Source organism: Sorex fumeus, unplaced genomic scaffold, assembly GCF_029834395.1.
Source record: "Sorex fumeus unplaced genomic scaffold, SorFum_2.1 ptg000017l, whole genome shotgun sequence".
Lineage (NCBI taxonomy): Eukaryota > Metazoa > Chordata > Mammalia > Eulipotyphla > Soricidae > Sorex > Sorex fumeus.
Window position 1 is genome coordinate 2,857,983 of NW_026606074.1, and position 138,699 is coordinate 2,996,681.

The window sequence follows — 138,699 nt, forward strand, 5'->3', positions numbered from 1 at the left end:
CCTGCTTGGAGGAGTCACCCCGCACCCGTTTCCCCGGATGCCAATGCAGAGCTGGGAGCTCGCGTGTCTGTGCCAGCGGCCGCCCCACGGGGAGTGGAGGAGCAGAGAGGTGAGGCACAGCGGAGAAGGTGCTCGCCTGCTCGCAGAAGGCCTGGGTTCGATCTCCGGCACCACAAAGAGTCCCCTGAGCCCCGCCAGGAGTGGTCCCTGAGCACAGCCAGGAGCAGCCCCGAGCATGACTGTGTGTGCCCCCCACCCCCCCCAAAAAAAGCGTTTTGGTTACTGTTCCCCCTTTCCACCCTTAGAGAGCACTTGGAGATCAAGAACCAGGCCTGAGGCCTCTCAGCCGGCACGGGGCACATCTTGAACCTTCCAAGAAGTCTCCCCGACCTTTTTCTGTGTTCCCCGATTTCTCTCCTCCAGGCTGTAGTCCCAGCCATAGCATCGGGAGAAAGAAAAGAGGACCACGGCATTTCTGAAAATCAGCCTTTTAATCTATTTGAACCCAAACGAGTACGGAAAGAACAAAGACCATTTTCCCCACCCTTGAGAGCTTGTGTGTTGGGATGGTGGGGGGGGGGGGGGCGGAGGGGGGAAACTCTCTGACACAGGAAACTGATCCCCTATGGCCTCAGAGGTTTGTTTTTTTTTTTTAAAAAAAAAGCATCCAAGTGGAATTTGAAGTCCTGGACACGTGCCACACACACCCCGTCCCACCCTGCCCACCCACTCCAGGCGCACAGACTCACACCCCCAGGGACGGGGTGACAGAACCAATCTGTCCAAACGGCCGCACCCCCCCGAAAATAACCAGACGCAGTTGACAGTCACGTCATCAGCCCACTCAGGTGCAGGGGGAGCGTCCCGCACTGGAATGCAGAGCCAGACCTCGCTGCCCGGGCAAAAACCCTCCCAGGAGAAGCAGCCCCGCATTACAAAAGTATGCCAGCAATTCAGCCTGCCAGGCGCTCCCGGGCGGGCAGGCGGGGGGCATTGCTCACATTCCCTGGGTGGGGCTCACACTGGGCCCTCTGCAGGGGCGCAGGGGGCACGGAGAGGGACGGCCCCACCTGGGGCACTCACAGGCGCTCAGGGAGAGAAGTGGGCACCACTGGGTCGGCAGGGCAGGACGGGTCAGCTCTGCCTCCCCAGGGCCCTGGCGGTGGCGCTCTGGTCATGCCGGAGGAGGGCAGAGAAGGGGCTTCCGGCCCAGGACGGATGGGCCCGAATCACATCCGGCTCTCCATGGAGGGCCCCACCAGCCCCTCCACCAAAGCTGCTGGGGGCTGAGGCACATTGGTGGGAGGGGGCTGGGGACCCAGAGAAAAAAGGTCAAGTGAGAGAGGGATGCCCCCTCAACCTGCCCGGTGACCGGCGGGCAGACTTACGTCTCCCCCACTGCGGCCCAACAATTGGGCACCTGCTCCCGGGGAGGGCCGGAGACGGGAGGGTGGGCAGGGGGCCGGGGCGGGGCCGGGGGCCGGGGCGGCTCGGGCAGCCTGGCAAGTACCATCGTGGTCGAAGGTGCCGGCGAAGTACCTTAGGGAGCCTGGTCCAGAGCGGAAAAGCCTGGTCAATGGGGTGGCCAGGGCTGGAGAGACCAGGGGGTTCATGTGTCCAAACTTGGGGGGGAGGGGGGTTGCACGATTGTCAAAGCTGGGCCGAGAGCTGGTCCACGTGGATTCAGGGCTGGTCCTCCGCGAGGGAAGGGGCGAGGACAACCGTGCTCCGGGAGTGGTCCCCGGCGTCCCCGAGCCCCCGCTGCCTGTGCTAGCGGGCAACAGGACGGTGGGCCCCGTGATCGGCTGCATGGAACACGGGGATGGCAGCCCAGGGACCCTGAGCCGCGCTCCCCACGCCCGCGGGAGGCCGGCCCCGGCTCAGTGCATCTTGCCCAGCTGGATCTTCTTCCAGGCCTCGGAGGCGGTGAAGATGCAGGAGTCCAGGATGCCGGCCACCGTGAAGGTCCCGCCGATGATAGCACAGATCTGGGGGCGACAGGGGAGAGGTTAGCCGGCACCCGGTCACCTCGGGCAGGAGCCGCTGCCCTCTCCATGGGCGCTGCGGCCGGGCAGGGGACAGGAGACTCATCCCATGGGCGTGGGGCTCAGGCCCGGGCTGGAACCTGGTGCATGTGGCTGGAATCTCGAGGGGGGGTACTCTGACGCGGGGTCTGAAAAGGCCGCAGAGGACAAGGAAACAGCCCGGGGCAGGGGTGTGGTCTGGATGGACGAGAGCAGCACAGGAGCCCCTTGAGCACACAGGGGGACACCAGGGTCCAGCGTGGGGCCACCCCCTATGCCCAGGGTTCCACTGAGCAGCCTCTTTCTGGCAAGAGACCCCCAGGACCACCTCGGCCCACGCAGACACCCGCGACCGGCACTTGCTGGACAGATGGGTGGGGTCATCACCTGCACAAACCTCGAAGGGAGGGCCCGGTGTGACTCTCAGAGGGGCAGAACAGGCCGGGTGGAAGCACCCCCATGGCGCACACAGGCTGCCCCCAATCTCGCCTCCTTGCCAACAGCCGCCACGGGTCAGCACCCAGCCAGCAGCGTCCCCCAGGGACCCCACCCGGCAGGCGGCCCCTGTTCTACCTACTCGGGAGCCAGGAAAACAGGGCACAAAGAGGCAGGGGCATCTGCTCCCAGCACAGGCAGCCGAGAACTGGGGGGGGGGGGGGGAAGGTATCCCCCAACTCTGCCCGCCCCACCTGACTGTGCACAGTGGCCCTGCTCTTAGCAGGCGATGGGACTCCATGTCACGTGTTCGCAAATTTCTCTGGCCAAAGTCTGAGGGGTGGAGGGTGGGAGAGAAGGTTCTAGAAGATTCTAGAAGGTTCTAGAGGGAACCTGTTTATGGGACTGCCCCAGGAGGACCCTCAAGAGACAGGGATGAAGCTTGAGGCTCCTGCATCCAATGGGTGGGCGCTCTCTCTCTCTCTCTCTCTCTCTCTCTTTCTCTCTCTCTCTCTGCCTCCCTCCCTCCTTCCCTCCCGTCCCCCCAGCCCCTATGAGGGTCTTTTTCCTGTGAGGGGTTTTTAAAGGGATTTTCCCCCTGGAGCACCTACTGAGGTGCTTGGGTGCTGTTCATGAGAGCACTGGGATGACCCCAGGGGACCCCTGGCCATTCTGAAGTCCCCCATGGCCCCCAGGCCTGGGAGGGAGCCAGGAGCCAGAGGGCTGGCAAGGGACAGGGTGAGGGGACCAGTGTGCACTTCAAGATGAGATTTCCATGCCGTGAGCTCAGCGGGGCCGGCCAGGCAGAGACAGAGCAGGTCTGTCTGCAAGGTGAGAGGGGGCAGCTGCCTTCCAGCAATAACAGCCCGAAATCTGAGCCCCCCAAGGGAGGGGCTGGGGGCGCGGTGGGCGCAGTCAGGAAGTGTTTGCAGCCCGCCAGGCCCCCTGCCAGCCTGGAGCATGATGCAGGAGGCACTTTTCAAGGAAGATGACGGTGGGGAGCTGGTTTATTTCGGTCGAGTGGATCAGCTGATGGGAGAGACTTTATACCGCAAAGTGCTTTCAGGGCCTGGATCAGAGGACGGGAAAATGTGACTTAAGTGCAAATTCAGAGAAACACACTCTCTCTCTCTCTCTCTCTCTCTCTCTCTCTCTCTCTCCCCCGCCATATTCACCAAGGCTGCATCCGGAGTCCGCCTGCATGAGTCACACACACCTGGCGCCCACTCTGAAGCCCCTTCCACGGGCGCAGCACTGATGGACATGTGAGGAGGGGGATGACCAACGTCCTGGGAGCTGATGCTGAGCTGGTCCCCTGGGTGGGGGGCTCCTGTAGCCCCCAGCTGAAACCCCTCTGCCTCCTCAATGGCCCTGCCACATATGTGGGGTGAGAATTCTCAAAAGCAGCCAATTCCAGCGGCCTGCCCCTGGGGGAGAGGCAAATCTGAGGGCCGGGGGGTCCCTGGGGAGGTCACTGAGGACCCACCCACCACTCCAGCTCCCAGCCCTGGGCGCCCCCACCCCAGGCCACAGTGCGGGACACCGAGGACACGGAGGCAGGCGGGCAGACGGATGGACAAGTGGTCTGCGAGCTCAGGAGAGTGTGGCCGCGTCCCGGGCCCCTGGGCCGTGTGGAATCTGGAGATTTGCCTGCACCACGTGAGGAGGGGCCAGGCGAGGTCAGGGGTCAGCAGCTCCCCAGCCACGGGGCCGGGCCCAGGAGCCTGAGGGAGGAACACATGTGAGGAAAATGGAAGATGAAGCCGGGGCCAGCCAAGACTAGCCGGCACGGCCCCCTGGGCTCGATCCGGACACCCACAGGATGCCCCGAGTCTGCCAGGGTCCGAGAGATTGCTCAATGGTCCCTGAGCACCGCTGGGGGCGGACACCTCCTCAAAAGGATAAAGACAATGCTTGGCGTCATGGCTGGTCCATGGCGGGTGCCGAGCCGGGCTTTCCCGTGCAGAGACGCGGTGTCGCTGGGGAGGGGTTGGGGTGCTTGGGGTCTGCTCCTGGCTCTGTGCTCAGACACCTACCAGGCAATCGCCTTCACCCCTCTCAGAAGGGGGAAAGGATGACCAACCCCCACAGCCCTGGGTGGGACGGCTGAACCCCTCCTCGGCAGATCCACCACCCGCCCGCACCCTCCCTGCCCTGCAGGGAAGGGGTCACACACAAGCCCCCCCATCCTTGGGTCGGGGCTGGGTAGGGGGGCCATGGGCCTGGAGGAATCCTTCCGGGGATGAAGGCTCCGAGCCTCAGGTTCTCTGCTTGGAGGGTGGCCGCCCCCTCCACGGCCCAGAGGCCCCAGATGACCCTCCAGGCCGCCTGCCCGTACCCTAAGCGTCCCCGGCCTGCCTCTCCTTGTGCAGTCAGCGCGGCCTGGAAAGCTCCTGGGATGGGCCCCATTTGCGGAAAGAAGTAACGACCCGATGGCAGCGGAGGCCGGCGGCGGCAGACAGGCTGGAGCCAAGGATGAGAACACCCGCGCCGGCCGCCAGCCCCGCCTGCTGCACCCACAAAGGCCCCCTTCTCCGATGCGGGAGGCGTGGGGGGACGCCCTAGAAAGGCTGGGGCGTGGGGGACGCCACCAGGTGGGGCCAGTTCCATCCGCACCCCCTGCCTCTCTTCCTCCCGCAGGGGGCCTGGAGTCCCCCCTCCCCTCTGCCTGCTCTTTTGACAACTGCAGCCCCCTGACACCCACCTGAGCTGAGCCCTGCTGAGTACCGGCTTGTCCCGAACCCTGCCGAGCGCACAGGTGGGGACATGGAGGCTCAGGGAGGAAATGAGCTGCTGGGTCCCCCAGCCCCGAGCGGGAGAGGGTGACAGACGGCGCCGAGACCTGGGCAAGCGTGCGTGTGTGTATGCGGAGCTGGAGCAGCGAGGGTCCTCGTGCCCCCAGCCCAGTCCTGTGCACATGGACTTCACATCTGGCGTCCTGGGCGCCGGGCAGTTCCCCAGCCCCCATGGGACTGCGTGGTTTGGGGCTGGCAGGCGCCTGCCAGCTCCCACCCGGAGTGATTCCTGGGCATGGCACCCGAGTACGCCCTGAGCACTGCGAGTGGCCTGCAAACCAGCCAAGTCACCAAAGTGATGATCCGAAACGGATGCTTGGGCCCAGCCTTGGTCTCCCCGGGAGCTCCGCAGTCCTGGCCGGCTGTGGGGGACAGGCAGGTAACTCTGTCATCAGCGCCAGGCCCCTGACCCTCTACCCTCTGGGGCCAACAGCCACAACCAGGGGCCCATGGCGGGGGCAGTTGGGGGGTTGACCTGGCTCCCGCTGTCCAGCGGGTACAGGTCACTCCTCCCCAGCTGCTGCCCTGGGGGTGGGCAGGAAGGTCACGGCCATCCCAAGGGAGGCAGGGGTGCCTGTGGGGCCGTCCGATCTGTCACTGGCACCCGTCGGCAGAGGGGGCCCAGGGGCAGGTGGCGGGGGGGTCCTTTGCGTGGTGTCCATACCACCTGTCTAAGGAGGGCCTGGGGTGTTTCTGTGAGAGCCTGAGAGGCCCCCTGCCTCTGCCCCCCTCCTCACCCCTGCCCACAGCTGCCCCAGGCCCGTGCCCAGCCCGCGCCCCCGAGGAATATTTGCAGGCGGGACGCCGGGGCTGGCACACAAGTGCTGCCGGCTGCAGAGTGAGAAAGAGGGGCCGTGGCAGGTGTGCCCTGCCGGGACGTGTGCGTGCAGGAGTGTCCGGACCACCCACCTCTGCCTCCTCGCTCCCCAGGGGCCCCCTGACGCTCACCATGACGCCATCTGCCAGGGACAGCTGGTAGGCTCGGGGAGGGGGGGCGGCCCCCAGTTGCTGTGGTGCTGGGGTCTCCAGAAAACATACAATGACGTGTCCCCACCATGAGGCCTGGCCAGGGTAGGGGGACGCAGAGGGGACGAGAGGCTGGGGCCACCCTGGACACGTGGGGTGGGAGAAAGGCCGGGACAGGGTACGGGGCCGCGTCCATACCCTTCGCCTGGAGCCTCCTCTTCCTCACATTCTAGAGAATGACCCTGGGGACCCTCAGGAAGGGAGATGAGGTGCCTGGGCACCCACTGGCTCAGAGACTGTCTCCCACGTATGTAGTGACTGGCTACGGACTGAGCCCGCACCTGGGGCCCGAGAGCCCCCTGCAGAGCCCCCAGCAGCACCCAGTATCCCCTGGGAAAGGACAGCGCCCATTCCCCGCCCTCACTGCTCTGGGGGCTGCTCGCCCTCACTGTGCCGAGGAGGGAAGCCGGGACCCACAGCCCTGAGCCGGCCCGGGCCCAGCCCCCCTCTCCGGTCACCAAGTCCCCTCGCACGGCGCTTCTCGTGACCACACCCTTGCACGCGCCTGTCCTGGAGACGCTGTCCGCGCCCATGTGCTGGGCACTGGCCTTGGTGACAGATAAAGATGATAGAACCTTCTACCTATCGTTCGTAGAAGGCAAGGGGGAGGCAGTTTGGGCCCCTCCGGGCTTCGTTCGGGGCACTGTGCAGCGGCCAGGGCGGGAACGCAGGTCCCGGGGAAGCACAGCTGCGCGGTGCCAGGGCTGGAACCGGGCTCCCGGGGAAACAGCTGTGCTCCAGCAGCCATCAATCAATCAACCTGGCCCCAGGCTTTTGCTTTTTTGGTTTTGTTTTGGGGGCCATATCAGGCGATGCTCGGGGCTGACTCCTGGCACTGCCCGCCTGCTACAGTATCTCTCTGGACTGACTCTCCCTCCCCCCGAGACCTTCCCAGACTCCGAGCAGGAGAAAACACTCGTGAGATGCTGGGCGTGGGAGAAAACTGCCCTCACGGGAATACTGCCCCCACATGGCCATAGACAGTGGCCAGAGAGGAGAGAGGACAGGAAGGGCAGAAAGGAGATACCCAGTGGGGTGGCCAGGGTGGGAAGACAAATGAGATCTTCAGTTCCCAGAGCAAAGGAGGGTCCTGGGGGCCGGAAAGGGGGCCCAGGGGTCAGGCGGCTCGCCCGGCACTTAGGACACCTGGTGCCATCCCCAGGAGCACGCAGGGTCCCCCCGAGACACCAGGCTCACTCCACCAGAGCCAGGAAAAGCCAGAGGACGGCAGGGTGCGGCCCAGCCCCTGCCCCCCAAACCAACACCCTACAAGCAACCAAACCTGGGCCCAAGCCACAGCACAACGGGGAGGGCATTGGCCCTGCACGGGATCGAGCTGGGATTGATCCCTGGCACCCCATAATAGGTCCCCCGAGCACTGCCAGGAGGAATTCCTGAGTGCACTGCGGGAGTGGCCCCCACACAAAAAATGACCAAAACCCCAACGGAATCAGAAGAGAAACTGCCGCAGACGAAGCCCCCGAGAGGCCCTTAGGGGGAGCTTCCGGCCACTGCCCCGCCCGCCACTCACCGTGGTGATGAACCGGTACAGCGGCTGCCGTCTCTCCGTGTACTTGACCGTGATGGGGCTGAGGTCGTAGCGGAACCAGATGGCCGGGATGATGCGGCCCGTGTGGCTGTAGGCGACGTACTCCTGGGGCAGAGGGGAGGGCTGAGCGGGCGGAGGACCACAGCCAGGCCCTTCAGCCCGACCCGGCCTCCCGACAGTGCATGGACAGTGCACGGGGCTTGGAGAGTGGATGGGGGACGGGGCAAGGGCACATGGGGGGGTTGCACGCCCAGCAGTGCTCGGGGCTTACTCCTGGCTCTGTACTCAGGGATCACGCCCAGTGGGCTTGGGACAAACCCTAGTCAGCCGCGTGCGGGGGAGTGCTCCCTGCTGGATGCTAGCACTGGCAACTCTTCTCTGTTTGCTCCTCTCATCCGCTTGTGTCTGGGGGCCGTAGGAGCTCAGGGATCACTCCTGCCGGTGCTTAGGGATTAAACCCAGGCAAACCAGGTACAGTGTCTTATCTGCTGCATTAGCTCCCTGGTGCTCATTCTTCTCTTACTTATTTTTGGGGTTTGGGGCTTCCTCCTGGCTCTGTGCTCAGGAACCGCTGCTGGCAGTGCTCCGTGAACCATATGGGATGCCCGGGATCTAGTCCAGGTCAGCCATGAGCAGGCAAGTGCCCTTCCCACTGGACTATGGCTCCGGCCTCTCTTCTATCTCGTTCACAGCGGGCGGGGACTGGGAACACACCCTTGGTGCCTGCGGATCAAGCCTGGGCTGCCTCGGGCAAGGCAAGCGCCCCACCCGCTGTCCTGTCTCTCTCAGGCCCACATACTTGACTCTTCTGGCTGCCGGGAAACTGACCACCAGAATCAGGAGTTTAGGAGCAGAGCTGTGAGGGTGTGTGTGTGCGTGTGTGGGTGTGTGGGTGTGTGGGTGTGTGCATGTGTGTGCATGTGTGCGCACGTGTGTGTGAATGTGTTTGCGTGTGTGCGTGTGTGTGTATGCGTATGTGTGTGTGTGCGCGCGCGTGCATGTGTGCGGCCACGCCAGTGACTGGGGCAAGATGCTCATGTCCAGAGGTCAGAGGCAGAGACACCAGTGAGCCCCAAGGCGTGCTGTGTGGGGCGGCAGCTCTGCTCTTTCTCCCACACCTCACAGCCCATTCCCCTACTCCTGACCCTGACAACCACCTGGACTGGGCTGAGGGCAGGGCTGGCTAGAACCGCCCCAACTCCCACCCGCAAGGTGCCCCAGTGCTGCAGGCCTGCCTGCAGTGCCCGGGCTCTGCCAGCAGAGGGCACCTGCGCCCGCGGCGGGCGGTACCTTATTGGCCACAGTGTACTGGTAGGAGAAGCGCTGGCGGCCGCTCATGTCCTCGTACACGGTGGGCACGATCTTCAGGATGTAGTCGTGGGAGGCGAGGGCTGTGGGGAGGACACGGCACGCTGAGGCAGGGCCCCCAGCAGCTCTCACCTCCACCCGGCCGCGGCTCCTTCCCCACACCCTTGGCACAGGAGTAAAGACCAACACACACACACACACACACACTCCTCTCTCACACACGCACACACAAGTCAGAACACACACACACACACACACGATAAGTCAGAATTTTCTGGAAAGACACCCAAGGACCCATGAGCAGCCTTCACTTCTAGGGAGGGAGGCAGGGCTGGCCAGCGCACACCAGCCGTGGGAGCAAAGTGGGATTCAGCTTGAATCCCTGGGGGCCAGGGACAGAGGGAAGGTGCCGCCTTGCACAGTAGACCTGGGTTGGATCCCCGGCACCCCACGGGGTACCCCAAGTCCTGCCAGGAGTGATCCCAGAGCACCGCCAGGTGCGACCCAAAGGCTGGAGACAGCTGTCCATCTGCGTGGTCCCTGAGGGGGCCCACGGCTGCTCCTGCCACCCCCCCCCCCCCCATGGGCAGGCGTTACTCATCCCCATGTCCCAGAAACCTTCACAGAGCGGACGGGGCGAAGGCTGATGCACGAAGGAGTGGGCCAGGGAGTGATGGGTCCGAGGCAGGAATGACAGGACTGATGAATCAGCTTCCAGTAAGCATGAGACCGGAAGCCCCCCAGAAGCGGGTGGGCCCCCACCCCCGAGAGCTGGGCGAACCTCCCCAGGGCCTCGGGGAGCAGAGAGTAGCCGGACAGCCAGCACCGGGGGTCAGAATCCTGGTGCCCCCTGGCCAAGCCGGTTCCGCATCCTGGAAGGGGTTTCTAAGAGGGCAGGCAGGGGTCAGGGGTCGGGGGGGCACGCAGCCCCCGCCTGCTGTCCCTTCCTGAGCGGCGAGCCCAGCTCTGCTGAAAACCTGGGCAAGCCTGCGGCCACAGGGCCAAACGAGGTCCCTCCCAACAAGCCACTGACCCCACCCCACATGGGAAGTGCTGGGGTCGCAGGGTTGGTCTAGACCGGGGAGCCCCAAGGCGCCGTGAGCACCACTGACATCTGCTCCCCCAGGCCCTTTGCTCATGACGCCTCAAGTCTGGCAGCCTCAGAGAGCTAAACGTGGATGAGGAGCGGCTTTTTATTTTTATTTGGGAAGGGGGTAAATCTGGGTTGGGGGGGGCGGGGTGTGGGGAGGCAGAGGTTGAAGCAGGCAGCCCAGTGGTCACACCTGACTGCGGCACCAATGCCCACCCTGTTCACTCCCAAGAACTCATGCGTGACCTGTCAAATCGGCAACAGAAGACAAGGACAGCAGGGTACACCGAGCAAAGACTGTGCAGAGCAACCCCGGCCAGGGGACTCTGGGGCTCAGTGTCCACCTGCCCCACCATCCAGGAGGGCGGGGGCGGGGCAGGAAAGCCCAGGGACTGGACTTCAATCAGGAGCAAGGCAGACACCAGACACCAGCCGGGCTCCCTGGGGACAGGGCAGAGGGGCGTTCGGGCTGCGGGCAGGCTACATACGGTTGGAGGCGAGGCGGTCCGCTCCCCCAAGGGCATTGAAGGCCCCGTGGACATTCTGGACCTGCAAGACGCAAGGCGGGGACAGGCTGCAGGGCGGGGAGCCGGCCTCAGGAGTGTCCGGCTGCCACCAGGCCGGGAAGCAGGAGGCAGAGGCAGACAAGACTCAGGCAGGCGAGGGCATCTCCCTTCGAGGTCTCGAGGTCGTCCCACCCAGAGCCCAAAGGGCCACAGACAGCGGGTGAGCCAGACTGGCCCCAGGTGGGGCCGAGCCTGGCCCATCCCACACAGGTTCAAGTATGGTCCTGGGGCTCTGCTCATCCTGAGAAACCCCCAAACCAGTGGGGGGCTGGGGACACTAGCCCCAGCTTCGGGGGACTGGGGGAGACAGGCATCAGGGTCCAGGGGTAGAATGTCCAGAAGAGAGCCCCGGACAGCACATTCGTGACAAGGACCGGAGCACTCACCACAATGGCCGGTGAGTGGGGTGCGGAGCTGAGGGGTCACACATGTCTTCCCTGAACGAGCCCACACCTGTGACCCTAGGCCCCCATCCTCCCCAGTCACCCGTGGCCCTCAGCCCTGCGGGAGGGAAGGGGAGCTGCCCCCCCGACCAATACCCCCAGGGCTGTGTGGGAGGTGGCAGGAGACACCCACCTGCAGCGTGTCCCCAAAGGAGAGCTTGTGGATGACGTGGGTCATGTCCGGGTTCTGGGGCTGGGCCGTGGCACTGTGCGTGGACACGTGGAAGTTGCCGGGGACCTGAGGGTAGTGGAGGGGACAGAGTCGGCTCGGCTGCCCTGGGCCACGCGGTGCCCATCCTCGCCCTGGGGGGCAGACAGCGTCGGACGGGGGCGCTAGCACATGACTCAGGGCAGAGGCTGACAGGAGGCGCCTGGCCTGCGGCTGGGGCGGCTGACAACCCCCGGGACCCCTGCGCCGCCCGGTCCCAGTCCCGCAGAGGGTTGGGCACAGCCCCTGAGAACTCTGAGTCGACACCCACGCCCTCGCCATGTTAAAACACGTTCGGGAGGGGAGCTGGGGTCGCCCCCGGTGGGGCTCAGGGCTCGGTGCGGTGCTGGAAGCAGCACCAGCAGTGCTCGGGAGGAGCGTAAGCTACTGGGGACCGACAGTGCTCGGAAGGTGTATGAGGTGCTGGGGACTGAGCCCAGGCCTCCCTCATGCAGCCTGTGCTCCGCCCATTAAGCTACCCTGCCGTCCGGCCATCAAGTATCTGTGTTTTGTGAGGTGCGGGGGGTGAACACCAAACGGGGCTCCAGAGACATGGGTCCTGCTGACAAATCCTGGCCAACGTGCAGTTCAATGCCAAGGCCCAAAGAGCAGAGCTGCTGAGACCACCCAGGGCACCCCAGAGGGTGTGGGGACCTTCCTGGTCACAGCCAGCAGCAATGCTAATGCTTGGGGGCCAGTGTAGGTGCCAGGGAGCAGAGCAGGGCCAGCTTCCGGCAAGGCACTGGCCTCGGCCCCTCACTTCTATCTCTCTGCCCCCAACAGAATTTTTGGTGTGTGGGGGAAGGAGGGCACACACAGCTCTGCTCCGGGCTTACTCCTGGGGGGCTGGGGGGACCACAGGGAGTCCAGAGACGGAAGCGGGGTCCGCCACGTACAAGGCGAGCGCCACACCTGTCTCCCCGGGCTCTGAAAATTTCACAGTTCCTCCCGGAAACAGCACTGGGCATCCAGAGGCCGCCGTGGAGGGGCAGAACTCGGTCCCCCGCAGCTGGCCGTGCCCCGAAGTCCGGCCCCCTGGCTGTGCGGTGACCCGCGGTGAGCCAAGGAGGTCCGTGGAGGCTGAGTCAGGCCCCGCTCCCGCTCCACGCAGCCCGGCAGGTGCTGACTCACACCCACGCAGGAGCTGAGCTACGGGGCCTGCGTCAGTGTCTCCACGGCGGCCGGCAGACGCAGAGCCAGAGCCGGCCTGGGCGGGGGGTGCTGGGGGGGGTGCCGGGGGGGAGGAGCAGCGGGGTAGGTGCGCGTCCTTCCCGCCCCCGCTGAGTGTGCAAGATGGGGAAGATAGAGGATGAGCCGGCTCCAAACCCCGCCAAGTACGTCAGCAGGACGAGCCGTGGCCCCAGGCTCTGTGAGCACCCTCGGGAGGTGCCTCCACCCCTGCAGAGAGCCGGCACCACGGGCCACAGCAGGCCACAGGCCAGGGGAGGGGCCAGCACAGGCTTAGCCCCTGCACTAGGACGGAGCCTCTTTGCACGCATCTCAGTGTCCTGGGGCTGAAGCCCCTCCCCGCAGGAAGGGCGGAAGAGGGGGCAGGAGGAGGCCCCAGGGACCCCCGCACCACAGAGCACTGCCAGGCCCGACACAGAAACAGAAATGGGGGCGGCTGGAGGGAGGACAGTGGGGAGGGTGCCTGCCTTGTTTGGAGGCTCACGGGGACCCCTGAGCACAGAGCCAGGAGTAAGCCCTGAGCACAGCCAGGCAAAATCAGAAGAAAATAACAAACATACAGACAAAAAAAACCTGGCTGCAGTGTGAACGTGTGAGAGAAAGTGCTCGTGGTGGCGCTGAACGGGGCCCACGCGGAGCTGGGGAGCTCATCCATCAGGATTACTCTGGCTGTCTCTCTGTCCTGCGCCAGCGGGTTCACAGGGGGCGGCGGGGGGAGGAGTCTGCGGACCCCGAGACAAGAGCATCCCTGACTCTGTCCGAGAAAATCCCGCTGAGGCCGGGGGGCTCCAGACACTCAGGGCGGCAGCACCCCTACTGCAGAGTGGGGGTAATTCCCATTTCGGGCAGCGCCATCCTGGCATTGCTACTGTCGGCCCTGGTGCTGCTGGCGCCCAGAACACTCTCCAGAACTCTGGACGTGCACCTCGGCCTCCAGGATGACACTGCCCCCTCCCCAATACCCCAGTCCCCAGCCCCATGGGGGCTGCCTGTGGGAAGGGCAAAGGCTTCACTTAGGGCTCCCCCGATCCCAGCACCCCCGCCCCCCCAATCCAGCGGATCCCAAAGTCTCATGGACCGTCCACCCCGGATCTGACCACCGCCTCCGCCAGTGCCCGGGACCCCTGCTCCTGAGCTGTTCTGGAGGGTTCTGCTGCCTGAGCGACATTCTCTGAGTGTGTCAATGCGGCGGCCACCAGCTGCAGGTGGCACCTGGGATGAAGGGGTGGGGCTGACCTGGCCTCCCTTCTGTCCCCCCAGGCCCAGGGATACTGGACAGGCCCTAGGGATAGTGGACTGGCCCAGCGACGCCCACTGCCATGCTGGGGTGCAGGTTAGGAGACAACTGACGGCTTCCCTGCTTGGGCCCCTCATGGGGGCAGGGAGAGAGTGCGAGGGTCACGGGGCGGGCCTTGTTGCTGGTCCTCAGCCCTGCACTGAATTGGCTGCCGGCTTGGCCAAGAATCACCCGTCGGGGGCCCCTGAGCCCCCACAATGGCTCTCCAGCACAATCTCCATGCAACTGATCCCAGCCACCCGTCTACAGGCCAAAATCTCTGGGCATTCTCAGAATGGGGTGAGCCGAATCCCCCCCAAAGACTCCCGCACAGGAAAAGCCACAGTGTCCACCACACACGCCACCTTGCTGGCAGAGAACGGTCCAGTGCCACATCTGCAAAAGAACGCGAGGCCGCAGAACTCTCCCGGGCAGATGGGTCCGGCTGAGGCCACGGGGCCTTCTCGGGATGGGAGGCAGAGTCCCCTTCCTGCCTGGAGGCCACGCCCGGCCCCCTCCCACACCCGCACCGCAAACCGTTGGGCCGCCAAGTGGCCCCAGACCTGAGCTCCCGAACACCTCGGCTTTCCCGGGACTGCAGCGAGTCCCACGGGAGCGGCTGAGACGCCTGGCGGCCCAGAGCCCGGAGAGGACACCCAGGGCCCAGTCAGCACGGCGAGAGACAACAACGGTCTCTGTGATGGCGGCCCCACAGCCCCTTTTCCCTGGGCGGCAGCGAACGGTGCAAAGGAAACCTGTGCCCGCAGGGACAGGCTGGGCTGGGCGGGAGGGGGGGCACGGAGCTGGCGGCACGGTCCCTGCCGGAAACAGCTCTCTTAGGAACGAGGCAGTCAATCACGGCGTGGTAATAATAAAATAAGAAAAAGAAAATAAGAGAAACTAAACTACAGGCACAAAACTGCCGGTCAGGGTGGCGGGTGGGGGCCGGGGGTGGGAGGGGCGTGGGGACGTGGTGGAGGGGTGGGGTGCCTGAACCCCAGCCGTCGACACGGCCTTGGGAAACACGGCTCTCCCGCTGACCCGGCGCCGGCCGTACCTTGTTGATGCTGAACTGGCCCTCGAAGCGGCAACCGGCCCCACTGTTGAGCGGGATCTTCATGGAGTTGTCAATGTGGCCCACCTCGTGCCGGCCCATCTCATCCTGGATGTCCAGCCCCACCACTGCGGAGGCCAGGAGTCATCACGCACGCCCCGCGACACCACCCCCGCCAGCCCATGGACAGACGACAGGGGGGTGGGCCTCGGGGGCAGGGGGCGGGGGTCACAGGTCACAGAAGGGGAGGCGGAGAGGAGGGAAACAGAGGGCACACTGTCCATTTACAGAGGCCCACGCGTGCAGGGGAGACCCTGGAGCGGGGGGCTGAGGGCCGTCTGGATCCTGGCAGTGCCGGGGGGACCTGGGGCTCCTGCAGGCCAGGCCTGCGCCCGACCTCGCCTTTCACCGGCTGCGTAACCCTGACCAGGGGCCATTAAGCCTCCTGATGCCTCAGTTTCCTTCTTCTGTCCAGGGAGGGCGACCATGAATCCTAGAGAGATGCTTCTCAGAAGACCACGAGAGCCAGAGGGGGCTTCTCTAGTCCAGGGTCTGGCGGGCACAGAGGCTCGCACCAGGCCTGGGCACTGGACAGCCAGTGTGCCCTGATGCTGGCACAGATAGGAACTGCTGAGCTGGGGACCGTGGCTCGCCCTGGGGTCTGTGTCTGTCTGCATCTATCTGTCTGTCTGTCTGTCTCTCCCCTCCACCCCCCCCCCCCCCACACACAACCTCGCCTGAGCTGAGGACAGCAGTGATACTAGAGTGGGAGGATGGAGCTGCAGTGGGGTGCCACGGGACAAGGAGAGCCACGGGAGGTGGAGGACCTCGGGAGGTGGAGGGCCACGGGAGCGGGAGGTGGTTCCCCCGAGCACTCACATTCACAGTGCAGGTTGGGCAGGCTGACATTGAGGGTGACGTCGATCTTGCCCCCGCTGTCCTTGTCTGGGTCATCGACGTACAGCTCGTTGACACTGGGGGAGGGAACAGAGAATCGGGGTTGGGGGACCCCATGCACGGAAGGGGGCCCACCGGGAGCGAGCCGGCCCGGACAGGGAGGGGCAGGATGGAGAAGGTGAGCGTGCGGGCCCGGCAGGACATGAATCTCCTGGGGGCTTTGTTCAGGGGAGGGCAGTGGGGCGGGGGGGGGGGGGGGGTATTTTTTTCTGTTTCCTGAGACCCACCAAGCAGTGCTCAGGGCTCACCACTCCTGGCAGGGATCGGGGTGCGGGGAGCAGGGGTGCACTGGCAGACCTGAGGGGTAGGGCCACTGGGAGGGCGCAGCCGGCACGGGCTCCCTGAGGAGGTGATGGGGTGAGGGTGGGGACTCCATCCCCCTGGGGAGGTGGGGCCTCGGATGATGTCACCACCCCTAATCCTGTGGAGGTGACCTCAGCCAGGTGAGTCCAGGTGTGGGGCCCAGGTGAGCTCATGCTTGGGGGCAGGGCCAGTCTGTGCATGGAGGGGCAGAGGCGGTCCCAGCTACGTCAGCTAAGCCACAAGCCAGCTAAGCCAGCTAAGGCCACTAAGGGCCCTCCCACCTCCTCTCTCATTCCTCCCTACCTCTCCCTCCTCCTCCCCTCCCTCCCTCCCTCCCTCCATCTGGCCCTTCCCTTCTCAGGCCCAGCCTGGCCAGGCCCACTGAGCCGGCTCCCAGCTTCTGAGGAGATGCGTATGCCAATGGGGGCGGGGGAATGCACTGGGCGCTGGCGGGGTGGTGTGAGGGGTCCCTGAGCAGTGGCCAGGTAGGGAAGAGGTGGATGAGGCCAGGAGTGGGGTGGGGAGAAGCTGGAACACCACGGAGGCCCCGAAACTCTAGCTGAGCCCGGGGAGGAAAGGCACCTTATTTGCTTTGAGAAGAGCCTGGAATAGTTCAGATTCTTGCCCAGCTGCTGCGTCACGGAATGGAAACTCGCGCAGTGGGCCCGGGGAGCGGGCGGGAGGTCAGGGTGGCACAGACGACCCTCGGGGACCCAGGAAGCCCGAGCCCCCAGGGAGCGGGTCTCACCCACCGTGGCCATCTGCCAGGCCCCACACTCCCGGGGGCTTTCACCAAATTCCCTCACCCGGCCCCAGCCCCTCCCCCCAGGGGACTCTTCCCAAGGTATAAGCCCACCCAGCCCCTCCTGGGCCAGCCATAGACCCTAGCCCACCTCCATTCAGCCTGTGCCCAGGACCGTCCCGGGTGCCCAGAATGGGGAGGGGGTTTCAGGGGGCATGATTCTGGGCCGTCTCTGACACGGGCATCCTCGAGGGGTCCAGGCTGTGGGCAGGGCCCATCCGGAGCGCCTCAGCATGCAGGGACACCGAGGGGCACACGCACAGGGGAGGGGGGTGCCAACCTGCCCCTCGCCACCTTCTGGTGGTCTCTGCCTCAGTCTGGTACAGCCAAACGCGCCCCCGCCAGCTGGGAGCACCGCTTGAGGAGTCAAACCCAGTCCCACGTGGCGCCGCCCCACATTCTAACCCTAAATCCCCAGGGCCAAGTGGTCCAAGCAGAGAGCCCAACAGGGGACCAGGCTCCCCGCTCATGGAGGGGGCTGATACCATGTTCCAGGGGAAACAAAAGACCTCAACTCGGAGCCCCCTAAACAAACAGGCCCCCTCCCCGCCAGCGGGCAGGGCCCGGCTAGTGTGAGGTCATGGCACCGTGGGCCAGTACTCAGGGAGCCAAGCGGCTCCAGCCCACAGTGACCTCATTTCCTTGGGAGGGACAGGAGGGGTGGGGGCACAGGCCCGCTGCGGTCACTACACCAGGCAGGCCCAACCACCCCCAAGAGGGGCGCCACACCCGGCCCCTCACCGCGCACACAGGAGCCCAGGCACAAGTCACCCGGCTGTGTGTGTGCGGTGTGCGTGCCTGGCTGCCTGAACCATCCTGGATCATGGTTGCGTGTGTCTGGGCCCTGCAGGACCACGCACATTACACGGAGGGGCGGAGGCAGCCCTGGGTCAACAGAACAAGGGGAGGGTGTGGCCCACTCAAGTCACAAGCTCCCATGATGCCAGGACCTGCTGTGGGGGCCTGGCCCCAGCACCCCGCCTCACCTGGGGCTCAGCTGACTGAGGAAGGCTTTACCCCATGACGGGGGACCTGGGGGGCACGGGTGGAGCTGGGGCAATGGTCACCTTCCCTCCCTTCTCAGGGCTCTCTCTCTCACACACACACACACACACACACACACACACACACACACACACACACACACAGAGCTCTCTGCTATATACACATCCCCGCTCCTGTCCTGGGGCCGTGGCTCCTGCCAGGCCTCCCAACTGAGGGGACAGGTTGTCCCCCATCTCAGCTGCACCCCCTCTGGATGAACATTCCTGGGGGCCAGCGTGGAGGGGGCAGGCCCCTTGCTCTGTCAGGACCGGCATGCAGGGGGTGTGCAGGGGACAGGGCCCCTCACTCAGTCGCAGGCTCCAGGACAGGGTGACCCCAACGGCAACAAGCCACTCCGCTCCCCCACCCTGAGCTTCTCCGACCAGTGCAAGGCGAGGCCGGGTTGGTGGGGGACAGCCGGGCCCCCCCGCCCCTCCCCCACCACGAGTGTTGCTTCTCCCAGACCCACAGATCCAGCCACAGGCGGAGCAGACAGAGGGGGGCCGCATGGGGGTACCTCGCCCAGTATTCTTCCCGCTGGTCCCAGAGGACACTGGGGCTAAAAATGAGGTCCAGGGCCACCACAAGCAGCACGGGACCAGGATCCCCTCCCTTTCGGGACCCCTCGCTGTCCCTCCAAGCCCGCCTGGAGCAGGGGCGGCCAGCGAGAGCCGTGCTCTCTGCTTTGGTGGCTGAGGCTCCTGGCCCGGCTCCGGGGCGTGATGAGGCCCAGCAGAGCTCTCTCCCAGCCCCTCCCTATCGAGGGTCCCAGGAAGCCAGAGAACACCCCCAGACGGGGGGTGGGGGGTCACTTACACTTCTGTCGTTATGAAGCCGGTGAGCTCCGAGAGGAAGAGGAAGAGGATGAAGAGGCAGCAGCAGACGGAAACTGGAGAGAGAGGGGCGGTCAGGGGGGCGGACACAGCTGGGCTGGTGGACGCATCATTGGCCCCCACTTGGCTGCACAGAGTGTAGTCAAATGGGGCCACACACACACCAATGGCCCCGCTGTGTGTCTGCACACACGCGCGCGCACACACACGGACACGGAAACACAGAAACACACACACACACACGACATGGTAACTCACTGCTGACCCCACTGTCCCACTGTACATCGGCATGCGCACACACACACACACACACACACACACACACACACGGGATGTGGTCACTCACTGATGGCCCCGCTGTACGTTGGCTGGGTGAGGTCCTTGGGCACTTTCCTATAGATGTCAAACCTGCAGAGAGCCAAGGGGACAGGGGTGAGTGCATGCAGAGGGGTCAGGAGGCGGCCACGCACTCTTCTCCCAGGAACCCGCTTCTGCAAAGCTCTGCGTGAGCCCCCCAACTTTCTCCCAGCAGCTCCCACCCGGAGACCCTGTGTGGTCTCCGCCCTCCCGCCAGCCGCAGGGCCAGCAGGGCCAGGACCCCTGGTGAAGGCTCGTCACTGCACTTCACTCACGCAGCACCTTCTGGACTTCAGACAAAACCTCTTTCCCCTTGGCCTGGGGCCCAGCAGTTGACGAAGCTTTCTCTGCTTAAACACAAAGTGCGACAATGGCTGCGGGGGCTCTGGGGCAAACACAAGAGCTCTGTCCACTTCTACATCCCGGCCCCCACGGGTGCGCTGGGCCTGCCCGTCTGGAGCGAGCCTGGGCTGATCAGAGGGGCCAGCCAGGGTCTCGGGTTTGCTGACATCAGGGGCGTCCAAGAAGAGCAAACCTCCCCTCCTCCTCTTGGGCCCTCTTTCCACCTCCTCCCTCGCCCTGCCACCAGCTTCCTTCCCAAGCGGGACCTGGGCTGAGCCCTGAGAGGTCCCCTCGGTGGACACACACGGCCCCTGCCGCCTCGAGCAGGAGCAAGAGAAATGCAGAGTGAGGGGCTTCTCCAAGAGGCCAGTCCCCGCCCCCAGCAGAACTGGCTGGAGGAGGTGGCCCGCGGTTGCCCTCGGGGGACTGAGAAACAGGCCTTGACTCAGGATTCTTGCATCAGACCTGCCACCCCACCCCACTCTCTCTCCCGAGCCCCCAGGGTGCTGGCTGACACCGCCTGCAGGCAGTCCGCCAGGTCCAAGGTGCCACTGTCAGGCCTGCTCAGCTCCCTTGGGACGCGGTACCCAAGCCACGCAGTCAGTCTTCCCTGTTCAGTCCTGCCCTTTCTACCTCTGCCCTGTGTTGGCCTGCCTCAGTTTCCCTGTCTGTTAAATAAGGGCGGCCAGGAGCCCGACCAAACGCTCCCGCAGGGGCAAAGAGCCAGAGTCCGGCATGCTGCTGAACGGCCGCTGGAAATGAGCCTTTGCTAGCACCGCTTATTTCTGGTATAGACAGTCAGACGCAGTGGGGACCAGGTGCTCAGAAACCTGGGACACTGGGGTCTGGGAGAGGCTGTGGAGACCGGCCCCAGGCACCGGTCACTTGGCAGCAGAGCCCCAGAATGGAACCGAAAGAGGTACTCCGTCTACCAGAGGCCCTGACGTGCCTTAGGGAAGCCTGGGGGGCTTTCTGGAGGAGGCAGTATGGGAACAGGGCCAGAGAGGAGGAGAGATGGGGGAGTCCCGTGGGTGGGCCGCTCTAATATAAGATGACAGCAAAAGGGCCTGGGAGGTGCTCGTGTGAGGCCTTAAGGTGGGGCCCAGCACCCACCCTGCCATGGAACAGCACTGGACTGGACGTGACCCTGGATGACCCCAGGAATATGACCCCGGCACTGACCAGCACTGGGAACATCATGAGGTGGGCTGAGCGCTGGACCTTCTGGCCCACCAGCCACTTGGGGGACCAAGAAGAGAAACATCAGACCCAGTTAGCTGGATATGGCTGGCAGCGGCCCCTCACCCCAATTAAAAAAAAATCCTGAAGGGGGGAAGTTCACTTACAATCCTTACATGGGGGGGGGGGGGGGGGCACAAGCAGTTCAGTCTGAAGAGCACACTTCAAAAACTTCATAAACACCGGCCGACGTTACGTGTGCCAGGGGGGTCCACGCAGCTGGAGGGGGCAGGGGGTCTGGGGGATGGGGGTGGGGGGTTGATGGGTGAAACGGGCTAAGCAGGGAGGTAGGACCTGGACGAGGAGGCTCTGGGCTATGACATGGGGCCATGCCACGAGGGTGCGCCAAGCCTGGCACGGGTTTCTGCTGGCCTGGGGGCAGGGACACCACCCTCCTGGGGACGGGAAGAAGACGAAGTCATGTGGGACTTCATCCAAGTCACCGAGGCTACGACTCGCAGCGCTGCAGGACACCAGGGGCCCGTCCAAGTCCCCAGAACTCAGCAGTGATTGGCTTTTCCCAAGGGACCGGGGCCGCCCCCAGAGTGAGGGGTCAGGTGGACACCCCATCGCCCCCGCCCCAGGCAGCAGCGAAAACCCAGCCCCTCAGGAATGCCTGGGGGGTCCCCAAGAGGGTAGCACAAAGCACAGCTTCTCCAAGAGCAACCACGACTCCCAGCTGGGAGGGCAGGCGGGACAGGTCAGGCTGACCACAGCCATGTGTGGCAGGGGCCCCAGGAGGCCGGGATGGGCCAGGAAGTGACCATCCCCTCTGGCCCACATGAGTCAGCTTTGAACAAACAGGGCCGATAGGTGACACGGAGATATGGTACATGGGGTGGCCATGGGCCCTCGGCCTCCGCCAACCTGTGTCTCAGGACTGGACCCGTTTCAGGGCCAAGCCAGGAAAGTTCCCACACTCATGAACCCAAGGGCCCGAGCAGGGGCCTAGAGGACACTGGAATGGACGTGCCGGGCCCTGGCGGGTGGACCAGTTAAAGAGCGGCTGGGCCGTCAGAGAGAGCGCAGCACATCTGGCAGGGACGACAGAGGGGGAACCTTGGGTGCAGAGTCAGACCCGAGCACTGGCGGGGGGGGCAGAAACCAAGTGGGGTTCGACCTCCAGGGCTACGGCGCAGCTTCAGGGGCCGCAGGGGCAAGACCTGGGGAACGGATGGGAGAGGAAGTGGGGATGCCGAGACCCCTCTTCTGGGCTGTTTAAGGTCACTCCCTTTTCAAAGAGCTTAAGGCAGGGGGCACCAAGGGGACTGAAGGCAGCCTGAGCTCAGCGGGCACTGGTCCAGGGGCATGGCTGGCACAGCTATGCACCCCCGTCCGGCCTTGAAGCTTCTCAGACATCCCCGGGTCCGGCGTGCCACTCCACAGACAGAAAGCAGAAGCCCTGGGCAGAGGTGCAGGCCGGAAGAGGAAGCACTCACGGCCGGACAGGTCCATGAGGATCTGCGAGGCCTCCCGACACCCACCAGTGCCCGGAAGAGCCAGGGCAGGGGTCGAAGGGGTGGCTAAAAGAACAAAAACCCCTTGTGCCCACTGGTGACCGAGATGCACCGTCTGCAGGCAGCTGACCGCACTCCCGCAGGAAGCTCGCTGGACCTCTCTCCCCAGCCCTTCGGCTGCAACGCCAGGGCCAAGAGTGGCCGTGACCATGACAGCTGCCCGCAGGCATCGGGAACCTTGAGGGAGCGGCCCTGCCCTGCCCTACCCTTTGGGCCCCGTGCCTGAGGGCAGGAGGGGGCTGAACACGTCGGGGTGAGAGGGCCCGGGGCTCCCAAGGGAAACCCAAGTTGCCCTGTCCACACGTCACACTACACACACCCCCAGTGAGAAAACCCCTGAGGAGGCCCACAGGGCTGGGGTGCAAGCGCTCGCCCCATCCCAGAATAAAAGAAAAAGGTCTGGCCAAACGAGAACAGAGGACCTCCGTGACCGAAATTCACTCTGCGCCCACCCAATCAGGGATGGCGGCAAGAACCTCCTCCAAATGAACGCCCGGAGGCCGGGCCGCGTGCCCAGTCCTGGCGAATGGACTCCTCAGCTCGTCGCTTTTCGTAGCAGAAGGCCTCTGTGGGCGGGCAGGGGCCCTGCCACGCCACTGTTTCCAGGGCGAATGGAACCAGAGCCCACCAAGGGACAGGTCACTGGAAGACGTAGGTCACTGCTCCCTAAAATAGCCAGCAGGGCTGTCGACTGGCACTTCGGCCTGGGCACACTGCCCGCTGGGTCCCAGTGCCAGAGAAGTCAGGTTCACTGGGACATAATCTTCAGCCCAAAGAACCAAAGATGGTGTGTGTGTGTGTGTGTGTGTGTGTGTGTGTGTGTGTGTGTGTGTGTGGTGGGGGGTTCCCAGTGGTGGCCCTTCAACTTCCAGTCTTATCTGGCCCGCCGGAGAGGGCTAAGGGGGTTCTTCATACCCTCTGTGGCTCTCCCCACATCTCAGTGCCCGTGTCAGGGGCTTGAGCTACAGGGCCCTGAAGTCCCGCCTTCCCTGCCCACCTGGGTAGCCACCATGGAGTGGGAGCAAAGTCGCCAGCTGAGCCCTGGAAGCCCCTTCTTGGGCAGCTGCCCCCACCCACCCAGCGCTCTGCGGACGAGGCAGCCAGCACAGGCAAGAGACCCCCTCGTGCCGCAAGAAGGTGCCACACCCCGCAGGCTGCTGGGACACAGCCTGGGCCCTGTCCCCAAATCTCCCACCCGATAGTGGGCAGTTAAGTGGGGGTGAAATGGCCACAACAATGGATGGCCAGAGCTACAGTCTGGAGGTGGCGGGGGGTTAGGGGGAAATGAAGAGCCACAGCAACAAAGGAGCCAAGGCAGCCAGTCTCGCGGTCTCATGCTGTTCGGCCGGGCGCGTGTGCTGACCGGGGAGGGGGGAGAGTGGGTTTGGGGGTGGTTATAAAAATACATTTATAGTCCAAACATAGTAACAGTCAAAGTCATCGGAACGGGAGGTTTTGTTTATAGAACTGAGCTGACGTAGGGGGCGTGGAGGGTGGCAACCACGTGAGCGTTCGTGCCCCCTGGGAAAATGCGGTAAGAGGGGCCACGACTCCAGACCAAGAAAACGGAGAATGTTCTGGAGACGGACCACACCGAGTGCGGGTGAGGATGGAAAGCAATTGGATATGACACGGCGTGGCCTCGACAGAGAGCCTGGGCTGCCTTCTAAGGTCTGACAGACGGGCCGAGAAAGAGCACAGCGGGGAGGGGCTGCCACGCACACGGTGGGCAGCAGGTTAGGCCCCCAGCACCGCACAGGGTCCCCCAAGCCCCTCCAGGAGGAACCCCAGAGCAGAGCCATGAACAGAACCTGATCACCACCAGGCGTGGCCCCCAACGCCAAAGCAAAAGGGTCAAGCAGGCCCCAGGCCAAGGAGACAGCGCAACAGGCTAGAGCGGGTGACTAGGTTTGAGCCCCGGACTCCCAGGGACCCAAGGGTTCTTGGGCGCCAGCAGGTACAGCCCCCCCCCCCCACACACACACACGGAACAAAACGCTTACACCCACCATGGGCATGTGCCCAAGAGAAACGAAAAGCAGATTCCCTTACAGAGACGTGGGGGTCAGCCGTGAGCTCAGACGTAACCACAGCCACTCAAGAGCCCGCAGAGTCCCCAACAGGCCAACAGGACGCACCACGGCAGAGTCACATAGTGGCCTGTGACTCGGCAACAGACACCCACCAGTCACCAACCACAGTGGCACGAGGAGCTCGAAAAGGTGGCAGAGGGGAGGAAAGGGAAGCCAGGGCAGGGACAGGCGCCCGCCAGCTCGGGCAGGCGACAGGAAAAGACTGTGACAGGTTCCGGGCCGTCTACAGAAGTGAGTGGCACATGTCACCAACAGTGTCCACATGCCTGCCTGTCTGCTCTGTCCATTGTACTTCAACAAAGCTGCTGGGAGAAGTTAACAACAGCCCTGACGGAAACTCCTCCGAGACATCAAGAGCCCCGGCAGAGTGCAAAGGTGCTTTAAAAGTCACAGAGGGGGCCGGAGCGATAGCGTTTGTCCTGCACATGGCCAACCTGGGTTCGATCTCCGGCATCCCATAGGGTCCCCCAAGCACCGCCAGGAGTGATTCCTGAGTGCAGAGCCAGGAGGAACCCCTGAGCATCACCGGGTATGACCCAAAAATAAACAAATAATAAATAAACAAAAAGCCAAAGAGGAAGGCGGAGCCACAGCGCATAGGGGAGGGCGCCTGCCTTGCACGCTCCAGGCTCCAGGCTCCATCCCCAGCATCTCAGAAGGTCCCCAGCACGGAGCTGGAACATTCTTGCCACCATCTACCTGGCCCCCTACCTCCCTCCCGTTCTTGGAGGCCTGTTCACTCAGCCGCTGCCCTTCCTCTGCTCTGTGCATGGCACTGGCAGTCACCCCCATGATAGGAGGGGCCCGAACAGCTCACCCATCCACAGTGAGGACCAAGGTGGCAGTGTGATCAAGATGTGGGCCACACGACCCCCAGGGATGCTGGTCAAGCGGGCAGATGCTGAGGTCCGCTGAGGCCCAGGGCCCAGCACTGAGGGCAGGGCAGGGCACGGCACCAGCAAACGGTGTGGGAAGCCGGAACAAGCAGGAATTCTGAGCCAGAAGCCAGGTGTGGGAGCTGGGGAGACGGCTCTCCCCAAGCACTGCCGGAGTCGAACCCTAGCACCACCGGGGGTCACCAAAAAAAAAAAAAAGAAGAAGAACAGAAAACCAGCAGCCACACATGTTTTCATTTGAGTTTTGTTTTTGGAGTCTCGGGGTCTGGATGCAGCTGAGTCATCCTAGTTATCCTGGTCAGTGGGACCACAGCACCCTCACCCCATCCTGGGCCCCACGGGGCCCACGGTCTCACATGAAAGAGAAAGATGCTGAACTGCCCAGCTGGGCCTCGCTGGCTGTCCCCATCATGGGGCGCGGAGGCGGGACCTGACAAGCCCCAGGGCACGGGCTGTAAACAGCGCCCCCAGATTCTTAGACAGCCAGACGGCAGCAGGCCTTTAAAAGCCACCGTCACAGGATAAAAATACAGGCGGCATTTGGACACCCAGAGCAGGAGCTATTCTGGGGTTTGGATTTTCAAACTCCCTGGCCTCCCGCCAGGACTCGCCTGCCACGGAGATTTTATTTTTTATTTATATATTTATTCATTTATTTGCTTTTTGGGTGACACCCGGTGATGTTCAGGGGTTACTCCTGGCTCTGCACTCAGGAATTACTCCTGGCGGTGCTCAGGAGACCAAATGGGATGCTGGGAATCGAACCTGGGTCGGCCGCGTGCAAGGCAAACGCCCTACCCGCTGTGCTATCACTCCAGCCCCCTGCCACCGAGATTTTAAAGGAAGGGCCAGAGCAATGCTACAGTGGGCACCCACCTGGCACACGGCCCACCTGGGGCCAAACCCCGGCACCCCACAGGGTCCACAAGCACCAGCAGAGGTGATCCCTGAGCAAAGAGCCAGGAGTCAGCCTTGAGCATCGCCGGGTGTGGCCAAAAAACTTTAAAAAAAAATTTTTTTTCGAAAGATTAAAGCAGAAGTTGTGGGTGACCGTGGGTGTCCGTCATTTAGGAAGAGATGGGGACAAAGGCTGGGGGAGGAGCAGCCACGCTGGGAAAGCCCGAGTGATCCCCGACCATCTAACAGATTCCATCTGAGGGCGCCTGACACCAGCTCCTGCAAGACGACACACAGGCACCCTCAGGGGTGAAGGCCGAGCTCAAGGCTGCTCAAGTCCCCGGGTCGAAGCTGAGGGCAGAGGCGAGGATGGAGAGAGGGACTGGGAGAGCTGGAGGAGCAGAGCACGCGCCGGGCATAGGCAAGGCCCGAGTTTGAGCCCAGGACCGCACGCCCTCCCCCCAGCGGCCCCGGGCTCACCTCGCCGCCAGGCTCAGAACCACTGGATGTGGCCCCTGGGCTGGGATTCAAGACTGAGGGGCAGCCGGGGACGGGCCTGGTGTCCAGGAGAGGGCCCAAGACTCGCCCTCTCCTCGGACACTCAAAACCAGCCAAGTGACAAAAACTAGGTTCCTTTCCTCCCCACCAACACTTCACAAAAAAAAAAAAAGAAATGAAAACAAAGGAACCCAGGGAGGAGAAAGAAAAGAGAAGAGCAGGTGGAGGTGAGAACTCTGCACTGAGCCTCTGGGGGCCGAGAGATGGCCCGGGGGGAAGTTCGCGCCAGAGCCCAGTCCCCACACCCCATATGGTCCCTGAGCCCCATCAGAAGTGATACCTGAACAGAGCCAGGAGTCAGTCCTGAGCACCGCCGGGTGTGGTCAGGCACATGGACTGACACAGGGACACACACAGACACACACAGACACACACACAGACAGACACACACACACACACACACAGACACACACATACACACACACTATATTTCTGGTATCAGAACAGACACCAGAACTGCAAAGATGGGTAACGGGCACAGAGCCCTGAAGTTCCCCCAGCCGGAAGGTTTGTCTCAGGGGCTGATCCCAGGTGCCACCTGACTGCCAGGGTGGGGGGTGGAAGCCGAGGTGCCCAACTGGGGAGGGATGCCGGGAAGGGGGCGGGGAGGGGGCATGCGATGGCAAAACTTGGCAGACCCACGTCACTGGCAGAAAACGGAGTCCCAGGAAGCTGAGGACGCCTGACTGCAATGCCCAGGAACTCACTGCATCTCCCCCGCAGGGCACTTTCCGTGCCCCCTCCTCCCCGGGCCCCACAGGTGAAGCGTCCGGAGCCGAGCGGAGCTGGCCCCAAGCCAGCCGTGAGCCTGGGCGTCTCACAGTGATTCACGGTACCCGGTGTGCCAGCACAGCGCCGTTTCCCCACAGCGAGGGCAGCCCGGCCCCACCAGGCCCTCTGCGGACGCCGCCCGGGTCCACACGCTGTCCCCGCGAGGGGCCTGGCCCGGAGCTGGCCCCTCGCCCCCTCCTCCGTGCCCTCCCACTAGGCATGAGTCATGGCGGGGGCCGGCAGCAGGGCCGGCGACACAGGCCCCAGTCTGACTTGGCAGCTGAGCAAAATGGAGTTTTCCAGAGGACGTGGATTCAGCCCAGGCCGGGATGTCGCAATGCCCTGGCAGGCGGCGGGGCCAGGCGCCCCGGAGTAGGAATCACCAGCCCCTCACCTCCACTCTCTCGGCCCCACACGGAGGGGTCTTCAGTCTGCCTGCTCCCCACTCCAGGAGCTGGAGCTGGCCCCTCCAGTCCCCGATGTGCAGCCAGCTCCCAGGCACACACTCCGGGCTGGATTCCTGCCCATACCTGACAGACTCCTGGAAGAACCGCTGGAAAAGATGAGCCCCCAGGAAGCCCAGCCGAGAGCCAACCCCGCAGAGCCACACCTGACCACATGACTGCAGGGCGGGGGTCTCCAGCCACTGAGCAAAGGCACCTGGCCTGCTTGTCTTACTGTGTTCTGGGCTTGGGTTTTTTTTTTTCCCCTTAGGTTTCTTGGGGGCAGATCCAGCAATGCTCAGGGGTTACTCCTGGTTCCGTGCTCAGGAATCATTCCTGGTGGGGCTCAGAGGGCCATACAGGGTGCTGGGGATCAAATGCAGGTAAGTCCGCGTGCAAGCCAAAGCCCTAACTGCTGGACTATTGCTCTGGCCCATGTTCCCCGCCTTTTTTTTTTTTAATTCAACTACTAGGGGCAGAAAGATAGTCCCGTAGTTAAATTTGCCAAGCACATCGCCAACCCAGGTTTAATCTCCAGCACCCCGTATGGTCCCCCGAGCCCCCCCAGGACTGACCCCTGAACAGAGTCAGGCATAAGCCCTGAGCAATGCCAGGCGTTGAGGCCTAAAAACTAATTAAAAAACAAGGGCCTGGAGCTACAGAACAGCGGGAAGGCAGGGGAGGGCAGGGGAGGGCAGTCGCCTTGCACACAGCTGACCTGGGCTCCACCCCCAGCACCGTACCCCTCCAGGTGTGATGCCCGAGTGCAGAGACAGGAGTAAGCCCTGAGCACCACTCGTGTGGCCCAAAACAAAAGAAGAAGCAAAGGGAAAGGAGTGGGCAGCATCTACGGAGGCGCTGAGCCATGCACTCACTGTGGTCTTCAGCTGCCTCCCTGGCACGGCTCAGTCCCCCAGAACCCAGAACTGGCCCGAGCACACCAGACTAAAGTCCCCAACAACCCGTCAGCCCCACAGCCGGGACGAGAGATTCCTGGTGTTGGGAGCAGAAGGACAGCTCGGTGGGTAAGACATCTGCTGTGCAGGCTGCCAGTCCATGTTTGCATCCCGGCATCCCACAGGTGCCCGGAGCAGAGCCAGGAATGATCCAGGAGGAACCCCCAGTACAGTTGGGTGGCCCCCCCCAAAACAACCAAAAGGCTTTTTCTGGGAGTGGCCCTGGGGGGGGTCCACCCCCCCCAAGCCAGCTCTTGCTCAGAGCTGTTTCAGATAGCTGCCAACTAGAGCACACGGGAGAGATTTTCTCTCTTCCGGCTGCCCTCCTACCAGCCCACACTTCCTACGGATCACAGTCACCTCCACTTTTGGTTTGGGGCCACTCCCCCTGATGCTCAGGGGCTCCTACCCCACATACTATCTCTGGGGCCTAGGGCGTCCACCTTTAAGATTGTAACAGCTAAGTCCCTCAGATGCCACCTGCGGGGAGCGCCCTGCCCCCTTAAGGACCCCACCGAACCTAGCCTAACCCAGTGGCTACACTGAAGTTTGTTACAACCAGGCCTGCAGCAATACACACTGCTCCCAAGCCTGCCACAATGAATCAACTGAAGTAACACTTTGCTCCTCTGTTCCCCAGTCCCACAGGGGGTTAGGAGGAATGGATACAGGCGCGTCCTCATTCCAAACCTGCAACCTGGGAGAGCTACTCGGTTGCCCTGAAAAGTTCGCAATCTGGGGCGGAAGCGGCAGTTGGGAGGCTGGGGTGGGCTCTGCCTCTGTGTGGAGGGGCCCAGGTCCACCCAAGCACCACCAGGATCCATCCCTGAGGACAGAGGGGGAAAGACAGCCCCGAGCACCAGCAGGTGTGCACCCCAAAGAGACCTCTGCGCCCCGCTCACTAACTGGGGGACGGGGGACCCCGGGCTGGCGACCTGCCAGGTGTCCTCTTGCGGCCCAGAATCTCACTCTTAACCAAAGGGCCAGGGTCGGGCCCAACCTCCTCCTTGGCTAGGGAGTGGAGCGTCCACCCTGCCACCCTGGGTCCCCATCCCCGGGCCCATGTGATGACCTGGGAGCCTCTGCATGTGGCCCCAAGACCAGCGGAGAAAATGACCCCAGAAAAACCGCCTTCTCCCAGCACTGACCGAACGGGCCAGGGCCCGGGGACCCAGCGCTGGCTTTCCATGTCACACGGACAATACTTCTGATTTTTTAAAGTTCACCTGTTCAAGGTTATTGTTTTATGTGACTTGTTTTGGATAATACCCAGCAGTACTCAGGGGTTACAGTCCGGCTCCGTGCCCAGGGACCACTCACTCAGCAGTGCAGTGCTGGGCTGGGCTACCCCCTACGCGGTGTCAGAATTCGCACCAAGCTTTCTAGGCTGAAGCTGCACACTGAGGAGGCGCCTTACCTTTCGACCCTCTCCCTCAAACTGTTCTTTTCTTCGGGTTTTTGGTTTTGGCCCACAGCCAGCAGGGCTCAGGGCTCACTCCTAGCTCTGCGCTCGGGACTTGGTGGACCCGGGTTCCATCCCGCACACCTCACAGGGCCTCCCAGCACTGCCAGGAATGACTCTTGAGAGCAGAGGCAGGAGGAAGCCCTGAGCCCTGCTGGGCACGGCCCCAAAACAAACAAAACCCCTCCAGAGCTGGTGGGCAAAGCTGGCCTCTCCGTGCCCATCTCTAGCCCAGGACGTCCCCGGTACCGTGACACACACATTTCCCCCAGGAACCAAACTCCATCTCAAGGAGGGGAAAACTGACATTCAGTGTCCACCCCTGTGGGCACCATGGAGAGTGTGGGGAGATAGGAGAGGACGGCCAGTCAATGCCCACAGACTGAGGAACTGATGTCATCGGCATGGGGGGATGGAGGAGCCCCCTGAGTGTCCAGGAAGGTGAGGGGGTGTGCGCTGGACAATCTGAATGGTGAGGGCACGGCGGCAGCCAGGAGGCTGTAAGGGGCGACCTGGCCAGCGAGGAGGGGAGGACAGACCACCAGGCAGGGGACAGCGGCTCTGCTGGCAGGGCTTACAGTGACGGGTGGGCCGAGGTTCACCCTGAGTGACCCCTGCAGTGGGGGGAGTCCGGCCAAGGCTGGCCTGGCCTCCGACTGCCCTCGCCAGCCTTTGTCCCCACGGGCTGCCTGGGCCCGGGCTGGGAGCACAGCTCCAAGCGCTGTGGGGCGCAGGGGCCGTTTTGCAAGCACAAAGGCGGGCGCGGCTTCCAGCCTGCACTTCCTCCTCCTGAGAACATTCCTGCTCCGGACGGTCAGACGGATGTGCAGCGTCCCCGGCCCCCCTCCCAGCCGCTTCCTCACGGGTGCCCATGAACACCAGGCTGCCCCCAAGCCCCCAAGCCCGGGGCTGCATTGCCCTTCCTCTCTCCTGGGAGTCCGCAGGCTGCGCACAGCAGGGGCAGCCGGGGGGACCCTGGAGCTGGGTTGCCTCTCTGGGCCTCAGTTTCCCGTACACGGGAAGCTCTAACATCACATGACCAGACCCACCATCAGAGGACCCGGGAAGACGCTCAAAGGGCGACACACACGCTCCCCATCCCAAGCCGGTGGGGTGTGGGCCCACGCCCAGACAACAGCAGGCACCCCGGGCAGCCGCGTGGCTCTGGGCCACCCCTGGGTGCAGATTCTGGCCCCGGCCTCCAGCCCCACATGCCCCGGGCGTCTCGCAGGTGGGCGGCAGCCTGACCCCGCAGAACGGCTGCCCGCCGGCCAAAATGAAGCAGGAATGAACGCACCCAGGCGTGTGGGAGGGTGAGAGCAAAGCTTCTAAGGATGCGGGACACCCCCGGGGCAGGGGAGGAACGAGATGCTGAAGACGAGAGGTCAGAGGCAAGAGACAGCAGAACAGAAGACCAGGGACAAACTCCCCAGCCCTGACTCGATCCCAGGGGCCCCGAAGAGCCTGTGCTGTGACCCTGGGGTCCTGGGGGCGATCACAGACAGTGGGACCGGCTGGGCCCCGCAAGGAGGCGGAGAGGGAAGGGATGGCACTCCCACAGAAGCAAGGCGCGAGCTCGACCCTGAACCAGAAACACATCTGGGCGGGGAGGGCTGCAGCCACCTAGAATGGGCCCCTGCAGACAGCAGTCTGGGGCCATGCGAGGAGCAGACCCGGGGTCAGCCTCGGCCCTGGGGCTCATGCTGGAGCGAGCAGGCACGCCTCGCGGGCAGCAAACACTGCTTCCGGCCAGGCCTGCCGACTTCCTCCCCTCTGGCCCTCAAGAGCCCCCCCAGTAGGTATCCGCAGTGAGCAGCCTGGAGGGGCCAGGCAGTGGGGGGCCCAGACGGGCAGGCCGGACTCCAACCAACCCACACGCGTACCCCCAGTCTGGAAGCAAGCAGGGGAGCCGGGGAAGCAGGCTGATGGGAGGCGGGAACGAGACCTTCTCAGCGATAAGGAGGCCGGAGAAGGGGGTGGGGGGAGGCAGGCCAGGCCCATTCCCACCAGGCGGAAGGCTAAGCCCTGCTGGAATGCAGCCGGGGACACGGTTCCTGAATGACCAGCCAGTCTGGCCCGGCTGGGCCCGAGAGTCCCCTCTTGGGAACCTGCGCAGCCAAAGGGCCGAGTTTCATCAAAACAGGAAAAATCAGTGGAGAAAAATGCAGCCGTAAGGCGACTGGCACTTACAGGGAACGGCCCCACCTCGACCCCAAGGCCCCAAAGAGAGACTGGGGGTGTGGGGGCCCACGGGGAAGCACGGCCCCCCCCACAGTGAGCACCCACCAGGCCTGGGCTGCTCCCTGTCTGGGCGGGGGAGGGGGAGAGCGGAGCTGGGACAGCAGGGGCACCGCATGTGGGGGGCCCAGATTTGAACCCTCACATGCACCCAGAATCCCCTACTAGGATTGCGCCCCCCCCTACCTAACACCAAACCAGGGGCAGGTTCTGAGCACCCCTGGGTGTAGCCTCCAGAATGAAAACAAACAAAAGGGCTGAGTGCTATAGGGTTTGGCCCCTGGCACCCAGGGCCCCTGCAGCACCAGCGGGGGTCACGGGGGAGGGACGGGGTGGGGCAGGGGGCAATATGAGGAGAGGGTAAAGGGGGTGGGGGCAGAAGACTCCCCTCTCGCGCTTTGTGTGGGACCCCTGCTTGGGAGTGGGGACACCGTGGGCGGTCCAGAGTCCGGAAGGTGGAAGAAGGTAGAAGAAGGTGGAACAGGGGTGGGGGGAGGGGTGGACAGCGGCTCACGGCTTCTAGGTGAACAGTGTTTGCCCAAGACGGACATAGAGACAGACAGACTGAAGCCAATGGGGCTCCCTGAATCGGGGCTCAGAGGCCGGGTCGGGATGGAGCAGGGTGGGCCGGAAGGGTCCCGGCTGGGGCAGGCAGGTGCGCCCCCAGTCTGGGGACAGTTCTCCTGCCCGCCTGATACCCCTGCTGGGCCAGGCGGACGCGGCCCTCCCCGCTGGCCCACTTCTCAGACACCCAGAGCTTTGCGGGGCCCAAAAGAGTCCAGCAGGCAGAGCGCATGCCGTGGGCAAGACTGACCGGGGTTTGACCCTTGGCATCCCACAGGGGACCCAGAGTCACCAAGCACAGAGCCAGGAGTAAGCCCTGAGCACTGCCGGGCAGGTCTCACCTCCCCAAAAAAGTAAATAAAACAAGAGCCTTGCAATTGCCCACCTGTGCCGGTGCTGCGAGGGGCCTTCAGGGGCAATCCCCCAGTGGGAAACACTATGGGGTCCACACTGCCCCCCGCAGCAGACACATTCCCGCCCCCCCCCCCCCACAGGGCCGTCCTGGTTCCCACTGTCTCCCTATGCCCTGCCCCTGCCCCCCAGCATGGCCTTCCTCCTCCAAGAAGCCCCCCTCCACGCACTCATGCGCTGCCCTGCTGTGGAGGGAGGCCAGTCTGAGACCACCCACCCACCCACCCACCCTAGCTGGCTGGCTCAGCCTTTCTCAGACAGGACCCCCAGTGGCACTGGACAGGCAGGCCTGTGTGCTGTCCTTCCCTCCCGAGAGGATGTGACTTACAGTTTAACGAGGGACATGGGATTAACGGGAGGTCAGCATTTTCAAAACACCAAGTCCATATGGAAAATGTGAATCAAAGGGGCCTTGGCAGAGAGTCCAGACGGCCAGCTCCCCCCACGGCCCCAAGGCACGTGCCCTGCTGGCCCGCAAGAAAGGGGACGCACTCACACAGGCCCTGAGCGGGGGGCCTAGACCCCTGGCCTCCAGCCAGCCCCACACACCCTAAGGCCACCGGGCGGCCGGCAGCTCCAGTCCCTGGCCCAGCCTCCACAGCGCCTCCTGCCAGAGCCCTAAGAGTGGACACATGCGGGGGGCGGAGGGGGGGGGGGCATGTCCATGGCATGCAGCTCCACACTGCAGATCTGGACGTACCAGGCAGGCTCAGCCCCAGGGCTGTGGGCGCAGGGGGCGGTGGGCAGGCTGGCCCCACAGCCCCCACCACCCCAGGAGAGCAAGTCCCCAGGGGTCTGCAGACACAAGGCACTGCCCAGCATCCTGGGGCACTTCAGAGATGACGAGACAGGCCCTGGAGTCAGCTGGGTGGTGGGGGTGGGGGCAGCTGAAGACGCTTGCCTGGCATGTGGTGCCACATATGGTCCCTCCAGCACCACTGGGAGTGGCCCCCGAGCACCGAGTCGGGGGCAAATCCCCCCAAAAGCCACTGGTGGATAGTACAGCAGGGAGCGCACTTGCCTTGCACGCAGCCAACCTGGGTTCGATCCCCAGCATCCCACCTGGTCCCCCAAGTCTACCGGGAGTGATTCCTGAGCCCGAGCCAGAAGCAAGCCCTGAGCACAGCTGGGTGGGGCTCCAACAGCAAAACAGAACAGAGAAATGACCAGATGCTCGGGATTTGCATCTGGACTCCTGGGGGACCCCCGGCTCTGCCCAGCGCCCCTCCCCCGCAGGGCCACAGCCCAGGTGGCTGCAGTCGGAGGGGGGTGAGGGGCAGGCGCAGCCCCCAGTGGGGGTGACGCCAACAGTGAGGCAGGGGTGCGGGTGGGGCAGGTGTGAGGCAGCTGGGGAGCCCTTCCCGGCCTTTGTTCAGCTCTGACAAAGCACCTGGCAGAGAAAGTGACCCAGTTTCCCCTGCGGGGCCGGGGAAGGGGTGGCAGGAGGAAGTCACCGCTGCTGGGCCCCGGGCAGGATCCCCCAGCTTCCGCAGGAGTGAGGGGTCCCATCCAGCAGGGCTGAAACAAAAATCAAAGTGGAGATGTGGGGTGCGGGGGTTGGAAAGTTCTGGGCTCCAGGGGTCTCGGGCAGCCGCTGAACTGGCTGACTGCCCCAGTGCCAGACGCTCGACCTCTCAGGACTCAAGTCCTCGACAGTGGGAAGGACCCTTCCCAAGTCAGGCAGGGGTGTCAGCGGCCCCTCCTTCCCAGCCCCCTCCCCCCAAGATGTGGGCACTGAGCACTGCCCACACAGGGGCAGCAGCCAGGATGAGGCGGGGGCTGCAGAGGACCTGCATGGGGGGGTTCCAAGCTGTTGCGGGGAGAGTGTGAGTAGGGAACAGGGTCCCCCAGGCCCCACCCACAGATGGGTTCTAATAGCAGCCTCAGTTATCACTCTGCAGAGCACCCCTGGGCACACACAACCCCACCCCCAGTCCAGCAGCCCAAGAGCATCCCCATAGCCATGCAGAGGGAGGGGGGGGTGTCCCTGAAAGACCCCAACCACCCAACTGACCTGAGCCAGGGGAGTCCAAAGGACAAGGAAGGCCCAGGTATGAAAGGCATATGGAGGGCTTCTGGGGGCCCAGATCAGACTGCAGGCCGTCTGCCAGTTTTGGGGGATTCATGGGTCAAGTGAATCCATCAGCTGCTCCCCCAAACTCAGTCACCCCATCCATGTCCCCTTTCCTTCCCAGAACCGACAGCCAAGGCAGAGAAGCCCCCGCACAGTCACTACCGCTCACCCTCGCCTTCCCTGCCACCCAGAGGCCCTGGGAAACTGAAGGGATGGGTGCATGGATGGATGGAGGGATGGATGGAGGGAGGGAGGGAGGGAGGGAGGGAGGGAGCATGAATGGATGGGTGGATCAATGGAGTAGGGAGGGACAGACAATGAATCGATGGTGGACGAACCGAAGGTGGAAAGACGAATGGGTGGACAGATGGAGTTGGTAGATGGATGGACAGATGGACGCATGCATGCATGGGAGTTGGGGGTTGGGGGTGGGTAAGTGGGTGGATGGACGGATGGATGGATGGGAATTGGGGGATGGGTGAGTAGCTGCACATGTGGGTAGGTGGATGGAGTCGGGGATGGGTGAGTGGGTGGGTGGGTGGATGGGAAGTAACTGATAGAAGGATGAGCACAACCTGCTTCCTGCTTCCTTGAGCCACAAACTCACCCGATAATGGCAGCCCTGGTTCCTTTCAGCCCTGTTGCTGAGGGATCCCAGTTAGTTCCCATGGTGGGTGGGGGGTGGGGTCTTGGGTACTGTTCTAACTTGGGGAGGGTGGGACATCAGGAAAGCAAAAGTGGGAGCAGAAGAAGGCGGAATCCATCAAAGCTATGAGGACAAACAATGTTGGAGGCTGGGGCTGGCTGCAGGCTTTGTATACTGGGGCTGGTATGACCCACCCACCACCCACCCCCAAGCACTGCCAGGAGCGACCAAGCACAGAAGTAGATGCGGCCTAAAGACAAATAAACTGGGGCCAAAGAGCTCAGGGTTCAAGAGCTTGCCTTGCACATGGCCAGCCCTGGTTCGGGTCCCAGCATCCATTCGGTTCCCACACCCCACCAGAAGACCCCAGCCCCCAGCCTAACCATGGGGTATCTGCAGTGAAGCATTATTTGGGGCACTAACAGGCCAGTCAGGGTGGAAGTTCACTGACGAAGAGGTGGCTAAGTTGACCCTAGACACCCCACTTTCCCCACGAACACCCTCCCCACCCCAGCAGTCAACTCCCAGATCAACTCAGAGGAGCAGCAGAGAGGGGTGGGACTGACCTAGACGACAGGCAGGAGGGCGGGAAGCCCCAGTCGCTGGAGTAGAATCCCCACTACCAGGGACAAGGGTCGGGAATCCAGAGACTCTCAGGAAGGACTTACTCTGTGTGGGGTCAAGCAGGGGCTTTCAAGCTCTGCCAACAAGATAAGAGGGGCTTGAGAAATCATTATCTGGGCTGGAGCAACAGTACAGTGGGGAGGGCGCTGGCCTTACACGGGGCTGACCTGGGTTGGGTCCCCGGCACCCCACAGGGTCCCCCGAGCACTGCCAGGAGTGCGGAGTGCAGACCCCTGAACCATTGCCAGGTGTGACCCCAAAACAGAAAAGAGAAAGAAAGAAAGAAAGGAAGGAAGGAAGGAAGGAAGGAAGGAAGGAAGAAAGAAAACACAGACAGGGCATTTTGTCTTGCATGCCGACAACCTGGGTTTGATCCCTGGTTCCCTGAGCACTGCCAGGAATAATTCCTCAGCGCAGAGCCAGGAGTCAGCCCTAAGCATTGCTGGGTGGGGAAGAAGAAGGCCCCTTCTCATCTGAGAGAACCAGGTGCGAGGGGAGATGCCGGTGGGAATGCGGGTCTTCAGGGGTCCTCAAAGCCCATCTGGGAATCAGGAGTCTGAGGCCAGCAAAGGCAAAAACAGAAAAAAAGCAAAGAAATGCAGAGGCATAAGGAGAAAAAAAGAAAAATGCAGAGGCAGCTTTTCTTTGCACTTCAGGAAGGGGGTGGATTAGCAAGAGGAAGTGAAGGATCCAATTGCTCAGCTGGGGAAGAGCGGGTCCTCCTGGGCCCCTGGACGCCAGGCCTCCTCAGCCTGCTCTCCCGCGGCCCAGCTGGGGAGGGGGCTCAGCCAGGAAACGCTCAGGGGAGCCGAGGGGTCTCACAGACTTGTCTCTAGTGTAATCCTCATTCTCCTTTAGCCCTGATTGTTCTGGGGGGATAAGATGGGGAGAGATTGGGGTCACACCTGATGGTGCTCAGGGATCACTCCCGGCAGTATCGGGGGACCAAACAGTGCCAGGCATGGAACCCAGGTGGGCGGCGCGCACGGCAAGCACCTCACCCTCTGTCGTGTATTTCCCTCAGCCCATCTGGGGGGAGGCGCCCTGTCGTGGCTGGTTTAGCGTGGTGCGGAGTAAGGGACGAGCTGCGAGGCTGGGACCAGATCCTTAGAGCAATGAGCGCCCCTGAAGGCAGAAACCAGGGGGGCGGCAAACCAGTCACCTTGGCAAAGCCCCCGGGGCAGCCTGAGGGTCCCACAGGGTCCCTGCTGGGCTCAGGACTCTGGTCGTGCCTCACTGTCCATCCCCTAATCCTGCACTTCCATTCTGGCTGGACCCCACAGGCCCTCCCATAGGGTCATCTCGCCATCCCCGAAGGCGTCCTGCCCGAGGAAGCTCGCAAAGAAACGGAGGCTAGGTGAGGCCAGACATCCGGGGCAGAGCGGCCGCCCCCTCCCCAGTCAGAGTTGGCTCCCCCTCTCCCCACGGTGGGGTGGTGGAGTGGACCAGCAGGAACTGCCCTTCCCCCATCACCTAGCCCCCGGCTCTGCGGGAGGCGGCAGGTGCCACTGGGCCGTGCCAGCCGGAACTGGGCCAGGCCCGGCCACCACCCACAGATCCGGGTCGTAAGGTCACGCCAGGTACTAATGAAAGAATTCATGGAGAACAGAGCAAACACCGGGTGGCCGGCAGGTCCGGGATCCCGCCCTGCACGCCCGGGTCTGTCTCTCACACCCCAGCAACCTCAGACAGCACGTCAGGGAAGGAAGGGGGCACGTGCCACCCGCAGGGGCTCTGCCAAGCTGCACGGAACGGGCAGGCGGACAGTGATTCCTGGAGGGTGCAGGCTCTCAGGGTTGCAGGGAAGGGAAACGCTTCCCCCTGGCATGGCCGCCAAAAGGCCCTTTTGCCCAGTGACCCACATCGCTCCTGCTGGCAGCTTCCAAGGAAGGTTCCCTATGCCCTCAGCACCTGGACACCACTCCTGCCGTGGGTACGACACACACACGCATGCATCCACTCTATACCAGTTCCCACAAGATCCAAGGCAAGACTCCCCACCCCATGCCGACACTCTTCCTCCCGAGTGTGGCCAGGGGCTGCAGAGAACAAGCCCTGACCACAAGCAGTGACTGAACCTCCTCAAGCCAGACGCTGGGACGGGCCGGAGGCGGCAGGGAGGCGCAGCTGGACACGGGACTTGGTGGATGGGACGGACACAGAGCTCTACGCTGACCCCGGTTCAATCCCGGCCACCTAGAGTCCCCAAAGCACCACCAGGTGTGATCCCTGAGCACCAGCAGGTGTGGCTGGGAATAAACTAAAGAGAGACTTGATGGCACCAGAAATCTGCACCCCAGGGTCACATGGAAGATGGGCAGATGGGCCCGGCAGAATCCTGGTCAGACCCAGGGGCAGCTGGGGGCTGCACACAGAGGGCCAGAAAGCTGGCACAGGGGCCCTGCACAGGCTGGACCATGTCAACTGACGCCACCAGGTCCAAGGGAGGCCAATGACCTGTCCAGGCCTGACACCTACCCCCTCTCCAAGGTCACCTGCCACGGGAGCAAGAGGAGGATGGGGGCGGGGGAGGGCTGACCCTTTCCCCTGATGCCATGCACATGGGAAAGAGAAAGCAGCCAGCGAGCCCCCAGGACCCCCTCTGTGGTGCACGAGGCAAATGCCCAAGAGCAGCCACTCGCCCACCCACATCCCTCATTGGAGCACTAAGATCCCCCCCCCCCCCCCAGGCTGAGGGGCTGGAGGCTGGGAGGCTCCTTGAGCACTCAGCCCCACAGGTGGGACTAAGGTCACCCCATGTGCGGGCAGTGGCACAGATGCCAAAAGGGCGTCCCAGGTGGGCCACGCTGAGTGCGGCAGTGGACAGAGCCTGCACCCGAACCCGAAACTTCTACAACAGACCAGGCTGCTGGGAGAGGGGGCCGCCTGCAGATGCTCCTCCCTCCTTCCCCAGGACACCCACACTGGGGCCGCCTCGGGCCCGCACCCCCGGGAGGCCTGGGCCCCTTCCCAGGCGGGCATGCAGGAGGCCCCTTTTTTCAGCACAACGTGGCCCGTGAGGCCACGGGACCCCACAAAGGGCCCATTGTGGCGGCTGCAGCAGACCAGGGCCAGACCCGAGGGGTCCCCGGCCACGGCCCCGCCCCTCCTCTTCCCGCGGTGCCCCCAGGCCCGCACGCCGGGCACGGGGGCGGGATGGCCAGGGCCCCTGCTGGACCGGGGCGGGGCGGGGGGGTGCAGCCGGCGAACCCCCCCCCCACCTGCACGGGCAGCTCGGGGCTGCAGAGTCGCGCGGGGCCCCGAGGGGCTCGTCCGGCGCGCCCGGCCCGGGCCCTGGGCGCACCTGTCAGCCGCGGTGCGACCCCGGGGGGTGGGGGCGGCAAGTCCCCCACCGGGGCGCGAGGCCCCCGCTGCACCGGGGCGCCCCGGCCGGCGGCGTGTGCGGGTCGGGGGTCCCGCGGAGCCGCAGGGCCGCGCGGCCACTCACCTCCTGAAGTCAAAGGGCATGGTGCCGCCGCGGGGTGCGAGCGCTGCAGGCCGGGCGGGCCGCACGCCGCGTGGGTCCCAGCCCCAGGCCCCCGCCTCCCGCGCCCGCGCCCCCCGCCGCCCGGAAGTGACGCCCGCGCCGCCGCCCCGCCCCTTCCGCCGCCCTTAAAGGGCCCGCGCGGCCCGGCGGCTCCGCGGCCCGGGCCGGGGTCCCCTGCGTGCCTTTGTTCCTTCCGGGCCCCCCCACCATCCGCCGCGTTGCCCTTAAGGCGGGTCCCCGGTCTCTCCGAGGCCTCCGTGCTCCTGGCGCGCAGGATGGAGACGTCGAGGGATGCTGGGTCGGGCGGGGGGCCCGGGGCACCCCCGCTGCAGGGCCGCGCAGCCGACACCTGCTTCCCAGGGCGCCCCGAGTGGAGGACGCCTGGGCATCTCCCCGCCCCGGGCGTGACAGTCGGGCAGCTTGGCGGGCGCCCTGCCTGGCAGCCAGTAATCACCCCGAGCTCGGGCGAGCGCCCGGGGGCCAACTCGGCTTCCAGCTTCCCCCGGTGGAATTTACTTACGGGCTCCCGCGTGCCCCTTCCAGTTACTGGACTAGAAGGGGGAGAGGTCACCCACAATCGTGGAGGGGCTGCTCCACCGGCCCCCCTCCAACGGCCGCAGAAACCCCCGAGCGAGCAGGACCAGGCGGTTCCTCCTGGGAGGGTCTCGGCATCCACAGTGCCCAGGCGGGGGCAAGGGTGGTGACCCAGACTGCTGGTACCCATCCAGAAACAGCTCTCTCGAACAAAAGGGAATGCCCTGCCACAGAGGCAAAATCAGATGAGACAGAGGGTGTTCAGGACACAATAGTCATATGCAATTTTTGTTTTATTTTTGTTTGCCCCGGGGGAGGGATACTGGGACCCGTGGTGGTGGGAAATGGGCGCTGGTGGAGGGATGGGTACTTGATCATTGTATAACTGAAACCCAAGCACAAAAATTTGTAAGTCTACAGCTGTACCTCATGATGTTTCACTAATAAAATAAATAAATAAATAAAAATAAAATGTATAAAATTTGCATAAAAAAAAAACAGAAACAGCTCTCTCCCTGGGACCTACTCCATTCCCATTCATTCATTCATTCATTCAAGAAAGGCCTGGCATTTGCCATGCGAAGAATTCTCTGTCTGAACTGGAAAGGGAGCAGGAGCCAAGGAATGGGAACCAGCCTATGACAGATGTTTGTCCTTTTGTAGGTGCTCCCAAGCAGTGCTCAGAAAACCCAGCAATTCTTTGCTAACGGGGCCTGCAGGTCAGCCAAGAGCCGAAGGACACCGTGGGCTCAGGGCCTGGGAAACCCGGTCAGCCCCTCACAGGGCAACTGCCTCCTGTCTCCATCTGTCTCCAGCCCGGTGGTGGGTCTCTGAAGGCACAGACAGTGATCCTCCAACCAATGGTGGTCCCCGAATCCTCATCCTGGGGGTAACACTGGGGCCCAGTCCAATCCCCCCTCAAAATCAGATGAGATAGGGACAGGACAGTCATACGCAATTTTTGTTTTATTTTTGTTTGGGGCCACACCCGGTGGTGCTCAGGGCTTACTCTTGGCTCTGTGTGCAGGAATCATTCCTGGCAGTGCTCGGGGGACCATGGGGGATGCCAAAACAAATGGCCTCCAAAACAGAAAGCAAATAAATAAAAGTCCCCTTGTTCTGATCCTGGTGGAACATCCCTGGGGCAGAGCCATGAATCACGCGTTCTAGACTTAAGTATATCCTTGGTGACCCCACAAGCATGACCATTTCTCAGTCTAGAGAGGTTTCAATGATGACGGGACAACAAGGTGAAGAAAGAGCAGGACGAGAAGGACGAGGCAGACTTCCGAAAAGATTGTACAGCAGGGAAGGGGCTTGCCTTGCACGTGCCCAGCCTGGATCTGACCTCCACCATGCCATTTGGTCCCCCAAGCCCACCGGGAGTGATCCCTGAACTCACACCCAGGGTGTGACGGAAAAACAAGAGCTGAGCACTGCAGGCTGTGACCCCAAAGTAAACAAACCAAAAATTTCATGAATTTAATTGACAAGGGCCCACAGAAATAGTACAGAAGCTACTGCTGATCTCGCATACAGCCCAGCACCACACATGGCCCCCTGAGCACTGCTCCATGTGCCCCAAGTTCCGGTCAATCAACCGATTTACCCACGTGGCAACTGTGCTACCCAGAGATGTGGCTATTGTGCTGGTCCACATTTTCTCAAACCACCTCCTCCATCAGCGCTTTCTCTGAACTCGGCGGTATTTTCTTTCCTTCTCCCACTGTTGGTTGAAGCGTTTTGAAAGGGGATGTGTGCCAAGATTTCAGAGCAGGCTGACCTCTATGCCTCTATGTCAGACTCCTGGGTGACACCCAGAGGTTCAAAAGTACCTCAAAACCCTCTGCCCACTCTTGAAACTGGGCAGATTTCCTACACAGAGGGACCACGAGGCTGGCGCTTTAAAGGAACTCTTCCCCTCCCTCTGTATTATGGCTGAAACTCATTCTCTTTGAGTATTTGACATCAGAATCCCAATGTCATCTCCCATCACTGCTACAATTAGGGGAAGCCCAACGCTCTTCTTTCAGTTCCTATTTCCCTGAACTCATTTCAGAAAAAAAGCTTTCCTTCATTTCTTCCCTTCCCCCCCCTTAATATACTGTAATGCTTCCATCATTATTTAAAAAAAAATGAAAGAATATTTTAAAAATATACAAATCTTGGGGCCAGAGCACAGTACACTGGGCAAGGAGCTTGCCTTGCATCAGTCCTAAGTACCTCCGGTGTGGCCCAAAAATCAAAAAATAAAAAACCCGTTGGACTAAATTTTAACATTATATACATATATACACAAATATTCACAAATATTCACAAGAAAAAGAATACAGAGGCTGGAGTGATAGCATAGCAGGTAGGGCGTTTGCCTTGCATGTGGCCGACCCGGGTTCAATTCCCAGCATCCCATAGGGTCCCCTGAGCACCGCCAGGAGTAATTCCTAAGTGCAAAGCCAGGAGTAACCCCTGTGCATTGCTGGGTGTGACCCAAAGAGCAAAAAAAAAAAGAAAGAAAGAAAGAAAGAAAGAGCATACAACACATATGTGCAATTTAAAGATTTAGTGAGGGGTTGGTCGGAGAGATAGTACAGCGAGCAGGGCACTTGCCTTGAATGTGGCCCACCTGGCTTCAACCCCCAGCACCTTCGAGAGTCCTCTACCTCCAATCCCTGTGTGCAGAGCCAGGAGTAAGCCCAGCGCACAGCCGGTGGTAGCCCCAAAACAAACAGAGATAAAAAACCATCAGGCCCTGCAGTGATGAGACATTTTGGGCCTCATGGGATGGGGGTGGAGCCGGTCCTGTCCTCCCCACCCCAACTAGACCCCAAGTCATCGCCCACAAACGGCCTTTCTGGCTCCTGATCAAGCTGCTTAACAGCCATGATCCCAGAGACTCAGGAGCAAATCTTGGAACCCAGCAGGCTTTGGCAGAAATCCCTCCAGATTTAAGTGTTAAAATTTCAGAATTTCAAAACTGCGCGGCCACTACTGCAGCCACGCAAAGTCATATGTTATTCATAACCAGCAATAGAAAACAAATTGTCTACTGTTGCCTTTTCAGCAGATCTGAGAGTTGGGGTAAAATCTCACGTTTAATAATGGTGGGGCTGGTGTCAAAATATTGAATGTCATCAAAGTAGAGAGAGAGTAATGTGGAAATCATCTGCCCCACAGGTAGGGGGAGGGTGTGGGATGGGGGGTATGCTGGAGTTTTTGGTGGTGGAAAATGGGCAGTGGTGAAGGGACGGGTGTTTTATTGTATGACTGAGATTTAAACCCAAAAGCTTTGTAACTACTCTCACAGTGATTCAACACATAAAATTATAAATAAGGGGGGGGGGGGGAAGTAAGGTAGAGTTCATGCCCAATTCAATCAGCCTAGCAAATGGCTGAATAAATAGCAATACTCCTACATTAAAAAAAAATCAGGCCTGAGAGATAGCTGAAGGGCTGACGCACAGAACCAAGTTACCCCTGAGCACTGCTATGTGCCCCCAAACACCCCCCAAAAAGGTAAGGTAAAGGTAAAGGCCCTCCCGTTGATCGTCGATTTGCTCGAGCGGGCCCAGTAACGTCTCCATTGGAGACTTTGTTGTTACTGTGTCTGGCATATCGAATACTCTTGGTAGCTTGCCGGGCTCTCCGAGAGGGGCGGAGGAATCGAACATGGCCGACCCCCCAAAAAAGAAGTATAAATATAAAACATACTATTTTAACATTCCGTAGGGGAATTCGGGTCACATCTGGTAGCGCTCAGAGCTTACTCCTGGCTCTGCACTCAGAAATCACTCCTGGCAGCACTCAGGGGACCCAATGTGATGTCTTGATCAAATCTGGATCCTTGACCTGCAAGACAAGTACCCCTGTACTATCTCTCGGGTTCATGGGGGGGTTGGGGGGCATCCGGTAGTGCTCAGGGTTAACTCACGGCTCTGTGCTCAGGAATAACTCCTGGCAGGCTTTGGATGGGATGCTGGGGATCGAACCCGGGTCAGCCGCGTGCAAGGCAAACTCCTTCCCCACTGTATCCACACCCCCGCCCTGAGCTTCAGGATTTTTAATAACAAAATGTACTAGTATTGTAGTCCACATGCCCTCAGACCCCATGTGCTGCTTCCTCCTGTTCCAGAACAGGGAGTGAAGCTGTGAGGCTCTCGGCACAGGGATGGGTCAGGTTCTGATGTGTCAGCATCAACGTCCACGTCCCCATGACCCAGCAGGGCATCATTCTAGAAGCTCCACATCGCATCATGACACACAGTAAAATTTTTCACCACTTTGCTGGGTATGAAATGACATTTCGTGTAGTTTCATTTTGTGCTTTCATGAGTAATAACAGGATTAATATCTTGTCACAGGACTCTGATCTTATTTGTTTCCTTTTATGCAAACCAAGTCTTTCCCTGTTTTTCCTATAACTTTGTGTCTTTGTCTTTTGAATGTGTCTTTATTTTGGATAGGAATGTCACACTTTCTACTTTCTTTTTTTTTTTTTTTAATGATACCCTTGCAGAAAACCCAGGTTTTCCAAACCAGCGAATTTCCATTCTGGGATCACTCCTGGTGGGTTCGGAGGGACTACACAGGGTGCCAGGAATCAAACCTGGGTCGGTCACAGGCAAGGCAGACACCCTCTCCACTGTATTATCACTCTGGCCCTCTGTGGACTTTGGTTTGTTTTGTCTTCAGGTCACACCTGGAAATGCTCAGGGGTCACTCCTGGCTTTGCACTCATGACTCACTCCTTGCCATGCTCAGAGGACCATCTGGGGTGCTGGGGATGGAATCCAGGTTGGCTGCATGCCAGACAAGCATCTTACCCACCGTGCTGCCTCTCTGGTCTGTCTTTGGACATTTGTTGACAACAAGAAAGTATTCTTCTTTGGACAAAGAGAACGCTTAAGAATTCTCTCTCTCTGGGTAGAGGGTGTGGCTCAGTGGCCAAGCACTTTGCTCACAGGTCCGATGCTCTGGGTTTGATCCCCAACACCACCAAAAAAACGATGGGGGAGGTTGGGGCCAGAGAGAGTGCAGGAAGCAAGTTGCTGGGCCTTGCCTGTGCCAACCCACCTCCACCCCACCTATTAATCCCAGGAGCCACATGTGGGCCCCTGAGCACCACTAGGGGTCACTCGTGAGCACAGAGCCAGGAGCTTCGCTGAGCGCGATCATCTGCGCTGGCCCAAACGCCAGGCCCCAAGAAAAGAGGGATCCTAAGAGACGTGACTCAGTAGCAGAGCCGTTTCCTGCATGTGTGAGGCCCTGAGTCTGGCCTCTAGCACGACAATTTTTTTTAAATGTCTTTTTTTTTTGGCCACATGGCAATGCTCAGACAATGCTCCTGGCTCAACGCTCCGGAACCACTCCGGTGTGCTTGCAGGTCTATATGGGATGCTGGGGATCGAACCCGGGTCGACCACATGCCAGGCAAGCACCCTAACTGCTATATTCTCTCTCCAGCGCCTTTTTGAACAAAGATAAACCTGCCTGAGATCACAAAGACATTCCTTATTTTCTTCTAAGTATTTTCCCGCCAACTGTGAGGTGTAATTCACACATCACCATGTGTAACTTTATTTTTGGTCGGTTTTCTTCTGTTTTAGGGTCACACCCAGCTGTGCTCAGGGCCTACACTTGGCTCTGTCCTCCGGGATCACTTCGGTGGGGCTCAGGGACCCTCTGGGCAGCCAGGGATCAAACTCATTTGGTCGTGCGCCAGGCGGGTGCCCTCCCCGTTGCCCAATCATCCTATCCTCTCCCTGCCCGACGTGTAACTTTAAATGCGCAGCAGGACAAGCTGCCCTGTGTCCCTCTCCTGAGACGCGGACCCCCAAGAGCTGCGTACACGCACTGCTCACCTCACACAGTGAGATCAGTTCTCAGAAAATTCCAAGTACACGAGACACCACTGTAAACACAGTCCCGAGACCTCTGCAGGGGTGAGTAAGAGGGTCTGGTATGGGTGAGGTGGAGAGTAAAGGTCAAAGGAGCAGCAGAGCTGAAAGGGAAAGTGCCTTGGCCTTCAGAGGCCAGTGGGGGTGGGGCTGAGCCTGGGGGTAGGGGTGCAGGGTGTGGCACAGATGTGGGAGCGGCAGGGCGGGGCACTGAGGTCACTCACTGCCAGGATGACAGGAGCCTGATGGAGGAAGTGATAGGAAATAAACGAGGGGCAGCGTCCTGGGAGGCCTCGGTCCGCAGCCCTGGCTTTTTAGAAGGAAGTCCTCACCAGCCAGCTTTTCCCTCCCGGGAGCCACTCTTGGCTCTCCGAGAGCGGTTCTCACTATTCCCCTTTCAAGAGAGGGAAAACCGGGGTCAGACTGCTAAGAGGACTGAAGGACTCAAGGACTCTCCGCTGGCAGGTGGCAAAAATCCACAAAGGAAAAAAAAAAAGCAAAGAAAAAAAACTCCACAAAGCTGGGGCCAGAACCATATCTTACATGCATCAGACCCAGGATCGATCCCCGGCGCCCATATGGTACCCCCCACCCAGAATTTCCTGAGTGGAGAGTGAGGAGTAAGCCCTAAAGCCCCACAGGTTATGGCACCCCCCCAAAGCACTGTGGGTGCTGCCTCGTGTGCCCCGCTGCCCACACCGCTGCCCTCTTGGGTCTTCCCGCATGGTGGAGTGGGGGACGGCGGCAGCTCCCACAGAGCGGGCGCTGTTCTCCGGAGAGCGGAAGACGGTCGGCCTCCATCGATCAGCCTGAGCCTTCCTCTGCGGGTCTCCAGCCCCAGGTCCTTCCTATACTTTTTGTTTGGTAGCTTTTGGGGCTTGGGGCTAATTCCTGGCTCTGCACGCAGGGGTCACGCCCTGGCAGGGCAGAGAGGGTGCCAGAGGTTGAACCCTCAGGTGGGCCTTGTGCAAGGCAGTGCCTGCCCTGCCCCCCTGACCCGGCTCCAGGTCCACCAACGTTGGCCTGAGGAGGCCATTAGAAAGGCAAGGCACAGTCATCTGGAACCCAATAACTGCGATTTAGGGGCCCGGAACGCTTAAGGAACCCTAAAACAGACAAAGTCGGGGGGTAATGGGTGGAAAGGAAGAAATCTGGTGTTTAAATAGCTGGGATGTGACTCAAGAGAGAGGACATGAGCCTTGTATGTGCAGGAGCCTGGGTCCAAATCCTGGCACTGAAGGTCCCCTCCGCCCAACAACGGCCTAGTGACCCCAGGAGCCCCAGGTGGGGTGTGGCCCTTACGCTAGCAGCAACAAGTGATCGGTGCTACCGGAACCAACTCTCTGGATGGAACACTGAGGGTTACGGAGTTCCTGGAAAGGATGAAAGAGAATCGACAGATTCCATCGAGTGACTAAGGCCCACACTCATCTCTTCTGGCGACTAGATCTTTCAAACAATGGTTTGCCAGGTCGTTTCCTCACATGATTGCTCCTGGGCCTCGACCAAAGGTCCTGATAGTCTGATTCAACTGAGACCGAATATGTAACTTCTCTGAAGAGGCTCCCTGGCTCCATTTTAAAGATGGAGTCACAGATGTCAATTTTTCGCATGAACGAGAGGTGGGGAAGGAGAAGGCTGAGGGTCCCTTAGGGTAAGAGAGGTGGCCAGGGCTCTCTCTCTCTCTCTCTCTCTCTGTCTCTGTCTCTGTCTCTGTCTCTCTCTGCCCTCCCCAAAGTGGAACTATGATGCTGGAGGGAAATGGTGAGAGGGAGGCCATGGTTCCTTTTCAGCAGTAACTTGCTCTGGTGGAGACAAGCCAGACTCCGGGAGGCTGGAAGTGCAGCCGAGTTCCAGCCCAGCCAGCGGCCACTTTGGCTGCGCTCTGAACCTTCTGGAAATGCCAAGACAAATAAGGAAAACAAGGGAAAAGGAAAGGAAAAGAGGCTTGGAGCACTCCAGGGCGACTGTGCAGGTAGGGTTAGGGAGGAGGGGCTGGGGGGCGCGGGCAGGAGCTGGGGGACAGGACAGGAGGACTCGGCACTGGCCCTGGCCGGGAGATGGCTGGTCTGATTCAACCCTCGAGAGCTCCTTCAGGACAGGATGGTGAAACACATGAGCAACGCAGCATGAGCCAGAGAGCCATGATTAAGGCGTGTGGGAAAGGCTGATGACCAGCCCTGAAAGTATGTGAGCGCTCTCAGGGGGAGAGTGGTTCGGGAGGGGAATCTGACTGACAGCACGACGTGCCAGGCCCCTCATTCCTGTCCCCTGAGGTCAGCCTCCGTGACTTTCTTGTCCCACCTTAGTCCGTGTCCTTTGTGAGGCAAGGCAGGCTGACGAGGGCGAGGAGGAGGCACTTCGAGGGCCGAGCTGACGCCTCCCGCACAGGCCCCCGGGTCTGATCATTACTAGGCCTAGTTCCCCCTCTGCCCCCAAAACTAAGTGGCAGAGGAGCTTCCCCGTGTGGCTGGAGTCGGGCCGTTTCTCCGAGCAGGGGCTGCCCTTAGAATGGGCTGCAGTGAGAGGTGATGTGACCCAGCGGGGGCTGGAGCCATAGTACAGTGGGGAGGGCGTTTGCCTTGCGCGCCGCCAACCTGGGTCGATCCCCGGCATCCCATATGGTTCCCCAAGCACCGCCCGGAGTATCTCCTGAGTGCAGAGCCAGGAGTAGCCCCTGAATATCACCAGGTGCGACCAAGAAGAAAAAACCCCAAAGACGTAAGCCATGGAGGTGGCTCAACGGCATGCAAGAGCCCTGGGTTTGCTCCCTGGAACCACATGGTCCCCTGAGCACCACTGGGAGAGCCTCTGAGCACTGAGCAGGAGTAACCCCTAAGCACCATCCGCCAAGGCCCCTCCCGACCAACCAGCCAAGCCGAAAATGGTTCCATGAAGCCAGGGAGGGTCAACGAGATCTTGCTGGAAAGCTGACGTGGCACAGAGTAACCCCAATAAAGGCAGGAGGACCCTGCTCCTGGGTGTTTTCCTTCCAGAACAGCAACGGCCGGGAGCAGGGACCCATGTCGGTCCCAGGGCACCCCCAGAGCCTGAGGAAGCCCCCACCTCATGGGAGACGCTGCGGGTCAGTTGCTTACGTAACCTCCTTCTGGTAAACACGCCGGCCCCAGCCCCCAAGCCCAGTTCCCATCCTCAGTGCCGCAATCCGCCCACTTCCCTGCCCTCCCAGCCAGTGACAGCGCCAGGCAGATGACCCGCTGCCACCAGGGCTGACGGAATCCCCAGAGCCTCCTTCCCCACCAGCAGGCTGGCTGGAACTAGGGGCTCTGTTTGAGTTCTGGGGCCACATCCAGTGATGCTCGGCGCTGATCGAATTCAGAATTCGGGTCGACGAGTGCCCAACCGCTGTATTATGGCTCAGCCCGGAACTGGGGGCTTTAAGAGTGACCAGGATGGAGGGTCCCTAAAGTCACAGAGAACCCCACCCCCTACCATTCTGTTTGAAGTGCGCCCCCTCCCGCACATGGCCCTGAGGTTGCCCTCAGCCCCAGCAGCTCCAGAGGAAATATACTTATGGGAAATGGCAAGTCAGAGGCCATGGTACAACAGCTGTGGACCATCGGACACTCATCAAATGGCCACGCTGGGCTTTCTGATGCAGGCTGGAAGGACCGTCCTGGGTGTGTCCATCCTTCTTCACCCAGTTCCCCCATGCCTCTGGGGACAGGAGCACCCACTTCCTCCCGGTTTCACATGCAGGAGGCCTGGGTCTAATCCCTGGTACATCCACCGTCTGTAGCACTGCAGCACTGTCCTGTGGCATTGTCTTCCCATTGTTCATTGATTTACTCGAGTGGGCACCAGTAACGTCTCCACTGTGAGACTTGTTGTTACTGTTTTTGGCATATTGATTACGTCACAGGGAGCTTGCCAGGCTTTGCCATGAGGGATGGAGAAATCAAACCTGGGTCGGCCGCATACATCCACCATCAAAAAAAAAAATTGTTTAATAGTGGGGCTAGAGTGACAGTCAGCGAGTAGGGTGTTTTCCTGACAAATCAACCCAGGATGATTCCCTGAGCCCCACCAGGAGTGATCCCTGAGAGCAGAGCGCAAGTAAGCCCTGAACACTGCACTGAGTATGACCCAAAACACAAACAGAAAAAAAAAAAAAACTAAACAGCCTTTCATGAGCCCCCCCGTCATTTGAGTTTGTGTGTTTCTCTCCCCCGCTGGCTGAGCTGGGGTCCCCCAATCTGCCCAGCAAGCCCAATTCCTCCAGACCCCTCATCCCACTGTCTTCAATTACTAGATCTTGGGGATCTTTGTTGCAAGAACAACACTCTTCACTTTATGGGTCTTTATATACACGAGCGGAACGATACAAGGTTAACCATGACTTGTAGCCCTTCATCTGCCTGAGGAGCTCGGTCCCCCCTGGCAAGAAATCACTAGATCTGGGCCATGGCGGTGTCTCAAAGGGATGGAGAGCACTGAGCCAGGAGTAGCCCCTAAGCACCTCTGAGGATGGCCTTTCCCCTGATAAAGATACCACTGGAATAAGAAGGGAGAGAGGGAGGGCCATAGAGAGGAAGAAGAGACCAGGAGAAGATGCTAGAATTAACTTTTGCCGAGCACCTAGGAGTGCCTGGCACATGTTTTGTGAACCTCCTACCACAACCCCATGAAGTCAATATTCTGGTATCTTAAACTTGTTTTTCATCTGGGGGCAGGGGGTAGGTTGGGCCACACCTAATGGTGCTCAGGGGCTATTCCTGGCTCTGTGCTCAGGGGTCAGCTCTGGGGATCAACTTGTATGCAAGGCCAGCGCCTTAACCCCTGTAACTACACTACCTCTGACCGTGAATTTTTTTTTAAGAGAAGAAAACTGAAAGCAGAGGCTGGAGAGAGTACAGAGGGAATGGCATTTGCCTTTGCATGCCACTGACTGAGGTTCAATTCCTGACACCCCATATAATCCCCCAAGCCTCACCTAAGCACAGAGCCAGGAGTAAGGCCTGAGCACTGCTGGGGTGGCCAGAAAGAAGAGAAAAGAAAAGAAAAATGAAGAAAGGTGAACTGGTCTGCCTAGGAAAGATCGCACAGCGGCAAAGGTGCTTGCTTGGCCCATAGTCAACCCAGGTTCCATCTCTGGTACCCCACAGGGTCCCCTGAGCCTGCCAAAAGCAAACTCTGAGTGTAGAGCCAATGGTGATCCCTGAGCTCAGAGTCAGGAGTAAGCCCTGAGCACTACTGTGTGTGGCCCTGAACACACACACACACACACACACACACACACACACACAAGATCACGTAGCAAGCAAGAAGTGGTGGAACTGGGATTCGACCCCACGGCCGAATTCCCTCCGCTGCGTGGAGACAGCCAGAGTGTTCCTGTGTGTGATGGACACTGTCCCGTCTCTCCTAGGGCAGCAGTGCTCGCCCCTTTCTCTCGAGATGTCTCCGCCCTGCCCTCCCTACAGTCCATCCTAAATCCTCCCTCTCTCTCCTGGGAGCAGACTCAAGAAGCCAGACCCCCACAGGCTTGGGCAACACCCACAAAAAGACTCCAGGAACCCGCAACTTCTCAATAATGCTGAACTGGGTGAAATTTCCCAGTAACTCCCACCTCTGCCTGACTAACACCCTTACGTTGCTAATGCAACGTGCTATTTTTAAGGAACCCAGTCATTTGGTTCTGGAGCTTTATTTGTTTATTTTAATGACCTTCTGAATCATTCATTTTTTTTTGTTTTTTTTCTTCTACTTTTAAACTGATTCACGCCTGGCCAGTTCCTTGTATAGAAATTCAATCTCTCTGAGACTCGGCAATGCAAACACCTTCTCCTAAAAAAATTCTTATCCATTGCCCCTCTCCAGGAAGAAGTTGGCTGCCCTCTGCCCTCCCCCCCACCCCCATCATTCCAGAACCCTCCATTTGGTATTGTTGTCTCCTCCCCATCATTCCCAGAAGTATAAAAGTCAAGATGATCAGGGCTGGGGGGAGAAGGTTCAAAGGACTCATATGCCTGACAGGTGTGAGAGACCCCAGGTTCTGCATGGGCCCCTAAGCACCCTTGGGAGCAAGCCTCAGCAGAGAGAGAGAGAGAGAGAGAGAGAGAGAGAGAGAGAGAGAGAGAGGAGATGGGGACGGGAGGGGGAAGGTGAAGAGGATGAGAAGGGAAGGGAAGGGAAGGGAAGGGAAGGGAAGGGAAGGGAAGGGAGGGAAGGGAGAGGAGGGGACGGGAGGGGAGGGAGGGGAGGGGAGGGGAGGGCAGGGGAGGGGAGGGGAGGGAAGGGAAGGGAAGGGGAGGGGAAGGGAGGGGAGGGGAGGGGAGGGGAGGGGAGGGGAGGGGAGGGGAGGGGAGGCAGCCACAGCAGGAAGGGCATTTCCCTTGCACATACCTGACCTGGTTCGATCCCCAGCATCCCAAATGGTCCGCCAGTACTGCCAGAAGTGATTCCTGAGCGCGGAGCCAGGAGTAACCTCTGAGCATCACCGGGGGTGGCCCCAAACAAAACAAAAACCAAACAAAGGAACCAAAAGTGGGGCTGGAGAGAGTACACAGCGAGTCAGGTAGTTGCGTGACCCCAGCCGACCCGGAGGCTTTGCGGTCCACACGGTCCCCCCAAGCACTGCCAGGAGGAGCCTGAACAAACCAAAGTCACAAAAACACTTTTCCGGCCACTCAAGCCGTTTCCCCTCTCACCAGGACCCTGAGGAGAAAAGGCTGTTTTCCTCTGACGGTGTGAAAGTGAGGGGAGGCTCCGGGCAGCACCGAGGAGAAGCTGAGAGGCCCGTTCCGAGAAGGAAGGTCCAGAGTGTCGGGGGCTGCTCTCGGTGTGTCTGAGTGTCTGTCTGTCACCCTCTCGGCGGCTCTGCAGTAAGCATCTGTCCTAAGCAGGAGGGTCCCCATCCGCTCAGCCTCATACCACTCCTGCAGCGCCAGAAGCCTGCACTGGGGGGGGGCGGCTGGAGCTAGTTCAGCCAGGGGGGCACTTGTCTGGCACACAGCCAACCCGGGATCAGTCCTGGGGTTCAATCCTAGCCACACCATAGGGTCCCCCAAGGCCACCAGAAGCAACCCATTTCTGGGCACAGAGGCTGGTATGTCTCTACACACACAGGAAGGAAGGAAGGAAGGAAGGAAGGAAGGAAGGAAGGAAGGAAGGAAGGAAGGAAGGAGGGAAGGAGGGAAGGAAGGAGGGAGGGAAGGAAGGAGGAAAGGAGGGAAGGAGGGAAGGAAGGAGGGTGGGAGGGAAGGAAGGAAGGAAGGAAGGAAGGAAGGAAGGAAGGAAGGAAAGAAGGAAGGAAGGAAAGAAGGAAGGAGGAAAGGAGGGAAGGAAGGAGGGAAGGAGGGAAGGAAGGAGGGTGGGAGGGAAGGAAGGAAGGAAGGAAGGAAGGAAGGAAGGAAGGAAGGAAAGAAGGAAGGAAGGAGGAAAGGAGGGAAGGAGGGAAGGAGGGTGCAGCCAAAGGGCCTGGGAGGCTCCAGCGCACAGACCTCCTTTCCTCTGCTCTTCTGGCCCGGCAGCCACGCCTGGCGGTGCTCGGAGGGGGTCATCCCCTGCACTGGCCACGCCAGACTCTGGGAACTGAACCGGATCCTCCCACGTGCCAAGCCCGTGCTTGCCCCCCGGAGCTGCCTCTTGCACCTGGTCATTAGGGCAGGGGTCCCTCACCCACCCCTCGTGACGAAAGATGAGAATCAGACCAGCGGACAGCAACGAGATAATCACCGCCACCATCATCCGGACACTCGCTCGGAGGCGGGCCGGCCGCAGCACACGCCTGCAGCCCGTGCACTTTTTACCCCGTGGTGATTAAGAGCGGGACTCTGGGGAACAGAGCAACAGGACAGAGGGGAGGGCACTGGCCTCGCACACCGCCGACCCGGGTACGACCCCTGGCACCCCATATGTCTCCTGAGCCTGCCCGGAGTGATGCCCCAGCACAGAGCCAGGAGTAAACCCTGAGCACAGTCTGGTGTGGCCCCAAAATCAAAACCAAAAAGAGCTGGATTTTTAAGTCAGTCAAGGCCTGGAGCTCAACTCTACCACTTACTGGCTGTGTGACCTTAGGCATCACTGTATCACTGTCATCCTGTTGTCCCTTGATTGCCTCCAGCAGGCCCCAGTAGCGTCTCCTTCATCCTAGCCCTGAGATTACAGAAAGTGCCACATTCGAGGCTCTTTCGGGGTCAGGAGAATGAGACCCATCATTGTTACTGGTTCTTGGCATATTGAATACGCCACGGGGAGTCTGCCAGACTCTGCGTGTGGGCAGGATACTTTTGGTAGCCTGCCAGGTTCTCCAGAGTAAGAACTGACCTTAGGCAAGTCACTTTATTGGTTCTTTTTTATTTATTTATTTATTTGCTTTTTTGCCCTTTGGGTCAAAACCAGCAATACACAGGGGTTACTCCAGGCTTTGCACGCAGGAATTACTCCTGGCTGTGCTCAGGGAACCACACAGGATGCTGGGGATTGAACCCAGGTCAGTCACATGCAAGGCAAACGCCCTACCCGCTGTGCTATCGCTCCAGCCCCTTAGGTAAGTCACTTTACCTCTCTGGGTTTTTGTCTCCTCGTCTTTATGATGGACAAGTCAGAATATGCTCAAATGGAGCTGAAGAGCTAGTACAGTGGGTCGGGCGCTTGCTTTGAGCACAGCCAACCTGGGTTCGAACCCCGGAAACCCCTATGGTTCCCTGAGCCCTGCGGGGAGCCAGCCCTGAGCAGAGAGCCAGGACTGCACTATTGGGTGTGGCCCTAAAACAAAACACAAAGAATATGTCCAGAGATCTCAAGCACACACCAAGGGGCAGAAGATGCAGAAATACAAAAATAAAAAGAACCAAACATCAGCCTTGCCTGGGAGAAGACGGCGCATGCTTCACACCAGGGGGCCCTGGTCCCAATCCCCAGCACCCTGGGACACCTCTGGGAGGGGACCCCAAGCTCCACTGGGCATGACCCCTCCCAGAGTTGCCAGCTCTGGATCCTGATTACAAATGGGGAAACAGGCTCAGAGAGGGTATGCTCGTCGTCTGAGAACACACAGCCAACCAGCAATGGTCAGAGGACTTGAATCCCATGGCCAGCACTTATAGGGCTGGGTACTGTGGTTACAGAAAGAGCCAGGGCCAGGCTCTGGACCGAGAAGGGAAATACGCCCCCTCTCGGGGAGGGCTGGGGTGCGGGAGGAACCCCCAGGTGGAGCAAGGGGGCGTGGAGCGCAGGAGGGGCAGGGGTGGCAAGGTTGGAATGGCCTCATGCATCTGGGCCCTGGAGTGGGTAAGCTCCAACCACCAGGCCCCCCAACTTCTAACAGCCCAGGCTCCACTTCTGAAGTTCGCCAGACTTCCCTTCCTAGACCTGCCCCACGGAGACGTCTGAATGGGCCTTCCCTGGCGCTGAAGGGGTCAAGCTTCGGGGGCAGACAGCGGCTTGGCCCCAGCCAGGGCCAGCGATTCCCCACCTGGGCAGGCGGAAGGGAATCTTCCTTGGCAGGCTCTGGAACCGCAGAATGCCTGGTGCCCAGCGGGCATCTGATCTGCGCCCCTCCCGTCCTTGAATGAACAGGAAGGCACGCAGGTCTGGCGTCCAGCTCAGCTGCCACACGCAGGACTGCACGGGACAAGGCCAGCCCCAGGCTGCCCGGCTCCCGCCAGCCTGCCAGCTCCACTTTGTCCTGAGGACCACAGCGCGGCGGGATGCTCTGCCCCGTGAAGGCGCAGATCCGGGATACTCCGGTTGTCTTTCCTCGCTTGCTGGTCCCCCCCGCCCCCCATCCCAACCTGCTGGCCACGATGATGAGAAAACGAAGATCCTTCGGGTCCCTAAGGCAGCAAAGTCTTCCCAGGTGCCATCCTCCCTGCAGGCTCTCGGGAGTCCTCTGCACCTCTCTGGGAGCTTCCTCTTGGGCCCCTGCAGGGTCGGTGGCAGGGAAAGGCGAGGGAGTGCAGGAAGGGCTGGAGAGGAGGAACCCAGCTCCTGCCACGTTCATAGGAAAGGGCATCCTGGGGAGGCGGCCTGGTATGGGCACACCTCTCAGCCTGGCTTCATGAATGGCTCCCTAGGGCGGGGGTGGGGCACAATCAGGGGCTCCTTCTAGCTCTGTCTCAGGCACCGTGTGGTACTGGGCGTTGAGCTCAGGCCTCCTGCATGCCAACCCTGCACTCAGCCTGCTGAACAATCTCTCCAAACACGGAACTGAATCTATTTTATTTTTTTCTTTTTTGGGTCACACCCAGCGATACTTAGGGATTACTCCTGGAGGCACTTGGGGGACCATATGGGATGCTGGGGATTGAACCTGGGTCAGTTGCGTGCAAGGCAAATGCCCTCCCCACGGGGCTCTCGCTCAGGCCACAATATTTATTTATTTTTTAAATTTGAGGGCTGGGCTGGAGCGATAGCCCAGCGGGTAGGGTGTTTGCCTTGCACGTGGCCGACCCGGCCAACCCAGGTTTGATTCCTCTGCCTCTCTCGGAGAGCCTGGCAAGCTACTGAGAGTATCTCACCCGCACAGCAAAGCCTGGCAAGCTCCCCGTGACATATTCGATATGCCAAACACAGTAACAACAACAAGTTTCACAATAGAGACGTTACTGGGCCCACTTGATCAAATCGATGGACAACGGGAGGACAGGACAGTGCAGTGCAATTTGGGGGCCACCCTCGGCAGTGCTCAGAGGCTATTCTCTCAGGTCTGGTGAAGTACTGGGATGAAACCCAGGAAGGCAGCATGAGAAGCATGTGTCCCACCAACTCGCTGGGCCACCTCCCTGCCCCTGAATAAATTTCTAAATGTATATACATTTTTGGTGGGGGAAGTCATACCCTGGAGAACCCCAGAGGTTCTCAGGGGACCATGCAACGATTGTGAGGGAACCAGGATTTCTCCAGCCCCTCGAGCTATCGGCCCAGCCCTGTTGGGATTTTCAAAAATAATCTTCATTTACTTGTTTCTGGGCCACACCCAGCGATGCTTGGGGGTTACTCCTGGCTTTGCACTCAGGAATCAGTCTGGTGGTGCTTGGGGAGACCATTTGTAGTGCTGGGAATTGAACCCGGGTTGGCTGCATGCCAGGTAAGTGCCCTGCCTAGTGTACTATCATTCCAAACCTTAATAATTTTTTTTGGCTTTTTTTTGGGGGGGGGTTACGCCAGGAGATGCTCAGGAATTATTCTTGGTGGTGCTCGGGAGACCATACGGGATGTCGGGGATCAAACGCAGGTTAGCCGTATATAAGGCAGACACCCTACTCCCTGTATGATCGCTGAGATCCCTAAAACTATTCTTGATGGTTGCATTGGCCCGGGCATGGATTTCGGGCTTAGCCAAACCAGAGGATTTCAGCTTCTCAGCTTCCCATGAAGACAGTCGCACGGGGCTGGCAAAGTTGTCAGCAGCTGCCAAGGACAGGATGTGCTCAGAGAGCACCGAGCCCAGAGCTCGCCAAGGGATGGGGGCAGGAGCAATGGCCGTGGGCTGAGTGCAGGCTTTGTATCTCAGGTGCCAGAGCTGGGGAGGACCCCCAAGCACAGAGCTCGGAGTAAACCCTGAGTACTGAAGGATGTGGCCCCCAATCAACAAGAAGAAATCAAAAACACAAAACAGGGGCTGGAGCGATAGCACAGCGGGTAGGGCGTGTTTGCCTTGCACGCAGCCGACCTGGGTTCGATTCCCAGCATCCCATAAGGTCCCCTGAGCACCGTCAGGGGTAATTCCTGAGTGCAGAGCCAGGAGTAACCCCTGTGCATCGCCGGGTGTGACCCAAAAAGCAAATAAATAAATAAATAAATAAATAAATAAAATAAAAACACAAAACAGGGGCTGGAGCGATAGCACAGAGGGGAGGGCGTTTGCCTTGCATGCGGCCAACCCGGATTTGATTTCCAGCATCCCATTATGTTCCCCCAAGCACTGCCAGGAATAATTCCTGAGTGCAGAGCCAGGAGTAAGCCCCGTGCACTGCTGGGTGTGACCAAAAAAAAAAAAAACACACACACACACACACACACAAAACAAAAGAAAGGCTGGACACTCCATTTCCCCCCGAAGCTCATCACAGCCCCTGGAAGATGGGGCAGGAAAGACAGCACTGAGAACAGCATCATCGCGATAGGACACCGAGTCAGATACTCTTCGAGGACATCACCTCCCACGGTGTGACGTGAACTGACTCATTTCCCACACTTCCCCTTATGGGTCACTGGGGTGTGTGCGTGTGTTTCATCAGTAAAATGGAGAAGGCAGTTCTGCCTTCACAGGCTCCCAGGATTTGGCCAAGATCTAGTGATTCTCGGCCCGGTGCTTGGGTTCCAAGTGCAGCCCAAAGAAACCAGGTGATCCTGTGGGAACTTGTGTGTCCCTTTCTCCAGGTAGGGACAGCACCGAGACCCAGCAGAGGCCCTGGGAGGACAGACAGTCCGTCAGGTGTCTGTGGCCGGGTCACAGTTCCTGCTCTTCCCATTCCTGAGTTCTGTTTCTGGCAAAGAGCAGGGGTTCATTCTGGGTCAGGTCAACCCTGGAGAAATAACTAGGTAGGAGTAGAACCAAAGGGATGCGTATTTGAGGGCCAGGAGAAACAGGACAGCAGGGAGGGCGCTTGCCTTGCATGTGGCTGACCCAGGTTTGATCCCTGGCATCCTGTACAGTTCCCTAAGCTCTGCCAGGAGTAATTCCTGAGTGCAGAGCCAAGAGTAACCCGGGAACATCACCAGTGGTGGCCCCAAAACTAAAAAATAAAATAAAAGGACATGTATTCAAGACTAGTAGTCAGGGCCTGGGCCAGAGACTAAGAGGCTAAGAGACTAAGACTGAAAGTGTGGTTTCCTGCTTTGTTTTGTCTTGGTCACCCAGTGGTACTTGGGACTCACTCCTGGCTCTGGGTGCGGGGTCACTCCTGGCGGTGCTTGCTGGGGACCCTTTGTGGTGCTGAGGATCGAGCATGCTCAGTCATGTACACGGCAAATGTCTTAACCCCGGGACTGTCTCTCCGGGCCCATAACCCTGCTTTTGACAGCAGAGGAAACTGACGCTGTCTGAGGGAGAGGTGAGGCTGGACGGGACTCGGGGACACTGGCGTGGGTTCCCGAGAGTCCTGTGCACTGACACCTCTGTTCTCTTGGACTCGGGGCTCAGAGACCACTCCCCAGGAACCAGAGGCCTGACTCCCGCTGGAGAGGAAGCCGGGGAAGGATGGGTTAAGGAGGCCCTGACAATGCTCTGGGGACCTCTGAGAAGGGTGGGGTGGGGGAGGGTTTGGAAGGAACAGCCTGACTTCTGCCTCAGAGGCAGGTTGGGGTGGGGCGGGGGCACCGCCATTCAGATGCTTTCTCAGAGCTTGTCTGTAACACACACACATACAAGCACACACGTGCACGCTCACACATGCTCACGTTGTCTTTGGAAAGAAGGGGGGGGGGCAGGAGAAAGGCCCCCAAGCAGTAGGTCTGGATTTCATCCCCCGGCACCACCCTTTGAACCCTGCTGGGGGTGAGCACGGAGCAGTATGGCCCCAAACACAAACAGACCAAGGGAAACTGCATGCAGGAAGGTTGAAAGAAAGCCATTCCCAGCGCACCACAGCCCGGCCTGCCAACTTCTCAGCACCCACCTCTCCTCAGTTCTCAGGAGACTCAGGGGCGACTTCTGGGTTTGTGCCTCGGGGGACACGCAGGAGTGCTCAGAGGACCCTGCAGTGCTGGGGATCGAACTCTCTTTCCAGCCCCTATTTCCGTTTCTGTTTCATTTATTCTCATTTGTTCGGGAACATACCCAGTAGGGCTTAGTGCTCACTCCTGGGTCTGACTTCATGAGTCACTCCTGGCAGTACTGGGATAGAATCCGGGTCAACTGGGAGCAACACACATGTTTTTTTTTTAATTTTACTGAATCACTGTGAGGTAGTTACAAGCTTTCATGTTTGGGTTACAATCACACAATCATCAAACACCCATCCCTCCACCAGTACACATTCCCCACCACTAATAGCCCCAATATACCCCCCACCTTTCCCACCCTCCCCCTGCCTCCATGGCAGACAATATTCCCCATACTCTCTCTCTACTTTTGGGCATTATGGTTTGCAATACAGACCCTGAGAGGTTATCACGTTTGGTCCTTTATCTACTTTCTGCACACATCTCCCATCCCGACGATTCCTCCAGCCATCTTTTTCTTAGCGATCCCTTCTCTATCCCAGCTGCCTTCTCGCCCAGCTCACGAGGCAGGCTTCCAGCTATGGAGCAATCTATCTGTCCCGTGTATCTACTGTCCTTAGGAGTCAGCCTCATATTATGTTGTTTTATACTCCACAAATGAGAACGCACATGTCTTCATCTCTGTCCTATCTCTCCAGCCCCTGAGCTCAGGGTCACTCTTAGCGGGGCTCAGGGGACCATACGGGGTGCCGGGAATTGAACCTGGACCGGCCACTTTCAGGCAGGTTGGACCTACCTGCTAGACTCCCACTCCAGCCTCCACAACTGTTTTTTGTTTGTTTGGTTTGGTTTGGTTTGGTTTGGGGGCCACCCCTGACAGTACTCAGGGCTTACTCCTGGCTCTGCCTCAGGGATCGCCCCTGGGGTGCGCAGGGAACCCTCTGGATGCCAGAGATCAAACCTGGGTTGGTCGCAAACAAGGCAAGCGTCCTCCCTGCTGTACTACCGCTCTGGCCCCCAGGACTTGTGGGGCTCTGGGACAGCAGGCCCCCGGGGGGACATCCTGGGCCAGAGAGGAGCCCCTCTCAGATTCTCTGGACACGGAGCAGTATCGTGGTCCTGCACGCCCCACAGCTCACGGGAGACTCAGCCCTAGAAGGTCAAGGCCCACAAGTGAATCATGGAGCCAAAGTGTCCGTGAGTCAGGAAGGGCCGGGAGGAAAGGCTGAGCTGGGCCTCTTTCCTTTTCCCTTTCCTCCGGCACCTCGAGGCTGCCCCGCAAAGCATCATCCCAAGAAGTAAACAGAGAGGAGGCAGCAGCACCGCCCGCCTGAACCCGCCCGGGTGTGTGGCCCAGAGATAAGAGCAAAGGGGTCGGACAACGAAGAGACACCAAAAACATTTTTTTCTTCTTGAGTTTTCAAAAAGACTATACAGTGGGTAGGGGTTTGCCATGGACACAGCTGACCCAGGTTCAATCCCCGGCATCCCGTATCGTCCCCTGAGCACTGCCAGGAGTAATTCCTGATGCAGAGCCAGGAGAAACCCCTGAGCATCCCCAAGTGTCGTCCCCAAGCCAAAACAATAATGATAATAATAAACAGAAAACAAATTGAGAGGACAGAGGGAGGGAGGGAGTGAGAGAGGGAGAGAGAAGAACAGAGATGGAGAGGGAGAAAGAGAGAGGGAAAGGGGGAAAAGAGGGAGAGAAAGGGTGTGAGAGCGAGGGAGAGAGAGGGGGGAGAGAGGGAGAGGGAGGGAGAGGGAGAGAGTAAGAGAGAGGGAGAGTAAGGGAGAGAGGAGGGTGAGAGGGAGGGAGAGGGAGAAAAGGGAGAGAGGAAGAGGGAGAGAGAGGGAGAGAAAGGGTGAGAGAGGGAAGAGAGAATGGGAGAGAGAGATGCTTCCCGCTGGGCTGCCTCTGGCTCTGGGCTCTCAGAGGAGCTGGGTGTCTGGGCTGGTCCCACCCTCATCTCTTTCTTCACGTGAGGAGGGTGCGGGGTGGGGTTTGGCGCAGGGGGAAAGACCATCAGGCTCTTGGCAGTCGGCCCTGGCAGTGCTCCGAGGAGGCGCCCATCAGTCAAGACTGTTCCCCTCCATGAGCACCAGGACAGGCGGAGAGAGCAGCCCACAGCCTCCCTCGCCCCTGCCTCAGGGAAGCGTCTGGAAGAGACAGAGTGTTTCTAATGGCCAAAGGACAGGATGTCTCCACAGTCAAGAGGAAAGAGCAGAGAGCTGTCCTGTCGCCCCACAGCCTGACCTGGGCAGGGCGTCGTGCGGCCCCGGCCCGAGGCTCATTTCCTCCTGCTGCTCTCCTGGGCTCCTAGATTTTATTCTATTTTTGAAAATTCATCTTGCTTTGTTTGGGGGACAGCCGTTCGTGCTCAGGCGTGCTCCTGGCGGGGCTCAGGGGGGCATCCCCGTCCTGGACATGCTTTTGTTTTCTTCATCCACGATCTCCTACCCAAGCTGGTCGAGCTTTCTTATCGTGGCAGAGAAGTAAAAATTTCACTATCCTGCAGCCATTCAAGCACAGACGGTCCACCAAGGAAGGGCTGTAGCTGGATCTCGCAGCACATTAGATTTCAGGACACTGAAATCTGAATTTCGTATCACTTTCAAGAGACGTTCAAACTTAAGATCCATTCTTTTAGTTGCTGTTGTTTTTGGTTTGGGTCTACACCCAGGGATGCACTGGACTGACTCCTGACTCTGGAAGACCTCAGGGGATCCTGTGGGGTGCCAGAGATCAAACCCAGGCTAGCTATGTGCCAGGCAAGTGCCCTACCCACTGCAGTATCGCTCGGGCCTCAGAACTATTCTTGGGAACCAGGGAGACATGATTTAACGAGGTGAGCACACGCTTTGCATGCAGGAGGCCAGAGTTCAATCCCCGGGCAAGCCAGAGTCCCCTGAGCCCCGCCAGAAGTCACCCCGGGGGTCAAAGCCAGGAGCACAGGGGTGCCTCTGGGGTGGCCCCAGCACTGCTGGGGTGGCCCCAACTGAAGCGAAGCAAATCAAAACCAAAAGACTGTCCTTTGTGGGATACACATGATAGCCTTTCAGTGTCTGTATTGTAAATCACAATGCCCAGACGAAATGAAGAGGGAAAGGAGGAGAGAGAGAGAGGAGAGAGAGAGAGAGAGAGCCTGCCACAGAGGCAGGAAGGGTGTGAGGGGTGTTGGGAAATGAGCACTGGTGGAGGGATGGGCCACTGTATGACTGAAACCTAATCACAAACAGCTTTGTAAGGGTCTAGCTCACAGCGATTCAATGAAAAAACCTATCCAAAGAAAAAGAGGCCACTGTGAGTATGGTGGCTCCTACCACCCCACCCTTGGTGGGTTAGTTTTTCGTACATTTCCATCTCGAAAGGTGCCCTTCCGCACTGGGGTTCTTGGGGGAAGAATGTGGGTATACTGGTAATAGGTGTGATGTTGGGATTATGTGCATAAGAAACTGTTATTGACTGTACCGTAAACCACAGAAACTCAACCAATAAAAACAAATAAGTAAAAGTGGAAAGAAAGAAAGAAAAAAAGATCGTTCTTTGTGAGTTGGGAGGAAATGAAGCCGGCTAACCCGCCTGGCAGGTATGTTCTGACACTCTCAGCCTGACCACACGGACTCTCCTCGTCAGAGAGGCCAGCAGGACCCCCGAATAAACAAATTCAAATCATATCAAACTTGTGGTAGAGCTGAAGGCGGAGCCGATCCCCCCTGCCCCCCCACATGTGAGGCTGCCACAGAGCCCGGCGCCACCCCGGGTGCGTACAATGCTGAGGGAGAAGACGATGTGCACGCTGGACAGGCGAGAAGAGCCTGGGGCCTGAGCAGGCCACTCACAGTGGGGACTCCAGGTAGAACATTCTGGACACTGTGTGGCTCTGGCCAGGTTGCCTAACCTCTCTGTTCTTGTGAGGGAGGGACGGCTGGGAGGATGCAGCTCTGCCGGATTGCGTAAGGGCAGCTGGCCGGGTCCCCGCTGGTCTCAGCGTGGACCAACCAATCGAGGCTCCCTGCGGCGAGGCACCAGGGGCTGAGACATTCAGGGCCACAATCCAAGGGTCCAGGCTCCAGCAGGGGTAGGCGACCTCACCCATCCTGAGGAGACCCTCTGCGCTGGCTGGTTTGGGGGACACACCCAGCGGTGCTTGGGGGTCACTCCTGTTAGTATTCCGGGACCATGAGCTTCTGGGGACTGAACCTGACCCTCCTGCATGCACTGTGCCCCCCCCCACCCTGTCCCTCCCTGTCCACCCTCTTCGAGGCCCTGGATTTGGCTCTGATGATCAACAGCTGCGTGACCCTGGCCACACCTCTCCTCTGGGACCATTTCAAGGTGCCGTTCTCTCTTTTTTTTTTATTTTATTGAATCACCGTGGGATACAGTTACAAAGCTTTCATGTTTGAGTTTCAGTCATACGATGATCAAACACCCATCCCTCCACCAGTGCATACTTCCCACCACCAACGTCTCCAGTGTCCCCCACCCCCATCCAAGCCCTCCCCCTGCTTCTGAGGCAGGCAATTTCCCCCATTCTCTCTCTACTTTGGGGCATTACGGTTTGGTCGAATTTTCCCACCATCAAGGTGCCGTTCTAAGGGGCTTTTTTGGTTGGTTTGTTTGTTTGGGGTATTTTTTGGTTGTTATTCTGGGGTCACATACAGCAGTACTCAGGGGTTACTCCTGGCAGGGCACTCAGAGCTCACTCCTGGCAGGCTTGGGGGACCCTACGGGGAGGGGGGGCCGGGTCCACACCTGGGTCGGCCGCAGGCAAGGCAAGCTCCCCACCCGCTGCTCCGTGTTGTATTCTCCTACTCACCGCCCCCCCCCCCCCCAGCCTGTGCCAGGGAGGAAGCCCTGAGCTCTGCCTGCGAGCTACTTTCCTGAGTGCATGTCACCTCCTTCAGGCCCACCTCCCGGTGGTGTCCCCGAGAAATGCTCTCAGCCTCACCAGGCCTCCCCGCGACCCTCTTCCCCATTCTCCTCTGACACTGCATCGTCAGGCTGCAGGAAATTCTTCCGCCTGTCCACAGACCTCTGGGCTCTGGTGTGGGCCCAGCGAGCAGGGCGGAGAGTTCAAATATGAGAAAATGGCTGTAGCCTTTGCCCTTGAGCAAATCAGGGAGGGAGAGATAAGGATCAAGTGACCTCTACACAGTGGGCAATGTTGGGACAAAGTTCTCTGGGGCCCAGGGATAGGAGTCGCTGGAGAGCAACCAGGGGAGGCTTCCTGGAGTAGGCAGTATCGCTGGAGAGCAACCAGGGGGGCTTCCTGGAGAACGGGAAAGATTCTGAGGGGAAGAGCACAAGTTGGGGGTGGGGATGGGAAAGAATGAGAAACACTGTCCCGCCCACCCGAGTGCTGTCCTGTTTGCTTGGCAGACGGCAAGGAAGTGGGGGCTGAGATGGCAGGTGTGCAGGCCCGGTGGCCGTGGGGGGCACTGAGTCAGCGGGGCAGCCCCAGGAAGCACCGAGGAGACGGGGAAGGGTCTGAGGATCTGGTTTTGATTCTAGATTGAGTCACACCTGGTGGTGCTTAAGGTCCCCTGCGGGTTAGGGCTTGGGGGTGAAGGCTGGGGCCCGCGCGTGGGAACGCTGCTGCCTCTGCGGGCAATCCTGGCACCCCGGGGCAGGTCCCAAGTCCTCCTGAGGGCGGGATTCGAAAGGAGGTCTCCCAGCCCCGCCCCTCGAGGCAGCTAGTCTGTCCTTACCAGGAAGGTAAACGGAGGCAGGGGAAGGGAAAGTAGCTCGGGCAAGGTCACTGGCTGACTCCAAGCCTTCCCACCCCCCAGCCCTAACCCGCAGGCCAGAAGGAACGGGTCGTCCGCTAGCAGCAGAAGCCACGCCCTGCTGTCCCCTGACTCAGCGCACTGACTCACACTCATGCTTCTCCGAGCCCCTCTGGCCACCGGCCCCAAGTCGGCCCCTCAGGCCCCCACGCTGGGCCCTTCCCTGGCGCCGGCTTCAGGCAGAACTCTCCTCATTCCTGCACCGGGGGCTTCCCTGGCCGAGACCCTCGTATCACCAGGGAGTACCAGAGCCCACCAGAGCCCACTCCAGCCACCACCACACGCTGGTTCCTCTCCAAAGGAGACATGCCCTGGAGCTGAGCCCCCCACGCCATCACCCCTCACCCTCGTCCGGGGTTCTGGAGCGGGCCTGAGAGGCACAGCGGCCCAGTTGAGCTCAGGCGGGCCCTGCCGGGAAGGGGAAAAGCAAAAGATTTGGTGAATCATACCAAGAGGCGTGGGGAGGGCGGCGGGGCCTGGCCCCATCCTCCCTCTCGGGGGCTCCAGCTCTGCACAGGGCGGCTCTTGGGAGCCCATTGTACAGATGGGCTCAAAGGGGGAAGGACTTCGGGGGTCCAGCCAGCAGTGGGGGCATTTCCAGAGGGTCCCTACTGGGCCATAGCCACTCTCCTATGTGTGTATGTGTTTATATATGGGAATGTTTTCTTAGTAAAAATTACTGGTAGGGAAAGGTATAATGAATGCTCTGGGTGTTTTTTTTTTTTTTAAACGGGGCTGATCAAGTTGGTATGCTGGGAAAAGTCAGTAGCTGTAACATTCAATGATTCAACGCACAAAATATGTGGCGTTCCTCAGCTGAATAAGGAGTATAAACAAGCAGAGCATTTCTTCTTTCTTCTTTACTTTTTTTTTTTTTCAGCCACAGGGAAGGTTACTATGACCAGCGGGCATCTCCGTACGGCTGTCAGCCAATCAGAATAGAGAAGATGCCCTTGGGATAAAAAAATAAATAATAAAAGAAAGTAAAAAAGAGAGAAAAGAGCTCAGGGTCCCGAACTTTCCGAGAATCCAGGCAGAAAGCGTGAGCAAGGGAGAAGGCAGAAAGAAGCTGGGCGAGGCAAATGCAGAAGTGCCCTCCCATCCCCCCACCCCCCACCCGGGGCCGGGCGGTGAATTCCCCCGTCCCCCAGCACCGGGGAAGAAAACCGCAGAATGTTCCGTCCTGCACCCCAGCCCGTGGCGCAATGTTTATATTTGTGTACCTAGCACACCGCCCGGGGGGCGTCACTGGGGACCGCCGGGGGTCCCCCCCACGCGGCCGCGCGGGCTGCTCCTCGCAGACCTCGGGTCAGCCCAGGCGCCGGGCGATCGGAATTCGATTTCTGGCCAGAGACGGGCCCGGGCGGGGAGGCTGGAGGCGGCTGCGGTTCCCAGGACCCGGATCCCGAGTCCAGAAACGTGACGGGGTGACGCAGGGGAACGGGCGGTGTGTAGTGTGCGCCCCCACCTACACGTGTGCAACAAAGAAAGGCCTCTCTCGAGAACCCTCACCGGGGCTTTGAGACCCCCTCCCCCAGCCCCCCGGCCCCCGGAGCTGCCTGGGCCCCAGATCCTCAGCGACCACGAGGCCGGGCGCCCGACAGGAACATCTCACCGGCCGAGAGCGCCAGGAAAGCCTGGGCAGAAGGAAAACGCTTCTGCGAATCCATGCATCCGGATCCACCTTTCTGGCGGGCCAAACGTCTCCTGTTTCTCCAGCCCTCACGGACGGCCTTTTTTCGGAGCCGCCCCCCGCCCCAAACGCACACGCACAGCCCCCGCGGCGCACCCCGCTCCGGTAGTGCAGGTCCGAGCTCGGAAAATAAATCCCCCCGCCCCCCCCAACGCTGAACCTCAGTTTCCCCGCCCGCCGGGAAGGAGGAAACGAGAGCGAGGGGCCCCGCCGCATGCAAACGCGCAGAAAGCCCCTTTTCCGCTCGGGGCGCGCGGGGCGCGGGGCGCGGGGCGCGGCGGGGGCGGGGGCCGGCTCCGGGCGCGCGGCCAGGCGGGGCCGGCTCCGCGGGCGATGACGTCTTTCCCCGGGCCGCGCGGGTGACGTCACCGGGCCACGTGACCGCCATTCAAACAAACACGCGCGCCCCTCCCCCGCGCCGCCCCGCGCGCGCGCCCCGCCCCGGCCGCCTATAAGCGCGCGGCGCCGGCGGGCCCGGCGGCTCGGAGCGCGGCGGCGGCGGCGGCGGGTCTGGCCGGACGACGGCGCGCCATGGTCACCGAGGTGGGCTGCCTGGACGCGGGCGGCCTGCGGGCGCTGCTGCGGGAGCGCGCGGCGCAGTGCCTGCTGCTGGACTGCCGCTCCTTCTTCGCCTTCAACGCGGGCCACATCGCGGGCGCGCTCAACGTGCGGCTCAGCACCATCGTGCGCCGCCGCGCCAAGGGCGCCCTGGGCCTGGAGCACGTCCTGCCCAACGCCGAGCTGCGCGGCCGCCTGCTGGCCGGCGCCTTCCACGCCGTGGTGCTGCTGGACGAGCGCAGCCGCGCCCTGGACGGCGCCAAGCGCGACGGCACCCTGGCCCTGGCGGCCGGCGCCCTGTGCCGCGAGGCGCGCGCCGCGCGGGTGCTGCTGCTCCAAGGTGAGCCGCGGCCGCGCGCGCCCCCCGCCCGCGAACAAAGGCCGGGACAAAGGCCGGCCCCCGCGGGGTCCCCGCCGGCCCGGGGAGTCGCGGGAAGGGGCCCGGCTGCCCCCCGCCCCGGACGTTGCCAGTGCGCAAGACGGGAAAATTCATTCTCTGATCTCTTTGTTTCCCCAGGAGGATATGAAGCGTTTTCGGCTTCCTGCCCGGAGCTGTGCAGCAAACAGTCGACCCCCATGGGGCTCAGCCTTCCCCTGAGTACGAGCGTCCCCGGCAGCGCCGAGCCGGGGTGCAACTCCTGCAGCACCCCTCTCTATGACCAGGTCAGCCGAGGCCCGGGCCCACCGGGGAAGGAGGGGGAACCGGGGACGCCGAACGGTTGGCAGAGGCGCTGAGCCTCTGGACAGCGGCTGGTGCTGTCTTCCGTGGGGAGGGGGCCGCGAAGAGGGGGCGCATCGCAGTCCGGGGCCCTGCAGAGACCGATGGGCTCCGTGCAGCTGGCCTGGGCATTCCGAGCAGGGGGACTCTGGCGGGGGTGGGCACTGCCCTTGACTCGAAGCAAAGCTTGACAGACCCTTGGCTCTTTGTCCCTCAGGGTGGCCCCGTGGAGATCCTCCCCTTTCTGTACCTGGGCAGTGCCTACCACGCCTCCCGCAAAGACATGCTGGACGCCCTGGGCATCACTGCCCTGATCAACGTCTCTGCCAACTGTCCCAACCACTTCGAGGGCCATTACCAGTACAAGAGCATTCCCGTGGAGGACAACCACAAGGCCGACATTAGCTCCTGGTTCAACGAGGCCATCGATTTCATCGGTAAGCAGACGCCTGCCTGAGAGCCCCCAAACACCCTTCCGCCTCCCCCTTTCAAACTTACCCTTTCCAGCCTCTGGGCCCCACAGGGTGGCAGGGATTTGAGGTCTCCTGGACATCATCACACTCGTGTCACCATAACCCTGCAAGAGAGAGAGTTAAGGTCCCCCTGTGCAGATCATTAGCGTTTGAAATTTAAAAGTGGCACAGTTGCATTGACGGCCAAGGTGGAGCTGCTTAGCGGAGATGACCCATCTGGGTTTCGGGGAGGTGGGGTGAGAGGGGCTTCTCTGCCCCGTGCCCAGAGTGCCCCCAGGGACAGGGTCTTTAGCATGGCACGAATGGCCATCTCCACATGGACGGACGTTCCTTAAATGCCCGGTGCCCGGGGTTGCAGGGCACCCTGGAGCTCTCCGTGACCCTCCGCTCTGCGTCTCTCTAGATTCTATCAAGAACGCAGGCGGGCGGGTGTTCGTGCACTGCCAGGCGGGCATCTCGCGGTCGGCCACCATCTGCCTGGCCTACCTCATGAGGACTAACCGCGTCAAGCTGGACGAGGCTTTTGAGTTTGTGAAGCAGAGACGCAGCATCATCTCCCCCAACTTCAGCTTCATGGGCCAGCTGCTGCAGTTCGAGTCCCAGGTCCTGGCGCCCCACTGCTCCGCCGAGGCGGGCAGCCCCGCCATCGCCGTGCTGGACCACGGCGCCTCCACCACCACCGTCTTCAACTTCCCGGTGTCCATCCCGGTGCACGCGGGCAAGGGCGCCCTGAGCTACCTGCAGAGCCCCATCACCACGTCTCCCAGCTGCTGAGCGCCCGTCCTTTTTATTGCTCATTTCACCCCAGTTCCACTGGGTCCCCCGGCGCACAGAGCGGTGACATCAGCGGCCAGATGTCCGCTGAACTCGGCACATTTCGGGACCAGTCCAGAGCTGGGCCACATAAGCCCCCCTCGCTGGAAGGGGCAGGAGAAAGGCCACGGGCCTGTTCTGGTGGACTCTCCGTGCTTTTGACGTACCTGCCAGTATTAGCATTCCCGACGACACGTACCACAGGAGAATATACCTTATTTATTTTTGTGGAGGTGTGAGGCCTTCGCAGACGTCATTGTCTATTCCTAAAGAACCAAATACCTCAGTTTTTGTGTTTGAGTCCTGTCCTGTCCTGTACATAGATCCAAAGCAGGTTTGTCTGCAGACTGGTGGGGATCACCACGTTGGATATTTGTTTTTTTTTTTTTTTTGTCTTTAGTTGCCAACTGTTGTATGTTTGCTGATTATTTATGACCTTAAATAATATATTTCTTCTTTTAAGAAGACCTTTTGTTACGTAAGGATGACTTTTTTATACGACAGAATAAATTATGGCGTTTCTACTGAAATCTCGGTGCTTCTTTGTGACCAGCTTGACCTGACCTTTTCCTGCTGGGGAGAAGGGGGGAATTCCTCCACATAAAGATAGGGCTTACCTGACCCCCAGTCCTTGCTGGCCTCTGGAGCCCACAAGATAACTGGATTGCAGATCTTTATAATAACCCTGTCTAGGCCACCACAGGACCCAAGCTAAGGGGAAGCAGTCATTTAACTGGGCTGCCCTTTGGGGGGCAAGGGGTGCAGGCTAGTATTTGGAGGTCATTCCGGATGGTATTTGGTGCCAGGGAGAGAACATGGGGCGTCTGCATGCAAAGCCTCCCCGGGTTCTCTGGACTGAGCCGTGGGGAAAGTGGGTGCTGCTCCCTTTCTGCACCCCCCAACAAGCCTGCAGGCTCTGCAGCCAGCACTCCTGTGAGGAGATGGTCCGCCTCATTTTAGGCGCTGTGTACTTGTGCCCTTACCTCTTCCACAGACTCTTTTGCCTTTGAGAACTTCATTTGGGTGGAAATAATACCCTAGCTGTTTATAAAGAAATCAGCAACCCTAGCACTGTGAGTTGGTGGAGCAGGATCTGCACGGGGCAGCTCTGCTCCCCTCCCCACCTGCCCTGCCGTGGCAAATGCTGACAAACGTCCCCACCAGCGTCTGCTTCCCGGTGGCCTTTGAAGCTCTGCTGCCCATTTTTGCAGGAGATAGCTATTCAGTCTCCCTCCCCACAGTACTGCAAGCACAAGCCCGGATACCCCCCACGCTAGCACGCTGAGCAGGCCAACAAAAGGCCAACCTTGCTGGAATCCGATCCAGAAGGTTGGACTGGGACCAGGCTCCTGGGTTCCTGCACTCACCACCCCGGGTTATTTCTGGACAAAGTGGCAATGGAAGCAGAAAAGGAAACCTGATTTGTCTCCTGGAGCAAGACCTTGAGAATGGGGCAGCCCTGCCTTAGAGCTGGCGACCTTGACCTTTGGAGCCAGCGACCTTGATCTTGTTCCGGAACTTCTCCCCAGCTGCCAACCCCCATGGCCTCCTCCATCCCTGACCTGGCGGGCTCCTTTCCTCGACCTTCCTATTGCAAGTGTGTTCCATCCTTTCCAATCAAACCAGCTCTCCTGTTCCCAGTATTTTTTTTTTAAATCAAACCCTAGAAATTGACTAGCATAAATATCTCCCTTCGTGGAAATGTACCAGTCTGTGGCAGATCTGTGGCTGACTTCCCCGTGGGCTCCGGCCATCACTTTATGCCTGGCAGGCTCTGGCTGAACCAAAATTAATCTCTAGTGTGATCCACAAAGTGGAAAAATACAGCGACTGCTTCAGGAATCTGCCAGGGTAAACAGTCTGCTCATTTCTCCCAGGGCAAGTTCCTTCTCTGTCCTGCCCAGGAGTGGGGTGCAAGGACCCTATCCCGTCCCACCCTCCCCCCATAACACACCTGACTCCTGTTTTTTTTTTTTTTTTTGAGGTCACACCTGACGATGCACAGGCGTCATTCCTGGCCCTGCACTCAGGAATTACCCCTGGCGGTGCTCAGGGGACCATGTGGGATACTGGGAATTGAACCCTGGTCGGCCGCGTGCAAGGCAAATGCTCTATCCGCTGTGCTAGCTCCAGCCCCCATTGAATCCTGTTTTTTAGATTCCCTCAGAAAAAATGGCACACTGGGTCTGAGACTGCTCTCAGGGGAGGGGCAGGCAGTAAAGAGGGAAGTCCTGGTGGGAAGAAAGGTGCATAGCTATTAAAATGTTATGGGGGGGGGTGCAATAGCACAGTGGGTGGGGCGGTTGACTTGCACGCGGCCGACCCGGGTTCGATTCCCAGCATCCCATATGGTCCCCTGAGCACCGCCAGGAGTAATTCCTAAGCGCAGAGACAGGAGTAACCCCTGTGCATCGCCGGGTGTGACCCAAAAAAGTAAAAAAAAAAAAAAAGTTATTTTGGACCCGGGCAATAATATAGCAGTTAAGGCGCTCACCTTGCATGTGGTCGGGTATGGTCTCTGGCACCCAAAAGGGTCCTTTGAGCCCCACGGGGTGTGGTCCCCCAAATAAAAACAATAATAATGTGAAATGCTTATTCCCACGGGGGTTGGAGAGAGAGCACTGTGGGGAGGGCGCTTGTCTTGCACACAGCCTACTGGGGTCCCCTGAACCTGCCAGGAGCACTCCCTGAGCTCCGAGGCGGGGATGCGCCGCCCAGAATAAAACAAAACTCGCTGCCGGGGGCGACTGAAAGCGCTGCTGGGAATGTCATCCCGGCTTCCCGCGGGGAGGGAGCCCAGGCAGGCCCCAGCGGCCGGTCCCCCTGCAGGGAAAGGGCTCTGCAGGGCCCGCCCCGCTCTGCCGAGAGCCAGTAGCAGCTCCCGAGTCTCAGTTTCCCTCCCACGCCAGGCCCAGCTGCCCCTGGACCGCGGGCTGGGGCTCCCGCCAGCCCCCAGGCTCGCCTGCCGCTCCCCGCACGCGCGCAGTAGGACCCTTCCGAGCCAGGCGCCGCCGGGAGGATGACGTCATGGCGTGTGCCCCTTTAAGAGGACTCGTCCCCGCAGAGATGCGGGGAGTTTCCCCCTCGGCGAGGAAAGCGGGCAGGTCACTTCCTGCTGCTGACAAATCAGTTCGGGAGATTAAGAGCTGGGGGGCGGGGCGGGTGGTTTCTGGTTGCCATACACAGAGGCAAACAAAGCGGGGGTTTGGGTGGCCTCGGGGAGACCCAGGCCCCCGGGCTCCTTCTGGGGAGCAGGTGGGAGGGCGGCCCACCTGGGGGACTTTTCTGGGCCCCGCGGGGCAAGCCCGGTCCGGCTGGCCTCTCCCGCCTTTGTCTGCTGCGGAGAACAAAGGGTGCAGCCGGGCTCCTAGCACCGGCTTGCGGGAAGCACCGTCCAGAGAGGCCCGGGTGCGCCTTCATTCATCCTCCAGCCACTCATTCATGAGCAGCCTTTCATTCACGCGTTCATTCAACCTTCCACTCACTCCGCAGTATCGACTCCTGGGCTCGGGGTGCTGAATGGCTCTCTGTGGGGCTAACAGAGAGTGGTGGGTGGGTGAGAGCGACCGAACCACAGAACGCCAACATACGAGTTGACCTAAAAACGCGAGGGGGTGACACCGCGCAGCTACAGTACAGGTGGGAGGGCGCCTGCTTTGTGATCCCCAGCACCCCATATGGATCCCTGAGCCTGCCAGGAGTGATCAGCAAAACTGGGCGTGCCCCCACGAAACGATAATAACAAGCACCCGTGCTGATAAGCTTCACACATAAAAGTTCCCGACCCATAGAGTGATCGGACCGGAGGAACAAGAGGTGGAGACGGGAATGGCCCCTGAGACTCATGAGAAAGTGCCCAGGACGCGCGGAACTACCCCCTCCATCCCTCTGCCTCAGCATCTTGCTTGCCTTAAGTCCAACACAGACTGCTCAGGTCTCACCCTAGTTAAGATGAAAAAAGATGGGCTGGCTGGTTTGGGGACCACCCCAGCACTGCTCAGGGCTCACTCCTGGCTCCGTGCTCCGGGGACCCCAGGGACCCCTCTATTTTCAACCTTAACTGTCTAAAAACCGTGACATGCTACCTCAGCATCACTGACCCACATCCTCAGCCCCACTGAGCCGTGTTTGCCTCTGAGGCTCTGGGCTCAGTCCCTGCACAAATAGGAAACAGAGATTTTTGAAATGGAGGCTCCTTTAGCTTCGGGAGGCTAGTGACCAAGTACAGGCTGGAGAAGCAGTACAGTGGGGAAAACACGTGTCTTGCACGTGGCTCTCCTGGGTTTGATCCCACAGGTCCTTCCTGAGCCCACCAGGAGTGATCTCTGAGTACAGAGAAAGGAATAAGCCCTGAGTACCACCTGATATGGCCCAAAAACAAAAGAGAGCAAGAGCGAGAGCGAGAGAGAGAGAGAGAGGATAGAGAAGAGAGAGAGAGAGAGAGAGAGAGAGAGAGAGAGAGAGAGAGAGAGAGAGAGAGAGAGCTGGGTGTCAGAGCAGGCTGGGCTGCGGTGGTTCCCCTGAATCGGCAGATGTGGATGGTCTTGGTGAAGGGGTGAGAAGCGTGCCCAGCGTAGAGTTCAAGTCCAGATCCCGTCCTTATTAGCCCTGCGATTGGCTGACCAGCAAAGCAGGGCACACACGGGGGCCAGTAACCCATGATCTTCAAAGGTTTTTAAGGGATGAAACAGGGAGCCACCCCGGGGACTTCAGAGAGGCTCAGGAAAGACCCAGAGTCCTCATGACGCCACCAGTCCTGTCACCTGATCACAGTGCCCCTCCCCAAGTGTCCTGCCAAGGAAACATAAGGAAGCTGTATCCTGCCCAGATTCCATCCTGCCACCACTGGGCCCTCGAACCCTACCGGGAGTGAGCCCTGAGCACAGAGCCACGAGTAAGCTGGGTGTGTCCCCAAAATCCAAACAAAAATTAAATAAAGGAAATAGCAAATATAAAAGAATTGGCACAGGATCAACACACAGCATACAAGATTAACTATTTTCACCATTCGTTCTCAGGGAAGAGGGAAGGAGGAAACAGACCTCAACTTGTTTTGTTTTGGGGCCACAGTGGCAATGCCCAGGATTACTCCTGCACTCGGGGATCACTCCTGGCAGTGCTCGGGGGAGTCTTTGGGGTGCTGGGGATCGAATCCAGGTTGGCTATGTGTAAGGCAAGTGCCTACCTACTGTACTATCTCTCGGGCCCTCAACTTTATAATTTTTTGCGGTGCCAGGGATGGAGCCAGGGCCTCCCCACGAAAGGTATGTGCCCTGGCGCGGAGCCATCTCCCCTGCCCCAACATCTGAACCCCCAAACCAGAGTCCTCCCCTCACTACAGACCTGGATAGTCCACAGTCCCCTTGACACCTGACAGTTCCAAAAATAAACTCGGACAGGGGGCTCTGGGGGAGGGAGGGGCAGGAACTGAAATCTGGCACACAACTCTAGTTTCAAGCTAATGTCTTGCTTTGTTCCATCCTGGGGCTCAGGGTGCAGGGGCTGGAACCCCGGTGGGCCGCATGCAAGGCAAGCTCCCCCCACTCAAGCTCAGGTCTTCAACCATGCGGAGTATGACACATTCCATGGTCCAGCTTTTCGTGTGCCTTGGAAACGTTCAGCCAAGATGGTGGTTTTCTCCACAGTCACTGTTGTGTTCTTCCCATTCATACCACCACACGCACAAGCACACTGTTTTAGTTTCAGTCCACAGCTAACCACAGGGGGGCAGGGGCCCCGGGCTAGGGACTCGCCAGAGGCTGCCCCCTCAATCTGTCATCACCCTTGATGCTCCTGCAGTGGCCAAATCACTGTTCCTCAGCATGCTGCATTGCTCAAGCGACATGAGATGGTCGTGACTTACGGTGCTTTGCTCTGTGACTCACTGTCTCTCCTGAGCCTCAGTAATGGTTCCATTTCACTAGATCCCATTCCCCCTGGCAGTGCTGGGGTCAGAATCCAAGACGTCACATTTCCCACTGATGTTTGTCCCCGGCCCCTGCCGGGGGTCACTGCCCTTGGCATGTGCGAAGATCTTCAGGACGGTTTCAGCCTCCAAGAGACCGTGCGAGTCCGCAAGCATCAAAAGGCAGAAATCCTTGGTGTAGGGGCCAGCGAGATAGAATGGGGCAAGGGGGTGAGGAGACTCTTGCCTGGCATATGACTGACCCGGGCTTGGTACCCAGCATCCCATATGGTCCCCCTCGAGCTATTTTGCCATAGTGATTATTAGGATTTTTAGGAGGTGGGGTGCTTGGGGGACCAAGTGGTAGCAGGACTGGACCCAGGTCTCCCACATGCCACCCTGAGGCTATAAATCGCTGGTCTGCGGCCCAGTGTGTGGCTCAGTGGTGTATAAGAACACCCAGATCGGCCCAGGTTCCATCCCTGATACTGCCTACGTGTGCCAGGGCGGTGCCAGGAGTGGCCCCTGAGCACTGAGCCTGAGTGGTTCCAAAACGAAACTTCAAAATAAATTAAAAACACCAGCGTGAAACTGTAAATACACAAAACATTTCTCTTTCTTCTTTTTGGTTTTTGGGCCACAGCTAGTGGTGCTCAGAGCTTACTCCTGGCTCTGCACTCAGGGATCACTCCTAGAGGGGGGCCGTGTGGGGGGCTGGGACCAAACCAGGGTCAGCAGCACCAGGCAAGCACCCCACACTGCTGTCCACCCTGTCCGCTGCCATAGACCATTTCTAAAGCCCTCAGGGTTCCCACTCATCCACAGGCCTAGCCAAGTGCCATCTGGGGAGCGGGTCGCTCCATCTGTAGCCCGCCCTACGGCCCTCATCAGCTGGTCTGGCCACGCTGGCCTCCTCCTCCTCTCAGCTCTCTCTGGCAAGGGCCGAGTCTACCCCGACTTCCCTCCCTCGAGGGACCGCCCTTCCCACCTCTGCAGAGCCGGCTGCTCGCTTCCTCGGTTCCCTGTGCTCTGTGACAAGGAGCCAATCCCACCTCGATCCCTGACCCCTTCCTGATCCCCACTGGGCTGCAGTTACCGGTGGACGGTCCAGCAGCCCTCTCGGATAGAAGGCCGAAGATGAGGGCCTCGTTGGTGTGTCCAGTTCACTGAGGGCTTCTCCTCATTTCATTTATTTTGGCTTTTTGGGTCATACCCGGTGATGCTCAGGGGTTACTCCTGGCTCTGCATTCAGGAATTACTCCCGGCAGTGCTCAGGGGACCACACGCGATGCCGAGGATCAAACCCTGGCTGGCCGCGTGCAAGGCAAATGCCTTCCCTGCTGTTCTATCGCTCTGGCCTTCTCGTTTTAGAGGAGGAGAGGGACGCTGGCTGGTCCCTAGCAGCTGTCCAGGAAACAGAGCTCTGGTTACCCCCCTGCTCTCTCCTGGGTCTCCGCGAGGGTGGAGGTCGGTCTTTTCTGCCCTCTAAGCCTCTTTCCCTTCCCCATGAGGCAATTTCCCTTGGAGTCCTGCCATGGCTGCTCAACAATGCCGAATCAAGTCAGCAAACCAAGTGAGAGATGCTCTTGGAGAACCGGAAGCAAGGGCGAGGGGTCACGGGGGTCTGAGGGCTGTCCTGGGGCTGGGGATCAGAGTCGGAAAGGACGAGAAGGGGACAGGTGGGGGAGACCTGCCCTGGGACTCCCCTCGGCCCCAACTTCCCACCACTTCCCCCCATGCATTTCCTCCTTCCCCTGTCCCAGAAGAATTTCCCCCAGCGGGGCTGGTGGGGCCAGTGGGGCCAGCGGGTGATTCACGGGGAAGTCGGGAAGGCCCCTGGAGCTGGCGGGTGAGTCACTGCCCCTCAGCCAATGGGAGGCTCGGCGGACGATGCTGACTCTTCTGGAAATGTCCTTTGTCTCTGGGACCACGAGCGGGTCTCTCCCACCCGGTTCTCAACAGCCCCTTCCTGGCATTCTGGGCAGTTGTGGGCCTTGTCGTTTCATAAGCACACAGGGAGGGAGGACGGCAGGGAAGGCGGCCAGCCAAGAGGCCCTCAGCTCCCACATCAGACCGCGAGGGCAGGAACAGGCCTTGCTGTAGCCCCTGCCTGGGCGCACGAATGGTTGAAACACCAAAGGAGGACGGGAGCGATAGATAGTACGGCGAGGAAGCCTCCTGCCTCGTACCCGGCTGACCCAGGTTCTGGCCCCAGCACCAAACATGGTACCCCAAGCACCGCTGGGAGTGATCCTTGAGCAAAGGAATAATCCCCAAGTACAGCCGAGTGTACACCTGGGTACGGTGGCCCCCCAAACAAAACAAAACCAAGAAAAGTAAGTTTTTGGGGGCTGGGGCAATGTCTTCAAGGATGGCAGAACTTGCCACCTACTAGTCTTAGGCAGCGGCAGCCGGGCTGGGCCCTGCTGTCCAAGGGGCGCCTCAGGCAGCGGCAGCCGGGCTGGGCCCTGCTGTCCAAGGGGTGCCTTGGAGCGGTCAACACTGGGGGGCCTGCGGGGGGGGGGGGAGAAAACTGGGCCTGTTCTTTTTTTCCCTGAGATCTTTCTTTTAAATAGCTACACTTTCCAGCCTCCTCTCTAACCAGGCATAAACATCCTCTCCCTTCCCTTTCTTTCCTGTTGTTTGGAAGACAGATGTGATGGCTGGAGCCAGGGCAGCTGCGAGGGACTGCAAAGGGACGGGACAAGTGATGGCAGAGAAACAAGATAGAAGGATTTTGCTTAAATAAAAAGATGGGTTCCTGAGCATGGTGGGGGATAATTTTCAAAGCTTTTAAAACATTCTTCTCAGGGGCTGGAGCGATAGCACTGCGGGTAGGGCGTTTGCCTTGCACGCGGCCGACCCGGGTTCGATTCCTAGCATCCCATATGGTCCCCTGAGCACCACCAGGGGGTAATTCCTGAGCACAGAGCCAGGAGTGACCCCTGTGCATTGCCGGGTGTGACCCAAAAAGCAAAACAAAAAAACATTCTTCTTTCACCTTTTGCTGGCAATTATTTATTTTCTTTTTCTTTCTTTTCTTCCCTTTTGGTTTGGAGGCAATACCTAGCTCAGGGATTGCTCCTAGCTCTACGCTTAGGGATCACTCCTGGTGGGACTTGGGGACCACATGGGGTTTTGGGAATCGAACCCAGTCTAGCCTCGTACGTATCTCTCTGGCCTAGCAATTATATTTTTCAAGAATGGTTGGGTGGTGGGGCTGGAGTGATAGCACAGCAGGTAGGGCATTTGCCTTGCATGTGGCTGACCCAGGTTCAATTCCCAGCATCCCATATGGTCCCCTGAGCACCGCCAGGAGTAACTCCTGAGTGCACGAGCCAGGAGTAACCCCTGTGCATCGCTGGGTGTGAGCCAAAAAACAAAAAGCAAAAAAAAAAAAAAAAAAAGGTTGGGTGGCAAGTGGTCTGGAGGAATGGAGATAGTGTCTCCTTGGAGAACAAAGAGAGGATCCTCTTTCTGTCCCCATCAGGGTATTAAAGATAATCGCATTCTCAGGGCTAGTGTCCATGGTGTTTGCTCTGCCTCTTGCCAGCTGAGTTTCCCTGGCAAAGCTGAGCTGAGGGACTCCAGCTAAGCCTCCTGAACTGGCCCAGTAGCACAGGTGCTATCAGGGTAAACCCGGAACTCCTGCCATCTCCCTGGGGGCCTGGGAGGAGCAGAAGGTTTTGTCTCTGCCCCGGGAGGCTCCTGGGAACGTCTGGGAAGTGCTTCTTGATCTATAAGAAAAAGTCCCAGTCTCAGGCACTTTGTATTTCTCGTAAGGGCTTCCTGGAGCAAGGCGATGGGAGGAGCCAAGTGGGTGGTGTTTGTTTGTTTGTTTTCTTTTGGCTTTTTGGGTCACACCCAGTGATGCTCAGGGGTTACTGCTGGTTCTGCACTCAGGAAATACTCCTGGCAGTGCTTGAGAACCTATGGAATGTCAAGGATCGAACCTGGGTCGGCCACATGCAAGGGAAATGCCCTTCCTGCTGTACTACTGCTCCAGCCCCTTTAGTGAGTGGTATATATATTTTTGGTTTTGTTTTTTCCTAACACTTATTTTGCAGAAAAATTTATCTCAAAACCACATCTACGTAAGCACCTGTGAAGCTTATGGTTTCATGAATCTGACAAATGAACAGTTAACCCTAGAATCCTGTAGGGTGAGGGACCCTGACCCTCAGCACAGCTGGGTACTTTATAGTCCGTTTCTCACACACACACACACACACACACACACACACACACGCACGCACACAGCCAGCTAACACCTGCTCTTGGTCCAATGCCCAAACAAGGGACCAGCAGAGAAGACCCTCAAGGGGAAAGTGGAGCTGCACAGTTTTTTGTGTCTGTTTTGGGGGCCACACCCAGTGATGCTCGGGGGTCACTCCTGGCTGAGCCAGGAGACCCTAACGGAAGCTGGAGATGGAAGCCGTACTGGCTGTATGCAAGGCCAGCCCCTGGCTTTGACTTCGTTTGGGAGCCCCTCCAGTGCTGCTCCGGAACCACCAAGCAGGAGGGTCGCAGCAGGGTGGGAGCTCAGTCTGCCCGGCCAGCTCTGCAGAATGAACGGGGGAGCGGGTGTGTGAGGACTGGGGGGCTGCGATGGGGAGTCAGCCTGTGCCAGTCAGCGGATGGGAGGGCCTGGGGACCAGGCCCTGGCACTGGTGGAGCAGGGAGCCTGTGCAAACCCCACTTCCTGCCCTAGGTCCCAGCGGGCCTGCCAGTCTCTCTGCTCTTCCACAGGGCAAGGAGGTGTGCCCTGCTCCTGGGGGTTGAGGGGGCTATTCTGGAACATTCCCCTTCCTCCTTCCCTTATTTCCCTCTAAGATCATGAGAGGGTGCGGTGGGCGGATAGCTGCCAGGATGTAAGAGTGTTGTCGTTCGGGGCAGACCACCTCTCCATCCCACCTCACTCCCCCCCCCAAGTCAGGGCTAGGGGACCCTGATGACAAGGCTGGGCAGGAATTTGGGGGCCCCTCAAGAGCCTTCAAATAATCCACAGCTTGAATTAGTTTCATTTGGGGGCTGGGGGACAGTTCACAGGGCAGACACCGATGCTTTGCCTGCAGGTGGCCTGGGTTTGATCCCCAGCTCTGTGGGGGCCAGCGAGTGGGGGAGGTCCAGCAGTGCCAGGAGTGACCCCAGAACACTCTGTTGGGAGTTACCCCTGAGCACTGCCAGGTGTGGCCCCAAACCTCCCCTTAACATTTTCTGTTTGTGGGGGCTGGAGAGATAGCATAGCAGGTAGGGCGTTTGCCTTGCACGCGGCCGACCTGGGTTCGATTCCCAGCATCCCATATGGTCCCCTGAGCACCGCCAGGAGTAACTCCTGAGTGCAGAGCCGGGAGTAATCCCTGTGCATCGCCGGGTGTGACCCAAAAAGCAAAAAAAAAAAAAAAAAATTCTGTTTGCTTGTTTGGGGGCCACACCCGATGGGTGCTGGGGTTGTGCTCGGGGATTACTCTTAAAAGGGCTGGGGGGCCCTGGTGTCAGCCGGGGACTGAAACTTCCCCACTGGAATCTCCGGCTCCAGCTAGGCTTTGGCAACTCTGCTGACAAACGCACTGGAGAGGATCAAGTGGGGGGCTGTTTGTGAGTGTGTGGGGCTATTCCGCATGTATGCATGGGGGGCGGCGGGTCCGTGCTGGCTCTGTCGAGGGCTTGGTGTGAGGAGCCCTGTGAGAGAGAGATGCAGGCCAGGGACAGAGGAAGGGCCATCTGTGGGAGGACAGAGGACCAGCCTTCTGTGGTCCCGGCCTCAGTCAGTCACGGTCATTTAAGGTGCTGGCCCCGGGCAGGCTGTGCCTTGGGCATGGGGCCATGGAGGCTGAGATGGAGCGGGATGGGGGTTGGGGGGTACTGGAGCTATTTTTAGTGGCCTGGGCTGTCTCCCAAATCTCGCTAACTATTTCCGGCCCTAGAAGATGGCCCTGAAGGATGTGGAAAGTTTTTATGTCCAGGACGTCTGGTTTCCCTCTGAGCAGGCCGGGGAAGGGCAGAGAGAGCCGTGCAAAGGGCCTTCTGGGACTGGTCAGCCGCCGGCAGCACGCAGCTGTCACCCCTGGTCCCCAGACACAGGCACAAACTTTCCTTGTTTCCCTGTTGGTTTTGGGTCCCACTCAGCAGTGTTCAGGTTACCGTGGGCTGGGGATCGAGCCCCAAACACCCATGTGCAAAGCCTGCATTCAGCACCTGAGTTCTCCCCACCGGCCTTCACTTACGTGGACTTTCACCAAAATACCAGTGTGGTTCTCGGCGTCCATCTATCCCAGCTGTTAGCACCGGAAGTCTGGTGTCCAGCAAATCTCCAGACACCTGGGACACTCGTTACCTAAGCTCCATGCCAGGCTTCATTCTGGAAAAAGTAAAAGACTAAGAAAGTATTTCCTCTTCCAGAATCTGCAAGTCATGGTTCTGTTTTAGCCAGGCGAAAACTGAGGCACCGAGAGCCCAAGGGGGACCGGATGGAGACCCTGCTGTTGGGTACCCCAGCATCCCTGTCAGGACACCGTGGGAGGTGGGGGTCTGGGCCCAGGCAAGTCTGCGCTTAATCATTTCTTGGCCAGTCCTGAAACTTGGGCTAAGCAAGAGCTGCTTGGCAGTGTACGCAACGGAGTGCTGGCTCATTCCCCATGGCTGTCCCTTCGGGGCTGGCAGGACCCGAGTTCTCCTGCCCTTCTAAGGTGTCCTGCATTCGCCCCTGTGCTTCCCCTACCCTGAACTGCTGTCTGTCCCAGCTCCTATGCCAGGAAACACTGAGGAGGGCTAGAGAGTTGGGACAGCAGGTAAGGCACTTGCCCTGCACGTGGCCGATCCCCAACGACCCATCGGGTCTTCCAGGCACCACCAGGAGTGGTCCCTGAGCACCACAGGGCATGGTCCAGAAACAGAAAAACACAGAACAAAAGGAACATGTTGGAGGAGTCTGAGAGGCAGGACAGTGCGTAGGGCGTTTGCCTGCACTGGCCCACCAGGTTGGATCCCCAGCACTGCAAACGGTCCCCGGAGCCCACCAGGAGTGATTCCTGAGTGCAGAGCCAGACAGAAGCTCTGAGCACTGCTGGGTATGGCCCCTGCGAAACAACAACAAAACACACAAACCCGTGGAGTTCATGGCCACTTCACTCACAGCTTAATCAGTGGCTGAATAAACAGCAGAACTCCTACATTTAAAAACTGAAAAACAAAACAACCCCTCCCCAATAAAATAGCCATGTTGGAGAGAAAGAAATGAGTGAGGATGGGGGCTGGAGCTATACTACAGAGGGGAGGGCGTTTGCCTTGCATGTGGCCGACCCGGGTGTGATCCCCAGCATTCCCTATGGTCCCCCGAGCACTGCCAGGAGTAATTCCTGAGTCAGAAGTAACCGCTGTGCATTGCCAGGTGTGACTCAAAAAGCAAAAAAATAAAAAATAAATGAGGATGGGGAGTGGGGAGACCCTTAACGAACAGAAGCACAGACTTGCCTTGCCTGAGGGAGACTCAGCTCCGTCCCCAGTACCATATGGTCCCCTGAGCACCAAGTCAGGAGTAGCCCCCAGCACACCACATGTGTCCGCACCCACGCCCAAAATATACAGAAAGAAAAATGCAGAGCTGGCCAGCAGCCTCCACTCTCTTTTCTGGACAATGGGCTGGCAGGGAAGGGAAACTATAGCGGAGCGGACACGCGCCCTGCTTACCCCCTCACTGCCCTCCACTGGACCTCCCCGTCCGGTCCCTCAGCCCTGGGATAGAGCCGAGCGGATCGCGAGGGGCCCGCGAGCTGGGAGTGGTCCACCAGCGGATGTGCGTGTGTGCTGGGTGCGAATGAATGGAATGTGGTGGTGGGGGCCCCCAGACAGTTCCTTCCGCAGCCCAGCAGGAAAGGCCAGGCGCCCCGAGTCCCAGCCGCCCTCGGCCTGGGGAAGTGGCTAAACAATAGGGTCACCCGGACGGACTGTGCCATCGTGTGTGTGTGTGTGTGTGTGTGTGTGTATGGGGGGGGACTTTGCCCTCATGTGTGCGCGCATGTGTGGACTGTGTGTGACTGCCCTCAATGTGTGTGTGTACGTGTGTGTGTGTACGGGACAGTGTCCTTGTGTGTGCGTTCATGTGTGGACTGTGTGTGTGTGACTGCCCTCATACGTTTGTATCGACTTGTGTGTGTAAGGAACTGGGCCCTCGTGTGTGCATACACGTGTAGACTCTGTGTGTGCATGTGACTGCCCCCATGCGTGTGTGTGGACTGTGTGTGTTGAGGGACTGTGCCCTTGTGTGTGCGTGCCCATGTGTAGACTGTGTGTGTGAGGGACCGTGCCCTTGTGTGTGTGCACACATGTGTAGACTGTGTGTGACTGCCCCATGCATGTGTGTGGACTTGTGTGTGTGTGTGGACTGTGTGTTGAGGGACCGTGCCCTCATGTGTGCACGCACATGTGTAGACTGTGTGTGTGTGTGTGTGTGAGACTGGCCTCTTGTGTGTGTGTATGGACTTGTGTGTGTGAACTGTGTGTGTGTGAGGGACTGTGCCCTCACGCACATGTGTACACTGTGTGTGTATGAGAGACCGTCGTCCTCTTGCATTTGTGTGTAGACTTGTGTGTGTGTGAGAGACTGTGCCCTCCTGTGTGCGCACGTGTAGACAGTGTGTGTGAGACTGTCCTCTTGCGTGTGTGTGTGGATTTGTGTGTATGTGTGTGGACTGTGTGTGTGTGAGGGACTGTGCCCTCGCGTGTGCACGCACATGCGTACACTGTGTGTTAGTGTCCTCTTGCGTGTGTGTGGACTGTGTGTGTGAGGAACCGTGTCCTTGTGTGTGTGCACACATGTGCAGACTCTGTGTGTGTGTGTGACTGCCCTCGTGCGTGTGAGCGCACTTGTGTGTGCGCGCGTGTGTGTCTGTGTGTGGACAGAGGCGGGGGCGGGCTGGCCCTGTGAGAATCGGCAGGTTTAGGGTCTGCGGGGACAGCGGGGAGGAGGGGTAGGGGGGGGGGCGTGGGCTGCGGGGGGTGGGGTGGGGGTGTGAGCCAGAGTGCGCGGCTGAGCACTGTGTGGGGCGGGGGTCGCGGAGGTGGGACGGTGGGGGCGGACGCGCAGGGGCGCAAGAGGGTCCGGGTCCCAGGGAAGCGCCGGTTCTGGGGAGGAAGGCGCAGGGAAATTCCAGGTCATTCTAGAGGTTTCCTCCTCCCAGAAGCCTCCTGAAGCGGGGCGGGGGTGTGTGGGGGGGTCCGTCCCGTGCGCCTGTGCCGGCCCGGGGGCGGGGCCTTGTGGGCGGGGCTCGGAGGGACGGGCGTGGTTTGTGCCGTGGGGGCGTGGCTTGGCGGGGCCCAGGGGGCTTCTGGGCGTGGTCCTGTGGAGGGGCGTGGCTTGCGTTCTGGCCCCGCCCCATGACTCTTCTTCTGCCCCAGGACTTGGGGTTCAGCTGTCGCTTACCAGCTTACTTCAGGGTGTCTCTCCTCCGAGCCTTGCTGAGGCCCGTGCTCCTCCCACCCTCCACCTCCAGGAGAACCAGGGCTGATGCCCCCCCTGACTTGGGCCTCTTCCAGAAACTTCACCCAGCCATTGATTGAGAACCCCACCGGGTCGGTCTGGGGTGGTTGTTTTGTCTGGGGGCCAACCTGGCGGTGCTCGGGAGTAACTCCCAGCTCTGCAGTCAGGAATCACTCCTGGGGGTGCTCAGGGAACCATTATGGAGTGCAAAGCAAGCACCCTTCCCGTTTAGTTTTTCTGTCCCCCCCACCCCCACCGTGGATCAGGTTTTTTTTTTTTTTTGTCTTTTGGGGTCACACCCAGTGATGCTCAGGGGCTACTCCCGGCATCTGTACTTCTGTATCTGTCCTTTTGTACTCAGAAGTTACTCCTGGCAGTGCTCAGGGAACCATGTGGGATGCCAGGGATTGAACCTGGTTCGGCTGCTCATAAGGCACATGCCCTCCTTGATGTACTGTTGCTCCCATTTCGGGTTTTTGGGAGGGAGGAAAGAGCTGGACCACAGCCAGTGGTGCTTGGGTGACTCTTGGCTCAGTGCTCATGTGGTGCTGGGGACTGAATCTGAGCCTCCAGCCCTTTGAGCTGCTTCTCTGTTCCCTGTGGCTCTTGCTTTTCCTTGTCGGGGCGGCCACTCCCCCTGGTGCTGGGGGACTGGGCAGTGTGGCACACATTGCCAGGGCTCAAGCCCAGGGCCTCATGATGCCAGACTTGTACTCTAACACCAAGACATCTCCCGTGGGTCACTGTACATGGGCAAAGTTCACAGAAGGTGAATTATATTTCAATAAAGGAGAGAACTTCCTCTTTTGAGTGCTCCATTATGGGCGGTTCTGTGGAGTTTTCTCTAGTTTGCAGCTTTTTTAGCTTTTTTTTCCCCCCCGCTTTTTGGGTCACACCCAGAAATGCTCAGGGGGTTGCTCCTGGCTCTGCACTCAGGAATCACCCCTGGCAGTGCTTTGGGGACTGTATGGGATGCTGGAGATCGAACCCGGGTTGGCTGCGTGCAAGGCAAATGCCCTACCCGCTGTACTAGTGCTCTGGGCTCTTGTGGTCCCTTTTCTCCTGGGGTTTGCTCAGAAGCCACAACCCTGCCCCACACACACACCAGGTTCCTGAGGTCCCCGATCCCTCGTCCCAGCCTCTGTGGGCACCCAGAGCCACCCCCGGGCCCTGGCAACGGGGACATGTTCTGTTGTGATGTGTTTGGCAGTCCGTGTGTTTGGGGCCCGCGTTACCAGGCTCCGAGGTGACTAATTTTGGTCTCAGCTGCCGGGCGCGCACAGCTGGAGGGCGTCAACACTCTCAGCTGTTTCTGCAGAGGCTCCTCAGCCAAGCATGGGGGCAGGGCCCTAGCCCCTCAATCAACACTCAGGCCCCAGGTATATCTGTTATTGTGGGGGGGAGGTCTTGTACACGTCGGACCCCGAACGGGACTCACCCTAAGGCAGCATTTCTCAGCTGGAGGTCACATGTCCCTGTTGTGGGCCCCCAGAATATCCCCAGGGGCTACAGGGGAACCCAACACCAAAGACCCAGCTGGTTAAGGCACACTACCTTGGACGCGAGTTCCCCAGCACCACCAGGAGTGAGCCCTGAACACTGCCGGGTGTGGCCCAAAAATTGCAGCAATGAAGGGTCATGACATGAAACTAGGGACCAACTGGTACAAGGGGTGGGGGGGCATAGGAAGAACAGGTGGGAAGGAGGATACATCTGAAAAAAGCTGAGAAAGTTTCCATAATGGATCAACAAATACTATATGGATTTTTTTTTTTTTTTGCTTTCTGTAGCATTGTAGCACTGTCCTGTTTATCGATTTGCTTGGGCAGGCACCAGTAACTTCAAATAATTTTTTTTTTAATTTAAATTTTATTTGCTTTTAAAGAATTTGTCCTGGGGCCATATATGGCAATGCTCAGGGCTTCCTCCTGGCTCTGTGCTCAGGATCACTCCGGGAAGAGTTTCGGGGCCTACACTGGGATTCCGGCATCAGACACAGGTCAGCCACACGCAAGGCAACGCCCTGCCCACTGTACTATTGCTCCGGCCCAAATCTGCTTTAAACAAAAAACTGAAAACACAAAATAGGGGCCACACGCACTGCTGCTGGGTTTGGGGGGATGGAATGCACGACCTGACTCAGAGAGGTGAGCCTGCGAGACGGAGGGGAGCAGCTTTCTGGGGGGCTGGGTGAGAGTTAGACTAATGAGTGGCTGACGGTCAGGGGATAGATCAGAGGGCAAAACATGTGCCTCAGATGTAGGGTTCAATCCTGAGCACTGTAAGGTTCCTCCAACACCACTGGGAGCAATGCCCAGGAGTAGCCTCTGAGCATCACTGGGTTAGACCAAAAAAAAAACAAAGGGGCAGAAGCAGCCACCATACCACATGTGCAAAGGGCCTGGGGTAGCCATGAGGGCCGATGAGGAGGGAGAGGAAACAGCTGGCACTAGCAAGCCACCCAGGCGCTCTCGGCCTTTCCTGCTCCACCCTCCCCCCGCCCCCTCCCCGCCCCCCCACAGCAGTCTTCGGGTGGGCTGGGTCATCCCACGTTGGTGGGAGCCGTCGTCCCAGCCGCCTGCACGCCTAGACCGGCAGAGCCAGCCTGTCCTCCCTCTCCCCGACCAGGGCAGGGCCACACCCTGGGACTTCCCAGGTCACCCCACGGTGCCAAGGCTGAGGACAGCCTTGTCACCTGCGTGTCGGAGCTCAAGGACACCCCCCCCCCCCCTCACGGCCTGTGCCCACTCGCCTCAATCCTGCATGCAGAGTTGGGGCAGGGCCTCATGCTACAACAGGGCAGAGACAGGGGCTGGAGTAAAGCCCCAGCCAGGACCCAGGGTCCTCTCTTGGCCCACAGCAGACGGGCGTGTGTCTGACCATGTTCTTTCTTTTCTTTTGGGTGTTTGGGTCATACCTGGTGATGCCCCCGGCCCTATGCCCAGGAATGACTCCTGGCGGACTCCGGGAACCGTATGGATGCCGGGGATCAAAGTCTGTCTCCTGCGTGCGAGGCAGATGCCGTCTGCACTACAACAGCTCCGGCCCGTGTATCTGAGCGTTTTAACCCCCTCTGAGAACCCTCCCCCACTGCTCCCCGTTCCCTCCTATGCCCCCTGCCCCAAGTTACAGGGACCCCCTTGCTGTTCCTGAAGAACCTGCGTCTCTGCCTAAAATGCCCTTTCCCCTAGCCCCACTCCTGCCTTCAGCCCCTCTCCCATCAGCAAACTCCTACTCGTACAGCAGGGCTCTGAGCACTGCCTCCTCCAAGAAGCCTTCCCTGATCCTCAGCGGGACAGAATCAACCCAGTCCTCCTCCTTGACTCCCAGGTAACCCTGGGAAACAGAAGGCACAGGTGCTGGCCGCCGGGGGCCTGGACATGACAGGAGGGATGCATGCTCCCAGGGACGGACCTGACACGAGACTCCTAGGGCAGAGAAAGGCAGGCCAGGATGTCTCTGGATGGGCCCCTGGGAAACTCAACCCCTTCCTCAAGAGGAAAATTGAGAGGAGGGGCCGGCTGGAAAGAAAGGACGGATCTGGGACAGGAGAGGGCGCTGGCTTTGCCAGCCCACCCAGGTTCCAACCCGGCATCCCATAGAGGCCCCTGAGTCCCATCAGGAGTGATCCCAGAGTGCAGAGCCAGGAGTGAGCCCTGAGCATCACCAGGTGTGACCCCAAAACCAAACCAAACCAAACAACAACAAAAGAATTCCCCATCAGAGTTCAGCCCTGGGCTATCACTGCCTGGTGAGTGGCGGAAAGCATATTTAAATGAAGGCTGGGGAGGTCCCCACAGGACGGTGAGGCTACTTAGGATGCAGGAGGCTGTGGGTGGGGTTTGAGCCTCGGCCCCCAGCATCACCAGGAGTGACCCCAAGCACAGGGCAGGAAGTAACCCAACACATGTGCACACACACTCACGCATACAGACACACACACAGACACAGACAAGACATATACACACAAACACACATACACACAGACACACACACACACTCACAGAGACAGACAGACAGACAGACACACAGACACACACACACACACCCCTGTTCAAATGAAAGCAAATCATTTGAAAATCAATTTTGAACAAAAGCCTCTGGGAGTTCCTTGCTGGTGAAGCCCGGACCAGCACACTAGGCCTGAGGATGGGGGGCTGCTTGGCCCTGCGGGACAACAGGGGGGCCTGCCTTGCACATGGTAGACCTGGTTCCATCCCCGCCCCCAATACAGTACAAAAAAAAAGTGGAGGACGGAGAACCGCAGCTCCCGTTGGGCTAAGGGCGATGCCGTCTCACCCAAGAGGGAAACCCAGGCCTGAGACAGGACAGTGGGAAGCTGCTTGCCTGGCCCTTGGCTGACCCGGGATCGACCCCCGGCGATGCAGAGGGTCCCCTCCGGGAGAGTTGCCGATACAGCCCTGAGCACCGCCAGGTGCTCCCCAAGCAGACAATAACAGGGGAAATGTCTGGAACAGAGGGAGCTCTGTCCTCACAGGCCCACGCCCACGCCAGGGACTGTCACAGAGGGCGTGGGGGACCCCACTCCTGGCCACCCCGGATCTGGACACCCGCTCCCCAAGCCGGCGGCTGTGGCTGGCTGCTGATCTCGCAGCGAGCAGGGACAGGCCAGGAGCCCAGGCTACTGAGGGCCACTGGCACAAAACAAAGATACCCGGCGTTTCATTCTGGCCTCTCTGTGCCTCAGTTTCCCCAGTTGCGGTGACTCTATGGCAGGACCTGGGGCAGCAGCTTCGGTAGCTCCTTGCTGGGCTGTCGCGCTGAACCCCAGAATTCCCCAGCCCACACCCCAACAAGCCTGAGCCGGGAAGCGGGAGGCGCCCTTCCAGCCTGTGTTCTGTTGGGCTATCTCCACGGCAACGGAATCACCCCCGTGCCAGGTCCCCCAGGGGCCGCAGGAGTCAGGCTGGTGGCATCAGTGCCAAGGACGGGAGCTCCAGGCTGAGCTCTGTCCTCGCTCCTTCCCCGGGGCCCAGCGGATGCGTGAAGGAAGATGGAATGTGTGACTCTGAAGCCCTCCTCCACCTCAACCTCAGACCCAAAGCACGGTGCTGTTTCTTCGGAGTTTCCTCTGCAAAGTTCTTTCAGGACCAGAGATGGCACAGTGGGGAGGGCACTTGCCTTGCACACAGCCCATCCCAGCTTGGTCTCTGCCCGGCTCTCCATATGATCCCCTGAGCACCCCCAGGAGTAATTCCTGAGCTCAGAGACACAGGAGTAGCCCTGAGCATCGCCGGGGCTCTCGGGGAAGGCACGAATGTTTGGCATGCAGGGGACCGCTGGTTGGTCCCCGGCTCCACGTGGACCCCGATCACTGCTGGGTGCCAGCAGCACCCGACAGAACCAGGAGAATCTGCAAAGCACACGGCTGGTAAGGGATGGGATTCAAACCCAACGGATGAGGAATTCCTGAGACTCCATCACCAAATGACGAAACCCATGCAAAAACCTGCAAGAAACCACGCACGGACTTTTCTCCAAACACCCACAAATGGCTCGTTCTTGGGTTTATGAGAAGCACTCACAGAGGGTTATCAGGGAAGTGATGATGCAAAGGGCACGCCCAGTAGGACGACTATTAGCAGAAAAAGGGAGACTCCCCCCTCCTCTTGAGAAGCCCTCTCCCCTCCTCCGCACACACACTGCTGAAACTGGGAAACTGCTGCCAAAAAAAAAAAAGAGCAAAGATCTCTGGAGTCACTCAGGTTGTAGGGCCGGAGGGGTAGCAGTGCAGGGAGGGCATTTCCTTGCACGCAGTCAACCTCGGCACCCCATGACCCCCCGAGCACTGCCAGGAGAGATCCTGAGCTCAGAGGCAGGAGGAACCCCTGAGCATCGTGGGGTCTGGCCCCCCACAAAGCAAAACAGAAAGACCCGCGTTGCATCTGATCCGGGATGTTCCACTATGGGGTGTTTTTGTCAAAGAAGGGAAAGCAAGGTTTGCATCTGGGCGGAAGCTTCCACAGTGCCAGAGTTGCGGCGCTTAGGGCCCGTGGAACTGAGGCGACTAGTAGGCTCAAACACCCCCACCTTTCCCTCTTATCACGGTGTCTCACCTGATAGCCGGAGCTCAGGGAACCAGGGCTCAAACTAGCGGCCTCTGGCGCCGCCTGCTGGCTGACTGGGGAGAGCTCGCACCGCTGAAGCACACCTGACTCCATCCACAGCTCGCGGGTATAGGGCAGGTACCGGGCTTCAATGCCACGATGTCTGTGGGAACCAGGGAGATGCTCCAAGGGCTGGAGCACACGCCCGGGCCCTGCATTCAATCGCCAGCACGGCCCAGAAAGACCCCTGGGCACTGAGCTGGGAGTAGACCCCGCCCAGAGAAAGATGCCTCATTTTCAACAACCGTGAAACGTTGCTGGTGCTTTTTTCCTGCTGGAGACAGAGGGGACAGACAAGGTCACAGGGACAGATCGGGGTCCTGAGACCTCAGAAGGGGCTGAGCAGTGCCCAGGAGAAAGCAGAGAGAGAGAGAGAGAGAGAGAGAGAGAGAGCGCTAGGGCGGTGGGCAGAGCCTGGGTTTGGTCCCCAACACCCCATAGGATCCCCTGAGCCCCACCAGGAGGGATTCCTGAGCGCGGAGCCAGGAGGAAGCCCTGAGCACCACTGGCTGTGGCCCAAACAAAGAGCAGAGAGGGGTAAGGAGACAAGCAGTGCTGGGCACCATGGGTGCCAGGGATCAAACCTGGACTCCCACATGCGATGCAAAGAGCTGAACCATTGAGCCACACAGCTGGCCCGACGCAGCCTCTCTCAGGGAGATCTGAGGCGGCTGGACTCCCCCAGGGGCTGGCTTGGGGGTCACAGGCTGCACTGCCAGGAGCCCAGCCCAGCCCCGCTGCCCCAGAACTAGGACATACTCTGATTTGCGGTCAGTTCATGCTTCTGCTTTCAAGCTAGGGCGCGGTGGTGGGGCCATCCCTACCCATCTGCACTGGCCTGGCAAACAGGAAGTGAGGTCCATGTGGGCAGTTGGTCAGGGGGCCAGGAAACGGAGGAAGCATGCAGACGCCAAGGTCTCTGTGACCTTGCCCACGCCAGCTGCTTGCCTCTCCTGAGGGGCAGGTGTGACCCCCCACTCCATACCAACAAGCAGGTGCAGAACCCCCCCCCCCCCATGCCCAGCTCACACCAGCTGAGGGCATCAGCCTGCACCCCGGTTCCCGTCTCTAACACAGAGGTATGGGTGAGCCCCCAGGACATGCGGAGGCTCTCACCGGGCAGGAAGGACCTTCGCCATTGCCTCAAGCTCTGGGTCTGGGGTGGGCGGGGAGGAGGAAGCACTGCTGCTGCTTCGAGGGGGGACAGAGGAGGACCCTGCACGCCCGGCTCACAGCGGAAGGAGTCAACATAGTTTCCAAGCACCTGCAGTGCAGTCTGCCCTCTCCTGGGCCACCCGTGAATCAGGTCTTGCCTCCTGATTCACGCAGCAACAGGTCTGTGTTTCCTGGGTGCTCCTGGGCGCTCCTGAGTGCCACCCCAGAAATCCCTGGGGACCGGGGCTTTCTGTCTCCGCAGTCTGAGAGCTCAGCTTGCAGAAGGGTTCGTGCGCCTGCCTGGGATCCCTCGTTTTGAGATAAGAGCATGCACAGGGACTTTTGGGGGGAGTTTATAATATATTAGATATGTAAAATATATCTATTATATATATTTATATATTACTTTTGTTGGCTTGTTTTCCTTTCTTTTTGGGTCACACCTGGCAATGCAAGGGGTTACTCCTGGCTCTGGACTTAGGAGTTACTCCTGGCGGTGCTCAGGGGACCACATGGATGCTGGGAATTGAACCCGGGTCAGCCGTGTGCAAGGCAAACGCCCTACCCACCGTGCTATCTCTCCAGCCCCTTTTGTTGGTTTGTTTTGAGGCCCCGTCCACGGGCGCCAGGGCTGGCGCTGGCTCTCCTGAAGCTAAGCCTGTTCCAGCCCCTAGTCATCTCCCCCACCTTTCTTTCTTTTTTTCTTTTTGACCTCAGGCTTTGTCTTCAAGGACTTGATCCTAAAGAAGGCAATGTGAGCTGAGTCAAAAAAAAGCTGTGACTCTGATGCCACTAATTGGGGGGAATTTGCATATAATCAACACGCTTCTCAGTAGAATGATGAATAAATCATGGCCCATCCAATCAAGGCCCATTTATAAACATGATTTTAAAAAGTATGCAGTTGATCCCCGGCATCACCTAAGGTCTCCGGAGCCCTGCCAGGAGTGATCCCAGAGCACGGAACCAGGAGTCAGCCCTGAGCACAGCAGGGCATGGCCCCCGAAGCGAACGAACAAGAACCAGAAATGAAATTGGCAAATGCTGGCGCCAGGATGGGGCTCCTGCCTGGGCCTCTGGAGCCGGGCGCTCTCTGAGGCTCCGAGGCCTGGGGCGGTCACGTGAGTGCCCTCTGCCGCTCTCCAGCACCCCTGCCCAGGTGGGCGGCCCTTAGGGAGCACGAGGGAAGGTGCAAACAAGCCCCCCAGCCAGTGGGAATCTTGGGTCTCAGACATTCCCTCACCAGCCTGGGGCTGAGGGTGTTTCAGGGCTGCAGAATCGGGGGAGCTGCAGTTCTCAGATCGCGGCGTGCCTCTGTCACCTTCCTCTGGCCTGTCCCCTGGCACCCCTTTGCGTGCTGCCCTGGGTCACCCCAGGGGCCGGGTGTGATGGCACCCCTCGGAAAAGGACTCAGGGTTTTTTTCAACAGAGAGAGGCAGCACAGGGCAAAGAGCTGCAGTGTCGGAGCCCCAAGCCACTCCCGACTTTGGGTGACTCGTCTGGACCAGCTGGTGGGTCGCTAGGAGCGCCCGCCCGCCCGCCCGCCCGTCCAGCATCTCCTGGGAGCCTCCGCCCAGAAAGGTCCAGGTGGACAGGGGCTGCTGAAAGGGAGTTGATGGAGGTCAAAAGCACTGCGCCAGGCACCTGGGGGGCTCATCCAAGGGCTCCACCAGAAGTCCCCGCCCAGCGCTGTCCCTGGCAGGGGGAGGAGGTGCTCTCCAGAGTCCCAGGATCAACAACGGGGGTCTCTGGAGCTCGGGACCTCTATAAAGCTGCAGCCCCCACAGCCCTCTCAAACAGTCACGACGCACCTCCCCAGTTGTCCAGCAGAGGGCGCGCCAATCTCGCTGCCCAGCTCCGCGCTGGCCTCTTTCCCCAGCCTCTGCCTGTCCACTCCCCCCGCCCCCAGCCCAGGCCGCCCCACTCCGCTCTCGAACTCTCTGCAAAGGGGGGACGAGGGGAAGAAGTGGGAAGGTGGAAGGCACGACAGACGCGTTCTGGAATGCACGAGGAACGATGCTTTCTGGAAGCACTGTCCTGTTGGGCAAGGCTTGGGCCTGAGCTCCTTCCTCATTTTATAAAGTTGCCCTCTGTGGCTATCTCTGTGCATGCATGCGTGTGTGCATGCGTGTGTATGCGCCTGTGTTTCTTCTGCTTACACCGAGTGTGGCTCAGGGACTACTCCCCACTCTGTTTGGGGGTCCCCACCTCGAGGGGACAGAACCCTGGGCATCCTCGGCCCTGGGCTGTCTCTCCCACCCCACGTGGCTGTCTGCGCAAAGAAATGTCTGCAGGAGGAGCTGGTTTACCGAGAACTGAGCAGAGGCTCATAGACGAACCCAACTTGGGGGAGAGAGAGAGAGAGAGAGAGAGAGAGAGAGAGAGAGAGAGAGAGAGAGAGAGAGTGCGCTCAGGGGTTGAGGGGTGGCCCATCTTCGTTGCTTCTGCAGTGACTCTGGCAGGAGCCAGAACTCAGCCCCAAGGCCCGTGCTGCTGTATCCCACCATGGCCACTGAGGGCACCAACGTTCCACGTTGGACAAGCCCAGTAGCCTCAGCCCTGTCGGACCCCCTGCATGGCAGAGCTGGGGCGGGGGTGGGTTCGGGGGAGCAGCCGGTGGGAAGCCTGACAGGGTTTCTCTCCAGCAGTGTCCTGGGCGGGTGGGGGGGAGGGGGAGAAGTCCGAAGACCCCGGCCTTTGTAGCTCGACTCTGCAGGGGTCAGTCTGTTTTGTGCATCCTCGGGGACACGCTGAGTGGCCTGCTCGGATGGGTGACCCTGGGACCCCTTAGGAAGACTCTCCATAGTGGGGCTGGACTTGCCGGGCTGCGGTGAGCGGGTCAGCCCCACAGACTGGATGGGTGGAGGATAAAGATCTTTCTGGAAACTTGTATTTACTGCCCAGACTCCCCGCTCCGTCTCTTTGGGGGGACACACAGAGGGAAGAGGCCAGGTCCAGCCTCTGTGTGTGTGTGTGTGTGTGTGTGTGTGTGTGTGTGTGTGTGAGGCCAGCTCCCCGCCTTGGGCTTGGGGCCCGCCTGGCCCTTCCCACGCCCCTCCCGGAATGCACCCGCGCCCCTGGGAACGGAGCAGAAGTGTGAGGCTGGCCTGGGTCAGCCCGTCTCCCAGGCCCGGGCCCCACGTTCTTGAGGGGAAGCCAACACAAGCATGGAGCGGGGGGGCCGGGCAAGCGGGGGCCGCCGTCCGCCTGCCCCTGGTGTCTGTTCCTCACCCTAAGATGTGCTGAGGCTGGAAGCTCCCAGCTGTGGGGAGGATGTGGGCTGCCCCTCTGGGTGCTCACGGCCAGTGGGGGCTGGGTGGGGTGGGGGCCGGCCCGCAGAAGAGACGACGCAGCCAGCTCCGCACCCACTTGGCACACACAGGGCCCGGGTTCCGCCCCTGGCACTGCCATCCATCCATCCCTGGAGTGGCAGAGAGGGGGGCTGCAGGTCGGGGCCCGACCCTGCCCTTTCCCTCGTGCCCTGTCCAGCTGCACCCCTGCAGAGCCTGGGGTAGAACTTTCCCTCCACTCAGCCCACTGGGGGCCAGTCCTGTCCCAAAGGGAGCCGGGTTATGCAGGCTCGTCCAGAGGGAGCATGAAAAGCAGGTCATAGGGGGCTGGAGGGATAGCACAGCAGGTAGGATGTTTGCCTTGCACGCAGCCGACCCGGGTTCGATTCCCAGCAACCCATATAGTCCCCCCGATCACCGCCAAGAGTAATTCCAGAGACAGGAGGAACTCCTGAGCACCACCGTGTGTGACCCACAAAGCAAAAAAAAAAAAAAAAAAGGCAGGTCATTATTTTGGCTAAGTGCTGGATGTTTGTTTTGCGGGGAGGGTTTGGTTTATTTACGGGTTTTGACCTGTGCTCCGAGCAGTACTCAGGGCCCGGAAGACCCGGGATAAAACCGGGGTTGGCCACATACAAGGCGGTTTCATAAACTCATTGGCACCAAGTCGGGCTGCCCCTGGACTGGCTGGTTGCTTCATTTCCTCCCCCTCTCCCTGACTCTGAGACCATCCCCAGGCTCTGCCCCATGCCCCCAGCCCAATAATCTGGGCCCTGAAGCCTGGCCTGGAAAAAGCCCCACCTCACCCGTCAGCCTGGTGTCCTGACCTCCCCCAGGGACGCAGGGGCCCTTATCTGCGCACAGACTAAATTTAGATCTTAAACTCTGACAATCAGCCTGGGAATTCCTGGAGAATTCCAGCCAGGTCCAGCGGTTTTAGCTGTTCTCTGCCCGGCAGTTTTGGTGTGTGTGGGGAAACGGGCCCACCTGGGGCTGGAGCAATGGGACATGGGGGCAGGGCGTTAGCTGGCACGCAGCAAACCTGGGTTCAATCCTGGGCTCCCCAGAGTGTCCCCCAAGCACCACTAGGAGGGATTCCTGAGTGCAGAGGCTGGAGTATCCCCCTCCGCCCCCCCCCCCCAAAAAAAGTAATGACTGTCCTGCAAAAGCAAATTTGTAAAAAGGGAAACTCATTGATACTGACTCAGCAGAACCGTAGTTTCCGGGCAGCGACAGTCTCTTCTTTCTTTCCAAGGTGTGTGCGTGTGCGTGGTTGTCTCTGTGTGTATGGGGTGTGTGTGTGTGTGTGTGTGTGAGGGAGTTGTGTGGGGTGTATGTGTGGGGGGTTGTATATGTGTGTGTGTGTGTGGTTATCTCTGTGTGTATGGGGGGTGTGGAGGGGTTGTATATGTGTGTGTGGCTGTATATGTGTGTATGGTGTGCGTGTGGGGGTTTGTATGTGTGTGGCAGTGTATGTGTGTATGGTGTGCATATGGGGGGTTGTATATGTGTGTGGTTATATATATGTGTAGGGTGTGCGTATGTGGGGTTGTGTGTGGATGTTGGAGGGCTTTGGCTATCTGACCCCCTCCAGATCAGAGGGTACGTGCAGGCTGGTTAGTTTGGGGGGTGGGTGCGCCCACTGGGCAGTGCTCAGGGGAACATGAGGATCAAAGCCGGGGTCCCGTGTGCCCACAGCCTACGCCTGGCCCCTTGCTCCGGCCCCTGCCCACTGTTGCATGTTTCTGCAAGAGTTCGTGGGCACCAGGTCCCCAGACCTTCGTGGGTCTGTGGCCCATGACTGTCCCCCACCGTCTGCTGCAGCCCCCAGACCCTCAGTGCTTGAAAACCACCTCTGTCGCCATCATTCTGCCAACGGCCCTCCGTGCCCCCAGGGGAAGCCACTGGAAGCTCCAAAACCAAGTTCTGAAGACGATTCAAAAGGCCCGAGTTTGTTTTTCTTTTTTTTCGTTTTTTTTTTTAAACAGGAAAATAACATTAATATAAAACAGATAAAAACACAGAAAAATAAAAACACAACACACAAAAGCACAACACGCGGGACCACGGCCAACCCTCCCCAGCCCGCTGCCCGCCCCCAGAGCCATCCCTACCCAACCGTGAGGAGGCATCGACGAGGTCACAGTATTGAATCAGAGAGAGAGGGGACGGTGAGACGCCCTGGACGCAGGGAGTGGGGGGGCACGGCCCCCCTCCCCCGGCGGCGGCAGGAACCTAAGGCAGGACGCGGGGGTCTCCTGCCGCCAGGCCGGTCCCCGCCTCTCCCCGCCACCTTTTTAAGTTGCTTAAAAAAAAAAAAAGGATCAGAAAGTGCGAGACGCTTTCATAAGGCACAGACAGAATGTTGTACGAGCCATTTCGGGGGGCCTGGGTGGACGGGGACGAGGGGACACTGAGACGTAGGTGGCAGGACGCCACGTCTTCCTGAGCCAGTGTCCGTCCGCTGGACGTGGGGCAGACGCGAGACCCCAGCATCCCTCCCCGCCCCGGGTGTGGGAAAGGGGGGGCAGTGGGGGAGGGGCCCCGCTGTGGGGTCTGTCCCTGGGTCACGGCGGGAGGCTCAGGATCAGGGTGCAGTCTGGGGGGGTCACCAAGGTCAGAATGGGGCGAAAGGCCCCACGGGCCCCAAGTCCCCTCGGGCCCCTGCACCGGGCCAGCTCTCAGCTGATGGTTGAATGGCTGTGTGTGGCCTCAGAGGACCGGGAGGGCCCCTCGGCCCACCCCTGAAGAGGCATTGGGTGGACCCGGAGTGACCGCCTGCTGGGGGCACGAGGACTGGGGTGGGCTCCCACATATCTGCCGGGCCCCCAAAGTGCCGCTCTCCTGGGAGGGCCCCCGGTCAGAGTCCCAGGGTCGAGGTAAAGGGGCCGGGGTGACCTGGAGAGGACCCCTCTTCCTCTCGGCGGTCACGATGAACAGACACGAGACTCGGGGAGGGGGTGTCCTCAGTCCCCCACTTCCCCCGGGAGGGGACACGACTTCCCCCAAGCTGCCCCACGCAGACACCCTGTGGACGGGTGTGGGGGCAGGCAGGCCTGAGGGGGAGGGCTCGAAGGGCCGGGGCCCCACACCCGGCCTGGCAGCTCTCCCTGCGGCCAGTTTAAGCTCAGCCCGTGGGGGGGGGGGGGAGTCCCGGGCACACAGAGCTGGGGGGTCGGTGCCACGCTTCAGGGGGGCTAAGGGACGTCCGCTTCCGTCTGGGCGCCTCTGGGCCTGGCAGCAGGGATGAGCTGCAGGTCAGCGCCCGGGCTGCCCAGAGGGCCAGCGCGCAGGGCCCCGGTGACGTGGTTAGGAAGGGGGTCTTGACCCCGCCCCCCCCAGCTCTGGCCTCACCCAGCCGGGGCGGCAGGAAACATCTGGTTTACGCCCGCCCCCCTCCCCATTTCTCCTGGTAACCCGGGTTTATTTATGGAGCCGCAGGGCCGGTCCGACAGACCTGGGCTTTTCCACCCAGCTGACCGGTCACCATGGCCACCCTGGGGTGCAGGCCCTGGGTGAGGTCACTGGTTTACCAGGAGTGGCTGGGACTGGGGAGGGGGGGAGAAAATGCAGCAGGGGACGGGGGGGGGGCTGCATTTGCCGGGGGAGCCCACCAGGGCTTATGACCGCGGCTCACGGGGATGGCGGGGCAACTGTCCCCCTTCTGGGGACGCCTGTCCTCCTACCCAGGCCAGCAGGCAGCCCCCCCAAGGGGCATGTGGGGCTCCCCGAGCTCCCTCCAAGGTTCTGCAGACAAATCGAAATGGGGGTGCGTGGGGGGGCTGTTTCCCAAGCCTGCGGGGGGGAGGGAAGAACCAACCTGTGGGTTCCTGCAGGGGGCGGGGCAGGGGCCCGGGCAGAGCCGGGGGCAGAGACGCAGGGCTGATGTCCAGTACCGGGCGGGGCTACCTGTCCCCCTCACACCCCTTGGCCAGTTGGGAGGGAACAGAGGCTCGGGGACGCCCCTGAAACGCCCGGCATTTAGGGGACAGGGGTATGGCCAAAGGGAGAGCACTGGGAGTCTGCAGAGAAGGCCCAGGCAGGGGTGAGGGGGTGGGGGCGAGGCCCCTGGAAGTGCCTGGGGAGGGGGGGGGAGGGGGGCGGTGGGGCGGTCCCCCACCTGCATTTTCAAGATCTCCACCACCCGTTCCATCTGAATCAGGCCAGGACCCTCGGAGCAAGCACCGGCGGGCAGGGAGCCCCCCCCCCCCCACCACCCCGCCCCATCCACAGCCAATGCGTCCTACAGCCTGGGGGGGCACAGGCCCCGGGGCGAGGGGGACAGCCCCAAAGTGCACATCCGTGCCATGTACAGTTGCCTCCTCAAATTCACTGCACTCCCGTGGCCCCCAGGAGAAGCAAACCCCACTAGGGAGGACGGCCAGGGGGTCCCCACTCAAAGCTGCTGGGGCCATGGTGGGGGTGCCGTGGTGGTGACTCCACCCCAGCCCTCACGCTCTGCACCCCTCGGTCCCGGCCAGCCTGAGCGAGCAACAACAACAAAAAAAAAGCAAATTGCCCTTTTCTTCCCTCCACCCTCCCTCAGCCCCCACCGAGCCTCTGGGCTCCAGAACTGTAAACAATGAGCTATTTTCTGCTCCCCCGGGAAAAAGCACGGCACCGCGGCCTGTCCCCCGCCACAGTCCCCCGAGCCCCCCGTGAGGGGCAGCTCTGCACATTCAGCAGTGGACGCTCGGCCCGGAAGGGAGGGCGCCCCGAGGCATCCCCGAGATTGCACCGTCCTCCCAGTTTAAATACCCGCCCCCTCCCCGCAGCCGCGAGCTCAGAGCAAGCCAGACCCCCCACCCCACCCTGCGCTCGCTCCCACCCGCTCTCCACAGTCTCCCACCCCGGCAAAACGCCGTGGCCAGAGGGGGGCGGGGAGGCGGGTCGCCGGGGAGGGCTGTGGGCAGTTCCTGAGCTGGCCCTTGGGGTGGCCTTTTGGGGGCCACGGAGCACTCCGGGGCCGGAGGCGCCCCTGGCTTAGGTGGGCTCCGACCCCCACTCCCCAGAGGCCTCGTCCCGGAAGAGAGGGGCCGTGTCTGTCTCCCACCCCGGCTTCCCGCGGGGGTGTCGGGCCCGGGCTGCGGGGGCGTGGGGCGGCTGCCCGTCGTGCTAGGGCCGGTAGATCTTGATGACGTCCTTGAGTGGCCGCCGGCAGATGGGGCAGCAGGGCCGTGCCTGGCGCTTGAGCCGCAGGCCGCAGCTGTGACACAGACACATGTGTCCGCACGTGTAGATGACCGTGTCCACCTCGCCGTCGAAGCACACGGTGCACTCGCTGTTCTTGCTGCCCGCCGGCTCCGGGGGGCAGAAGGTGGGGGACACAGGGGGGCTCAGCGGGGAGCTGGGGGCCGTCACTGCAGAGAGATAAGAGCACAAGGCACGCCGAGGTGGCTCCACAGCGGGCCAACTGAGGCACCAGAATGGGGTTTGGCCGGCGCCTCGTGGCCTGACCCCAAGGACTAGACCTTTCTCTCTCTCTCTCTCTCTTAGGCTTTGGTTCACATCTGGAAGTGCTCAGGGGTTACTCCTGGCTCTGTGCTCAGGAATCACTGCTGGTGGGGCTCGGGGGCTCGAACCCGGGTCAGCCACGTGCAAGGCAAGTGCTCTCCCGGCTCTACTATTGCTCCAGCTCTCATTTTTGTTTTGGGGCCACACTGGGCGGTGCTCAGGGTTGACTCCCGGCTCTGTGCTCAGGGACCAATCCCAGCAAGGCTCAGGGGGTTCTATGGGTGTGGAGGTGGAGCCCGGGTCCCCGCTGCGCTATGGCTCAGCCCCTTTCTTACACTTGAGGTACCCCTGGGGGCGACTCTCCTCCCGCCACCGTTGCCGGCTGCAGGCACAGCCAGGAAGGTGCCAACGATGCTTGGATTCAGGCTGGCACGGAGAGGCTGGACCCCACCCCGGCGGGGGCCCCCGCTTCCTTACCTAGGGACGACTCGGAGGCTGAGGACGACTGGTTGACGCTGAAGGCCATGTCGGAGTCGCTGTCATCCTGGGAGCCGCTCAGAGAGCCGGAGGGCGTGGTGGTGGCGGGACTGGACTGCAACGTACCTGGGACCAGAGAGATTCCAGTAGGGCGGGGGAGGAGCTGCCTCGGGAACCCACCCGCGTGTCCACGGCTGCCCGGTGCCTTGGTCCCGAACTCACACCACGGACACCCAGACCGCCAAGGCATCTGTCCCCATCATCTCCCTTTTTAGCTGAGGGCACTTTGGACGGGGCTTGTCACTCGCGAGGGCCAGGGTGGACGACGGACGTGTGGGACAGGGTGCCCTGTGGGTTCAGGGAACGCTCTTCTGGGTGAGGAGAGGCCCTTCCCGTGCCCCCAGGTGAGGACAGATGGCCAGGAAACTCAGGTCAGGGCTGCCAGCAGGCCGGGTCGGAGGCAGAAGCCTCCTTTTCTTGCCTTCTTGTCCTGACCACGCAAGAGGTCTCCGTGCTCTGGGGGTGCTGGGAGGGGGAAGGACTCTAGGCTTCGTTTTGTCTTGGGGCCACGCCTGGAGGTGCTCAGGACTTACTCCTGGGGGTGCCGGGGAATCGAAGCTGGGTCGGCCGGCGCCCGACTGGCTGCACTATCAGCCCTGCACTGATTTTCTTTCTCCTGTCCTTCACATGTGCTGCTTACGCTTGTGGCAGCAGAAACCACATACACCAGAGCCCAGAACTTGAAAACACCGAAAAAAAAATCTGTTCCTCGGGGCAGCCAGCCTGCAGCTGGCCAGCCCCTGACACCAGCTGGTGCTGGGGGATATGAGGGGTGCAGCGGAGGTCCGGGCTGGGCGCTCGGGGCCTCCGTCCTCCCCGGGGAGGGTCCCCCGGGCTGCTCCTTCGCGCACGGGGCTGGGGACGCGCGCACGCGACGCGCGCGCGGGACACTCACCGAGGAGGCGCAGCTGGCCGGCGGCCCCGCCGCGCACGGCGAAGAAGGCCCAGAGCGCCTGCGTGGTGTCCACGCACAGCAGGCGTCCGCGCGGGCGCCCGTTGACGCCCAGCAGCACGTCGCCGCCGGGCCGCAGCGTGAAGCTGAGCGCGTCGCCGCCGCTGGCCACGGGCCCCGCGCGGGCCACCACCCAGTACTCCTTGCGGTCCAGCAGCGCGTCGGGGTCGGCGGGCAGCTCGGCGGGCCGCAGCGCGCCCGGGTCGCACGACGTGATGCCGAAGGCCAGCGCGCCGGGCGCCGCCAGCCCCGGCCGGCCCACCTCCACGCACAGGCTCTCCCCGGGCCGCAGCGGCCGCTCGCAGAACACCAGCGTCCGGCCGCCGTCGGGCCGCGGCGCGCAGGCCACCTTGCGGTCGGCCGACAGGCTCACGTCCGGCCCGCGCGTGGCGTGGAAGCGCGCGTCGGCCTCCAGCAGCGCCGGCCAGGACGCGGGGCGCGCGCGCTCGCGGGGCGCGCCGCAGGGGATGGCCGCGGCGGCCGCGCCCCCGGGCGCGTCGGCGGGCGCGCGGCCCAGCGCCAGCTGGCCCAGCTTGGCCACCACCTGGTGGCTCTCCAGCTCGTTGTTGTCCAGGTTGGCCGCGTCGTGGCTGCCGGGCGGCGGCGGGCAGGCGCTGAAGCGGGCCTGGCCCAGGCGCGCGGGCGGCAGCGTGTCGGCGAAGGCGCTCTCTGCGGGGACAGAAGGGAGGGCGCCGGTGGTGAGGGACGCCCCTGCCCCCCGCCCCGGGGGGCCCTGGCCTCGCTGCTCCCTCCCTCCCTCCCTCCCTCCCTCCCCCTGGGGCTCTGCCCGCCCCCTCCCACCACCACCCCATCTCACTCGGTAACTGGGAAACTGGGTACTGGGCACTTGGTAACCAACGGGCACTGGGAACTGGGTACTGGGCACTTGGGAACTGGGCACGGGTCACTCCGGGCCATCCTGGGGGGCACCACAGGGTGCTGGGATCCAGCTGGGCGTGGCCACAGGCCAGGCAAGCAGCACCCTGACCCCCGTACTCTCCCTCCGTCCGTTTGGGGGGCCATACCCAGCCGTGCCCAGGTGGGTATGGCTCTTGGCTCTGCGCTCAGAGCTAACTCCCAGCTCTGTGCTCAGGAGACCAAATGGGACCCAGGCCAGCCGTGTGCAAGGCAGGTGCCCCCCCCCCCCACCGCTGTCCTATCGCATCTTCTTCCCTCCTCCCCCCCTTTCAAGGATTTACGATTTTGGAGGCGGTAACGTGCAGATCCCTAGATGTTACCTCCCTCCTCTCTCCCCAAACACCGACTCCAAGGAAAAGGGCAAAGCTGATTCTGATGACGCGGGATGTCCCAAGGCCCCTGTGAGCAGCTGGTCCCCTGCAGGAATGTCAGGGCCTGTGAGGGCTGTGCTGACCGAGCAGGGGACGGGGGCACAGAGAGGTCAGGGAACAGGCCTGGGGTGGCACAGCAGCTAAGAGGCACAGCCCCCCCCCTCCCCCGGGCTCCACAGTCTCCGGCTCTCCAAGTGCTGCCCTGAGGAAAGCAGGCCACGGCTCTGTCCGCACAGCGTCACCGTCAGCCAGTGGTTCCGCCACCAGCCGGACACATAGCCACTGCCCAGCAGAGATACTGGTACCCGGGCAGGCGGGCCGGCCACCCCCACTGAGGTGGGCCAGCAGGAGGCGGGACTTGGGCGTGCGGGGTGACCCGGGGAAAGCACCAAGCAGCCTTTCCCAAGCTGGCGACGCAGGAGGTCACGGGTCCCGGAGGGGCTGGGGAACTCAGCGGAGGGATGGGGGCCCAAGGGGTTTGCCCTGCATGTGGGGATCCCCCCCCCCGGCACCTGGGCACCCGGCAAGGGTTACGCCTGCACAGAGCCAGCAACAGCACCTCAGGTGGACTCAGTCTAGAGAACGGGAAAAGGCTTTATTTTTTTTTTTTGGCTTTTTGGGTCACACCTGGCGATGCACAGGGGTTACTCCTGGCTCTGCACTCAGGAATTATCCCTGGCGGTGCTCAGGGGACCATATGGGATGCTGGGAATCGAACCCGGGTCGGCCGCGTGCAAGGCAAATGCCCCACCCGCTGTACTATTGCTCCAGCCCCGCTTTCTTATTTTTTAAGTCAAGTTGTGATCAAAGACTTCTGAGAGGGGAGAGAAGCGTCCTCTATGCGGCCGGCTCGGGTGAGGCCTGGAAGCATAGGGGATGAGCGGCCAGCACCCATCTGATAACAGCCTTCACGCCTGGCAAGAGGGGAAGTTCATCTCAAATCGGAAATGAAAAGCTCTTTTTTTTTTTGTCCTCCTAAAGGACGCCGAGTGCCGGCTGAGACCGGCTGTCCCAGTGGCTGTCCAACAGGTGGCGCTGTTCCAGACCCGGCTCCCTGGTCTTTCTCTAAACACTTTCCCTTTCTTTTTCTGTTTGTTGTTTCTGGGCCACACCCCGCGTGCTCAGGGCTGACTCCTGGCGCTGCACTTAGGAATTACTCCTGGGGGGCTTCCGGGACCCTATGGGATGCCCGGGATGGAACCCAGGTTGGCTGCATGCAAGGCAAACACCCTCCCCGCCGTGCGATTGTTCCAGCTCAGACTTTCAATTTTTAGGGGGGCTTCTCTGGGTCACACCTGGAGATGCTCAGGGGTTACTCCTGGCCATGTACTCAGGGACCGCTCCTGGCAGTGCTCAGGGGGTCCATATGGGATGCTGGGGATTGAACCCAGGTTGGCCGTATGCAAAGCAGATACCCTACCCGCTGAGACTTTCATTTTTGAAAAATAAACATCAATAGTGTAGTGGACACGGACGACAGAGTCCAGACAGTACCGAGACTCTCTGTCCATACTGCCTGGGACACCCCACCAGCGCACCCAGAGTATTTGAAGCAGATTCTCAGGCGTGGAAGCCGGGGAGAGAGCACCCCAGCCCCTGGACCACCATGAGAGTGGCTCCAATCTAAAAACAAAAGCGCATTTGTGGGGCCAGAGAGTGAAGGCTCACGCCTGCTTTGTGCCAGCACACAGCACCTGGCCCTCTTTCCTGCCCGGGCTCACTCAGGACAAGCAGTGCTGGAGGCCGAGGGTCACACCCAGCTGCTGCTGTGTCCTGCAGTGCTGGGAACCCTCAGGGTCACCCAGGGCCAGGCCTGACGGGGTTCTGGGGGTCTCCAGCCCTGCACCTGGCGATGGTGGGCATGAGCTGTTAGGAGAGAACAGAGCCTGTGTCCCTCGCCTGGCACGGTCTCTCCAGCCCCCTCTGCATCTTCTTGTCTTCTTTTCCTGTCATTAGCTTTGGGGCCACACCCGGCGGCGCTCAGGGACCCATGGGTGCTGGAGAGCAGGCCCGGAGCCCCTGCATGGAAGCCTGCATCAGCCCGGGGAAGGGAGGGGGCTCTCTCAGGCTTACTGTGACTGTAGGAAGGTTTACTGGAAAGCAGGAGGGAAGGGAAAAGAAACACCCCACTCAGTAGGGACTGAGTATCAGACTTTAAGTCCCGACCTTTCCTGATCATAAATCATAGTTGATAAGTTGGGTGGGGGGAGGGGCGTGGTGGGACGAAGAGGTAAAGGTAAAGGTAAAGGTAAAGGCCCTCCCATTGATCGTCGATTTGCTCGAGCGGGCCCAGTAACGTCTCCATTGGAGACTTTGTTGTTACTGTGTCTGGCATATCGAATACTCTCGGTAGCTTGCCGGGCTCTCCGAGAGGGGCGGAGGAATCGAACTCGGGTCGGCCATGTTGGCCGCATTTAAGGCGAACGCCCTACCCGCTGTGCTGAGAGAAGGGAAAAAAAACCCCACCCACCATCCCTTTCTGAAGATATATCGCATGTCAGGTAGCCCAGGCCCTGGGAGGGGAACAGCTGTGACGCTTCGATCGCGAACCAGCCTGACAATTAATTCCCTCGTATCCCCTGGAACCTTCAGGACAGAAAACAAAGCAGCCGCCCTTGCCCTCCTGACTGTAAACCGCAACTGGGCGCCTCTGGGTGTTGCCAGGTAACAGCAGGTAATTCAGAGCCCCGGACGGGCCCCACAATGACCCGCAAGGAAATGCCTTCTGGTAGCCTCTGCCCTGGGGCCTGCATCTGCGAACTTGGGTCTGAGGCCTGGGTCCAGGTGTGCCCCACCAGGTGACGCTGGCAAGTGGGGTGCCCTGTGCCACCTGACCCCCGGGGTCGGGAAGGGGCTAGAAAAGGATACGGACATAGGAGAAGAGACCCCCGAGTCGTCATGGGCCAATCAGGGGCCAGAACAGGCTGCTTCCAACACGGCCAGTTTTTCTTTACTTTCTTCCTATAGTTTGGGGGTCTCACTGGGTGATGCTCAGGGATCACTCCTGGTGAGGCTGTGGAGGATCCTATGGGCTACCAGGAATTGAGTCTAGTTGGCAGGTGCCCCGTGTTTTTGTTTTGGGGCTTATTCCTGGCTTTGCACGCGGAAATCTCTCCTGGTGGGGGTCAGGGGGGCCGTATGGGGGCCGGGAGTTGAGGCCCGGTCCGTCTTCCCATGCGGTACTGCCACTTCATAGATTTTTTTGTTTTTGGCCACACTGGCGATGCTCAAGGGTTACTCCTGCCTGTGTACTCAGGAACCACTCCTGGCAGGCACTGAAGAGATAGTGCACTGGGAGAGGTACCTGTCTTGGATGTGCCCAACCTGGGCTTGATCCTCGGCATCACATATGGTCCCCCCGAGCACCACCAGGAGTGATTCCTCAGTGCAGAGCCAGGAGTGTGGCCATCGCATCGCTGAGTGTGGCCAAAAGGAAAAAGAAATGAGTCCTGGCAGTGCTCGGGGACCACCTGGTGTTCTGGGGACCTAACCCCGGTCAACTGTGAGCAAGGCAGGTGCCGTCCCCTGTACTAAGGCTTGAGCCCTCTCCGTAGGTTTTCCAAGTCCCCGTCCATGGCAGCGACTGAGGCCGGGGCTGCTGGAGGTGCGGCAGATGGGACAGGGGCTGAGTCCCTGCTCGGTGGGCGCAGAACCCCCACACAGCCATGGGAGAATCTCGCAGGGCTTGGGAACCTACATCTCCGGAGGGGGAATGCCAAACCCGCCGGGAGAAAGAATGTATGGCAGGAGAGGGCAGGGAGCGGGTGGGTGCCCAGTGCCCGCTGCCATTTAGTGTCTGCCCTGGGTGACTGCTTCCTGGTTGGGGGCAACACCTGGTGGTGCTCAGGGTTTGCTCCCAGCTCGGTGCTCAGGGGCCCTACAGTGCCGGGATGGAGTTCGGGGCCCCGTCCGCAAACCCATGCTATGGCTCTGAGGTCTCCCTTGGGCCGGCCGAGCCGGGGCTGCCACCTTGCTGGCACCCCCCCCCCAAGCGGACATGCTCATTTTCCTCCTTTCCTACCTGCGATTCCTTGCACCCTCTCGATGCCACTACTTGAACGCCCTCCCGAGCCCTTTGCAAATAAATGGGGGCTCAGAGACGGTCAGCCACCTGCACAAGGTGACACAGCGGAGTCACCTGATGTCAACCCCCACCCCCTTACTCAGGAGTCCCATGGGGGCATGGGGAGGGGGCTGGAGTTTGAAGGGGTTAGCCAGGGTTTTGCCTCAATACGCAGGACTGGGCTGGAGAGAGGGGACAGCTTGCCTTGCGTGTGGGCGACCCGGGTTGCTTTGCCAGTGGGTGACCCCCCTGGCATCCCATACGGTCCCCCGAGCACTGCAGGAGTGATTTCTGAGCGCTGAGCCAGGGGTAAGCCCTGAGCACGGCCAGGTGTGACCCCCAAACAAACAACAACATCAACAAAAAGATGGACATGCTGACCTTGGCCCACCCACGGCCTGGACTGACCCCGCCGCCCCCCCACCCCCAATCAGGGAAGGTCTCAGCTCCCACACTCCGAGGAAGGGGCAGACATGGACATATGCTGGCTTCCCCCACGCAGGGACCAGAGAGATGCATAGGCGGGCAGGGCGCTGGCCTTTCATGTGGCCGGCCAGGCTGCAAGTCGGGGCCTCCAGAGCCCACCAGAGTTAAGGTACAGCACAGAGGGGGTGGTCCCAAACCAAAGAACAGGCACGTGGAAATCTCCGTGATGGTGGGACGGGGATGGGGGGTGGGGGGGTGTCTGCTTCCCTGGGTTATGGACAAGCCCGGACGCCTGTCAGAACATACGGGCGGTTGGGGCTGGAGCAATAGCACAGCAGGTAAGGTGTTTGCCTTGCACGTGGCCCGACCTGGGTTCGATTCCCAGCATCCCCTCTGGTCCCCCAAGCACCGCCTGGAGTAACTCCTGAGTGCAGAGCCAGGCGTAACCCCTGTGCATGGCCGGGTGTGACCCGAAATGCAAGAAAAAGCAAATATATATATATATATATATATATATATATGTGATATGTGGGAGAGAAAGCCCAGGTTTGATCCTGCACCCCTACTCAGAACACCTCCAGAAACAACCCCCTAAGTACTAAGTAGCCCCTTGATTACCACTGGGTGTGGCCTTAAAGTCAAACCCCAAACCAACACACACACACAACTGAAGCAACAGTAAATAGTACAGCAGGCCGGCCTGGGTTCGTTTCCAGCATCCCCCCTAGGGTCCGCCCCAGGAATGATCCCTGAGTGCAGAGCCAGGAGTCAGCCCTGAGCACCAGCAGGCATGGTCCCCAAACGCAACTGCTCTGAGCGAGAGAAAGCAGAGGCGGGAGAGAACAGGTGAGCCCCAGTGCCGCCGTGGGGGAGCAGGAGGACGCACCCGGGGAGGAGTCCAGACGCTAGAGCCCGGAGCCTCGGTCTTTTCATCTGTGGAGTGGGGGCGGTTAGGGTGCCAGGGAACGCCAGACAGCTCCAACAGGCGTGGGGGGCGGGTGGAGAGGCCGGTGCAGCGGGGGTGGGTGCGGTGGGTGGGTGGGGGGGCGTGGACCTACCGAGCAGCTGCACCTCGTCCGTGATGCCGTAGACGTCGATGAGCGCCCAGAGTGGGCCGCCCACGGCCACGCCGCAGTGGAAGAGCACGGGCTCGCCGTCGTTGACGCTGTAGAAGACGCGGCCGTGGCGGTCGGCCCAGTAGGCCAGCACCGTGTCGCGCAGCGCCAGGCTCTCGGGCAGCGCCTTGGCCCAGTAGCCGGGCCGCGTGACCAGGTCCGGGCAGGCGTACTTGGGGATGTCCTGCGCGCTCATGAGCGAGGGGTCGTGCGCCGTGAAGCCGAAGCGCAGCGCCCCGCTCCAGCCGGGCCGCACGGCCACCAGGCGCAGCCGCACCTGCTCGTACAGGCGGATGGGCCGCTGCGTGAAGGTGACGCCGTTGCAGAAGCTGTTCCGCCGCGTGGCCCGGCGCGAGTGCCCGTCCAGGCGCACGTTCTTGCCCTTGGCTTGCGCGTGGAAGCGGGGCGCCTCGCCCAGGGCCGGCCGCCGCTCGGGGCCGGGGCCGGGGCCGGGGCCGCAGCAGGGGCGCGTGGCCAGCAGGCGGGCGGGCGGGCTCGGGTCTGCGGGGCGGGGGAGAGACAGGGCGCAGGGTGAGGTGGCGGCAGCACGCGGGGGCGCGAGCCCGCCTCTCCACCCGATGTCCACTTTGCTCTCGGTGGGCGGGGGGCACTCCCCACCCACCGCCGCCCTCCCGCAGAGCTCAGGGTTCGAGCTCAAAGTTGCACGTGCCGACAACTGTGCTCTCTTCCAGAGAGAGTCCCGGGAGCTCGGCATTTACTCCACGGAAACAGCGCGCGAGGGGATGGAACAAGTGGGCCCCATCTCTAAAGAGGTCCCCGGGGAACGGAGAGCTAGCACAGCCGTTCCCCTGCGCCCTGGGCCTGACTCCTGGCACCGCTGGGCACCCCCATCCCAGCACCACCGGGGTGGGGGCACTGAACCACCGCCGACTGTCTTGAGAATCGCCCCCTGAGCACTGCTTGGGAGCCCCATCCAATCATCCCTCCAGGTCTGCCCAGGGAGAGTGGGTTCCCCAAGCGAGCGTGGCCTGAGGTTCGGGAAGCCCCGGGGCGGGCGTGGCCGGGAGCCTGGCAGCCAAACTGAACTTCATCACGTCAACCTCGCAATGAATCCTCCAGCCCCGTGGCTGCGGAGGGAGAGGAGCGCCCCGCCCCGCTCCCCCCCCCCCCCGTTTTCACACCCTCGGCTGCCGTGTGGCAAGTGTCTGGTCCCCGCTGGCACGGCGCCAGGCAGCCGCCCAGCTGTTCCTCGGCCCTGGGCCAGAAGTCCAGGCGGCATCGCGTTTGCTTCCCGGGAGGAAATCTGCCCCTGCCCGCCTGGGTCCAGAGTTCCAGGGGGAACAAGGGGGTCCTCCTTCCCCCACTGGGGCACCCTGCACGTCCACGTCCCTTCTCCAAGCTGGTGGCCGTACCCATCCCTGTCCCGGGCATTCCGCAGAGCCTTTGTCCCCTGGCTCCACCTGGCTCCACTGACGTCTCCTCAGCTGGACCTCAGATGGACCTCCTCGTTCCATCGAGGTCCCAAGTGTAAGCCCCCAGACAACCCCCTTCCTGGGCTCAGCGCTGCTGTCCCCAGATAGCCGGGTGGACAAAAGTTCCTGGTGGCTGGCACCGGGCTGGGGTTTCCAGGGACACTTTGCCATGGACCGGAGTGATAGCTCCCCTGCTTGCGGCCGACCTGGGTTGGATCCCCGACACCCCAGATGCCCCCCTGAGCCCCGCCAGGCGTGCTCCCTGAGTGCAGAGCCAGGGCTAAGTCCTGAGCACTGCGGTGTGTGGCCCAAAACAACAACAAACAAAAGACAGGGAGATGAGCAGAGACCTAAGGTGTGACTGGCCCAGCAGGGAGGAAGCCATGGGGGGGTGGGGTGCAGGGGACTGGGAGTGGGTGAGACGGGAGGGTGTTGGAGGAGGGGCCTTGTGAGAGTGCGGGAGCACAGACCCCCACCCCGGGGGCCCACCAGGCGCCTCCTCTCCGAGAACGGGGTGCGTGGTGGGGAGCAGAGGGCAAATCAGACTTTAACGGACTTTAACTTCTCGCTCTGGCATTTCTCAGCTGTACAGACACGCTCAGCCGCTCTGGGTCCCCCAAACCAGACCGAGATGGAGGGTGCAGGGGAGTCAGCCTCACTCCATGGGACGCCCCCCCCCCCCCCGCTGCAACCAGATGGGGATCAAGGGGGTCCTGAGTGCATGCTCAGGGCACCCTGGCTCTCTCGCTCTGTCCACCTCAACACCTTCCTGGGACAAGGACAGTGACAGGCTGGGGCAGCTGTGTCCTCTTGGGGAGCACTCCCCCCCCTGCAAGGCCAGGAGGACCTTGAAAACCAGCGCTCCCCTGACTTAGCATCCAGGTCTCAGAAGCTTGGGGCTTTTCTTTGTTTCTGTGTTTGGGTCACACCTGGTGGTGCTCAGGGCTTACTCCTGCCTCTGTGCTCAGGGGTGACTCCCGGCTGTCCTTGCGGGACCATTTGAGGTGCTGAGGATTGAACCCGGGCCAGCCACATTCAGGGCCAACACACTGCCCGGGGGACGATCTCTCTAGTCCCAGAGGCTTGGCCTGCACCCCCCAACACACACACACACACACACACACACACACTTACGCACATGCTTGTCCCATGGTGCCTGCCCCTTTGCCCAGCCCCGTCTCATCCTCCCTTCTACAAGGAGTCGAGGAAACGGCATTTGAGGCCGGGAGGATGGCGGCAAGCGACGGCCCGCATTCCACGCCTGTCTGTTGTTGGGGATTTCCCGGGGGTCCCCCACTCCCGGGAAGGGATGCTCTCGCCCACGTTCTGTTTCCCTCCCTCCTGCTCGGGGGCTCATGGAGCAGCTTCGTCTAACTTCCCGGAAGTCAGCCTGCAGGGTCGGTTTTTCCCACTTCGCGTTTCCCGTCAGCGAGACCAAAGAAGCTAAGCTGCGCCAGCCAGGGACGTCACCCTGCGCACCCCTCTGGCTTGTCACCTTCGGGCCTGGTTCAGAGCAACAGAGCCGGAACGGGGGCTCAGAAGCAACGTGCCCGGCTCTGAGGTCACGCCTGGGGACGACAAAACAAACAGACAAGAGCCACCCAGGATAAGAAGATGATGGAAGACATCGATTTATATAGGTATCTCTCCCCAGACACGTGCGCACACACATACAAACACACACACACGCGCGCACATTCCACGCGTGCATAATTCCAGAATCACCAGGACCTTCCTCAACCCAACAACATCCGACCTCAGAGCCTCTTGGAAGAAGTCTCTGGCTCTAAAGCCATTCAGTCCAAAGACATCGTCCAATGTGGGTGCACACACACACATGCATGCGTGCACACGTGTCTACCTATGTGCAGAACACACGTGTATGCTATGTGAACACACGGGCACATATGTGCGCATGCATGTAGGTCTGTGTGCATCAGTGCATGTATGTACCTGTGCGCGCACATGTGTGTACGGGTGCATGTGTGCACGTTGTGTGTGCAGGGGCAAGTGGGCGGACTTCTTTCCCGCCTCAGGAGGAAAGCCACGGCTGGCATTTGGCCGTTGTTTCCTGCTGCCAGAGCAGGGCCGGCCTGGCGCGCGGCCTTGGGTCGCTCCCCTCCCATTGGTGGGTTTGAAAGGCCACCCAGGTGGCCAACCCGCGCTCACCTCGGCCAGCGAGGGCAGGGGACACGCGCCCCGAGGCGGCTGCCAGCGCGAGGGACTTTGTTCTCTGCTGCCCTGGCTCAGCGGCCAGCACCTGGCGTGGACAGGGGCCAGCCCGCGCCGAACCCCTCCCCTTTTCTCTGCAAACAAAGCCTGTTGCGACCCCAGGAGGCCTGCAGACCAGGGCGAGCACCCTCCACCCCACCCCCCCGCCCCCTGTGACACCCTCTGGGCTCAGTTCCCAGGGGCTGAGGTCATCTGATACCCGAGACTTGCTGAGCTGACCCCTACCTCCGTGTGTGTGTGTGTGTGTGTGTGCATGTGCGTGTGTGTGTGTGTGTGTGTGTGCGAGTGTATGCTATGTCGTCCCCCCCTCCCCCCGACAGAGGTCCCCTCCTGACACTCGGACCCGGGAAACCGCAAGCTCCGAGGCGTGGGCTCCGGGGTTGGGGCCCCCTCTGCCTGCTGCCAGAATGTGTCTTCATTCTTTGTCGACTGCATCACTTCCTCCATCTGACATCCGCTCCCTGCCAGGCCGGCGGCGTGGGCTGCAGGGACACCTGCCCCCGCAAGTCACAGGCTGTCCCTGCGGGGAGCCAGGACCCCAGCAGCAGGGGGATGGACACCGGCAGGGAGGGGCAGGAGGGGCAGCTTCTGGGGGGAAGGCGGAGCCCTTCTGCAGAGTGAGGAAGCTGGGAGGAGCTGGAAGGATGGGGAGGACTCTCTGGCAGAAGAGGAAGGGGTGGAGGCGAGAAGGGGCTGCGCGAGTGCACGTGGAGCTGAGCCGGGGTGTGGAGGCAGGGGCAGATCACAAAGGGCCTTAAAGGCAGGGCAGTGGAGGTTAAGGTGCCTCACGACTTGGCAGATGGCTGAGAGGCTGGTCGCAGGGAAGAAAAGTCCAGAACGCAGAGCCTCTCTGGAGGCGGAGACCCAAGCCCCGACTCTTGCCCTAAGAAGGGTCCCTCACCCCCCACCCTGCCCTCGCTTTCTCCCTGGCTGAGCGCAGGAGTGAGAAACTGGCCGGCTTTGGATGCTGCCTCCAACGGCTGGCACGGTTGGCAGGTCCTAGCCCTGGCTGCGGGCAGCTGCCCGCCGAGAAGCCCAGCGTCTGCCCACTGTCGCCTCCTCTCGGCTTGAGGACGGTGATTCCTGCAGCCCCCAGAACCCCACAGCCCAGCTGAACTTTTCGAAACAACAGATTCACTCGCCGCTTCTGTGGGTCCCAGCTGAGGGGGGTAGCGGCGGCCACTCCCCCGTGGCTGGACAGCCCACCGGTGGGCTGACGCTCGGCTCCTCCCGGACCGAAAGCACTAGATCACATCCAGGGAGCGGGCGCTAGTGGCCATCACCCAGCACTGCCCATCCGCAGGTGTGAAGGAGCCCGAGAACACGGCCGAGAACCTCCCCACTGTCAGACCCCCTGAATATCAGACCCCCATCAGACCCCAATGTCAGACCCCCGTTACTGTTCAGAGCCCCCCACCGTCAGACCCTCTGAATGTCAGGCCCCCCTCACTGTCGGACCCCCTCTCAGTGGTGGGGAGCCCCTCTCACTGTTGGACACCCCCCAGGTCTAACGCCCTCCTTCCCTGGTACTCCTCTTTCAGCCGCGGGGCGTGCCCAGAAGCCATGGTCTGGGGGTACCTGGGATGGGCAGAGCAGTGCGGAAGGAGGGAGGGGGGCGCTGGTCAGCGGAAAGGAGCCCAGTGCCCTGCGATGGACCAAGGCCCGGCAATGGTCACCTGGGTGGAGCATGAGGGGACAGCGCTTGGCCCCTCCACCAGGCAGGCCTGGGACCCTGAGGGGGCTCTCGGACCCTGCTGGCCAGGAGGATGAGAGGGCTGGGGGGTCTGCCACGGCCACGGGTGGGGGTGGGCGGACTCGGGGGATCTAGCTTTCAGGGAGAAGGGCCGTGAGAGCTGCAGGGGACAGGGACAGGCCCTGAGTGCTCAGGGATGGTCCCTTCAGGAGGGCCCAGAGCCCGTGCCCTGCCCCCTGTGACTCATTTCCCCGATGCCAGTGCTCCCTACAGGCCCTGCAGGGGCCCTTCCTCCTCCCACCTACACCACCCCGGGCTGCGGCCAGAGTGGGGCTGATTCGTCGGCTAGATCCGTGCGGTTCTGCCCTCACCTGACGCCCGTGGCCGGTCTGGGCTGGGCTCAGACCCCACAGAGAGCCTGTTTATTCCCCATCGCAGAAGCCCAGGGCACTTCAGGATCTGAGCCTCAGGGTGACCATACGGAGACTCAGAGAGGGCAAGTGACTTTTTAGCTGGGGTCACACAGCAAAAGAGGCCACACCTGCGATGAGGGGCCAGGCTTGCCCACCCCCCTGCCCAGGTCAGGGTGCTGTCTGCTGTGTTCTTGCTGGTGGTGAGGGGATCAGCTCTTGGTTGTCCCTTGTTGGCCCCGAGGGAAAGGACACAGGTGTCCTGCCCCAGAACTGCCTGGAACTACCTGGAACCTTGGGGGGTGGTGTGTGGGGGGCTGCGGGGGAGGTGCACCTTGAGCTGGGCGGGGGAGGGGTAGCCAGCGGACATGGGGTGTGTGTCCTGTCCACCTCAGACGGGACCACATGGGGGCGTGCGGGCAGGGCCAGATGAAGACCAGACCCCCCCCCCCATTTGCATCACAACGCCAGCAGCCCCCACGCACCTGTCACTCCCCCCACCCCTGCCCTAGGACTCCTGTTCTGGCCCCAGCTCAGAAACATTTGAGAAGACATGAGTCTGACATGGGGAGCCGGGGACCCTGTGAGGGACAGGAGCCTCTGGCAGCATTCTGTGCCTCAGTTTCCCCATCTGTGAAGTGGGCGCGAACCTCCAACCCTGCAGGAGTGGCAGGAGGACCCTATAAGTGAGAGATTTATATTTTTTGGCGGGGGGAGAGGGTGGGTCCTGCCCACAGACGGGAGATGCTGAGTAGCACATCTGTCGACCCTTGGGGTCTCGGGGCACTCCTGATGCTCCCAGGCCCCTTGTGGCTGTAGTCCCCCCAACCCCCCACTTCCCTGCAGTTAGGAAGTTCCCCCTCCAGCTGAGCAGAAAGCTGGGGCTGGGTGGCGGCCACCTGCCGGTCACACTGAGTCGCTTCCGAGCCTCAGGGATCTGGGGGCAGTTTCCAAGTCTGAGAGGCGACCCTTGGGGGGCCGGGGTGACAGCACAGTCGGGAGGGCATCTGCCTTGCACGCGGCCGACCTGAGTTCAATCCCCGGCACCCCATCGGGTCCCCCAAGCCCCACCAGGAGTGACCGCTGAGTGCAGAGCCAGGAGTCAGCCCTGAGCATCGCCGGGTGTGGCCCCCGAATCACATGAATACAGAGGGGCCCCTGGGCTGAGCAATGGGCCGGGGTGTCTGGGTCCTCTGGGGCTGAGATGGATCTCACTGTGTTGCCCAGGAAGCCGCCAGTATGTGGGCAGTACCCTGGCCGACCTCAGCAGGGAGCTGCCCATGGATGCGTCTGACGGGTCCTGGAGGATTATCTGCTGGGGTCCCCACGTGAACCCTCAGGTCACCCAGGGAGCACCCCACAACCCCTGCTATGCATCTCCAAAGAGGAAAGGACTGGAATCTGCTGGCTTTTCCAAAACCCTCTTCCTGCCTCCAGACCCTTGCCCTACTCGGCAGTCATGCACCTTGCGCCAACCCTCCAACAACCTTCCTCCAGCTGGGATGCTGTGTGACCTGGGGCAAGTTGCTTTCCTTCTCTGTGCCTCCCTCCTCCCTCCACCATGAGACAGGACTGAGGTTAGTGTCCACTGCCCAAGGCTGGTCCTGAGGGCCTGCGCCCTGCTAAGAGACACCTCTGGATGCTTCTGCCTGGCCCATGAGTCTGTGTGGCAGGGGCCCGGAGGCCTGGCATGCTGGTGGGTATAAGGACTCTGCCAGGCAGAGGTGTTTGGGGGGCTGCCTGGAGCTGGGGGTGCATGGGAGGCTGCCCTGTGCAGGTGTGTTCGGGGCCTCTGGGGAGCAGAAAGGGGTGTGGGGCTCAAGTTCAGTGTCCAGAGCACAATCCCAGGGGCCACTCCTGCCCACTCAGTCGGGGCTGGGGAGGTGACTAGCTCAGCACTTGCCCTAGGAGTCACCCCCAGCACTACACACACAGACACACATGGACACAGACACACACACACACAGACATACACACAGACACACACACATATCCACAGACAGACACAGACATAGACACACACACCGACATGCACATAGAAACACACAGACACACACTAAGACATAGACACACACACACACACACACACATAGACACACAGATACAGACACACACACAGACACACAGAGACACAAACACAGACACACACAGATACAGACACACAGTGACACACACAGACACAGACACACACAGACACAAACACACAGAGACACAGAGCCATGATCTGGGAGTCCGAGCGATAGCACGGAGGGGAGGGCACTTGCCCGGGCATAAGCTGGCCTGGGTTCCGCCCCCTCACCCCAGGAGGGATCCCGAGGCAGACTCGGAGCCAGGGGCAAGGCCTGAGCACCACCGGGTGTGGCCCCCAAACAAACAAACAGACAATTCCAAAAAATCTAGACTTGGGAATTCTTGACCTGCCTAGGATGAAGCCGGGAAGAGTGGCTCGGGCTGGGCTGGGGTGGGGGGCTCGGGAGGGGTGGGGGCTGCCACTCGCCGACCGGCTGACCCCTACCCTTGGGAGCTCAGTTCCCCCCACTTCTGGAAACTTCCGCAGGCCCTGCGGCCCGCCCTTTCTGGCTCTCACCACACACCTGGCCTGGCTTCTATTTTGGGCTCCGGCAGGAGCACGGTGCAGCCGACAGTCCTTTGGTCCCACAGGCCCCGGCGGGCGGCTGCTCTGTGTCCCCGGGGAGGGCGGAACAGCAGGCCACAGGCCAGGCCCCCAGAGGAAACACCACGTGGACACCTCCCACAGAGGGGCTCCTTCCTCCTCCCGACCCCTCTGCCCACCACTCTCACGCGTGCCCACACGTGCCCCGTCTCCCTCCCCCAGGAACAGGCCTATGGAACCCTGGGGCGGGGTGGGGTGGGGGGCTTGGGTCACACTGCCCCGCTCCTTCCCTTTTCCTGGTGAATTTCTTTGCTTTCTGCTCCGAGCTGGACGGCACCTTCTCCAGGAAGCCCTCCTTCCCTGCTCTTACCCTGCTCCCTTCCCCACTGAATATCCCCACCCTGGCCTGGCTGGCTGCTGCCTCTGGACCCAGAGTCCCTGGTCCCGGGTGGGGATCCCTGTGTCCAGCACAGAGCCTGGCCAGGAGGGTCAGTGGAGAGAAGGAAACTGCCAAGTGTGACCCTCACTGGGTCACAGGTCGGGGACCCCCTTGAAGTGCTGTCCCCTGCCCTCTGCTTCCTTCCCAGCCGGCCGCAGGGACCCCGGGTCGGGTCTAGGTCTCCCCCCCACTCACAAGTGATGGCGGCAACCGTGACTGGGCCTTCTGGGGGCTCAGCCTGGCCTCATCCACTTAGTCCAACTCCGAAGTCAGCATGAGGTGGGACAGACAGACAGATACGCGTGCACACACACACGCACGTACATGCACAAGCACACACATACACGTGCACACATGCACACACACCCCTCCAGGCGCGGGGTGGGGAAACTGAGGCTCGGGGCGGGAAGCACGTGCCCAGCTGCGTTCCGCCAAGGCTGGGCCCAGGCAGCCAGAGTCGGGGCTGCATGTGCGCGGGGAGGGGGCTGAGGGCCCCTCTTGATCCCCGACGCATCCTAGGGCAGTCCGAAGCCCACGTCCGAAGTCCAGCTACTGTCCTTTCATCCTGTTAAGGTCAGCTCCGAGGGGCCGGGGGTGGAGCGCAGTGGGCAGGCCACTCCCCTGGCCTGGGGCCAACCCGGGCTAGATCCTCTGCACCGCAGAGGGGACCCCACGCCCCTTCATGAGGGCTCCCCGAGCACAGAGCCAGGAGTCAGCTCTGAGCACCGCCGGGTCTGGCCCACCCCCCATATTCCAACAACGAGCACCCCCAACCCGAAAGATCAGCGAGGGCTGGACACGCACCCTGGTGCCGTCACCAGGCCGTGCTGGGGGGCACGGTGCCACCCTGGCCCATCACACCTGGGGCCCACCCTGTCCTACCAGAATGTTCCCTGCCAGCCTGCCTCTCGAGGGCTGCACCCGCGCTGGAAGGCACCCAGGGTGGGGCAGCAGGCAGGCCCCCGCGACGTCAGGTACCAGAACAGAAGGCAACGGCGGACAGAGCAGAGCAGAGCAGAGCAGAGCAGAGCCAACCCCGGCCTGGTCACCCTGGCATCAGGGAGGCCCTGGAGTCCCTGAGAGGCACAGGAGGCCCTACAAGCGGGTGGGGGCCAGGGGAGTGGGGAAGGACCTGCCTGCACGCGACGATGCCTCCCTTCTCCAGGAAGACCTCCCAGCTCTCCCAGCCCCACCTCGCCCAGCTCCCACCTTTCCAGCAGGGGGCGGCAGCGGGCGCAGGAAGAAGGGGTCCACAGAGGAAGGCCCGGTTCCTGGGGCTCCGGGGCTCCCTGCCCCCCACTGGCGCTGACAGCCTGGAGGTTTCAGGGCTGTGGGGGAAGCTGCCCCCGGGACGGGATGAGACGGCCTGCTGCGGGCCCTCCTCAAGTGGCGGCTGTAAAAGTGACCCCTCAGGAGCTGCTGCAGGAGATAGACAGGCCAGGAGTGGGAGGGACCAGGTGCCGGGAAGACCCTCGGAGGGCTTCAGCCCTGGATGCACCCCTGAGCCCCACCGGGAACGGCCCCAAAGTCAGAAAGGAAAAACAGGAGTGGGGGCAGGTCCTGGGAGCACCCCTTGCCCACTGCTCCCGTGGCCGGGGCCGCGCCTCTGACCCCCTCCCTCTGGGCCGGGACACTTGGTGCTGCACTCAGAGCCCCCCTGCCCCGTGTGCCCGTGCCCCCCCCACCTCGCAGAGTCTCCCTGTGAAATGCGGGGGGGGGGCACTGAGCACCCCCAAAGGAGGGATGGCTCTGAGGATTTGCAACCAACAGGGGACGGTGTTCGGCACGCCCCTCGGGGCCTGGCACCCGGCAGCACCCCGCACCCCCGCCACCTCAGGGGCTGCCCCAGCGGGCAGGGGAAAGAGCCAGGGGCTCGGCCAAGCCAGGGCCACTTAATCATTAAACCCAACGTCCAGTTTGAACGGCGCCTCTTCTCCCGCCAGAACTGCGGCGGGTGGCGGGCGAGTGAGCGAGCGCCAGCACTCCTGGCAGGGGCAGGAAAGGGTTTCTCCTCCCCAACCCACCCCTCCCCCCCGGCCCCTGCCTGCTCCCCTCTCCCCTACTGGAAGCCGGTCCTCCCTCATCTCCTTCCTAACCCCGACCCCTGTCCGCTTTCAAAATCCAGATTAAGGACCGGACCGGAGTGAGGACTCAGGGGCAGTGCACGCATCGCAAGCTTGGCATGTGGGGGATGGGGGGCCCCAGGCTTGATCCCTGGGATCACATGGTCCCCGGGCACCATGTGGAGCAACACCTGAGCACTGATCTGTGAGCAGTCTCAGTCTCAGGCACAACCAGGGGTGGCCCCCAAACCAAAATAAATAATAGCCCCACCCCCAGTCCATATTCAAGTTCACGGAAGCCAGGCACGAGGAGACAGACGTGTGGGGCCGGAGTGATCAGAGACGGTGGGGGGAGGGCATCTGCCTTGCACGCAGCCAACCTGGGTTTGACCGACCCCCCCCCCCCCCCAACACCAGTGTCCCATATGGTCCCCTGAGTCCCTCCAGGATTGATCCCTGAGTGCAGAGGCAGGAGTAAGCCCTGAGCACCGTCAGGTGTGGCCCCCACATCTAACACTAAAACCAAAAACAAAGTCGACACGGATATCCGGGATAGACAGCAGAAGGCAGACCTGGGTCTCTAAGTGCAGCTCAGCGCTGCCTGGCTGTGAGTCGAGGCAAGTGCCTTGGCCTCCCTGTGCCCCTGTGTGTCATGCGGAGGAGAACGGGCACCTTCTCGCGAGAGAGGAGAGAGCGTGCAAGCTGGAAGGAAAACAGACACGTGCGCGCGTGTGCGGGCACAGTGGGAAGCTTACGAGCGTGAGAACGGGCGGAGATGCCTGCCCTCCCCTCCTCTTTCTCTTAAGGATAAGTGTGTGTGCGCCCTAGCGCACACACACACACACACGCATGCACACACATGCAAACACACACACACACGCATGCACACACGCACCACATACACCTGCACGGTCATCTCCTGTGTGCTCCCGCGGCTCCTCCCCTTTCTCTGGCACTTCCTCATTGAACACACGACCGTGCACGTGTGCGCGGGGCGCCCCATAGATGTTATCTGGAACCGGACTGCGGAGGCGTCTGCATCAGTGCAGGGCCCGGGGACTGTGGAGCTCGGTGGACCCTGCTCTCGGGCCTGGTTCTGCCAGCAGAAGGCGGGTGTCCGCCTCTGGGCAGCCCCTGCCTTGTAGGGCGGTGGCCGCGCGGTCAATCGTCCACCTGCACCGCCTTTGTGTGCAGACGCTGCTCTGGTGCTCACCAGACAGGAGCGAATCCAGCAGGCAAAATCCACCCTGGTGGCGGGGAGCCCCCCGGGAACCCGCCACCAGAGGGGCAGCGGGCGGGTGCGGGGTGGCGGCGTGCTCAGGACGGGACTCGGGCGGGAGAGACCTGCAGGAAGACCTGGCGAAGACGAGGGGGAGGCCACGCGGAGGGCCGGGGGAAGGATGTTCCAGGCGGAGGGCGCAGCCGATGCAGGAGCCTTGGGGAGACGCGTGTTTGGCATGTAAATGAGGCCACATATGCAGGCAGGCTGGCACGGAGTCCAGGTGCTTGGCAAAGGCGAGCTCTCTATTTCAAGGCCCGGGAAGGAACCCCACGCATATGTGCTTTCCTGAGCGCCACAGCACCCGGCTCTGACAGGGCCAGGCTGAGCCAAGTGTTCTTTCAGCCGCGATTCAGGCGACGTGTGAGCGCCACCACCGGGTTCTGAGCGCCTGCCAGGCACCAGGCTCCGGGCCGGGCAACCATGGATACAAGACGATCAAGGCGCAGGCTCTGTCCTCAGGCAGCCCTGAGGCAAGGCGCGGAGCGGGGGTGATGACGAGGCAATGTGGTCCGACGAATGAGCAGAAACTTTAGAAGGGATCGAGGTGGCTGAGCCGACGACGACGACGGAATGGGGTGTGGGTGGTCAGGGAAGGCGTCCTGGAGGAGGGGGGCCTCGAAGCTGGCTTTGGGAAAGGTAGGGCAGGAAAGAGAATCCACGCTGCCCACCCCCTCGGGGTGGGGGGGTGGCATCGCACGCTGAGCATGGGGGTGGAATCAAAGGGCAGGCTTTAATTACAGCACGCGGTCCTGCGTTTTCCGGGCGCCTGTCACCTGCTGTCGCTCGGGAATGCCAGCTCTGCCCCTTCCTCAACCTGGAAGCAAACCTCAGCCCAGAGCAGCGAAGCCCACCCTGGGATTCGACAGCGGGGTGCCGGACCTGGGCCCAGCCTCCCAGCCCAGGGGCAGCAGGTCCAGCGGGTGGGGACTAGAGAGAGCCCCACTCCCTGCCTGTATGAGCCCTCTACCTGCCCCCAGGGAGCACAGAGAACACTCCTTGGGGAGATTCTAGAGAGCCTGGGTCTGGGGATGTGGGAGCGGCTACAACATCCGGGTCAGGTATCTGGGTGCTTCCTTTCCCCCAGGTGTCATGGGCAGGAGGTGGGCGCCTCCCCCTGGAAGCCCCCCCGGGGTTGGAATCTCATAGTTGCCACTGACTGGCTGGACTGAAACCCCCCCCCCCCCCCACCACCACCACTTGCTGGAGACTTCCCCGCTCAGAATTCGGTGGGGTGGGGCCCCAAAGCCACCGGAGGCTTGGACAGCAGGAGGCTGCTCGGCTATTAGCTGGGACCACCCAATCACAGCCCAGAGGGGCCAGAACTCTGAATGTTGGATCTGAAGCCCCTCAGGGTTTGTTTTTTTTCTTGAGGGGGGGCGTGAATCACAGCAGAGACCAGAGAGCTGCCCCCACGGCCCCCACTGCCTTTCCCTCTGATCTGGCCCTCGGAACGAGGACACCACACACCTCCCAGCCTCTCCCCACAGGAAGACACAAAAGCCACCCTCCAGGAGCCTAGGGGTGCGGGGGGGGAGGGGTGGGCAGTCGCACAGACTTGCCCACCAGAGCTATCACCCTGGGAGAGTTATTTGCACCCCTCCCCGCCTCAGTTTCTTCATTTGTAAAACCGGGGCACACATTTTGCAGCCAAACTGGACAACCAGGTAATGCAAGGGGGGGGGGGCGTGTCAGATCCCATCTGTTCCCACGGCTACCGGCGTTTTCTGGTAAAGACCTTCTTTTACTTCCATCCCACTCCCCTCCTTCTCCGGACCCCGTATACTCCAGCCCTGGAAATTCTGGGGTGCCTCCAACCAGGGGGCGATGCTCTCTGGGGTGAACACTTCCTGGGGGGGGGCAACGAACGGACACAGGGTGTGGAAGCGAACCCGGGGTGGGGGAGCCGAAATCGAGCAGCATGTACCATGGGGGCACTGGGTGGCTGGCAAGCGGGGTGCCCCTGCAAGCACCCTCATCCAACACACACACGCGCGCTCACACACACACACACACGCGCGCACGCTCAGCTCAGCAGCTGCAGCCTTGTCATCCCCACAACAGGCGGCATCAGGCTGCTGAAAGCCCCCGGGGGAGCTCCTCGGTCACCCCTGCTCCCCCACCCCGCAGGGCCCCCCAACCCGGGCTCCTCGATCGCGCCCCCGGACTGGAACAAAGGCGGGGTGGTGGTGGTGGGGGGGGTCGCGCGGCATCACCCCTGGGCGCATCTGGCCGCAGCCCGGGGGAGCTAGGACGGGGGTCCCCCAGGTAACCAGGACGCGGTGCCCGCCCTGCCCGAGCGCCGAGCCCAGGCCGGGGAGGCACGGGGCTCTCCAGCGCGCCGCGCGCCCGGGGTGCGGTGGGGGGCTGCAGAGCGGGGCCGGTGGCTCTCCGCGGAAGCCCCCCCACCCCGGGCGCCCCGATTCCGCCCCGGGGGCGAGGGCAGCCGCCGAGCGCCCGGCGTACCTGGCAGGGTCCGGTGCACCGTGTTGCCCATCGCGGCGGCGGCGGCGGCGGCGGCGTGCGGGGCGCGCGGGGCGCGCGGGGCGCGCGGGGCGCACGGAGCCTAGGCGGCGGCGGGCGGCGCGGGCGCGGGCGCGGGCGCCGGGGCCGGGCGCGGGGGCATCGCGCCGCACGGGCGGGCGAAGCGGCGGCGGCGGGCGGCAGCTGGGCAGCCGCCGGGAGGAGGCGGAGCCACCGGGCCCGGGCCTCGGGCTCCGCCCCCGCCGCCCGCCGCCTCCAACCGCGCCGCGCGGGGCGGGGCCGCGGCCGCCGCATCTTTTGAAAGTTTGCACCGGGCGGCCGGCGGGAGGGCGCTGCCCGCTGCCCGCGCTGCCCGCGCTGCCCGCGCCCGCGCCCCGGGCCGCCCGCGGGCTGGTCCCCGGCTCCCCGCCAGCCGGCCGCCGGGCGTGCGGGGCCCTCGCCCGTGGGTGGGGGGCCCCTCCGCGCCCCGGGCGAAGAAGGTCACCGCGGTCAGTGGGCCGCGCGCGGGGCCCCGACGGGCCAGCCCGGGTCAAGTGCCCGGGCCGCCGGCCGCCGCCCGGAGGTGGCGGAGCGGGAAGCTATTAAAATATGTATTGGGCACAGCCGCGGGCCCGCCCGAGGTGGAGCCAGAAATAGCAGCAGCGCCAGAGCCTCAGCACCGCGCGGGGAGCGCGGGAGGCGGCGAGCCAGGGGTGAACGCGGGGGCAGCCCGGGACCCCGAGGCCAGCACCCATCAGCTCTCCCGGGAGCTGGGGGGCACTCCCGGCGCGGGAGCTGACGGGCATCGTTCATGCGTTCATTCCCGTTGCCCACCCGAGTCTTCAGACTCTCGCTCCTCCCAGACCCTCTCCCGACCCAGATCGCAACGAGGAGGGGAAGTCCGGGAGGTCCTGGATTTCCAGGGCTGTATTTTGGGGTGGGCGGGGGTACACCCGCTGGCTGTGCTCAGGGGTCACTCCCCGCCGATGCTCAGGGGATACTATGGGGTACCGGGATTGCACCTGGGTCTGCAGCAGGCAAGGCCAGCCGCGACCTGCTGTACTATCTCTCTGGCAGCCCCCGGTGGGGCTGCGTTTTGCTGGCTGCAGCCTTGAGGCTTAGGAAGTGCCAGAAAGTGCCCCAAGACCCAGTCCCCTATCACCACCCCCTCCTTGCAGGGTTCTGCCACTCCCGGGCAGCTCTGGTGTCCTTTAGGACCTTATGACCCTAATGTCATTGTCCCACTGCACAGGTAGAGAAACTGAGGCTCAGAGGGTAGACCAGAGGTGCCTGAGATCACCGCGCTGGGAAGAGGCTGGCCTGGAGCTCTGTGACTCCCCCAGGCTCTGTGTCTTCGGCCTGACCCACCCCAGGGAGCGTGACTCTTCACATCCAGAACCTTCCCTACTCCTCAGGCCTCCCTGACTCCCATACTCTCGGAGTATGGGGGCTCCCGGTTAATTAACAGGGGCGTGTGTGAGTGGAGGACACCCAGTGTGTTCAGGGCTGACCGCTGGCCGTGTGCGACGGCCTCTTGGCACTGGGGCTAGAACTGCACCCATGGCCACCACTTGACCCTCCCTATCTCTCCTGCCACCACTCACTTCAGCTGCTTTTGGTTTGTTTTTGGGTCACACCCGGCGACGCTCAGGGCTGACTCCTGGCTGTGCCCTCAGGAATCACTCCTGGCTGTGCTCGGGGGACCCTAAGGGGTGCCGGAGATGGAACCTGGTCCTGCCTGCTGCACACAAGGCAAGCTCCAGCCCTTTATGTCATTTTCAAACACCAACACCTGTGCGGGAAGGGCACGTTCATTCCATTCCATGTACCCTCAAGATCCCTGAGAATCGGGGCCCCCCGCCAAGGTCCCGCACTTACTAAAGGAGAGGTGGGCCTTTCTGCTCCCGGGAAGCAGCACAGGCCTGGGTCAGCTGGCCAAGCACAGGACTGCCATGAGCGAGCCCTGGCTTTGAGGCCTGGTCCCCGTGACCCCCACCCCTTGTGCACCACCGACCTGAGCAACTCTGAGACCCCTCCCTTTGGCCCTTTAGAAAAACCCTTTAAAGCCTCGAGGCGGGGGCTGGGGGAGGGCGAGGGCTGCTGTCAACAGGTGTTTAGGAATTTTGTTTTTTCAGTTGGACACAGACCTGGTGGGGCTTGGCAGGACTGTGCCATGCTGGGGACCCCATCCCACTCCTCCACAGCCCTGGGTGCCACCCCTCTGGCCAGTAAGCAGGCCTTCTATGGATGGGGGTCGGACCCCGAGCAGTGTTGAGACAGAGCAGCCCAGGGAGCGGGCAGTGTCCTGGAACATGGGCCTCCCGCAGAGTGGCCAGTGGCCAGTACCCCACTCCCCTCCACACCCACGGATCCAGGAGGGCCACTTCAGCAGCTTGTCCCTGCACATCTGACAACCACAGAAGCTATGCCCCGCCCCCACCAGATGCCCTCCCCTCCCCACCACACACACACACACACACACACACACACACACACACACGGAGGATTTGACCCGGAAGGATTCTGGACATTTGAGATTGGGCAAAGACAAGTTTTGCAAATGCACATTTTTCTAGAAGATGGTATAAAAAAATGCATGTCTGACGAAAGAAAGGACAATCACTAGCAGATACTCGGCCAGTTCATCTCATAGAATTCGTGTCATGGGGTTGGGGGCAGAGCGATGGTAGAGCGGGTGAGGAGCTTGCCTCGCATGTGGCCGACCCAGGTTCGATCCCTGGCATCCCATATCAGCGCCCCCAACACTGCCAGGAGTGATTCCTGAGTGCAGAGGTGGGAATAATCTCTGAACACTGCTGGGTGTTCCCCCAAAAACAAAACTCCAAGGAATTCATGCTATTCGGCCTGACTGGATCTGGGAGGAAGGGGAGAGCTTTATCGGGGTGACCGAATACCGGGCCTAGCCAGGTGAGGGCCTCCCCACTGCAGCCCATCTGCACAGTGTCCTGTCCTGCAGTGAGTTCCCAGCGTTGCCTCTGTCTTGGGTGCCCTCCCGTGCTCCCTGCTGGCACGGGGCAGCCTTTTGCCGGCAGTACCCTGGCCATCGTAAGGAGGAGGGCGGGAAAGGATTGCAAAGGGGTGAGTTTTGGCGGACAGGAGTCCTAGACTCCAGAGTGATCTGTAGTGGGGTCCCGGAGGGACCAGGAATAACACACAAAGGAGGGATGTACCCACAGAAATATGTTCTGTAAAACAAAGGAGGGCGTTCTGGTGCACATTGATCAGCTCAGTCTGGGAGAAAGTGTGGTGGTGGCTGGTGGTGGCTCCGAGTCCTTAGGGAGAGGGGACGTGACAGGGAGAGGGAGGGGGAGGGTGAGAGAAGGAGAGGGGCCTGTAAAGAGAAGCCAAGGATGAAGGTGGGGGGAAATCTTGGGCCTGGGCAGCAGCATTGGGCCAACCTCCCCCTAGCCCCTGCCTGAGCTGCCCACGCACCGACCCTTAGCCCTGCCACCATCCCTTGGCACCAGGATCTGGGCTTGGTGGCAGGGCCCCTGGGTGGGGCTGCCGTGCTGGGCCAGTGTGGGCAGGGCGGCCCCCCGGCCAGGCTTCCCGGCATTGCGTCCTGCGGGCATGTCCCAGCAGGCCGTACCCGGGGCCAGCAGTCAGGTGCAGCTCCTGGAAAGGGTGCCAGGACATGCCCGCTGTGGGCACCTGGGGAGAGGAGTCTTCCTCCAGGAAAGCCAGGGTGCCTGCCAGCCTGCCTGCCACAGTCCCGAGCCAGGCGCCCAGCTGCCGTCACACCACGTGCTCCGCTTTCCAGCAACCCCGGGAAGCCTCGGGTTTCCAGCCCGCGCGTCTGTACCCTTCAAGGAGATGGGTTTGGGGGCTCCAGGGGCAAAGGGCTGTGCCCAGGGCAGGGTCCCTGGTACATCCGGCAGCAGATCATTACCCCAGTTCCGGAGGGACACAGATGGAGGAGGGAAGTGTGGGCCTGCCAGGGTTCTGGGGTCTCTCCGGACACTGGCCCGCGGGTAGAGGTGGCTGAGCAGTGTGCCAGGAGCCAGATTCTGGGAGCAAGTGGCCCAGGCCCAGGCCCCGTGTTTGCAAATTTGCGAATGAATCACACTGGCGGGGCACCAAATCCCACTGCACTTCCCCTGGCGGCCAAGGTGTAAAGGGAAATCGGGGGCTGGAGCTACAGGCCAGTGCGGAGGGCAGCCGCCCTGCACGCAGCTGACCTGGGTTTGATCTTTGGTACCCCACAGGGCCCCCGGGCACCACCAGGAGTGAACCCTGCCTGAGCACTGCAGGGTATGGCCCCAAACCAAAACCAAAAAAGAAAAAAAAAAGCAGTACAAGTGTTTTTCCGTGTCCTGTGCCCGGCCGGCAAGTGGTTTTGCAGCCGGAGCCTGCCCGGGTGGTCTGCGGTGCCCCAGAAGTCCCAGCTGGCGCGAGCTTTTTTCTCCCGAGTTTTGCCGAAGACACATCAACAGTCTTCAGATGGATGGGCCCTGGCCGGACACTCGAAAAGGCCAAGGGCTGACATTTATCTGTAATACATCTCGGGAGTGTCCGGGCCATAGGCTCGGGTCCCTGGGGATGGAGCTGAGGCCGCAGGCCTGGCTGGGGAGCCTGAGGCAGGGGCTGGTGTGAATCAGGTCTATCTCTCATTGTGAGCAGGGAGACGTGACCCCAAACCAGCAGCCCGTGTGGCTCCCGAGCTGACTCTGTGGCCCTCAGCTGGGGTCACGCTGGCCCGGTGCATCCAGGGAGCCTGAGAAGTGTGTGTGGCTCCAGCCAGCATCAGGGACACACGCGTGGTACGGACCGGGCTGGGCTTTATCCCCCAAGCCCCTCTCTTAGCATGCTGGGCTTGGACCGCAGCCACAGGCAGGCCCCTGGGAACTGGGCATGACTCAGGGTCAGTCCAAGAGAAACATCACACGTATGATGAGAAGAGAGGAGGTCGGGAGAGGGTGCGGGAGAAGTTACGGTGTGCACCTGGCATGTGGCCAGCACGGGATGCACCCGGGCATTTGCACAGTGGGGTGTGACACCAGAGCACCGCTGAGGTGGCCCGGGAAGCCCAGGCAAGCCTCGGCACCACAGGCCCAAACTGCACCACGTTCTCAGGTCTGGCTGCCCCAAGTCACCAGCGCGGGTGCCCCCAGGCCACCTGAGCATCCTGAGAACGCCCGATGTGCCCTCAGGCCCCTCAAGAGCAAATGCAAAGAAGGAGGCAAAGCACAGATATGAGACGGAGACGGTCCACCTCGGCATCCATCGCCATGGGGCTGTCGGACTGCCCAGCACCCATGGCATTCTGCTTTGGGGTGGTGGCCAGGCGTGCGTGGGGAGGGGCGCGCCCCAGGTGCACAGGAAGGCAAAGAAACGGGGTGTCCCTGGCCACCCCGGCACGTAGCTCCGACTCTGGGAAGGACCCAAGAGAACAGCGGCGACCACCACCACTGATGCTGGCAGCTGCTCGGCTAAGGCTCCCCTCCCTGCCACCCCGCCACTCTGGACTGTGCTAGCAGAGACAGGGAGGCGGGGGGCGGGGGAGGTGCTCTCTGCTCACCCTGCACCCCCCACCCCCCAGCTCCCCTTCTGAAAATGACTCTCTTCCCCTCTTTCTCTGGTATATTCTCAACGCAAGAGACAGCAGCTAGGATTTAAGTGCAGTTTCCTGGGGGGCCTGAGAGCACAGTGGGGAGGGCCTTTGCCGTGCATGGGGCTGACCCGGGTTCGATCCCCTGAACCCCACCAGGAGTGGTCCCTGAGCACAGACCCAGAAGCAAGCCCTGAGCATCGCTAGGTGTGGACCTCAAACAAGCCCCTCCCTCCATAAAAACAAAAACAGAAAACCTCCCAGTTTTCCAACAGAGACCTAGATATGGTTCCAGGGTAAGAGCCCTGTGCGGACACCCCATCCCTGCCCGCAGCAAGGATTCAATCCCTGCCATCACGGGGGGTGGTCCCACAAAATAAAATTCCCTGCAGAGCCTGAAGTGGCCAAAAGACCAAAGGGAACTTCTGCCTGAAAAGTCTCCCCCCACCCCGCAACCCCCCGCCCCGGGGCTGGAGCAATAACACAACAGGTAGGGAATTTGCCTTGCACGCTGCTGACCTGGGTTCGATTCCCAGCATCCCATATGGTTCCCTGAGCACCGCCAGGAGTGAATCCTGAGTGCAGATCCAGGAGTAACCCCTGAGCATCACTGGGTGTGACCCAAAAAGCAAAAAAAAAAAAAAAAAAGAAAGTCTCCCCTCACAGTCCCCAGAGGTAAATTCCAGTCCTCCTACCCATGGGTGTGTCCCAGCTCTGGCCCTGCTGTGTGACCTCTGAGCTATTTACCTCTCTGGACCTTGTCTCAGTATACTCATGGAAGGGCCTGGGATGTCCCTTTGCAGGGATCCTCCTGCAAGGCCAAAGGAGGTGGTTCTGGGGAGGAGTCAGGGCCCAACCGACTGTGGCCCAACCCACCTGTGGTCCCTGGCGGGGAGCTGGGGGTCTGACGGATGGGCCCTGGGGAAGGAAGCCAGGTCTCCCGACTCAGCAGCTCCAGGGAGGAAGGGGAGAGGCCGGGGGAGGGGACGGGAGGGGAGGAGGGATCCCTCAGGACCTGCCACCTGGAAAACGCTCCCTCCCGAAGGTGCCCCTATTTTTAGCCGCCAAGCAGCACGGGTACCTGCCTGCCCCCCACCCCCACCCCAGCCCCCCATGGGGAGCAAGAGCTCGGATAAACATCCGCTCACACCAGCCAAATAATTCCTTAAATAAAACAGCCGCGCCTTGGCATCCCCTGGGCTGGAAATACATGCTCCTCGGATTTTAATATCACACGCGGCAAGCGCAGCCGCGCTCCACCGTCTTACTCCGTGAGTCACTGTTTGGGGTGTCAGGCGAAGGGGAACGGAGCGGCGGGCTCGCGGGCGTGTACGTGGGGGGGTCTCGGGGCTCAATCCTGGTGGTCTGTGTGCGGTGTCGGGGGGGCGCTCTCCAAGTGATTCCCCCATGGTCTAGCAGCGGGGGTCCAGTTTCCTCCTGCTGCCACCTGTGGCCTCCGGCGACTGCAGCCCCCCACAGCCGTCACCCCAGTGGATAAAGCCCACTTCCTGCCGCGCGGCCACCGGGCCCCTCCTTGGGGTGTGATTCCTCTCTCCCCACCTCCCACCGGGCTGGTCAATGCTCTCCTGTCTATGCCCTGAGCTTCAGCTGACCGCAGGGCCTCTGCACCTGCCCTGCGCCACCCCCCTCCCCGCCCCGCCCCCTACCTCTCCACTCAGGTCTCAGCTCAAATGTCAGCTCCTGGAGACACTGCCCAGATGCTGGCCACCCTGACGGGAGACACTGCTGTCACCTCCTCCCCCCCTTCCCTGCTGGCGGGTGCTTTCTCCCCATTTACCCTGTTCCGTTAGGCTCTGTGGGAGCTGTCCCCACCCATCACCCCCATTCTGTTGGGCCCTGTGGGAGTTCTCTCCCCATCACCCCCCCCCCCCCCCCATTCCGTTCGTTCATTCCGTTCGACTCTGTGGAGCAGCACAGACAGGAAGGAGGCCCCACTCACTGTCCTGACCGCTAGCAGAGGCACCAGGTGGCCCGACTCTTCTGGAGGTTCGGGCATGGAGTGGAAGCTCAGTTAAAGAGACGTTCAACCACTCCAGGGGCAATTTCTGCTGCCACCCCTCAGCCCTGCACACACTGTCCCCTCTGGGGGAGAAGAGCCTATTGAATGAAGAAGAGAAAGCGGGGGAATCCTGAGAGCAGCCCCCGAGGAGGGCACCCCTCACCCCAGAGCTGAGCGGAGAGGCCTGGGCCCACTTCCACGCATTCCCCCCGTGTGCCGGGTGACCTGGGCTGGTCCCCAGACCTCTTTGGGCTCACGCCCCTGAAGCAGAATCCGCGTGGCCCTCTGCTGTGGGAGGCCTCAGCGCCTGCCCGCCCGGAAGCGCGTGGTCGCCATACCTGGGGTGGTGGCGGGGAATGTGTCGCCGAGTCCCCCAGCCAGCACCCCCTGGCCTTCGAGAGCTGCCCCGTAAGCCACGCTCACGCGGTATTTTTCAGAGGGAACGCGCGTCTCTGCGGACTTGATTTAGTAGGGAGACAGTGTTTGCCTTAGAACATTCTTGTTCACGGTCCAGTCGCAGGGAGGGTGGGAGAAGGCCGGGTGGGAAGGGGGTGGGGAGGGAAGGGTCAGCGGGCGCCGCTCCGGGGACCCCCCAGTGTGTGCCCACTTTGCAGACCTCTCCCCAGCAGCGCCCTGTGAACTGCGTTTCTCTACAAGAGCAGAGAAGAGAACAACTCTGGAGCATAATGGGGGCGCAGCGTGGGAGAGTGTGTCTGTGTGTGCGTGTGCGTGTGTGTGTGTGCAAGAGAGTGTGTGTACTGTGAGATTTGGGGACACACCTGTGAAACGTAAACCTTCCCCACCTCAAAGATGCTGATCGGGTCTGTGTTGTGCGTGTGTACGTGTGTGTGTGTGTGTGTGTTTATGTCTGTGTGTGTGTGCGCACGCGCGCATGTGGGGGATGGGGTGGGGGGTGGGGGAGACCCACACACCAAGAAAACAAGTGAGGTTTGTTTTTCCACAGCTCGGGCGAGACCGTGAGTCAGCGGGCGGCTCGGGAGGGGGGAGGTTCCAGCTGGAGATGCTCAAGGCGGCCCTGGGTTGTCTGAAGGAGCTGTGGGGGCTGGCCTCAGGGCGGGCAGGCACTCACTGTACAGCACCCACTGTACAGCGGGCCCCCCACCCCACAGGCAGGGAAGCCCCGTGACCCTCATAGCAGCCCTGAGAGCAATCAATTGGCCTGTTCATGGGTGGGGACAAGGAGGCCCCCAGAGAGGTCTAAGTTATTCGCCCTAGGCAGCACAGGAAGTTCTTGGGGCCCGCCTCTGGGCAGGGGACTCGTTCAAGATTCCTCTAGATAATATCGGGAACCCTCTAACCAGGCGCCGTGGGGCCCCGTGGGGCCCCGTGGGGACCAGCTGCTCAGCTTTTGGACACTGATGGGGACATAGCGCTAGGGGTCACATGCAGGCCTTGCAGGCTGATCCCGATTGGATCCCCAAGCCCAGGGTCCCCTGAGCACTGCTGGGTGCCACTCCAATTGCTGTTCCTGAGACGTCACATGTGGTGCTTTTTGGTCTGTGCCAAACTAGGTGCCACATGGCAGCCTTGGGGATTCACTAAGGACATTCGAGTGGTGGAATATGATGTGGCCATGAACAGTAACAGGCTCCCAGGGGTTCAAAATGCACCCCCGGGGCTGGAGTGATAGCACAGCGGGTAGGGCGTTTGCCTTGCACGCGGCCGACCCAGGTTCGATCCCCAGCATCCCATATAGTCCCCTGAGCACCGCCAGGAGTAATTCCTGAGTGCATGAACCAGGAGTAACACCTGAACATCGCCAGGTGTGACCCAAAAAGCAAAAAAATCAAAACAAAAACAAACAAAAATAATGCACCCCTGGCTCGCCCCGCCCCGCCATGGCAGAGCCAAGAGCGGAAGAGCAAGGAGCCCTGGGTTCTGGTCTCAAGCACTCCACCTTGATCTTGTGACCCGAGTGAGTCTCTGGATTTCTCTGTTTTGGAAAAGGGATGGACCAAGGTTTGAGAGCTCATATAGGAAGGAAAAGAAGGCCAAACTGGGCTGGACGGATAGCCCAGGGGTTAAGGCGCTGGCCCTGCATGAGGTCGAGCCGGGTTCCATCCCTGGCACCTCATATGGTCCCCCAAGCACCGTCAGGTGTGCCCCCACGCCAGTGAGGCCGGCGGGTGCCTCGGGGCGGGGGGATTCTAAGCTGAGAGCAGCCTGGCCCTGGCAGCTGCAGGGGTCGTGCGTGGGGCTGGGCGGCTCGGTGCCGCTTGGGCAGGGAGAGGGACTGTGACAGACCCTTGCCCTGGCCTTTGGGGCCAGTCCTGAGTGTCCGTAGCCTGCGCTGCCCTGTCCGCGGGTGCTGATGGCCAGCTGGGGACTCTAGGAGGTGCTCAGGAGGCCGTGCTGTGGGCCTGGTGAGATCAGAGCCCGCGTCTTCCTGCTATGTTGGGGATCAAAGAGAGAACAAGGACAGGAAGGAAAAGTCAATTCCCAAAGGACCAACAACAACAACAAACAGCCTTGACCCGCCAGAGTCCTGCGCATCTAAATTAATTTTTTAAAAAAAATTTGGGTCACAACCAGCGGTTCTCAGGGCTTGCTCCTGGGTCTGCATGCAGGGATCACAAAGTGGGGCTCAGGGTCCCTCTGGGGTGCCAGAGAGAGACCCTCGTTCAGCTGTGTGCAGGACACGTGCCCTCCCTCCAGCTCTCCTCTCTCCTGCCTCTCGTCCTGCACGTGGGCTCTGGGCACTGGAGACTCTGTATCTGCAGACACCCCTGGGCCTCAGTTTCCCCCCACCCCAGCTCTGCTCCGCAGGGGCCATTCCCAGATTCACATGCAACGGCCTTTCTGGACACTGACCCAGCCGGCACGAGGGCAGCACCGAAGACCCACCTGCTGGACAGGCCTGTGAACGACTGAGTGGACGAGCCCGCCAGTGCCTGTTTGCCCCCCCAGCGTGAGGGGAAGGCTTTGCAGGGGTGCTCCCATGCCACCTCTCCTCTCCCCGCCCCTGCCCCGGGGAGTCTGAGCCCAAGTCCCCAGACCCCAGCTCTGTCCTGTCCTGTCCGCTGGCGGGACTCGGGGAGCTGGGAGGCTGCCATTCCGGCGCCACTGTGTCCCCCGACGCTCTCCCCAGGTCCCTCTGCAGTATCGGAGACTCGGACGAGCACACAGGGAAGGAAACCCCGAGCAACGAGCAAGGCATGAGAAAAGGGGCCCCCCTCGCCTCAGACACAGCTCTGCTAACGCCAGAGCACAAGGCGGCTCTGTCTTTCCTCTCTAGAACTTTCTAGTCTTTTCTGTTGCTTTTCTGCCGTGGGGGAGGTGACTCCTCAAGGCCCCTCCCGTGGTCCCTGCCCATCTGGGCCAGAGGACTTGAGGCTAGAGCCGAGGACTGTCGTGCTGTTCAGAAACACCAGGTCACCCCGTGGTGCGGGGGCTTCTGAACTGCGCTGGGCAGTGCCAGGGGGCCGAGTGGCACCGAAATCGCACTCAAACACTGCACCGGCCCCGAGACCGCGCGCTCTCTCTGTTCCCGCTTTCCTTTGTCTTAACTGATGCGTCACTGGCTGAGAGAAAAGCTGTGACTCGGGGGTACAGCGTCGCATCACGATACGTGTCCATACTGCACGGTACCCACTCCCCACTTGCAAACGGGCCCCTCTACCCTGACATCTCCCCGCCCCCGCCCCGCCCCCCGGAGAGTCCCCACTCTTATTTTCAGAGCCCAAGAGTTATTTTTGTTGTGACTTGTTCAGTTTGTTTGCTTTGGTTATTTATATTCTCCGTGAGTGAATCCACCTGCTGTTTGTCTTTCTCCTTCTAACTCATCTCACTCTCCACGACCCGTCAGTCCCATCCCTGCTGCTGCAAGAGGGAATCTTCCTTTTCTCCTTCCTTCCTTCCTTCCTTCCTTCCTTCCTTCCTTCCTTCCTTCCTTCCTCCCTCCCTCCCTCCCTCCCTCCTTCCTTCCTTCCTTCCTTTCCTTCCTTCCTCCTTCACTCCCTTCCTTCCTCCTTCCCTCCCTCTCTCCCTCCCTCCTTCCCTCCCTCCCTCCCTCCTTCCTTCCTTCCTCCCTCTCTTCCACCCTCCCTTCCATCCTTCCTTCCTTCCTTCCTTCCTTCCTTCCTTCCTTCCTTCCTTCTTCCTTCACTCCCTTCCTTCCTCCTTCACTCCCTCCCTCCTTCCTTCCTTTCCTCTTTCCTTCCTCCCTCTCTTCCACCCTCCTCCTTCCTTCCTTCCTTCCTTCCTTCCTTCCTTCCTTCCTTCTTTTTTCCTCCTTCCCTTCTTCCCTCTCTTTTTTCCTTCCCTCCCTCCCTCCCTCCCTCCCTCCCTCCCTCCCTCCCTTCCTCCCTTCCTTCCTTCCTTCCTCCTTCCCTCCCTCCCTCCCTCCTTCCTTCCTTCCTTCCTTCCTTCCTTTCCTTCCTTCCTCCTTCACTCCCTTCCTTCCTCCTTCCCTCCCTCCCTCCCTCCTTCCTTCCTTCCTCCCTCTCTTCCACCCTCCCTTCCATCCTTCCTTCCTTCCTTCCTTCCTTCCTTCTTCCTTCACTCCCTTCCTTCCTCCTTCACTCCCTCCCTCCTTCCTTCCTTTCCTCTTTCCTTCCTCCCTCTCTTCCACCCTCCTCCTTCCTTCCTTCCTTCCTTCCTTCCTTCCTTCCTTCCTTCTTTTTTCCTCCTTCCCTTCTTCCCTCTCTTTTTTCCTTCCCTCCCTCCCTCCCTCCCTCCCTCCCTCCCTCCCTCCCTCCCTTCCTCCCTTCCTTCCTTCCTTCCTCCTTCCCTCCCTCCCTCCCTCCTTCCTTCCTTCCTTCCTCCTTCACTCCCTTCCTTCCTCCTTCCCTCCCTCTCTCCCTCCCTCCTTCCCTCCCTCCCTCCCTCCTTCCTTCCTTCCTCCCTCTCTTCCACCCTCCCTTCCTTCCTTCCTTCCTTCCTTCCTTCCTTCTTCCTTCACTCCCTTCCTTCCTCCTTCACTCCCTCCCTCCTTCCTTCCTTTCCTCTTTCCTTCCTCCCTCTCTTCCACCCTCCTCCTTCCTTCCTTCCTTCCTTCCTTCCTTCCTTCCTTCCTTCTTTTTTCCTCCTTCCCTCCTTCCCTCTCTTTTTTCCTTCCTTCCCTCCATCCCTCCTTCCTTCCCTCCCTCCCTCCCTCCCTCCCTCCCTCCCTCCCTCCCTCCCTTCCTTCCTTCCTTCCTTCCTTCCTTCCTTCCTTCCTTCCTCTCCATTGGGTATCTACCCCACAGCTACTTTACCTACTTACTAGTATGGGAAAAAGTTACGGGGTTTTGTGTTTTGTTTCTTTTCTTTTCTTGTTTTGCTTTTGGGCCACATCTGGCAGTGCTCAGGGATTACTCCTGGTTCCATGCTCAGGAGTAACTTCTACAGGGCTTGAGTTGGGGGTATATGGGGTGCCGGAGATTGAACCCAAGCAGGCCATGTGCAAGGCAGGCTCTCCCATCTGCTGTACTCTAGTTTCGGTCTCCAGGTAAAGGTAAAGGTAAAGGCCCTCCCGTTGATCGTCGATTTGCTCGAGCGGGCCCAGTAACGTCTCCATTGGAGACTTTGTTGTTACTGTGTCTGGCATATCGAATACGTCACGGGGAGCTTGCCAGGCTCTGCCGTGCGGGCGAGATACTCTCGGTAGCTTGCCGGGCTCTCCGAGAGGGGCGGAGGAATCGAACCTGACCCTGAAGGTATTTTTTTTTTTTTTTGCTTTTTGGGTCATACCCGGCAATGCTCAGGATCATGCTCAGGAATTGCTCCTGGCGGTGCTCAGGGGACCATATGGGATGCTGGGACTCGAACCTGTGTCGGCCATGTTGGCTGCGTGCAAGGCAAACGCCCTACCCGCTGTGCTATTGCTCCAGCCCCAGCCCTGAAGGTATTTTAAAAAAGGTTTAAGCAAACGGTGTGTGGGTGGAGAGAGTGTCCGGTGGGCTGAGCACAAGTTCGGGCCTCTGCACCGTGGGGTCCCAGGAACACAGAACTGGGAGTGGCTACCAGCGCCACTGGTGTGAACCAAAAGAAAAAAATACATATATGGAAATTATTATTTTTTATGGAAATTATTTTAAATAAAACTTAAAATTGAAACAAGTTTAAGGAAAGCAAGCTCATCATAACATTTCTACAATGAAGAGGGAG

The 138,699-nt window shown here is 60.8% G+C and overlaps 3 protein-coding genes across 3 annotated transcripts; 1 reads left to right on the plus strand and 2 right to left on the minus strand.

Moving 5' to 3' along the window:
- Positions 1-1,842: 1,842 nt before the first annotated feature.
- ERGIC1 (endoplasmic reticulum-golgi intermediate compartment 1) lies at positions 1,843-40,550 on the minus strand. Its single transcript, XM_056112366.1, has 10 exons — positions 40,438-40,550; positions 19,248-19,309; positions 18,885-18,957; positions 15,842-15,936; positions 14,966-15,090; positions 11,370-11,474; positions 10,716-10,776; positions 9,120-9,220; positions 7,812-7,934; positions 1,843-1,988 (listed from the first exon to the last, which is right to left on the minus strand). Exons 1-10 carry the CDS (start codon positions 40,455-40,457, stop codon positions 1,881-1,883), a joined length of 873 nt encoding a protein of 290 aa, XP_055968341.1. The 5' UTR covers positions 40,458-40,550; the 3' UTR covers positions 1,843-1,880.
- Positions 40,551-68,546: 27,996 nt separating this feature from the next.
- DUSP1 (dual specificity phosphatase 1) lies at positions 68,547-71,114 on the plus strand. The gene is made up of 4 exons (XM_056112304.1): positions 68,547-68,920; positions 69,098-69,243; positions 69,516-69,735; positions 70,175-71,114. Exons 1-4 carry the CDS (start codon positions 68,554-68,556, stop codon positions 70,543-70,545), a joined length of 1,104 nt encoding a protein of 367 aa, XP_055968279.1. The 5' UTR covers positions 68,547-68,553; the 3' UTR covers positions 70,546-71,114.
- A 30,475-nt stretch (positions 71,115-101,589) lies between these two features.
- On the minus strand, positions 101,590-125,054 carry NEURL1B (neuralized E3 ubiquitin protein ligase 1B). Its single transcript, XM_056112313.1, has 6 exons — positions 125,006-125,054; positions 110,320-110,877; positions 103,427-104,152; positions 102,472-102,597; positions 101,652-101,900; positions 101,590-101,621 (listed from the first exon to the last, which is right to left on the minus strand). Exons 1-5 carry the CDS (start codon positions 125,034-125,036, stop codon positions 101,656-101,658), a joined length of 1,686 nt encoding a protein of 561 aa, XP_055968288.1. The 5' UTR covers positions 125,037-125,054; the 3' UTR covers positions 101,590-101,621; positions 101,652-101,655.
- Between the last annotated feature and the right edge of the window lie 13,645 nt (positions 125,055-138,699).

What these genes read in the sequence shown, in the direction of transcription:
- ERGIC1 (XM_056112366.1), bottom strand. Translation starts at nt 40,457, where the DNA reads ATGCCCTTTGACTTCAGGAG. An exon ending in AGTACACTGTGGCCAATAAG is followed by an intron (nt 7,935 to 9,119) that starts GTACCGCCCGCC and finishes CCTCTGCCCCAG; the next exon opens with GAGTACGTCGCCTACAGCCA. An exon ending in TGTACCGGTTCATCACCACG is followed by an intron (nt 1,989 to 7,811) that starts GTGAGTGGCGGG and finishes TGTCGCCCCCAG; the next exon opens with ATCTGTGCTATCATCGGCGG.
- NEURL1B (XM_056112313.1), bottom strand. Translation starts at nt 125,036, where the DNA reads ATGGGCAACACGGTGCACCGGACCCTGCCAG. An exon ending in GGACGAGGTGCAGCTGCTCG is followed by an intron (nt 104,153 to 110,319) that starts GTAGGTCCACGC and finishes CTGTCCCCGCAG; the next exon opens with AGAGCGCCTTCGCCGACACG. An exon ending in CGGCCAGCTGCGCCTCCTCG is followed by an intron (nt 102,598 to 103,426) that starts GTGAGTGTCCCG and finishes CTCTGGTCCCAG; the next exon opens with GTACGTTGCAGTCCAGTCCC.
- DUSP1 (XM_056112304.1), top strand. Translation starts at nt 68,554, where the DNA reads ATGGTCACCGAGGTGGGCTGCCTGGACGCGGGCGGCCTGCGGGCGCTG. An exon ending in GCACCCCTCTCTATGACCAG is followed by an intron (nt 69,244 to 69,515) that starts GTCAGCCGAGGC and finishes TTTGTCCCTCAG; the next exon opens with GGTGGCCCCGTGGAGATCCT. An exon ending in CGAGGCCATCGATTTCATCG is followed by an intron (nt 69,736 to 70,174) that starts GTAAGCAGACGC and finishes GCGTCTCTCTAG; the next exon opens with ATTCTATCAAGAACGCAGGC.